Source organism: Thamnophis elegans, chromosome 12, assembly GCF_009769535.1.
Source record: "Thamnophis elegans isolate rThaEle1 chromosome 12, rThaEle1.pri, whole genome shotgun sequence".
Classification (NCBI taxonomy): Eukaryota; Metazoa; Chordata; class Lepidosauria; order Squamata; family Colubridae; genus Thamnophis; species Thamnophis elegans.
The window spans coordinates 38430545-38548645 of NC_045552.1; the positions used below are offsets into that span (position 1 = coordinate 38430545).

A 118101-nucleotide genomic window follows, 5' to 3' on the forward strand; every position below is an offset into this window, starting at 1 on the left:
AAAAAACAAGAAATCTCAAAAAGAAACCAGCATGGCTGCACAAAGAACTCTGATAAACTGAAAAAACAAAAAGAACAATTATAAAAAATGGAGGAGAGCAGTACGTAACCTAAGGCAGAATATCAGCAAGTAGCCCAAGCCTGCAAAGGTGAAGTCAGGAAAACGGGGGCTCAAAATGAAGTCAAAAACAACAATAGCAACAACCACCAAAGCTCCCTTCAATATGTAAACAGGCAACTGGACCATTAATGGGAGAAAAAAAAGGCAAGAAGGGGATAATAAGCAGCAGAGAGAAAGCGGAACAGCTTAATTAATCTTTACACAAGGAAAAAAACCCAGTCCAATCTATCCCCCCCCAAAAAAAAACAACCATAAATGCAGATTAGGAAAGCAAGTCAAAATAAGTAAGAAAATGGTAGGAGAACAGCCCTCTACTCTGGACAGGTTCAGATCAGAAGTTGTGGATGCTCCATCACGAGGGTTTCAAGAAGAGGAATTGGGTATGTCTAGTCTAGAGAAAAGAAGGACTAGGGATAACATGCTAGCAATCTTCCAGTATTTCAGGGGCTGCCACAAAGAAGAGGGGGTATCAACCTATTCTCCAAAGCACCAGAAGGCAGGACAAGAAACAATGGATGGAAACTAACTAAGGAGAGAAGCGACCTAGAACAATCAACTTGCCTTCAGAAGTTGTGGCTGCTCCAATACTGGAAGCTTTTAAGAAGGGACTAGGCAACCATTTGTCTAAAACGGTACAAGATCTCCTGCTTGAGCAGGGGGTTGGACTCGAAGACCTCCAAGGTCCCTTCCAACTCCGTTATTCTCCTGTTGACTCCGGGACCTCCCGTCCGCCTCGCTCAGAGGCAACCTGTGGCGGTCGGCCCCCTTCCCTCCGCCCCACCAGAGCTCCTGGGCGCCCCTCCTCGGGAGCTGGGACGGGGGCGGGGGGAAGAGAGTCGCGCTTTCCTCCGCTTCAGCCTTGGAAGAAACTCCGCCAGAGGCCGCTCACACCTCGCTGGGGCGTCGGGACCCAACCGGACAGGCAGCGGCGATGGAAGCAGCGCTCTTGGGCGGCTCGCATTTGGGGAAGGGGCTCCTGATCCCTGCCTCCCTCCCCAGCGACAGGCCCCGCCCTTTCCTCCCGGACCCCCAATTCTGGCAGCGGCTGGGGGGGCGGGGTAGTCCCTCCCGCGAAAGGGGGCGGGGAGGGGAAGGGCCCGGGGCTGAAGCGGGCTGGGGGACCCAAGGACCCTGAAGCCCATCCTGCGCGGCACGACCCAGCTTCCGAAAGGGCTCCGGCGGGGCGGACAAACCCAGCCAAAGGAGGGTGACGCTTTTCCTTGCAGATAGACTGCGCCGGGCTGCGGGAGCTCCATTGCTGGGCGGAAAAGAAAGGGGGAGAGACGGAGAAGGCAGGTGGGAATGCATAGATTCCAAAGACCGCGAGGCTGAATGAAGGGGAGCCGGCGACGTGGAACGCAGGGGAGAAAGATTAGAAGCAACAAGAGTTGAATCTTGTATGACCAAATGCAAAACTCTGGAGGAAAATCCCACATCCCGTCTTGTGCCTGTGATCTGCGGAGGCGATTGCCGAATCGCCCGTCCTGATCCTCCCCCCCCCACACCCCGCGCTGCACCTTACAGGCCTCCCGCAGCACCCAGCATCTCATCGTGGCTTCCTTTAAAACGCCGGGAATTGCATTCCAGAAATTGAACGGCAAAGGAAGCCGTTTACAAACTTCGAATTATTTGGTTCTGCTCTTAAAATGTAATTTTATTTTAACCTCTTAATGCAGTGTTTCTCAACCTTGGCAACTTGAAGATGTCTGGACTTCAACTCCCAGAATTCCCCAGCCAGCATTCGCTGGCTGGGGAATTCTGGGAGTTGAAGTCCGGACATCTTCAAGGTGCCAACGTTGAGAAACACTGTCTTAATGGTTTATTCTAGCTTTTTAAAAAGCAAGGCGATCCAACCATTGTTGCTACTTTGTCATGCTGCTGTCAGTCTGTATGATCTTCTTGCAGTAACTAACCAGGTGGCCCACTATTTCTTCAGCTTTTTTGCCTAGGCGTCACTTACTGTCTTCTCAATTCTGGCTCTGTATTCATGTGTCCTTAAGGCTCCATCTTGTGCAGCCAGAATTGGTCCCTTGGTCAGGAAATTTCTCCTCAGTTCTAAGTTGCTTCTCTCCTTGATTAGTTTCCACCCATGGCTTCTTGTTCTACCCTCTGGTGCTTTGGAGAATAGCTTGACTCCCTCTTCTTTGGGGCAGCACCTCAGATATTGGAAGACTGCTATCATGTCTCCCCTAGTCCTTCTTTTCATTAAACTAGACATACCAAGTGGTATCATACCTGGACGAATGGCCGAAGTCTGAAGCTACACTTCTTTGCACTTACTAATCACTGATACTCCTTCCTTGTGCAAAAGGGTCACCTTTGCAGGTAGAAACCTGGGAGGTTTTGGGGAATAAACCGACTCTCTTTATTTAAGGGAAAGGAAGCTGAAAAAAAAGGGGGCGGCTTTTCTGCCTTCCTGTGGCTCTTAATCAATCTGGCCTTTCCTGTCAGCTGCCATGAATGTTGACAGCATTCATTAATCCTGGGCTGAACTGACCATCTGCATTCAAGGCGCTCTTGTCAGTATTTCCCCTCCATTCCACGGGTTCTTCTGCACCTTAATTATTACCCAGCATTCTCTCAGCACTCTGCTTGTGCTCAGAGGCACACCTTCTAGCACAGCTTCCACTGGAGTAATCTAATCTCAAATCCCAATATTTGCTAGTGGTACCCAATGGATAAAATCCCTCACCAGACTCCTGGCAAACATCTGGGTGTTTTTTTGTTGGTTTTATTAACCACAAGTCAGAGAAAGGCCCTTTACTGACTCTGGTCTAATCTTGAGCAAATAAATACAGTCCTGGAACCCAGGAGAGTCAACAAACAAAGGATAATGGGTTCCCTCCGCTTTGTTGAGCTACTGTAACCGCAACCAAATAAGAATAAAAAGGAAAAACTGAAAAGTACACACAGACACCTAACCTTAAGCTGACCTGCCTCTACCAGGAGGAGATGTTGTGATCTCTGGGGCCAAAGGAGTGTGGCTAAAGTCAATTCTCCAGGTTGCAATTCTGAATGAGTTGTCTCCTCTAGGGAAGCCAGAGCTGTCTGGCCAAGCAACTCAGTGCTTAGCAGGGAGTCTTCAGGTGTGTTTACAGGGGGGTGGGGGGAGAGAGGAGGCGGCAAGATGGCAGCTTTTAACCAGGGCCATCATCTTGGCTTGTTTTACTCTTCCAAGATTCACCCTAACTTAGATTATTTGTCATGAGGTCAGAGCTAGTAGAAAGTTGGAGAGAACCTGGAGAAGAACAGTTCTGAAGCAGAGGTGGTATCTAGCACCTTCTGACCAGTTCCGGAGAACCGGTAGCGGAAATTTTGAGTAGTTCGGAGAACCAGTAAATACCACCTCTGGATGGCCCCGCCCCCATCTATTCTCTGCCTCCTGAGTCCCAGCTAATCGGGAGGAAATAGGGATTTTTGCAGTATCCTTCCCCTGCCACACCCACCAAGCCATGCACACAGAACCAGTAGTAAAAATTGTTGAATCCCACTACTTTTCTGAAGCTCTCGCCAATCCATTCAGCCTCATCTTGGGTCATGTGACCAGGAGGGGGAAGGCTGAGAATGGCAGTGCACCTGCTGAGCCAGGGTGTGTGTGGGTGATTCTGGAGTCCCCCGTCATATGCACCGGACAAAGAGGTAGGCTTTCTAGCAGTGGTCATGCCTGGCAGCTTGGGGCCCTCTGTAGGGATCCCTGCTTGCTTGCTTATTTGTTTGTTTGTTAGCATATGGCATTTACAGAAGTCATGCAATCCCTGATATACAAATTGAGTTTAAATAAAGCATCAGCATAAAAATATGTACAACTTGGAAATAATATGAGGACAACACAATAATGGAGATACTATATTAAATTAAGATTAAAAACCATAATAAAATCTCCATAATATAGAACTGCAGCAGGATAGATGTTATAATTTGATATCTAAGGAAGCTAGCCCTCTAAAAGCTCCTGGTGGGACCCAGGTGACATCACCTTGGGTGCCTTGAAATGGTTCCACCACAAAACCACGTTCGACTAAAGCGCGCTCGATGAAATCGCGTAGCTGACATCATCACAGGGCGACAACAGCGCGGAGACAGAAGCACGCTGTAAACGCTAAACCTAAAATTAACCCCTAAACCTAATCCTAACCCTAACCCTAACCCTAACCCTAACCCTAATCCTTAACCTAACCCTAAATCTAATCCTAATCCTAAACCTAACCCTAACCCTTAACCTAACCCTAAACCTAACCCTAAACCTAACCCTTACCTTAACTTGAATCGGCTTGCTTTCAAAGCGCTATTTAAAGCGCCCTTCTTTCTCCGCGCTCGCTGTTGTCGCCCTGTTGATGACGTCAGCGACGCGGTTTAATCGGGCGCAATTTAGTCGAGCGCGGTTTTGTCGTGCCACGCCTTGAAATTTCCTAAGGAGACCTAATCTTGAATGATATGGATTATCTTTTGTTCCGGTGCCCCACAGTCACATGGAGGCTCTTGCTTAAAATCCTACTCAGGGGACTGGATTTCCAGTGGGGCTGTCCACAGGATGGTGACTACAACCAACATCCTCATGCAATTGGTCATGCAAAAGCCAGTGACCCCACTGGCAGGACCACTTCTTGACTTCTTTTCACCACACCATGCAAGCTCCTGCCTTCGGCCCACATCTCCAATATCTCAGTCAGTCTGCATCAGAGTTGGTATTCAGCAGGTGCTGACCAGTTCTGGAAAACCAGTAGTGAACATTTTGAGCAGTTCAGAGAACCTGCAATTACCACTTCTGGCTGGCCCTGCCCTTATCTGTTCTCAGTCCCAGCTGATCAGGAGGGATTGGGGATTTTGCAGTATCCTTCCCCTGTCATGCCCACCTAGCCACGCCCACCAAGCCACACCACACCCACAGAACCGGTAGTAAAAAAATTTGAATCCCACCACTGGTCTGCATCCTTCATTCTGTGGCAGGAACTGGATGGCAGCCAGACAGTACCACCAAGCAGAGCAGAGCAGAGCCAGGATGCCTCCTGACTGGCCCTTCAGCTTCGGGTCAAGCGGCCCAGCCAGGGGATCTCTGGCTAAGCAGCTTTTCCTCCGCTTTGCCGTCACCAGCTGCAGATCACCACTGATTTCATCCACCCCTTTGATCACTCGAAAGAGAGGGAGAGGAGAGCTGGCAGGCAAGTGCTTGGTGGGCATCTTGCCAAGGAAATAGCAGTATAGCAATAGCAATAGCAATAGCAGTAGACTTATATACCGCTTCATAGGCCTTTCAGGCCTCTCTAAGCGGTTTACAGAGAGTCAGCATATTGCCCCCAACAATCTGGGTCCTCATTTTACCCACCTCGGGAAGGATGGAAGGCTGAGTCAACCCTGAGCCGGTGAGATTTGAACCGCTGACCTGCTGATCTAGCAGTAGCCTGCAGTGCTGCATTTAACCACTGCGCCACCTTGGCTCTTGAAATATCTTGAGATTTTGTCATTTGCAGGGTGACGGATCAGAAGACCAGGCGGATATGTGTGTGTGTGTGTCTGTGTGTCTGTGTCTGTGTGTGTGTCCTTCCGCCCAGGATCTTCATTTCCGTTGTCTTTTTAGTAAAAGCGACTCCATTTTATCTCAACAACTTCCTGTTCACATGATTTGCCATCAGCTTCAGCACCATCTTCTCTCCCTCGTCTTTCTTCAACCAGTAATGAAACTAATGCAATTTTTTGGAGCTCCATCCTGAATCCCATCGAGGTCATTTCGATTTCCTTCTGCTTCTCTCCCACCAGAATCACCTCTCAGATCCCTGAGCCAGTAGATCCTGGATCCTCTCTAGCATTTTAAAAACATGACATAGTCGTCACAATAATATGCAGTCCAGAAAAGTTAAAAATTCCAGTAACCACCATGTTTTCTCGAAAATAAGACAGGGTCTTATTTTCTTTTGACCCCGAAATAACCACTTGGCCTTATTTTTGGGGATGTCTTATTATTTTTGAGGTGCAGGAGGCAGCGAGCATGGTCACCTCATGGATGCTGTTGTTTTGCAATGTTTTCAGGGAGAGCTTATTTTCCGTGGATGGCTTATTTTAGCACATGCGCTCAAAAGTCTGATTGGGCTTATTATCCAGGGAGGTCTTATTTTGGGGAAAACGGTAGTGAAAAACACAATGGGTTCCTAAGATCAAAACCAAGATGTGGATCAGAATCTGAGCCAGCTTTAAGAGGATCGAGATATTTTCTGAATGAAAGTTGCAGGAGTACTACCTTGGGCGGGGGGGGGGGGCTCTCCCCTCCGGTTATTTGCATGAATGGTGTTGTGACTAATCTGTGTATCCATGCCAGGATGAATACCAAAGAATAAGAACACTAAGGGAGATGCCAGGACAATAATGAACCTTGTAGAAATTTTATTAGGAAAACTCTCCCCAAATATACTGCAGGGGTCTGCTCTCAATCTGCCAGGTGAGCCCAAGTGGCAAGGAGGGTCTCCAGGATTTGACTCACAAAGGGATTGGTTTGATGGGCAAGTGTTAAGGTTTAAGGTTTAAGGTTTATTATTTATAGGCCGCCCTTTTCCCTGAGGGGACTCAGGGCAGCTTACAATTTATAGGGAGGGGAATACAAAACAATAAGACATAAACAATACATAATTTAAAATAGAACACAACATTCATTCATCATTCGGGTGGGGATGGATTACAATCTTTATCCCCAGGCCTGACGGGATAGCCAGATCTTGAGGGCTGTGCAAAAGGTCTGGATGGTGGTGAGGGTACGAATCTCCACGGGGAGATCGTTCCAAAGGGTCGGAGCTACTACTGAAAAGGCTCTCCTCCGCGTAGTTGCCAGTCGACACTGACTGGCGGATGGAACTCGGAGGAGGCCTAATCTGTGTGATCTAATAGGTCGCGAGGAGGTAATTGGCAGGAGGCAGTCTCTCAAGTACTCAGATCCACTACCATGGAGGGCTTTATGGGTGGTAAGTAGCACCTTGAAGCGCACCCGGAGGTCAACAGGTAGCCAGCGCAGCTCGCGGAGGATAGGTGTTATGTGGGCGAACCGTGGGGCACCCACAATCACTCGCGTGGCTGCATTCTGGACTAGCTGAAGTCGCCGGATGCTCTTCAAGGGCAGCCCCATGTAGAGCACGTTGCAGTATTCCAGCCTAGAGGTCACAGGGGCTCGAGTGACTGTTGTGAGAGCCTCCCGGTTCAGGTAGGGTCGCAACTGGCGCACCAGGCGAAACTGGGCAAATGCCCCCCTGGTCACAGCTGACAAGTGGTGGTCAAAGGTCAGCTGTGGGTCCAGGAGACCTGTCCTAGACCTGTGGGTCTAGGACCCCTAGGCCCCTAACATATGGGGTGCCACAGGGCTCTGTCCTGTCCCCCCTACTTTTTAATATCTACATGAAACCGCTGGGCGAGATCATTCGACGGCACGGGATAAAATACCACCAGTATGCGGACGATACTCAGTTGTATCTGTCCGCCCCGTGCCAACTCAATGAAGCGATGGACGTGATGAGCCGGGGCCTTGAGGCTGTTAGAGACTGGATGGGGGTTAACAAGCTTGTGCTCAATCCGGATAAGACCGAGTGGCTGCTGTGCTTCCCTCCCACTAATTGGCCAAGTGTTCCATCTCTCAGGCTGAGGGGTCAAATACTACGCCCCTCAGACAGGGTCCGCAACTTGGGAGTCCTCCTGGACCCACAGCTGACTTTTGAACACCATTTGTTAGCTGTGACCAGGGGGGCATGTGCCCAGGTTCGCCTGGTGCACCAGTTGCGTCCCTAGCTGAACCGGGAGGCTCTCACAACAGTCACTCGTGCCCTTGTGACCTCTAGGCTGGAGTACTGCAATGTGCTCTACATGGGGTTGCCCTTGAAGAGTATTCGGCGACTTCAGCTAGTCCAGAATGCGGCCGCGCGAGCGATTGTGGGTGCACCTCGTTTCACCCACGTAACACCTATCCTCCGCGAGCTGCACTGGCTACCTGTTGATCTCCGGGTACGCTTCAAGGTGCTAGTTGTCACCTACAAAGCCCTTCATGGTATTGGATCTGGGTACTTGAGAGACCGCCTACTGCCAATTACCTCCACTCGACCAATTAGATCCCACAGATTAGGCCTCCTCCGAGTCCCATCAGCCAGTCAATGTCGACTGGCAACCACACGGAGGAGAGCCTTCTCTGTGGCAGCTCCGACCCTATGGAACGAACTCCCCGTGGAGATTCGTACCCTCATCACCCTCCAGACCTTCCGCATAGCCCTTAAAACCTGGCTGTCCCGACAGGCCTGGGGCTAAAGACCTTTACCCTACCCGAATAGTATGAATGTTGTGCTTTTAACGATGTATTGTCCTATATGTAACTTGGTTTGTCCTCCCCTCCCCTTGAACTGTGAGCCGCCCTGAGTCCCCCCAGGGAAAAGGGCGGCATACAAATATTAATAAATACCAAATACCAAATAATACCAAATTATGCAGAATGGGATAAATGGTATCAGTGGTTAGAGAATAGGAATAGCGAATACAAGTAGAATATTTATATATGTAAATATTAAGTTATAGGAATTATAAATGTAAAGAGGAAATTGTAAATGTAAAAGGAATGGAAAGTATGTAAGACGATAAACAAAATGGGATATACTGATGTCTTAGGAATGGGAAGAATGAATGTTGAATTTGGTTTTTTATATTTTGTTTTGTAAAAAGTTTAATAAAAAATATTTTTAAAAAAATGCAGATTAACCACCATCAGGTAGCTTGATCCTGCAACCCCCTCAAAGGTCTTCTAATCCAACTCCTTGCCCAAAACCAAAGATCTTATTCCATCCCAGGCAGATGGCTGTCCAGTCCTCCTCCTCCTCCTCCTTTAAAATAAATTTTTATTAAATAAACATTAAAACATTGGACATAGATCGATCTTTCTGGCTTTGTCATTTCCATACATGTTTTAACATAACAACAAATTCAGTTCCTACTTATTGTAGATAGCTACTTTGATCTTATAAACATATCCCTTGTCTTCCTTTGTATATTTCTCAATGTATTATCCAGTTCCAATTTGACAAAACCTCAGTATATTCTGTTCCGACTCCTTTTCCTCATTTCCAACCATTGATACATTTTGGTCCAAATTTCAAAATATTCTGTTATTCCCTTATTTTTTATCTCTAGTGTCAGCCTGTGCATTTCTACACAGACCAACATTTTTATTATTACCTCTTCTTCGGGGGGGGGGGGCATCCCTGTTTTTCCAATTTTGCACATAAATCAATCTTGCTGCGGTTATAACATGAAGCATTAGATATATAAATCCTTTACTATATTTCTCTCTCTACTAGGAATAGTTCTGGTTTTAAGTCTATCTTTTGATCTAGCATCTCTTCCAACCATGTCTTTATCTGACGCAAAATTCCTTGGCTTTTCTTCATAACCATCACATATGATAAAAAGATCCTAATGCCAAGTTACATTTCCAGCACTGTAGAGATTCTTATTCATGTCCAGTCTCTTCTTGAAGACCTCCAGTGATGGAGCACCTAGAACATCTATTTGTTAGAAATTCTATTTGTTTTATTATATAAAATACAAAGAACAGGAAGTAAAATTGGAAATCAAGGGAAGGAAAAGCAGTGGGGAAAAGGGGGTGTGAGATACAAGCACCCACAACTTCTGCAGGCAACCTGTTCCACTGGTTTATTGTTCTCACTGTTGAGAAATTTCTCCTGAGTTCCAGGAAGGGCCTCTCTTTAAGATCACGTCAGTTGCCAAGTGCCCAAATTTTGATCATTTGACTATGGGGGATTCTGTGATGTCATATGTGTGAGAACTGGTCATAAATCATTTGCTCAGTCCTGATGTAACTTTGTATGGTCATTAAACAAATGATTGTAAGTCAAGGACTGTATAGCCTAGAAACAAATTATTCCAAGTTACCATATTTTTTGGAGTATGACACACTACCCCCCCCAAAAGGGGGTGAAAATTTGGGTGTATCTTATAGACTGAATGTAGCCCTGCCCACCCACTGATCCCCACCCTTTGGCCTTTGCCTCCTAGCAATTTATCTCCTTGCAGGAAACGGGAAAAATGGGGCTTGCGGAAGTGGCAATAGGCTATGGCAGGGGTCGGCAAACTTAAACACTCAAAGAACCATTTGGACCCATTTCCCACGGAAAAGAAAACACCGGGAGCCACAAAGGTCCTAATCGGAAGCCCCCTGTTCAATTCTGGAGCTGACCGGAAGTTCAGTTTCCCCCCATAGAGTCTCCTCTTAGCGTGGCATACCTTTTCATCTACCTGTCATAACCGAAAGCCCTATCAATTGTGGAGACAACTGGAAAACCCTCCCCTTGCCATAGAGTCTTCTCCTGGTGCACTGTGCTCTCCCCCCCCCCCGGAAGCTCCTCTCAAAATTGTGGCGCCGACTAGTGACAGAGCTGCAGCAGAGGGAGGAAAGAGCCATATGCGGCTCCAGAGCCCCAGTTTGCTGACCCCTGGGCTATGGCAATCCCTGCAGCCTGAAACAACTGATCATCGGGAGGCCTGTGCTGAAACTGAAATTGAAAGTGAAACAGGCTGTTGGCTGTTAGCTGTTTGCTGCAAGGAGGCAAATTGCTGGGAGGCAGAAGCAGATTTATTTTTCTTCTGCTAATCAGGCTAAACTGAAACAGGCTGTTTACTGATTGCTGCAAGGAGATACGTCAATAACTATAAATGCCTATAGAATGTTGGAACTATTAGACTTATTTTTTAAAGACTCCTTTATTATTGTTCTAGACAACAAAATGAAGAAGCTTTTAGAAATAAATGCTTGATCTGAAGAGGCCCAGTGCTATTGTATCTTCTTTTAAATAGCAGAGAATATTGTATACTTCCAGAAAGCCACATAAATTTTAACAGCATCTGTAAAAGTGTAGTCTGAAATGTAACATGACAAACAGTGTGTATCTTTTGTACTGTTTGCTGTTTGCTGCAAGGAGGCAAATTGCTGGGAGGCAGATTTTTCCGCCTTGTTTTTCTCCCCCAAAGCTAGGTATGTCTCATACTTTGGAGCGTCTTATACTCCAAAAAATACAGTAGCTTAACTAGGAAAATCAAAGGGCCATCAAAGACAAGGAATAATGGATGGAAACTGACCAAGGAGAGTTTTAACCTGGAAATAAGGAGAATTTTCTGACAGTGAGAACAGCCAACCAATGGAATGGCTCCTTAAAAGCTGCTCAGGCTGGGGCAGGCAGAGGAGGAGGAGTGGAGGAAGCTGCTTCTTACTTGGCCTGTGCAGACCTGCCGGGGTTTGGGCAGGTAATGCAGAGTGAGAAGTCTGGAAGGAGTTTGCCAGGATTATGAGAAGCTGTCAAAGAGCGGAAGCAAGAAGAGTTGGTTAAATCAAAGGCCAACACAAAGGGTTTAGTTTATTTTTGCAAAGTTACTTTTTAGTTGCCTTGTTTTATTCACGGGAGCAGGTCCCACAACTTCCTTTATTCTTTCGAGGCTTCGTAATATTACAAAGTTTGAAAGTCAGGCCAAGTGTGTGTGGGGCAGTTGGGTGGGGTGGATGGGTGTGTGAGTGACTGAGAGAGAGGGAGAGCATAGCTGGCTGGAGAATTCTGGGAGTTGAAGTCCACAAGTCTTAAAGTTGCCAAGTTTGAAGACCTCTGTTCTAGAACTTGGAAACGGAGTCTGGCACCGTTGCATTTCCACAAAGTCCGTTGTGGCTGACAGCAGCTGGCAACGCCCAGGTTATTTTTAGTTTTTTTAAAAATAGATTTTGACATAATGAATAGAGGCAAATTTTGGATGGAAAGAACCACCAAGGATTTTCTATGAGGCTGTGGATTGTAGTGGATTGTCGCCATGTTGAATCCTCCCAGTCCTCCCACTGTGAGACAAAGCCCAGATTTATTTTTGCTGGGCCTTTTGAATTACCGACTGATTCTGGAAACCATCTTTTGCAGAACTTTGTATTATAGAGAATAACAGAGTTGGAAGGGACCTTGCAGGTCTTCTAGTCCAACCCCCTGCCTGGGCAGGAAACCCTACACCACTTCAGACAAATGGATATCCAACATCTTCTTAAAAACTTGCAGTGTTGGAGCATTCACAACTCCTGGAAGCAAGTTGTTCCACTGATTAATTGTTCTAACTGTCAGGAAATTTCTCCTTAATTCTAGGTTGCTTTTCTCCTTGATTAATTTCCATCCATTGCTTCTTCTCCTGCCTTCTGATGTTTTGGAAAATAGTTTGATTCCCTCCTCTTTGTGGCAGCTCCTCAAATATTGGAAGACTGCTATGCTGTCTCCCCTAGTCCTTCTTTTCATTAAGCTAGACACACCCAGTTCCTGCAACCATTTTTCATATGTTTTAGCCTATTACAGATAATGTTTGATTTATTCCCTCCTTACGGGGTTGGGACCCTTCCTTTAGCAAAGATCTCCTCCACCACCTCTCTGCAGTCCCGAGTTCCCTTTGCAGAGAACTCTGCTGGGTGGCCTTGAACTCTCAAGATGGCAAAAGGAGTTTGGCAAACAGAACTCAGCCCAAGAAGGCTTTGTTGGGCATTTGGAAGTTAAAGATAGTGGGACATAAGAGGGATGGTCTACCTGTTCCAATTTTTAGCTATTCTGGTCAGTAATGAAACCTATCCCCCACCCCACCCACCTGGTTCTGTGGGCGTGGCTTGGTGGGGGGTCATGTGACTGGGTGGGCATGGCCAACTTAAAAAAAAACTTTTAAAGCATTTTTCCCTGGCAGTTTGGGTGAACCAGCAGGGGAAAAATGCTTTAAAAGTGTATTGGGGAGTAGTTTCCGAGGATCGTGTGGCATTTTTTTTTACTACCGGTTCGCAGGACCAAGGACAATCGTCTGTACCGGGCCGAACCAAGAGGATTTCAACCGATTCTAGGGCACAGCTGCAATTGCTAACATAGCATCACTACAAGAAAGACAGTGCAAGCTTTTGCCAGAACTCTTCAGCAGCAGCTGCTGAGTATGGCTATAATCTGGAGGTTGGTATAGTTTACAGGGCTGTCCCCACCAGAAGTGGTATTCAGCAAGTTCTGACCAGTTCTAGAGAACCGGTAGCAGAAATTTTGAGTAGTTCAGAGAACCAGCAAATGCCACCTCTGGCTGCCCCCCCTCCCATCTATTCTCTGTCTCCCAAGTCCCAGCTGATCAGGAAGAAATGGGGATTTTGCAGTATCCTTCGCCTGCCATGCCCACCAAGCCACACCCACCACACCGGTAGTAATTTCTTTTGAATCCCACCACTGCCCAAGGGAAGATGTACAGAGCGCAGGCCCTTTCCGACTGCCTTTTAGAGAGGGTGTCCCCTCTCCTGGTTGCTCGGCTTTCAACCTGCTGATCCAGGTTGGGCTTTTTTCAGGGACAGATGCTGACAGGCACTTTCACCTGCTACCGGAAGCTGAAATGTGCTGCCTTTGGCTTCAGCCTCCCCCACACCCGTCCCCCATCAAAACATTTTTTACTACTGGTTCTGTGGCCGTGGCTTGGTGAGAGTGGCAGGGGGGGGTACTGCAAAATCCCCATTCTCTCCCGATCAGCTGGGACCCAGGAGGCAGAAAATAGATGGGGACGGGGGCAGTCAGAGGTGGTATTTACCAGTTCTCCAGACTACTCAAAATTTCTGTCCCTAGTTCTCCAAAACTGGTCAGAACCTGCTAAACACCACCTCTGATGAAGATGTGTTGAATATGTTTGCTAACTTGAGTAAAAATAAAAAGGCAGGAAACAAACAAATCCTGTGAACATGGCTTATAAAATGCTTATCTCACTACATATGTTTGTAAATGTATTTATGAAGCATTCATATAATATTGTGTTGACAATTAAAAGCCGATGAGAAATCCTGTATCAAGGGAGCCTTATAACAGTAGCACTTAAGAGTTATATAGCACTTTATAATCCTTTATAGCACTCTCTGAGCTGTTTACATGTGTTAGCATATGGCCCCCAATAACCTGGGGCCTCATTTTACTGACCTCAGAAAGATGGAAGGCTGAGCCAACCTTGAGCCCATCAGTATTGAACTTCTGGCAGTGGGCAAAGTCAGCCTGCAATACTGCATTCTAACCACTCACCCCCATGACTCTTATATGAATCAGTTAGCAATTAAATGGATAAAAATCCAAAATCAAAATAGCACAACAAATAATTTCAATTTGGAATTCAGAGTATGGAGACGCCCACCTGCTCTAAAAGAAATAAAAGCAACTAGATGGCAGAGCCCACTGTCAGAATGGATGCCTATTGGAGATGACCTAAAACCAGGGGACTGGGAGTTCTGGTCCTGCCTATAAAGCAGTGGTGAAATTAATTTTTTCTTACTGCCAGTTCTGTGGGCGTGGATTGGTGGGGGTGGCAGGGGAAGAATACTGCAAAATCTCCATTCCCATTCCACTCTGGGGTCAGCCAGAGGTGGCATTTCCCAGTTCTCTGAACTACTTAAAATTTCCACTACCGGTTCTCCAGAACCTGCTGGATTTCACCCCTGCTAGAAAGCGTGAAAGCTGGCCAGGTGACTTTGGATCTATCACTCTCTCTCTCACACACACACAAACCCACTTCACAGGATTGTTGTTGTGGATAAAATAGGAGGAAGAAATATGTTTGCTGCCCTGAGTTACTTATATAAGGTAATAAAGGTAGGACAAAAGCAAGTCAAAGCAAAACTGCCTGGGAAATTCTGGGAACTGAGGTCCACCTCAATGATCGGACACTTGCTGCCCAGTGTGTTCTGCGCAGAAGGACGATGGTGAAGTCCACCTATCTTAAAGTTGCCAAGGTTGAGAAACATTGTGCCAGTCTCTCAACAGATACATTGTTTTAGGAAAGAAAAAAAACACCAACCAAAATTCTAGGGAGGCTGTATAGAAGGATTCTCTGTAACAGTGGGGGCAAACCTTTTTGGCATCGAGTGCCAAAAAGATTGCATGGAAAAGTCACGTGTATGTGCTCATCAGGGCCAGGCTCCGAAAAGCTGAACTTCCAGGTTGTGGAATGTGCACCCAATGATCAGCTGGTGCACCCAATGATCAGCTGGCCGGCGAGCATGCACAGGCCCATTTTGGCACTGCCGCACGGGCAAAGAATTGTGCTCTGGAAAAGCCAAACCTCTGGGTTCTGGCATGCATGCACACCTAATAATGAGCTGGGCTGCACACATGTGCACACTGGTTTTCGGCATTGCCGCGTGTGCAAAGGACAGTTGATCGTCACACGTACATGCTCACCAGAAACCTGGAAGACAAACAGGCAAAGCCATGTGTGCCAGGCGACATGGCTTCGTGTGACACTTTGGCCATAGGTGCCATAGGTTCGCCATCACAGCTGTAGAACTGTGGTCCTAGTCATAAGATTAGGTTGGATAAGGGAGTCGAGTGACAACTCCATTCATTCCTCATGGTATGAACTGCCCCCTGGGCTACTAACTGGCCATTGAGGAAGATGCCCCCCAAAGATTCAGTTGTTGGGTAAATGGCCTTCACCTCCGTCCCAGACTTTGGAGGGGCTACCAAGGAGGCTCCCTTGGCCCAACATTCCAGGATTCAGGAAGATGGCAAGAACCCCCCCCCCAACTTTTCTTGACCATCCTCATAAATTCCTTGATTGTTGGAAGTCACCTAGAGTGTTGGTATATATAGAGAAAATCAATCAAGAAAACTTCTGGGTAGAGTTCCTGAGTGGGCAGGGCAGGAGAACAGCATTAAATGAATTCAACTTCTGCATGTACACAATACAGGATCTATGACCAAGGCAAACGGGCCAGCAGCACCGACACGTTGCGGGAATATTTCAAAGAGTCGTCAGGCAACCATTCCAAGGGAAGGCCCGTTGATTTAAAGGCCCAACCCGTATGGCTCGACGTGCTGATTTGGGGCTGGGATGAGGACGGTGGAGGGAAGCAGCTCAGAGCTCCCGCCCGGGCGCCCGATGTCTGGCAAGCGGCCCGGGGAGGGGAGTTGCGGCATCGCCCGTGGGTCGCCCTCCACAGGCCCAAAAGCCGCTCTTCGCCGCCCACCGGGGAGAAAAGCGGCAGAGCGAAAGCGGCGCGTCTCCATCGCAGCGCAGAGCCCGTCGGCCGCTCGCCAGAGGCTCCCGAGCGTTTCCTTCCCGGGACGGGAGCGATGCCGGAGCCCCCACCCCCGTCGCGGCCCGGTACCCATCCTCGACCTCGCCGGGCGCCCGTCACATAGGGCGCAGAGCCGGGGAAACCCCGAGGCGGGGAGGGCGCGAGGCCCGCCCGGGAAGGGCGGGAGAGCGGCAGGAGCGTCGGGGCGGGGGCTCCAGAGCGCCGGCCCCGAATAAAGGCGGCGCGCTTGGCCGAGGCTCTTAGCCTGCCGACGAGTCATTCCCGCCGCTCAGCGAAGCTCCCAGCCGAGACGCCCGCAGCCCCAGGACGCCCAGCCCGCCGGCACGATGCCGAAAACGGTACGGATGGAGGGGGGGGGGGAGAGTGCGGGCCGGGGAAACAGCGGGCAGGGGGGCGCCTCTTCTCCAGCGGCGTCGCATCGCGGCTGTTCAGAGTGCGCGGAGCGGAAGGGCGTCTCCCGGGGGGGGACAGGGAGGGAGCGCCGGGGGCGCCCGCGGGGGTCTCCCCTCGTACCGGCCGTGGAGCTTTCTTGAGCCGGACATCGGGGGGAGGCAGAGGTGTCGCTCCGCCGTTCCGGCCGTGAATGGGGGCGTCGTTCTCGGAAAGGGGCCCAGGCCGGGGCGCACCCCCCTCGCACACGCGCTGGCCGCTTCCGCCCACGGCCGCTGGGTAGGGGACGAGTCCCTCGACCTCGGAGCGAGCCGGGAAAGCGCTTGGCGCGGCGGAAAATCCGGCGGCGGGGGGCGAGACAGCCGGGCCCGAGGCGGCGATGGGCGAGACAGCCGGGCCCGAGGCGGCGATGGGCGGCAGTCGCTCACTGACCTCAGGGCCGGCCGTAGGGAGCCGGTCGGAGCCCCCCCCCCCCATGGCACCGGGGCTGGAGCGCCGGGCTGCCGTCGGGCGAGAAGGAGCCCAGGGAGGGGCGGTGGGCGCGGCAGCTTTCCCACAGACCCGCCTTCCTCCTCGGGAGCAGCGTGGCTGAATCGGGGGCCGCGCGGGGGTCTGTCTGGGAACCGCCGTGCTCGGCTGACCAGTCGGCAGCGGCCGGGCCGGGCCGGATGCCGGTGCTCGCCCGTGGGAAAGTGGGCCTCGCTACCGTCGGGTGGAAGGGGCGAGGCGGCCCAGCGTCTCCGGGCCCCGCTCCCGGCCGGCCTCCCCCCCTCGATTCTTGGCCGGGCAGGAAGGCCGCCCCGCGGAGCATCGCCGGTTGCGCTGCGGCTGGCAGGAGGATGCCGCGGCTGCTGAGGGGCGGAGGAGGGCAGAGGCCGGAGCTTTCCCGCTCTTAAGGCGGAGGGGCGGCGGCTCCGGGAGAGAGTTTTAGCAAGGGCAGAATTTCCCCCCGCGTGGCCATTTGCCCACGTGAGGCCCAGAGGCGTCCAGGCTGGAGAGGCAGCCAGGGAGGCGCTTCTGCAGGCTAGACCCGGCTCCCCCTCCTCCCCTCGCCCGTCGAGTAAGAGAGTCCCGGTTCCTTGAGGGCGGAAAGGGCCAGTCCGGCCTGCCGTTGTTGCTCAGTGTTGGGACCAGCGGCGGGTGGCCGTCGGTGCTTCAGCTGGGAAGGGACATTTTGAGATGGCGTGGTGGTTGTTTTTTTTTAATGAAGAAAAGCTCCCATTTCCCTTGCTGGGACTCCCATTGTCTGCGTGCCTCAACGTTTTTCTCAACCTCGGCAACTTTAAGCTGTAGGGCAAGGGTGTCCAAACTTGGGAACTTTAAGACTTGTGGACTTCAACTCCCAGAATTCTCCAGCCAGCAGAGTTGAAGCCCACACGTCTTCAAGTTGCCAAGTTTGAAGACCTCTGTGTTCAATCATACACTGTGTTTTACAGACTGTGGTGCTGGGACTAAAGGAGACTTCCGGCCATAAGCAAGTGATCCAGATTAGTTTGGACATCCCTAGCTTAGATCTTGGAGCAGCCTTGCCCAACTTCTCATGACCTCCAAGGTTTGCAATTGCAACTTCAGGGCTTCCCTGGCTGGGGAATTCTGGGAGTTGAAGTCCACAAGTCTTAAAGTTCCCAAGTTTGAACACCCCTGCTGTAAGGCCTTCAACTCCCAGAATTCCCCAGGCAGCAGGACCTGCCGGCCATAATGTCTGGCCAGCATGATCAGTTGCTTTTGGTGTATTTCTTTGCATTGCTTCAATGGCTTTCAGTAGCTCATACCTTTCTCCCATAACCATTGCCTGGGTGGGGAAAGTTGGATGGACTCCTTCGGGCATAGGCAGAGGCCTTTCCCAGTAGTTCCTCTCTGAAGCCTCCTTTGTCTGGAGATCCCAGAGACGGAAGATAGGCCTTCTTCCTTCCAGGCCTGGGGGGTCTCCTGACTCCTGGTGCAGAAGGGCCCTGGTGGAAGAGTTGCAAGGGAAGCTGATTCTTTGGAGATCCAGAAACCTGAGCAAAAAAGGGGGACGGTCCACCTTTATTGCAAAGAAGCAAAAACTGCACCTACCCTCAGTAGTAGCAACGATGGGTCTAAGGGGAGGAGGGGTAATTTTCCCAAGAGACCAACATGACAAACTGGGTCTGTTGTAGAGGGCTGAACCAATGGAACTGAAGGTGTGGAGGCATGCAGGCACATGTGTAAACTGAAAAATAGTTGCCTTAAAATTAAAAAAAAAGCAACGTAGTTGCATTGCATGCATGGTATATACACTTGTTTACATTTGATTTCTAATTTCTAAGTGATCTCAATGGGTCAGATGTAACCCTGGGGCTGCACAATGCCCTGCTCTGGTCTAAGGGATTTGCAGTCCAGTATTGTGGACATCATCCCAAGTCTAAAACAGAAGCAATTTCCTTGAATCCTTACCAGATCAACCAGATAGGGAACACAACCAGATAAGATTAATTCTGCTTTATGGCAAAGCTACATGAACAGAATGTGAAAGTACAATTAATTCTGCAAGCCTGAGATCTTGGGGAGGGTTCCTTCTAAGTCCCTTGCCCCACCTAGCCACAGGTTGTGCCCTCTTATCTGACCACTCCTAGGCAACATCTATTTGCTCCTTTCCCCCAAAGTCATTCTGACATACCATTGCAAGATGTGGGCCCTGGGGACTTTGATGCTGTCAAGAATTGTAGTTGGATCCCTGTGGAAAGTTAGAGACTGCTGAGCAACTAGGGTTCCAGTTTTAGGGACCCAACTCTAGTCCCCAGGGCAAGGTAACTTGTGGAGAGCTTTGCGCTTTTGAGAATTGTCACTGGTTCCCTGTGGCTGCTCATAAGAATGGCTGCTGTGTGGGCACAGCTGTTTACAAACTGGTCCTTTACCAGAGGGCAGCAGTGCTGGAGAGATGCTCTGTGCCATCCCTTCTGGGATGCTCCCGCTCACCTGCCTTACCTGCATCTTTGCATGGGATTGGTTGGCACCCTGCCAAATGAAGCCATGTTTATTTTTGAAGAATGCCAACGGGACTGCTGCCCTTGGAGGCTGGCCTATTAACTTGTGTTGTTTTGTAATATTCTTATTTAAAAATAAGTCGGATGGTGCAGAGAGATTGAGCCCTGCAGGAGAAATTGTTGATGCCAGGAGCAAAGCAGAGTTCCCAGCTACAGTTGGGGGGTGCATGGCTTGGGGAGCAGCACATGGCTCATGTGTCTGGAGACTGGAGGCATGTTCCTAGAGCACCTTGTCTTGAGGGATTGATGGGAGCTCCCCGGTTTGCTAATCACATTTGTGGTTGGCCTGGTTTTGCTGCCTTCTGTTGGACGAGGGCCAGCCACTTTGGAGAGCTTCCATATCTTGTATTCTTCCTTGCATCTTTCAAAATGGAATTTCATAGTTTTTCCCTGGGATGCTGAAATATCCATAGCTGACATAAGTTGTAATAAGCTGTATCTTTCTGACTACTGGCTTTGGAAGAGTAAGTTTTGAACTGAAATCCTTGCAATCACTGTGCCGAGAATATATTAGTTTGGAGCTGGTAAGATGAGCTTGGAGTTGTTGCAGAGCCTTGTCTGAGCTTGACTGGAATGGCTTCCTTGGCTAAGGAAGGTGAGGTGTGCTAAATGTGGAGCGTGTCAAGTCTGTACTTGACTTCCTTTTGGGGGAAAAACAGGAAAATTTTAGGAGAAAAGATTCCAAGAGAAATGAGAAGGGACCATCTTGGTTTATTTTTTAGCTGAAAAAACTTTGAAGGAGCAAAATAAGAGACTGGTTTGATTTGCTCGCAACAGGAGAATGTTTTTCAAAGCAGCCTAGATGGGGGTGGGGGAAATGCAACGCACAGCTTCCTTAAAATACTAAGGGTATTGTGAGTGGATTCCCCCCCCCCCCCGCCTCCCCCCCACTGCTGGTGAGAAAGATCAGTTTGATTCTCTAACTCCTTGTTCCTTGAGTTGTACAATAGCTTCTTTAAAGAGGTGGGCATCTGATACTTGAGTGGTATAACCTTTGAAATGAGATGGAGCTGCAGCTTTTCTTTCTTCAGTTTTTTTTTTTAAACTGCCATTTTTAGAAAGAAAGAAGGCAAATGGCTGCTTTGTTCCTAGACAGGAGGAGGGCTTTTTTTTGACATGCCAGGCTAGCCCTACGGTAGGGTTTGAAAACCTTCTCTTGAGAAGGCGGATGTCATAAGAGCCCCCCCTTCTCCTCTCTTCCTGTTCCTTTGGAGGCAGTCTCCCTTCTGCGCCGACTCCTCCCTCTCTCCCTCCCTTCCCTCCCCCCCCCCAGGCATGGGGCCACCAGCAACAAATCTGCATTTTCAGACATTGGGTACATTTGCAGCCATCTAGAGCTGTGATTTCATAGCTTGAAGGTGGATCTGGGAAGCAAAAGCATGAGGCTGTCTCTGTATTCAGCCTTCCGAATCAAATTCCTAGTCCTTTGGGCAGGGGTCATTTAGGCACCACTGATGGCCAGAGTAAGCACGTACTAGTTGCCAGGTGAACTCTTGATTCCCCTGGGTCAGTTGTCCTTGCTTCCAGTGATCATGGATCGAAACTGTTTTGTCTGATCTGATTTCATATTAAAAAAGTAAAAAAAACAAAGCCAGAATTCCTGGGATCTATTCGTGCAACTTTTCTCCACTTTGGCAACTTGGAGGAGAGTGGGTTTCAACTCCCAGAATTCCCCAGCCGGCCAGGAAGCCCTGGGAGTTGAGGTCTACACACCTTAAAAGTTGCCAAGTTTGAGAAAAAAACGTGTCTTTGTGTTTGCAATTGCTGTAAATGATAAACTAAGAATGCACACTTAACCTTCTTAAGGCAAAAGTATGTCTTCAGTGAGCCTGAGTAGCACTCTTGCTTTAAGTGTGCCAGAATTACCCTGATGGTCTGACAAGTGCCCCTTTTCCCAGGCAGAAATCTTTACTGGGGTGTTATTAATTTTTTGTGTTATTCAATTTCTAGAGCTGCCTATCTCAGATGCAAGATTAAGTCTTAGATTATTTTTTTTTTAATCCCATCTTTATTATGTTTGTAAATAACCCAAGGCAGGAAACATACCTAATACTCCTTCTTTAGGAGTATCTTGTTTCTCCACAACCCTGTGAGGTGGGCTGGGCTGAGAGGGAGGGAGGGAGGGACTGGCACAACAGGGGTCTTGCTTCAAGAGGAAACCTGAATGTTAAAAATCAAAATCAAATGTGGTTAATTCAAATTAATTTGAATTAATTTGTTCATGTGATTCTTCATTTAATAATTTCTTTTTGTTACATTAAAATTACATTGGGAAGGGTTTATGGGTCTGAGGGCCATCCAAGGCCTCCACCAGCCTCAGGGTATTAGTAAGATTCCTTGCAAGCTGAAGGAGTTGGTGACTCATATTCCTTATCTTCTCCTCAGAGATTACAGCAGGTATGTGCAACCTTTTCCCAATCGTGTGGGGCCACATTCCTGGTCCTGCCCTGTCTGACCTGCAAAGCCAAGAAATAAGCAGTTGATGACTGTTAAAGCTCCCCATTTCTTGTATCACTTTGCTGCCCTCTCATGGCTGCCTGGACTTTTGCATCCCAGATCTGTTTGCACAACATAATCTAGAACAAGGGTCAGCAACCTGAGGCTCCGGAGCCGCATGTGGCTCTTTCATCCCTCTGCTGCAGCTTCACAATTGATAGGGCTTTTGATTAAGACAGGTAGAGGAAAAAGGACGGCACACTAGGAGGAGACTATGGTGGGGGAAGCGGATTTCCGGTTGGCTCCAGAATTGAACTGGGGGCTTCCGGTTAGGACCTTTGTGACTCTGAGTGTTTAAGGTTGCCGACCCCTGACCCCTAGAAAGTGGACAGGACAAAATGAAGCTGTGGTCAGAAATAAAACTAATTTAATAGAAAATTGAATTAAAATATTTATTATGCCAGTACTTTGATTACTCCTTGTGTGTTTAATAACTTTCCACTTGTACTAGAATAGAAATTACAAGTTGGCAGTAGTCTTGCTGGTTATTTCCATGCCTCTGGCTTGCATTCAGTATGTTTGTTTGATTTCTGTAATGATCAGTTAATATCTAAGGGTGAAGCAGTCTTGTGATACAATATCTTCATTTTGTCTCATAACAGCAAAATCCAGGGCCTTGGTGGTTGAACAGATAAACTATCTTTTTTAAAACTTGGTGCCTTCAACATTTGCGAACAGCCTTCAGAATTAAGTTTTTGAAAAAGTTCTTCCCCTGACCTCAAAATAGAGCTATTTGTGTTGTCAGGGATTCATCACAATTCCAGAGTTGTCTTCTGAGCAGAGCAGAGGTGTGGTGTTTCTGTACAACTTTGTAGACGGTAGCATTTTATTGCTTTCCAACTCCGTAGTGAATGGCTAAAGAAAGCAGCCGTGCCTGAAGTGCGTTTATTGTCCGGATGCATGGAGGATACTTCTCCCAAAGGTGCTTTTTCAAAAGGCAGCTGGATTTTTTCCTTTTTTCATTGAAGTCATTTCTCTTCTCATCCAAAAAGCTTCTACAGAACTGAGGAACTTTCTTGGAAGAGAAGTAAAACACCTCCAGTTACCTTTTGAAAAAGCACCTTTGGGACCATTATAAACTGGATGACTGAGAATCTCCATAAATATTGAGGATACCTATGCCTGGTTTACATCTGTGTATATTTGTATGTTGAATACTTTCATAATCATTATCAGGGCTACTAAAAGGAGAGCAAAACCCATGGAAGCAAAAGGATTTTGATTTGTCTTTCTAGGCTTAAGGAATAAAAGAATTCTATCATCTTTGTGACTTGATTTTTTTTAAAAAGAATGCTTAGTTAAAATTTATGGTTAGTTACTCTAGGGCAGTGATGGCTAACCTTTTTGCCATCGGGTGCCAAAAGCGGGGGGAGCGTGTGTGTGTGTGTGGCGGTAGTGCGCGTGCATACCCTCCCCATGCACATGTACATGCAACCCCCCCTTGAGCGTGTGACTACCCTGCCCTCCCCCCACTTTTGGTATGCAATGGCACGGTGGACCGATTTTTTGCCCTCCTTTCTAGGAGCCTGGGTAGGGCGAAAACTGCCCCCCCCCCCAGACCCATTTCCTGTCTTCCTGTTTGCATGTTGGGCCATTTTGCACCCTCCAGAGGCTTCCTCCAGAGGGAGAAAAATGGCCCAACATGGAAACCAGAAATCTGTTTCTGAACTTCCGGTCTCCAAGTTGGGTTGTTTTTTGCCCTCCGGAGGGTGAAAAATGTCTGAAAATGAAGGCCGAAATCAGCTGGCCAGCATACACATGCACGCTGGAGCTGACAGGGCAACGTGTTGCATGCCCAAAGAAATGGCTCCATGTGTGCCATAGGTTCACCATCAAGGCTCTATGGTTCTTTTTAGGTTAGGATAATTAAAAAAAATTTTTTTTGGGAAGTAGGCTTTGTTCCTTATTGCTTAAAAGAGCCAAGTTACAAGACAATAGCAATAGCAATAGCAGTAGACTTATATACCGCTTCATAGGGCTTTCAGCCCTCTCTAAGCGGTTTACAGAGAGTCAGCATATTGCCCCCAACAATCTGGGTCCTCATTTTACCCACCTCGGAAGGATGGAAGGCTGAGTCAACCCTGAGCCGGTGAGATTTGAACCGCTGAACTGCTGATCTAGCAGTAGCCTGCAGTGCTGCATTTAACCACTGCGCCACCTTGGCTCTTAATAAGACCATAACTTAACAACTCTGAATTAGCCCAGTAAAATAAAAGAGTCCTTCCTTCATATCAAGGTTTGACTGCTGGAATTGCATGACTCCTGGAAGTATTGACCAACTGGAAATATTTCATTCTTGGCCAGGGAGATCAAGTTGGCAAAGGCTTCTTGAGAAATGTTTCCTCGTTATATCTAGAAGTGATCTGGTCCATTTCAGACCTGCTTTTGGTCAGGATGTGGGATGAAGTCTCCTGATTGATGATTGGAGCGTTGATCGGTTACTCTACAGCCCCCCCTGGCAGCAGTTGGTTGCTTATTACATGCCTGGTGAGTGGAAAGGGTTGGTTTCCTTGCTTGTCAGCATGGCCATTAGCCTGGGGTGCCTCGTGGGGCTCATTTTGTTCCCTTATTTGCTAGCAATGCAAAAGAAATCAGCTGGAGCTTTGCTGTGAGTTTTCATCACTGTTTCAGTAATGGTAGTTTTATTGCTGCGTGTCATTAACCCCAAGCAAATTGGCCTCAGATGTTGCTTCAGTTCAGTAGTATGTGGGATGAGGGTGAACAAGCTGAAATTAAAGCCAGACAAACCAGGAATCCAAATGTCTGTAAGGAAATCTGGCTCAGGGCTGGAATTCAGCACAACTCCTCTGGAAGTGTTCTTGAAGTGTGTGTGTGTGAGGGGCTTCCTAGCAGTGCCCTATGGCAATTTTCAGATGAAAGCTGGGGAGCACATTTACAGAACTTGGCAACAGTTATCCATGCCATTGTTGAATTGCAGTAGGGCTGCTCCAGTACATTTATGCATGAAAAGTACCCAAGAAAGCTGCTAGCCATGAATGGAATTGCAATCGTCTCATGCCCACACAGATGCTGTAGGCTGGTGCTGGTCACCGCTTAATTCAGTGTTAAACTCTTCTTTGAAAGCAGCACCGGCCATCTTGCTTGCCAACAAAATCTGGGGGACGGGGGGCAAGGGGTTCTCCGAGGGGGTCAAGATCCTGTTCAAAAAAGTGAAAAGAATATTCAGGATGGCTTGCTTTTAAGACTTTGGAAGAGTGTTCTATACTTTGCAGTATTGGAAGTGCTTAGGACAGTGTTTCTCAACCTTGGTGACTTTAAGTCCTGTGGACTTCAACTCCCAGAATTCCCCAGCCAGCAGAGCCAAGGTTGAGAAACACTGGCTTAGGAATCGATGTGCTTTGCCTTTTAAAATGGGACAGTGCTCAATGGGTTGTGGTTATGAAGCTGGTTGGGAAAGATCATCTTCCCTTTTAAGGGAAAAAACTGAGTAATAATATAAAAAGGAATATATGAACTGTTCTGTCTGCTGCCTCTCATATTCTACTATTTCATGTCTTGGAAGCATTTTACTAGCCGCTGCCAGAAACAAGATGTTCCTTTTATTGATGCCAGTTTATTACATTTTTACTAAAGACCTGCTCTTTTTTATGCTTCCTCCACTAATTTACTAAGCTTTCTGTTGTGTTACTATGATGACCAAGGAAAAAAACAGGGAAAAGGAGATGGAAAAGGACTTTCATAAGGTTCACTAAAGGTGGTTTTCCTATAATTAAATTTGACTTTGGAGGACCTCAACAAACATCCTTTCCCATCTTCTTCCTCTTTTCTTTTTCTTTTTTGAAACGAAGTTTTTTTTATTACATGTTTTAACTTCTTTTATAAACAAAATGTTGCTTGGGTTTCCCCCTTTACATCTTCTATTGTGCATAGTTCATTTTACATCATATTTCCATTTCGCCTTTCAGCCATTTTATTTTCTTTCCATATTTTCCAGCTTAACTTTAATTTCTTCTTTATAAGCAATATCATTATTTGCCCCTCCAAGTTAATCAAATTTAACATTTCACTTTCATCTATTATTCTGTTTTACTCTCAATAACATATATCCTCAAATTTAATTTTGTATAGCAAACATTTCACTTACGGTGGTTAATTATCCACAATTAATAGTATTAATCTATTTCCCTCACATCTTATTAGCTATATACCATTGGCTATATTTACCGAATTTCACTCTATTCTACTAGTAAATCCTTTTTCATCTTTCCTCCTTTCAATCATTTTCTCTTAGTCTCTCAGAAACTTCATTTCTCTTATATTCTCTTCTCTGAACCCTTTTGCCTAGCCTTTTCTTTTTCTTGTAATTTCTAAATTACAAAATTCTCCAAATGATGGCTTTTCTTTTATTAAATTCAACTTTGGAGGACCTCAACGAACATCATTTCCCATCTTCTTCCTCTTTTCCCTGTTCATTTAAAAAAAAAACAACAATTTGCGCATGGAAGGAAGAACTTTCCCCGTTTCTGATTTTTCATGAAGAGAGCTAGAACTTCCTTGCTTGCTAGGCCTCTTGATTTATCACGCAACTGCTTCACCAGTATCCTTCCCTGGCAGGATATTGCCCACAGTGTGACCAGTGTGTTTCCTCTTTCATTTTAACACCAAGAGAGGCTTGGTTTTTATTAAAAAGGATTCCAGCTCTTTGTGTTTATTACTTAACATGGCTCCCTTGGGATGGTGAAAGTATTTGAATCCTTGTGCCCTCTCCATGATTTCCCCCACAAATGGCATAAAACACAGTGTTTCTCCCTTCCTCTCTCCAAAATGGGTTTGAAGCTCCAGAAATTGCTACAGCCATGCAGTTTTCACCATAAGAAGGGGAAATTGCTAAATAAATGCAAAGTGATCAAGTTTACTTCCGTTCAGTTGTATCTGATCTCAGAGACTGCTTGGACAAGTCCTTGCAGATTTTTTGGCAAGATTTTTCAAAAGTGGTTTGCCATTGCTTGCTTTCCAGGGCTGAGACAAAGGGACTGGCCCAAGATCACCCAAATATGGGACTAGAACTTACGATCTCCTGGCTTCTAGCCTTCTGCCTTAATCATTACACGAAACTGGCTTTTAATTGACTTACTTAATTTTGTTGTTGTTAGTTGTGAAGTCATGTCTGACCCATCACGACACCATGGACAACGTTCCTCCAGGCCTTCCTGTCCCCTACCATCCCCTGGAGTCCATTGAAGCTCACGCCGACTGCTTCGGTGACTCCATCCAGCCACTTTATTCTCTGCTATCCTGTGCTTCTTTTGCCCTCAATCTTTCCCAGCATTAGGCTTTTCTCTGGTGATTCCTTCCTTCTCATTAGGTGGCCAAAATATTTGAGTTTCCTCTTCAGGATCTGGCCTTCTAAAGAGCAGTCAGGGTGGATCTCCTCTAGGACTGACCAGTTTGATCACCTTGCAGTCCAAGGGACTCGCAGGAGTGCGTATAGTCAAGAGTATGGTTTTCCCAGTTGCAACTTATGGCTGTGAAAGTTGGATCATAAGAAAGACTGAGCGCTAAAGAATTGAGGCCTTTGAACTATGGTGCTGGAGAAGACTGCTTAATTTTCTTACGGTACATTTAAATCAGATTTAGTTTCTTTTTCTGTTCTTTGGAGTCCAGCTCTCCAGCAGGTTCCTCAAAGACTAAGAAATAACTCTTTGTTTCAAAATCTAGACTGAAGAGATGAGCTAATTCTTCAAATTAGTCTGCCCTGGGGTGGGTGGGTATGTCATGAATTGACCTGCAACCAAAGGATGGATGGGCTCTAATAGCCCCATTGGGATCCTTGTGTTCTGACCTGGGAGCAATACTTGCCAGGGATCTGCTCCAGGATCCCACATTTGTCCCTGATTTGTCCCATTGAATCAAAGGTACAAAACTTTGGATAGAATCCAGAACTTCAATGTTTACCAGTTCCCTGAAGTTGGCCTCTGAATAAAATTGGACTGAAACTAATAGTTAAGAGCAGTGGTGAAATTCATTTTTTTACTACCGGTTCTGTGGGTGTGGCTTGGTGGGTGTGGCAGGGGAAGGATACAGCAAAATCTCCATTTCCTCCTCACTCTAGGGGAAGGATACTGCAAAATCTCCATTCCCTCCCCACTCCAGGGGAAGGATACTGCAAAATCCCCATTCCCTCCCTACTCTAGGGGAAGGATACTGCAAAATCCCCATTCCCTCCCCACTCCAGGGGAAGGATACTCAAAATCCTCATTCCCTCCCCACTCCAGGGGAAGGATACTCAAAATCCTCATTCCAGGGGAAGGATACTGCAAAATTCCCATTCCCTCCCCACTCCAGGGGAAGGATACTGCAAAATCCCCATTCCCTCCCCACTCCAGGGGAAGGATACTCAAAATCCTCATTCCAGGGGAAGGATACTGCAAAATCTCCATTCCCACTCCACTCTAGGGTCAGCCAGACATGGTATTTGCCGGTTCTCCGAACCACTCAAAGTTTCCGCTACCAGAACCTGTCAGAAGCTGCTGGATTTCACCCCTGGTTAAGAGCTCTTGTTACTGTTTTTTAGATGCTTTGGTTGTTTATGACTTCAATTTACATGGCCACCCCTCTCAGATTCATGACTAGCCAGGGCGACCAATACAATAGACTGGAATGAAATGGCTCTGCTGGATGGGTGGGGGCAAGGTCAAGACTGCCCTCTTCAAGGTCAGACGGGGGGGGGGCAACCCTGTATTGCCCAAGAGGCGCTTGCACCTTAATGGCCGGTGGAAGGGAGTGGGATGCCTGAAGATTGTGAGGGCAGGTTTTATTTTTTTTCTCTGTGGGGTATTTGTAGGATTTTGTTTTGGTCAATTAAATACAATTGCCTATTTTAAGACCATGGGTTTTTTTGAGGGGGGTGTCTCTCCATCCCAAATTCTGCAAGTTGGGATGGTGATATTTAGGGAACGGGTCACAAAAGAAGAACAGGAAAAAATTCAAGAGGCCCGCCCTTCAAGGAAGTGCTTGCTCTTTGAAGGACAAAGAAATTTAAGCAGAACACAGTATAAAGTATTAACCAATCTATTAAAAATGGCGGATCAAACACCTCCTAAATATCTTGGCGCAATCCTCTTTGTTTACAGCCTGTTAATAAATGCTGGCTTAGAGGCCTCTTCTCTCCTTTGCCAGGTGCCGCTGTCTGCCTGCCTGCCTTGGTCCTTGGGTGTTTTTGTGGCTTCCAGGGAGTTGGGGAGGAAGAGAACGCAGGAAAAGCTGCTGCAGGGAATTGAAGGGGTTGTGGCAAAATGCAGCCGAAGGACATTCACCACAATTGCACCAGGTTGTCTCGCTTGCCAGCGGGAAAAGTGGGTTGTATGTCCTTGTGCAAAGCTGTTTCTCCCCAAGTGGAACTAAATGTTCTAGGGATGGTAATGCATTGTGAAGTATCTGCCTTCACTGCAGCTGCCTTATTCATTCCCTCAAGTTGTGCTTGTAGAGTGGTCAAAGTACCTAAAAACCCATGGAAGAAGTTCAAAAGCAGACAAAAGATGAGCAGTTAGAAGTACATTCAGTAAGCAAATGGCTGGCATTGTTAATGCCAGTGAAGCCGGTTTTAGTCACTGATCTCACAGTTTGATGTTAGCAACCACCTGAGCAGTAGTGGGATTCAAAAATTTTCTACTGGCTTGGTAGGAATGGCATTGCTTGGTGGGCATGGTTTGGTGGGCGTGGCAGGGGAAGAATACTGTAAAATCCCCATTCCCTTCTGATCAGTTGGGACTCAGGAGGCAGAGAATAGATGGTGGCGGGGCCAGTGAGAGCTGGCATTTACTGGTTCTCTGAACTCCTCAAAATTCTCACTACCTGTTCTCCAGGACTGGTCAGAACCTGCTGAATACCACCTCTGCACCTGAGGCAAAAAAACTGAGCAGACTTTCTTCCAGGCTTTTCCAGAAATTAAAAGTCTTCGGAAGGCCAGGGCGCCTTCTTAGCTCTGAGGAAGTGTCCTGTCTGGGGGCGGGGGGACAGGTCCCTTCCCTGCGATCTGCTCTTGACATGGATGGAAGTGAGAAGCCCAAGAGAAAATCCCCCCATCATAATGGACAAGGTGTTGCTGCTGTGTCACTTGATCACTAAATAGGTGCAAACACCACCACCCCAGTTGGGGTTTGCTCCTCTCCTGCTTTGAAAGGAATTTCAATAGTAAATTGATTGTTTCCTGATTGCTTATTTGTACCCTGTGACTATCATTTAAGTGTTATGATGCTTGACAAATGTATCTTGTCTTTTTATGTACAGTGAGAGCATCTGCACCAAAGACAAATTCCTTGTGTGTCCACTCACACTTGGCCAATAAAGATCTGTTCTGTTGTGTTTTATTCTATTCTATATAAAAAAGGGGTGCTAAGCCTCTCTAAGGACTTTCGGCATGCAATTCATTTCTATTCTAATTCTATTCCCACTCCCTGTTCTGTTCTGTTCTATTCAATGCTTTATCTGCTGGAACAAGAGCTGGTTGGGGAGAGTCAGGGAATTTTTCTACCTGGCATAAGAGAGGAGTTGGAGAGTGAGGTTGAAAAGCAGCAAATTCTAAGCATTGAATAGCTTGAACTGGCAGGATGGGGGAGGCTGGCAACATGCTTGGGAATTCGCAAGTGAACTGGGTGGACCCACCAGCTCCCATTTTCAAATTGCTGAGAGTAGCATAACTGTATTTTAACTGTCAGATCCAGCAGCTTTCAAATCCTTCCTTCTTTTTTTAAAGTTGAAGTTCATTTTTTTTCAGTGAAGCCTTGCTCACAACATCCTGCAGTGCTGTAGTAGTTCACAAGGCTATCTTCATAATTCCTTGTGCAGACCAGGCTAATACGCCAAGAGAGCTGTTTTGCGGGGTGGAGTCAAAAAAGTCAAGATGGCAGCTGTGATGCATGTAAAAAGAGTGTGGCTTCAATCAAGGGGGTGTGGCTTCCTGTCGAAGATCTTTTTTCTAAGACAGAGGTCCCCAAACTTGGAAACTTTAAGACTTACGGACTTCAACTCCCAGAATTCTTCTGGAGAATTCTGGGAGTTGAAGTCCACACATCCTAAAGTTGCCAAGTTTTAGGACCCCTTTTCAGCATGGTTAGCTTGCTTGATTAATTGAAACTGAAAATATTTGCTCCATTTTGTGCCACATACTTATTTGGACATAAATTCACTTAAAAAAATAGGTTTGTCCCCTCATAGCTATATAATAATAATTGATACATTTTGTGAATCAATTTTGGAGTTGCTCACTAATGCCCCTGGTCTGGATGGTGGATTAGGGTTAGGTTTACTTCATTGCTTGTTTCCAGGCCATGAGTGTCTGTGTTAATTTTTGCATCTGAGGTTGGTGGAGGTTAAGATTTGCATGCTTGGCATTTAAAGCAGATAGTGGGAAGGACTGTGCTTTAGAATCTGAGTCCATGGAGCTGATAACAAAGAATTTTATTCCAACTTGGAACAATCACAAACGTGGGATTTAGCTCTTTCTTTCTTTTATTAATTTTTTTATTAAATAAACATTAAAACATTGGACACAGAGTGACTTTCCCAGCTTTGTCATTTCCATACATATTTTAACATAACAGCAAATACAATTCCTCCTTATCCTACATTGCTACTTTGATCTTATAAACATTTCCCTTGTCCTTTTTTGTATATTTATGTATTATCCAGTTCCAATTTTACAAATCCTCAGTATATTCTGTTCGACTCCTTTTCATTTCCAACCATTGATACATTTTGTTCCAAATTTCATAATATTCTGTCTTGTCTTTATTTTTAAGTTCTAGTGTCAGTCTGTCCATTTCTGCCCAGACCAAAGTTTTATTTATTACCTCTTCTTCAGAGGGGGCATCTCTATTTTTCCAATGTTGTGCACAGATCAATCTTGCTGCGGTTATCCCATGCACCATTAGAATATATCAATCCTTTACTGTATTTCTCTCGTGATTCCTAATAAGAATAGTTCTGGTTTTAAATCTTATCTTTTGATCTAGCATCTCTTCCAACCATGTCTTTATCTGAGCCCCAAATTCCTTGGATTTAGCTCTTCCTAACCAGCTGAAACTTTTGAGTCTTTTTTCACTCCGAGAACTCGCTTGAATCTGGCAGGATAAATTCTGCAAAGGAATGCCGGTGTCCCCCACCCTCTTCTGCCAGACTTACTCTGCCATTGTCTGCAGCCCCCTGCCCGTCCCAGAAAGACCGAAGGGAGCAAAGCCGCGTCGCCCCCTCCCCGTCCGGGGCCAGGAAACGCAGCGCCCTGCGGCGTCCCGCGAGCCCCCCGCCTGCCGCGCTTTGGGGCCGGGGCGTCTCTGCTCCTCTCCGGGCGCCGCAGCCTCCCTCGGCCCCGCGCCAGGCTCGCAGGAAAGGGTGACTCAACGCTTCCTCCGGATGACGTCGCCGCGAGCCCTTCCCGGCCGCTGCGGCTCCAAGAGCGCCTTATTTGGCCGCCTCGTTCTCCGCCCGCCGCAGCCGCGCAAGGAAGCCTTGCGGTCGCGCTTTGGGGAGGCGGCTTCTCCGGCCTTGGATGCGGGCTCTGTCTGTCGTTGTGCAAGGCAGCGGCTGCTCCACGGAACGGCCCGCAAAAAAGCCCCCACCCCGCCGTCCGTCCGCCCGCCCTGGTTGCGGATTGCCTGCTTTCTTGTAGCCGCCTCTTGAGGTTGGCTCCCCTTTAATTGGCACTGGTTGGCAAACCATCCTGGAGCTTTGGGTATTGGGGTACAGCTGCCCCAACTCTCCAGCACCCCCAAACTCGCTTGATAAGAGGGGAAAGGAATCCATGGACTGCAAGGGTTAGGTTGGAGGGAACCCTGCTGGGGGATGCTGGGCGTTGCCCCTTGCCCGGTCCTGGGAGGACGAGAACCCATTTTGGGGGGAGGGGGTGCATTACGATGAGGAGCAGTGAGAGGCCTTCAGATGCTGGTGCGTTTGGCTTGGTTTTCCTGGAGTTTTCTGTGCCCCCCTCCTGCCCCACCTTCCCATGAGAAGCGTGGGCAACTGGGCAAGCCCACATCACATTTGTGTTTAGGGATGCCACCTCACTTTCTCCCCAGCATTGGCCAAACAAAGGCACATTGATAAGGCCTTTCCTTTCTGTTCTGTTATTTGCAGGCAGCCTTGGAATAAGTAACTTTCTGCATAAAAATAGAACAATGCCATGGAAAGGAGCAGAAACCCAGAATGCAGCAAATTAAGAAAAAACAGAACATTAAAACCAACCAATCAACCAGGTTAAGGGAGAACAAAAGTGGACAGAACAAAAACTTGTGTGAGCTTAGCAGACACACTTAATAACAGGAAGTGCCTCTCCTCCTGTTTCTGAATCCCCCACCCTCTCTTCACTATGGCTTCCTAGCAAAGCAAGCGGCTCTGGTTTCCTGTGCCTTCAGCATGCTGAAAGTGCCTGGCTATTGCCCCAGTGGCTCTAGCAGGGCGCAGGAGGCCTCTTAAGCAGGCCGCTTGGAAGTCTTGGCCCTAGGCCCATACTTGCCCTTCTGCAAGGAAGGGGGAGGGGGGAGGGGGGCAGCGCGCCTGCAGCTCTTTTGAATTTGCTTTAGCTGGATGGCTGAGTCCTGTAGTGCTGGGGGGCCCTGTGGATCAAGGGGTGCCTTGAGCTGTGCTTGGCTCGCCTGGTCTCCCTTTGGGAAAGTGGCCAGGGGTCTGTCTGTCTGTCTGTCTGTGGGTTTTCCCAGGGTTTGTGAATTCTGTGTTGTGGAGAGGATATACCCATGATGAAAAACCTATGGCACATGTGCCCACAGTGGTACTCAGAGCCATGTTGCCTTGCATGTGCGGCGTCGCCCGTTCCCCTTCCAGGTTTTTGTCATCACTGGCCTATAGAAACTCCCTCCTATTGATCTCAAGCCCCTGATTCTGAAGACGAGGAGGAGATGCTGGATGCCAGTAAAAGAAGCCAGACCCAGTTTGCCCATGGATGGCAGTGGGCAGACCCCGCCGTCACATTCCATGTTGAGTTTGGTTTCCTCTAGGCTGCTTTAAGGACGGCTCTGTTCAGCTGTTCACCTCTAGGAAAGGGCTAAACTCTGAAGGAGGGGTAGAAATGTGCAGCAGTGATAATACCACAAGGATTCCCCCCTCCCCCATGCTCTGTGCTTCAAGGATAAGTCTTGCTGTTCTGCAAAGCTCTTGGTGGCTGGTCCTGGTCTTCAGAGCATGCTTGGCATTTCTGCAGGAAACAGCTTTACTGCAGAGCTAATATTGTTACTTTAAAACTACAGTTTGCATGTTCGGCAATGCAAACTGGCTTTCTTAGCAGTTTCTGGGGCACACATGCACATGGCCATCTGGTCTTCCGGTTTCTGGTCTGCATGTGTGCATGAAGTCCTGCTGGCTGGTGTGCATGCATGTTCCGGAAACCAGAAGATCATCTTCCTGGTGCGCATATGCGCTCTGGGCGGCTGATCTTCCAATTTCTGGCACTCTCATACACGTGAAGACCAGCTGGATTGCACACTGGAACCCAGAAGAGCAACAGGCAAAAACGAAAACTTTGTGCGCAAGATGGAAGCAGAAGGATGGAAACTAAGGAGAGAAGCCACCTAGAAATTAGAATAAATTTCCTGAGAGTGAGGATGATTCATCCGTGGAACAACTTTCCTCCAGAAGTTGTGAATGCCCCAACACTGGAAGTTTTTAAGAAGATGTTGGATAACCATTTGTCTGAAGTGGTGTAGGGTTTCCTGTCTAGGTAGGGGGTTGGACTAGAAGACCTCCAAGGTCCCTTCCAACTCAGAGATTCTGTTAATGTATTGCAAAGTGCAAGGAGGCACTGCAGCCTTTCTAGAGAAGCTGTGCTCCTGCATTTCAGCCACCAGCTGCATTCACATGCTACATCTGTCCGGGATGCGAGACTGGCAGGCCCCGTGTTTTTTGGGGGGCCCAAAAAAATTCTACTCCGTGCCACATCAGTGTTAATGTGACAGAAAGAAAAATGATTCACTTCAACTACAGAGTTAATCTCATGAATCACACTATATTTTAATTCAAATATAAATTCTATGAAATAGTATCTTTCATACTTTTATTTATCACAAGGAAGGAGGGAATGCTTGTGCAACTTACACATGATACAGAACTGTGGGAGAGCTAATATCTAATACATTGGTAGAAAAATATGTGTTGTGATCAATAAACTGCCTTGATTGGTTGTGTTGATGCCTCATTTTGTGACTTATTTAACTGTGTTTAATAATGGTTTGATACAATCTGAGTCCAGATAGGGTTGTGCACAAACACCCCTTGCCCCTCAGTGTCTGGAAGACAAAAGGCAGCTGATTCCACTTTAGTGATTGCCAAATTTAAGGTAAAGGTAAAAGTTCCCTTTGCACATATCAGCTAGTCATTCCTGACTCTAGGGGACGGTGCTCATCTCCGTTTCAAAGCCATAAGAGCCAGCACTGTCCGAAGATGTCTCCATGGTCATGTGGCTGGCATGACTAAATGCCAAAGGCATATGGAACGCTGTTACCTTCCCACCAAAGGTGGTCCCTATTTTTATATTTGCATTTTTACCTGCTTTTGAACTGCTAGGTTGGCAGAAACTGGGACAAGTATCGGGAGCTCACTCCATTACGTGCTGCTAGGGATTCGAACCGTTGAACTGCGGAACTTTCTGATTGAAAAGCTCCGCATCTTAGCCACTGAGCCACGGCGTCCCTTTCTCTAGAAAGGCCATGCCCAATTCTTTCAACTGTTCTTCATGTTTTTCTCTCCAGGCCCTTAATCATCTTAGTTGCTCTTCTTCGTACTTTTTCCAATGTCTCAACATCTTTTTTGTAATGTGGTGATCAAAACTTGTCTTCTGGGATGTTGGCTAGTCCTGTCAGCTTTGTGTCATCTACAGATTTGATGAGTTCCCCTTCTATTCCCTCATCTAAGTCATTTATGAAGATATTGAAGAGTACTGGGCCTAAGACAGAACTTCTGTGTTACCCCTCTGCTTCCTTCCTTCCATGTAAATATAGTACCATTAAGGACTACCTGTTGAGTATGGTTTGTCAGCCAGTTACAAACACATCTGGTGGTGCATTTTTCTTGTTTTCTAGGAAACTAGATTTTTTTTTCTAGGTTTCCCACATTTTTCTAGTGGGGTCAATTTTAGTTAGGCCAATCTGCAACCAAACCATTATGCAGAATTGGGTTCTGTATTTGCAACTAAGCAGAGAAGTGTTCCTGCTTTAAAGGAAGCATATATCTCTGAAGAGAATTTTCAGTTTTTAAATTTTCACAGGGCCTAAGGGAGGGGCATATCTCTGCTTTGGATCCCATTCAGCATATTTTTTGAACTGTCATCTGAATCAATTCTTTGCAACAAAACTAATCAGCTGAAATAGTTCAAAGTATTATTACATTCCTTTGAGCTTCACCTTGCCTTGGCACTTTAGTTGTGATAACAATAGCACTTAGACCTATATACCACTTCCCAGAGCATTCTAGCCCTCTCTGAGCAGTTTACAGAGGCAGCATCTTGCCCTCAACAATCTGTGTCCTCATTTTACCGACCTCGGGAGGAAGGATGGCTGAGTCAGTGACAAGAAAAAATGACAGTGACATAAGAGGCACTAAGACACATTTTGGGAGTGGGATTTATAGGTAGCAGAAATCCATTGGTCACTAGATGGGGAAATAGGGGAAATGATTATTACCGTTTTTTTCAGAGTATAAAATGCACCTTTTTCCCCTCAAAAAAGAGAGTGAAATTCTGGGTGAGTCTTATACACTGAATACAGCATTTTTGGCTTCCTGAAATCCTGCCCCCTTCACCAAAATGGCCATGTATAGACTTTAGGAGGCTTCCAGAGTGCTCCTGGGGTCTGGGGAGGACAGAAATGAGAGAAAAACAGGCTGATTTTTGCTCATTTTGCCCCCCTCCAGCTCCCAGGAACACTCTAAACACCCTAAAGGCTATGCATGCCCCTTTTTTTTTGACAAAAATAGGCCCATTTTTGTGAAAAATGGGCCATTTTTTGGAGGTCTGCAGATTGCAAAAACTTTTTTAAAATTTGCCTCTTCGAAATCTTGGTGTGTCGTATACTCCAAAAATACGATATTTGTGCCATCTAATGCTCATCTTGATTTTCATAGCTCAGATAGTCCTCTGGGTTGCTGGCCTTGTACCAAAAAAGCTGGGATTGAGTGGCTCCTTCCAGGAATTTGGGGCTGAGAGGAAGCTGCGAATGTTCTGGTCAGTTGCCTCCTGATTGATGATCCTTGCTAATCAGATCGGGCTACCTGAGGTGGCACCACTGAGGCGAGAGGAAGCTAGTTTCAAGCCTTGTTGAGGAAGGGAGGGCTGAAGGCAGTCATTCTCTTCACGGGTTGGGAAATTCCTAAAAGTCATTTTGTCAAAAGTTGTCAAAAGTCATTTTGATTTAGTCATGCATGCACCATATTGTTCAGGAACAAATATGATAATTGTATTTCAGTTAACAATCATGTAACAGTTTTAAGGTTGGAAAATGTGAGCACCCCAGAGAGACTGATCAGTTCTGAAAACATGCAGAAGAATGCAGTCTGGGCTGCCTGATAGTCTGTTCTGACAGAAAGGTGGAGTCAAATAATAGTTTGTTTTGTATAACACACTAAACCAAATTGTAGCTTGTATATTTTTGACTTTGCATGTAGTTTGAACTCCATTACTGTGTTTGCAAACATGGTTTGATTGAACACAAGGTATGGATTCAGATTTCTTTTATGTCAGGGTTTCTCAACCGTGGCAACTTGAAGGTGGGTGGACTTCAACTTCAACTCCCAACTCTATGCTGGGTGGTGGTGTGGGCTGCCAGTGGCCAGCTGAGCTGGCAGCAGATTCGCACAGTGAGGAGGTTGCGGAGGAACATGGGCAAGTCTTGGAGCCTGGGGAAGGCTTGGATGAGGGCTCTGCATCGGTGGCAGAGAGGGGACCAAGGCCATCTGGTAATGATTTGCTGCCTGTGGAGTCTGAAATCAGCGAGGCAGAAGAACAGCAGGAGCCTGTTCCCAGTGTGCGCCTGTGCAGAGCGCCAGAAGGCAAGAATAGTTGAGAAAACAGGGTCGACTTGGGAGTAAGGCTTGGAGATGATTGGCCCTCCCATAAGACATAAAAGAGGAGCGAACGGGACGTGAGCCTTTGCATGAAGCAATTAGTTCATCTGGTCGGTTCAAGCTTTGAGAAGTTCTGTTTGACTCTGTGCTGAGTTTGGCCTTGCTCTGCATTTGGCAATTAGGCCTCTGGCAGCCTTCCCAGGGAGATAAGGTGGCTGTTTTTCCAGATTCCCCTGAAAGACTCTGGCAACTCAAGCAGACATCTATCAGAACCTTCACAGACTCTTTGTGAAGCCTTGCAGACTGTTAATGACCATAATTTCCAGCCATATAAATAAAAGAAGGTTTTTGGGACTAAGATTGTGATTTATGCTTTCTCAGGTCAGAACAGATGGGGAATTCTGGGAGTTGAAGTCCACCCACCTTCAAGTTAATGTTGAGAAACACTATTGTATATAACCAAGAGTGACTCAGCCTGAAATATAAATGCAGCCAATGGAGGTCAAGTGGGATTTTTCCAGCCCCCTCAGTAAAGAGGATGCCTTTAGTACAAGGAGGCGCAGTAGATGAACAGTCTTCTTTGATTCGTGCCTCCCCCCCACCCGATGGTTCTGGTGATGCCCCCCCCCCCCCCAACTCCTGGCCAGCTGAGGCTTAAGAGAGTAAAACCCCAGATTGCCTTAGGAGACAGCGGAGGAATCGGCTTAGAAAAAGAGCGGCTGCTATTTTAGAATAGAATAGCAAAGTTGGAAGGGACCTCAGAGGTCTTCTAGTCCAACCCCCTGCTTAGGCAGGAAACCCTACACCACTTCAGACAAATGGATATCCAACATCTTAAACATCCGCTGTTGGAGCATTTTCTGGAGCATTTCCACAATTTCTGGAGGCAAGTTATTCCACTGATTCATTGTTCTCACTGTCAGGAAATTTCTCCTTAGTTATAAGTTGCTTCTCTCCTTGATTAGTTTCCACCCATTGCTTCTTTTCAAGAGGAATATGTTTCTTCTCCATCTGTGAGATGTTACAGCTAGAATGGAGTCTGCCGACTGGGGGAAGTCTGCTGGCTGTTTTGCAGCATGTCAGTTTTCCAAAAAGGGACACGGTGGCTCAGTGGCTAAGACACTGAGTTTATCGATCAGAAAAGTCAGCATTTGGTGGTTCAAATCTCTAGTGCTGTATAACGGAGGGAACTGAACTTCAAAAAACAATCTCAGATAGATGCCAATAAGTGATGGGGGCTGTAGGTGCCAGGCAATTGAAGCGCTCTGCTCTACCCAGAGGGAAGGAGGAGGCAACCACCAGGAGCAGCCCCAGCGCCTGCCAGGCCACATGGCAAAATGGATGTGACGCGCCTGTCTGAACTGAGGCACAAGCTGCTGCCGCTGTAATTCCCTCAGCACTGCCGCCTCCCTCCCGCCCATTGCGCATTTCCTTCTGCAGAGGCCAAGTCTACCCTTGAGATGCTCCCGCCTTTTATTCATGACCGCCTTTAAGTTGCTTGTGCAGTGATTGGCTGGGCCTGGCAAAAGACGGAATTGGCTTGGTAGCGCAGCCACTCCTCGATAAGCTTGAACGGAGTCCTGGGCCAGGGGTTGCTGGTGGTGGTGGCGGGGGAGGGTTTTTAGCTGCCTGGCTTGTCAATTCCTCTCGGTCCTGAATTGCATGGCGTCATTTCAGCTTCATTGCTCGCCCCGGCTGGGCAGTTTCATTTCGGCAGAGGAAGTCGGCTGGCAGAGCTGAGGTTTCATCACGCTAAAAAACACTGTGCGGCAGTTGGAAACTGCTGCGCGGCATTTTCTTGACATGTGCGCAGCCGCGCAGCCACGCAGCCGCGCAGCCGCACAGCTTAGAGGGAACATTGGTGAGCTCCCATTCCTTGTCCCAGCTTCTGCCAACCTAGCAGTTCGAAAGCAGGTAAAAATGCAAGTAGAAAAATAGGAACCATCTTTGGCGGGAAGGTAACAGCATTCCATGTGCCTTTGGCGTTTAATCATGCCGGCCACATGACCACGGAGACATCGTCGGACAGCACTGACTCTTGAGCTTTGAAACAGAGAGGAGCACCGCCCCCTTGAGTCGGGAATGACTAGCACATACGTGTGAGGGGAACCTTTACTTTTACTAGTTTTCCAAATATTTTTTTAATGATAAATAAAAGGGGTTATAGGATTTTTTGCCCTAAGACAGGTAGCTCAACGAGCCGATGTCTCAAAATACCGCATTGGGGACCCAAGCTCTAGTGCCAAGCCAATCATAACAGGCAAGGTTATCTCTCACTTTGCCCATTGTTCATTGAAATCTCAGCCAAGCAAAAACCAAGAATATATAGAAAACTAAGGAGTGCTGACACTGGCTTGCAGAAATAAATAGGTTGGACCTAGGTTTTTTTTTTCCCCTTCAGGAGACCTGCTCTGCTTTTATATGTATTCTTCATCATCAGCTTGAAGGAGGCTCATTAGCAGGGCCTTTGCAATAAGAGAACCAAGCTGATTTCTGCTATGGTTTTATCTATTGTGTTTGCACTCAGGCTAGCAAAGTCACAAGGAAATTGCTCTGCAGTGTGTTCAGGTAGGTAAGAAACGGTTAATACCAGAGGGCACTTCTGGATAAATCTGCCTTGCACCTTTTCTGACAATACCCTGAGATTTACGATATTCTTCTGTTCCTTCTTGCTCCCTCTTGCACTCAGCTAATTTGTGAGAAACGCTTGTGCTGTGGAAGACTTTTCACCACTGGAGAACTATTTCATATCCAAGGGCAGGCTAATGCCTTTCAGCACAGACCTCGTTTCCTTCTCTCTGTCTTTTCTAATCTGACAAAAACAGTTGTAAAGTAGTTTGGTCAAAAAAGGAAGTTTTAAGAGGATGGGCACAGTCCTGTAAAGACTCTTAAAAATAGTCTTAAAAATACCCGCCCAGCAAAGACCAGGATCCATCCGGGTGGGGGACTTCTGACCCTGTGATGGCTCATCGTGTTGGCTGAGTAACTGCCGAGAAGTCCGATTGCTCAGAAAAAGTGATGGTTGGGTCATTGGGCCTGCCCAGACGATGAGGTCTGCTCCAGAAATAGCTTTGGCCAGAAATGGTCATCTCGGGGAAGCCTCTTATCTAGCTCTGATTCTGCCTGCCTGTGGACAGGGCCTTCACAATGGACAGGGCCTTCACAAAGGGTGTGTGGACATTTTGCAAGCTGGACTCGCTCTGCTGAGGTTATTTTGGAGAAGTCTTACACCCCACACTTCTGCAGCCCAGATTTGCCTATCGGTGGTGGGGGCCAAGAAAAGGAAGGGCTTAGCAATGGGGAAATCCTGGACACTGGATTTCCACTCACCTTTTTATTGTAGGGGAGGTGTCTGCAACTTTAAACATTCAAAGAACCATTTGGATCCGTTTCCCACAGAAAAGAAAACACCGGGAGCCACAAAACCTAGTTGGGTGAGGCCAACTCAACATCACTCTCTCCCACCCAGTCACATGATCCCACCCAGCCATGCCTACCCATGCTTTGTGGCTCCTGGTGTTTTCTGTGAGAAACAGGTATCTCTGTGTGTGTGTGCCTCTCTCACTCACTCTTTCTCTCTCTGTCTTTCATCTCTCTCTCTCTCTGTTCTCTCTTTCTCTCCCATATCTGAGGCAGGCGAGGAGTGACTGGAAGGAGAGGGCGAAGGGCAGGGCCAGCCAGTGGTGGGTTCAGCCGACAGGGAGCCACAGCAGGGGGACGAAAGAGCCACATGCGGCTCCAGAGCTGCGGGTTGCTGACACCCCGTGTAGGGGATGGGTCAGGTGCTGAGGAGACTCCAGTTCTAGTTCCTCTAGCCCAGGCAAAGTCCTTGGGAAATATTGAGCCACCCTATCCCACGCTGAGCTCTTAAATGAAGAAAGATGGGTATCTCCATCCCCATCTCTGAATCTTGTCCAACCTGGATCTGCTGTCCAGGGATCCCAAGGAAGTAACTTCCAACTCCTGAAGGGGCACTGAAGCAAATGAGATCTTAAGGACATGGGTTTTGTTTAGAAATATAATCTTTCTGCCTATAATGGATTTAATGTAGTTGTCCCTGCAACAGTTTATGTGTAACACGTTTTCTGCAAATTTTCATTTTCTGGAAGTTCAATTATGCCATTTGTGGAGGAGTCAGAGGTGCCTGTTATTTCCCAGACCTGTGCTTTCTGACTGTGTTTATACATTACATTAAGTTATAATGTGGTTTGTTTAGCTGAAATCTGGGATGTTACATGAATCTAATCAATGATGATCAATCATAGCTTATGGTTCACTTGGCTGATTGTCGTACATCCCTTGTAGAACAGTGATGCAATATTGCTGCCCCCTGATTTCTAAACCACAGCTTAAGTCTCAGTATACTGTGCAGGATCCAATTACAGTTGAACTCAATAAACAATGATTGCCCAATCCTCAGCTTGTTGTGATTCTAGGAAACACATTAGACAAATGTGATGATTGACTTTCTCAAACTGTCCTGCGTCTCTTTCTTAATCTCTGGCCCAAAACACGTGTGAGTCGCAGCCTAATTGCCCGAAGCAGTGAAGGGAGACAGGGAGGGCTGGGGCAGCCTTGTATTGTAAGCCAGATCAGGAGGAGAAATAGCAGAGACTCTGGAGGGACGTGAAGGATGAAGTGTCCCTTTCAGCCCGTTGGGGTTGACCCATGTTAGAGGACTTGGCTCTGCCGGGTGCTTGCCTCTAGTGAGAGTGGCCATCCAAAGTGGGCGTGCATGGGGGGTCGGGGATCAGGCAGGGGGTCATGCACACATGCACAGGGCGGGCGGTGTGTTGCATATGCATTAAATTATATGTGTGGGTAGGCATGATCGCACACTTGTTTTCGGCGTGCAATGACAAAAAGGTTAATCATCACCGGTATAAGGCATTGCAGCTGCCATACGCACAACAAGGGTGGGCGGGGGAAATCTGAAATGCAAGGGAGGAGTGGACCATGAAGAGGGCGGAATCTACAGAAATGATAAAATGGACCTATTCGATCAGGGATAAAAGAAGTCCTTTTATAAAAATCTAGAAACTTTATGGACTTTTGGCTGAAAATTGAAAAAAAAATGAGTTGGGGATTTTTTGGATCTGTTGATAGAAAAGGGTTGAGTACGGAGAGAAGGGAATGATGTGTTGTAACTTTAAAGAGGGAGGAGAAAGAACTAAAGTCACTTGAATGTTTCCCCCCTACCTTTTAAAAAAAAATTCTTATAAAACTTTCTGGTTCTGGTTTTGCAAAGCAAAATAAGAGCTACGGATGGATGATGGTGTGGTGCCTAAAAGTAAATCCCTCAAACACCTCGGGGGCTGCTTTTCTCCTGCTTGGAGACATGTTGAATATTCTCATTGCAGGCACTTAACTGAAGAGGGGGCTTAGGAGTCATTAAGCTCTGCCCCAGACCCCCTCCCCTTTCTCCTCCCCCAGGGCTGAGAGTGGGAAGCCCTCCTCTAACCAGGTGGATGGCTGCAAGATGAACCGTGAATGTCGACCGAGAATGCAGGGCCCTTCCGTCACAAACGTTGCTAAAAATAAGCCACGTTTAGCGAGTCTTTCCCTCTGCTGCTTTGGGGGAAGTCATCTTTGAACAGGATGTTTGTGGCTTCCTGTTCTGCGCCCAACCTGCCCTGTCTCTTAACTGTTCGGCTCTATCAGAGGCAGATTTCTGGTGGAACAGGCTGTTGGGAACAAACATGCTAAGGTTTTGGGAATGCTACCATCCCTATCCTGGTGGCATTGAGTCATGCCGGCCACATGACCACGGAGACGTCTTCGGACAGTGCTGGCTCTTCGGCTTTGAAATGGAGATGAGCACCACTCCCTAGAGTCGGGAACGACTAGCACATACATGCGAGGGGAACCTTTACCTTTTAAGGAGCACTCTCAACTTCTGGAGGCAAGACGTTCCATTCGTTAGTTGTTCTTGCTATCGGGAAATATCTCCCCCTTCAACAAATTAGATTATGGGATAAAAGAGGAACTCATCAAATTTTCAGACAATGCCAAGCTTGGGGAGAGTTGCTAACATTCTAGATCCGTGATGGTGAACCTATGGCACGTGTGCCAGAGGTGGCATGCAGAGCCCTCTCTGTGGGCACGTGTGCCATCGCCAGCTACTCTTCTGGTTTCCGGCACTTTGCATGTACCATAGTGCCGGAAACCCGAAGAAGGAACAGCAGGCTGATGTGCATGTGGGTGCCGACCAGCTGGTCTTTGGGTTTCTGACACACACACACACACACACTCACACACACACACTCTTTCCATTTTGGGCACTCGGTGCCATCGCTGCTCTAGATGATTCTCAAGAAGCTGAAGGATCTTGACAGACTGAAGACTGGGCCCTACCTATCTAACAAAATGAAACTAAGTAGAAAGAAAAGTAAGGTTTTACACTTAAGCAAGAACAACCCAATGTACAGATACAGACTGGGTGGCACCTGGCTCAACCATAGTAACTCTGGGAGGGATCTTGGAGTCCTAGTGGACAATCACTTAAATGTGGGTTGGCCGGGTAGCTGCCAAAAAAGACAATGCCGGCCTAGGCTGCATCGATAGAGGGATAGCATCAGGACCATGTGCAGTGCTGGTACAGTTTATACTGTGCTGGTAAGACTGTGATTGAAATGCCGCATCCATTTCTGGTCAGCACGATGCAAAAAAGGATGCTGAAACTCTAGAAAAGGTGCAGAGAAGAGCAACAGAGATGCTAAGAGGTCTGGAAGCTGAACCATATGATGAATCAGTGATGACTAACCTTTTTGTCCTCGTGTGCCAAAAGCGCGTGCATGCGTGATAGTGCACACATGTGCATATGTCCATAATGCAATGCATGCTGCCCCCGTGCATGTGTGTGCCCCCTGCACCCTATTTTGGCCCTAGCAGGCTTCCCTGAAGCCTCCTGGGACTGAAAATGGTGCACGAGGGATGTACCACACTCCCTGTGCTCCCCCCGCGCATGCGTGTGTGACCCCCTCAACCCCCACACATATGTGCATCTCCAGGATATGTGGCAGAGACCTGAAAATCAGCTGGCCAGCGGGAGGCACGCACACATGCATGGTGGAGCTCAGCTGGGGTGATGGCTCGCAGAGAGGTTTGCCATCACGGTGATAAATGAAGGACATACTGTAGGTATGTCTATTCTAAGGAAGAAAAAGAATAGGGGAGGTTTGAAGCAGTCCCAGTACTTCTCCTCACAGAGTAGAAGGAGTTGGGTTGACTTATTCTCCAGCGTCCCTGAGGGCAGTATAAGATTATCAGAGAATCAACCTAGAACTAAGGATAGATTTCCTGATTTCCTAATTAATCAATGGAACAGCTTGTCTTCAGAAATTGTGGGTGTCTCATCACTGGAGGCTTTTAAGAAAAGACTGGACAGCCACTTGCCTGAAATGATATAAGAGTCTCTTGCTCAAGCAGGAGGTAGGACTAGAAGACCTCCAAGTTCCCTTCCAACCCTGTTACTGTATATGCTATGTTGTAATTGCAGAGGAGCTGGTATTGAAGCTGCGTGCTTTAATAAGCAAGAGTAAAATACATAAAAAGGTAATAATTCCCCTCACACACATGTGCTAGTCGTTCCTGACTCTAGGGGGCAGTGCTCATCTCCATTTCAAAGGCAAAGAGCCAGCACTTTCTGAAGATGTCTCCATGGTCATATGGCCAGCATGGCTCAATGCCAAAGGCACACAGCTAGTTGTTCCTGACTCTAGGGGGCAGTGCTCATCTCCATTTCAAAGGCAAAGAGCCAGCACTTTCTGAAGATGTCTCCATGGTCATATGGCCAGCATGGCTCAATGCCAAAGGCACACAGCTGTTACCTTCCCACAAAAAGTGGCTCCTATTTTTCTACTTGCATTTTTTACGTGCTTTTGAACTGCTAGGTTGGCAGAAGCTGGGACAAGTAACGGGAGCTCACTCCGTTACGTGGCGCTAGGGATTCGAACTGCCAAATTGCTGACCTTTCTGATTGACAAGCTCAGCATCTTAGCCACTGAGCCACTGCGTCCCTTTTCTAAAATACGAAGGAGTGCCTTTATGCTTCACTGTACTGAGGGGACACACCTTGTTCTCTGCACTCTTTGGTGAACATGGCAGTGGTGTTTTGCTAATCCTAGTTAGTGCGTGGCTGGAATTCACAGCCAACATTTGACCGATGTAATTGCTATCCTAATTTTCTGTCTTCGCTACCAAGGATGCCCTACCTCTGATTTATCATTTCAGTCCAATTCTCTCGAGCAGCAAAACCCTGCTGGTTGGAGTTGGCTATGCAAACAAACACTCCTTGTCTACATGGAGAAAGAAGAAGGCAGTAGGTTGGAAATTCTGAGTTATTTTCAAGATATGCAACTCCCACCCTGTACTGGCTGCCCCTTTCCTGGCAGCTATTTGAAGAAAACCTGGTTGTCTGGCTGGAAATCTCAGGACTCATTCCAGGTGGAAGGTGAAACATGCTTCCATGCTCCCCCTCGAAAAAAACCCAACCAGGGCCATAAACTGGGAGTGCCTTCTGCTTCTGATTAGCTTAAGGATATGAAAAGGCCTCTTTCAGTGAAGTTTGCTTTAATTAAACATAATCCCTTCAGCAATTGCAAGCATTTGCCTGTTGCCATAGTTGGGATTTTCCTCCCCCAGGCAAAGTGCCAAGACTAGAGATGGAGAAGGGGAATCGTTTGCAAGAGTCCACTGAAAACTATCAATGCATTTAAATAAATTTTAATAAATAAATATGGGAAGGCAGCCCCATCCCTTGAGACGCATCTTGGGGTGGGACATTCCTGCTCTCTCCACGGTGGTGCAACTCTGAAGCATGGGGAGCAGTGGTGGGTTCCAGCCGGTATGGCCCAGTACAGCTGTACCGGTAGTAGTCATGCGCAGCGGCCACTGTACTGGTACAGTGGCTCATTTGGCCCACCCACCTGCCAGCGTTTCATACTTGTTTTTGAAGCAATGGGGCCAATTGTGCATGTGCGCACAGTGTGTGGTGCCTGTGTGACTTCCAACGACAGCTGGGTGTCGCAGCGGCGGTGGAGTGCGCACGTTCGGACCATGAGCAGCGTACTGTTAGCGATGGTAAGAGCAATTCACCACTGATGGGGAGTCAGAGAGTCTCTTCCCAGAAATACTTTGGGAGTCCTTTGCAGGGCTTCTTATTCACCTGGGACTGTTTCTGAACCCTGGAAGTTTCCAAATGTGTGGACTTCAACTCCCAGAATTCCACATCCAGCATCCGGAAGGGCCAGAGTGTGTCCAACAATGTGGTCGGTCTGGAAGCTGCACTGCTTCAATGGGCGTGACATAGGCGCACCCTCCAGTGGCCTCTGCAGCGGCTGTCTCTTTGTTGCCCTACTTCAGGGGTCAGCAACCTTAAACACTCAAAGAGCCATTTGGAAGGGTCTCCCAACAGAAAAGAAAACGCCGGGAACCACAAAATCCCTTTGACATCTAAAATGAAGATAGCACTGCATTTTTTTTAACCTTTATGCTATATATTTAAAAAAAAAACTGTAGTGTGTTGCATTTATGAAATCAATGAACTGCTACAGAGAAAACAAATTTTTATTTTTGCATGTGACAAAAAACATTTTGAACTCCGCCCCCTCAAAAAAAGAGGGGTCGAAAACCTCAATAAATTGTGTGCCAGTGGATATTGCACACTGGCAGTTGTGACTCATATTTTGAGCGACAGGGAGCCGCAGCAGAGGGATGAAAGAACCACATGTGGCTCCAGAGTCACAGGTTGCAGACCCTTGCCCTAACTGATGGAGTCTCGGCCAGTGGGCAAGGGGCAGATTAAGCTTAGCCCAGCCTCCCAAGTAGCCAGCAAAAGGCTTCTAAGGAATTTGGGAACTATCTTTTTGCCTGAATGGGTGGTGTTTTAAGGCATTCAGACCTTCCTTTTGGAGGTTCTGGCTTGCTCTGCTTTCCATTTGTCTTAGTGGAACACATCAGTCCAGAGCATGGCAGAGATTTCCACAGACTTTATGTGGCAAGAAGTGTTTCTGCCTCCACTGAACAAACTGCTCATCAGGTCTGTTGCCTTTTTCATTCCATCCTGACAATAACTGCTCAGTCACGCCTTCCTTCCATCTGATCATGCATCCTCCAAGCTTCAGATTGGGCGAAACCTGGCTCCAAAGCAGTAACTGTGAGAGGGAGCTTGGAGACCTAGTGGACGATCACTTAAACAGGAGCCAGCCGTGTGGGGCAGCAGCCAAAAAAGCGAATACAATCCTCGGTTGTATAAACAGAGGCATAAAATCAAAATCATGTGAAGTATTAGTACCTCTTTATAAAGCTTTAATAAGGCTGGAATACTGCATCCATCTTTGGTCACCACATTCAACAAAAGAGGTTGAGACTTTGGATAAAGTGCAAAGAAGAGCAATTAAGATGATTAAGGGCCTTAAGAGACAAAAACATATGAAGAACAATTGCAAGAATTGGATCTGGCCAGTCTAGAGAAAAGAAGGACTAGGGGTGACCTGATAGCAGTACACCAGTATTTGAAGGGCTGCTACAAAGACGAGGGGGTCAACTTGTTTTCCAAAGCACCACAAGGCAAGACGATGGAAGGCAAGGCGATGGAGGGAAACTAATGAAGGAAAGAAGCAACCTAGAATTAAGGAGAAACTTTGTAACAGTGAGGATAATTAACCAGTGGAACAGCTTGCCTTCAGATGTTGTGAGTGCTTCATCACTGGAAGTTTTTAAAAAGAGACTGGACTTGTCTGAAGGGACTTGCCAGGTCTCTTCTAGCTCTTCTGATTGATTGATTGATTGATTGATTGGTATGGAAGTGCTTCCTTGGGTGGGGCTTGTGGAGTGGATTCTGAAGGTTCATCCCAATCTATGATGATGCCCATTGGCATCCAGTGTCAACCAAGAAGGCCCCACATGTTCTGAGGACCCTGGAAAGGGAACTAATGTGGAGCAAAGCTATATGGCATTACCTGCTCCACTTTGGCTGGCAAAGTGCTGCAGGAGGCATACATCCTGGCTCCCTTCCCCCTCCCCCCCCTCCCCTCCCCCGGCCCGCGGAGGAAAACTGCAGTGCTGATCCGGCCCTTGAAGAAATCCAGTTTGACACCCCTGCTCTAGGCCTTTGAGGGTGAATTGGTGGGTGGGTGCAGATATATGCTCTGAACTAGAAGCCTGTTTGCACCACAGATGGCTTGCTTTTCATTGGGGACAAACTCTTGTTAAGACACTGAGCTTGTCGATCAGAAAGGTTGGCAGTTCGGCAGTTCGAATCTCTAGTGCAAATCAGTGAGCAGGGGGTTGGACTAGATGGCCTCCAAGGTCCCTTACATCTCCGTTACTGTTTATTGTTTCTTGTAGCTCTCCTTCCTTCCGTCTAACATTCTTGCCCTTGGCTTCTCTTCCTGATAAGCTGAAGGCTAAAACATAGGAAGAACAGCTGCAGGAATTGGGTATGTCTAGTCTAGAGAAAAGAAGGAGTAGGGGTAACATGCTAGCAATCTTCCAGTATTTCAGGGACTGTCAGAAAGAAGAGGGGGTCAACCTATTCTCCACAGCACCAGAAGGCAGGACAAGAAACAATGGATGGAAACTAACTAAGGAGAGAAGCAACCTAGAACTCATAGTGAGAACAACCAACCAGAGGAACAACTTGCCTTCAGAAGTTGTGGCTGCTCCAATACTGGAAGCTTTTAAGAAGGGACTAGGCAACCATTTGTCTAAAATGGTACAAGATCTCCTGCTTGAGCAGGGGGTTGGACCAGAAGACGTCCAAGGTCCCTTCCAACTCTGTTATTCTGATAGTTCATCTGCTTGTACTAAATGTTTTTCTACCTGCAGTAAAGGAGAGATAAATTGTGGTTTTCAAAAGCCAAGCGCTTTTATTTTTGGTCAGGTGGAAACCTGCCCTATGAAACTAGCATGGATTGTGTTTTTGAATGCCATAGTCCTGGCATATTAATTTAGGGCAGGGGTCCCCAAACCTGGCAACTTTAAGACTTGACGTCTTAGGAGTTGAAGTCCACAAGTCTTAAAGTTGCCAAGTTTGAAGACCTCTGATTTAGGGTGCATTTAGTATTTAGGGTGCATTAGTATGCAACTTTCTCAGTCTCCGTTCTGCATTTGTGGGAGAGGTGGGTGGTTTGCAAAACCTTTGGAAAAGAGCAGATATCATTCTGGAAACTTAAAAACAGTGGAGGTTGGATCTAGTCTCAGCCCCAACAACTTCAAGATGTCTGCACTTTAACATAGTTCTGGCTGTTGAGGCTCATACATCTAGAAGTTGTTGAGGTTGAGAAATAGACTATATGTACAAATTAGGGCCCTGGAACAACCTTGGGTCCTTCTAGAAGTTTCATTCCATTTATTAAGTTTGTCAAACATGTATAAGATAACAGATATAAGTATAAACATAAATATGAACACAGAATATGGGTACGAATAAATGGAGATAGTAGGACAGGGATGGTAGGAACACTGGTGTGCTTATGCACGTCCCTTACAGACCTCTTAGGAATGGGGTGAGGTTGACAGTAGATAGTCCAAGGTTAAAGTTATGGGGGTTTGAGGATGTAAGAACAGAGTCAGGTAGAGCATTCCAGGCATTGACCACTCTGTTGCTGAAGTCGTATTTTCTGCAATCGCGTTTGGAGCGGTTTACCTTGAGTTTGTATCTATTGTGTGCTCGTGTGTTGTTGTGGTTGAAGCTGAAGAAGTCGACAGGTAGGACGTTGTAGCAGATAATTTTGTGTACTACATTTAGGTCAGACCGTAGGCGGCATAGTTCTAGGTTTTCCAAGCCCAAAATTTCAAGCCAGGTGGCATAAAGGATTCTGTTTTGAGCAGAGGAGTGAAGTCGCCTAATTATGATTTTTAATCTGGCAGAAGGGAGACTTACTAAAGGAATTATTCTAACTTACTCTTGATTTACTCTTTAATTTGATTCAGTTTATTTTTGGTTGTTCTGGTTCCGTTCAGTTTTGTCCAACTGCGATTTGTAGAGCATTTACCTGTAAGGTGGATCCAAAATGTCACGGTTGGTTTTTTGCGTAATGCCCATTTAGGGTTCCCGCATCACGTGAAACCCTAACTCAGTTTGGTTTTAACTAAGAGAGCAGAGTTTCTAGCTTAGCATGCAGCGTGAATTCCACAGCATCTTTGGCTGAATTATTCAATCTTTTAGAGAGCAGGATGCTGAAGGTGAGCCTTTGCCGGGGACGGGAGAGGGAAAAGGATGTCACAAATGACACAAGCACATCTATTTTATCTAATTTATCCTATTTGTGCAATTTACAATGTAAAATTTCAAATTTCATGGCTGCCGCCATGATGTGATGATTTCTGATGCTTGGGCAATAGAACCTTTCTTGACAATTTCTGGAATCTCTTTCCCCTTTGTTCCCTCCACATCGCTTGGTCTCAGTGTTGGAGCTCAAGCTCGGGATACAGTTTTGGAATGCCGAAGAAGCCTTTGCCCATTAAAAGCCCATTAAAAGTTTGAGTGCAATCCAATAAATGGTTAATGGGCTGCACTCCCCCGCCCCCCAATTTGTTTGACTTTGAGTCCTTCTCCCATAATCCCTCCATTGTTTGGCTTGTGGATTGGGACCTATGGAAAGTGAAATCGTGCCTGGAAGGGCTTATATGGGGCGTGTTACTCTTTTTACATTGTTGATGGCTGCCTCCTCCTTTATCCTTCAGGCGGTTCCACTCTTTTGAACTCTCTTCCCTCTAAGGCGTCAGAATCTTTTTTGTAACTTGGGGGTGGATATGATGGAGACTTTCTAGTAACTGTGATGCTATCAGTCCCCCCTATTTTTCAACACACACACACCCAATCAGTATGGAAGGCTTATCCAGATGAAGTCTTGCCCTTTGAGAGATGGGAAAAACATCTTGGATGTCCTCTTCCTCCTCCTCCTCCTCCTCCTCCTCCTCCTCCTCCTCCTCCTCCTCCTCCTCCTCCTCTTCTTCTTCTTCCCCTCCTCCTCTTCCTCCTCCTTTTTCTTCTTCTCCAGTTTGGGTCAAGAGAATGGTTGGGAGAGAAAGGAAACATTGTCTGTTTCCAGTTGTGTGAAGCTCTTAGCTTGCCTCCTGGAGAGCATAAACAGATCCCAATTGCCTGGTTGTCACCCTGAACTTCATTCCCAATAATGGTGCTGCCATTTTTAGTTGAGGGATTGTCTTGTAGTTAAGATTCTGTTTTTGGTGTGATGTGCTGGATTTTTAATGGATTTCTCCTTCCAATTCCAGATCAGCGTGCGAGTGACCACCATGGATGCTGAGTTGGAATTTGCCATCCAGCCCAATACAACGGGGAAGCAGCTGTTTGACCAGGTAAGGTAGCTGGCCCAGGAATCGACTGCGTCATTTAGAAGGCCTTGTGAATTGATCCTCCTCAAATCTGCCCTGGTCAGATCCCCTCGAGGGCCCTGTGTTGAGTTCTGTTGAGTTCAGTTCACAAGGAAGAACAAATTGAATGGCTCCAGAGGTTTCTAAGGCTTCTAAGATGATGAATCTGGAAATAAAGTCCTGTGAGGAACAGTTAGGAGGACTAGAGAAGACTGACCGAGGAGAGATGCAAAAGCATTCTTTTTTTTCCTGAATTTTTTGTACTTTATTGAAAAGACGGTGCCATGTCAGGGTAACAATTACAAACAAAGCAAAGCCAAAGAAAAATCAATAGCAAATCTTAACATACTTAACAAGCTAATAACTATAACAGTAATATATTTACAGTGATTATAATAATAATACAACCAAAGGGAAAAAAGAGAGAAAAGAAAATGAGCTTTAGCTAAATTTCTACTTACATTAGCCTATTTGCAATTTTTCCATATTATATCCATAATTACAGAGCATCTTTATTTTCCATACTAACAGTTATTGACATTCATCAACTTCCCTCTCATTTCTACTTCTTGTCTCTATCCATTCATAAAATTGATTCCAGGTCCTATAACATTTCGAGTCTCCTTTATCTTTAATTTTTAAGGTTAATCCATCCATTTCAGCACAATCCCAAATTTTCCTAGAATTTCCTAAAAGCATTGTTTAACTGAAGGTTTCTCATGCAGAGGAGGGAGTGCATTAGTTCTCTGTCACCCAGAGGACAGAACCAGAATCAATGAACAGAAATTGCAGCAAAGGACTGCCAAAATGATGGAGGCTCCAGAAATCAAATTCTGTGGTTAAACGTTCTGAGTACCGTATTTTTCAGAGTATAAGACGCACCTTCCCACCCACCCCCCAAAAAAGAAGGTGAAAATCTGAGTGTGTCTTATACACTGAATATAGCATTTTTGACCTCCTAAAACCCTGCACCGTTCTTAAATATGTACATGCAGAGTGTTTGGGAGGCCTGCAAAGTGCTCCTGGGGGCTGGGGAGGGCAAAAACGAGCGGAAAATGAGCCATTTTTTGCTCATCTCCCCTCCCCAGGAACACTTTGTAGGCCTCTTAAAGGCTATGCATGCCTTTTTTTGGCAAAAAAACAGGCCTGTTTTGGCAAAAAAACAGGCCGTTTTTTGCTGGTTTTCCCTCCCCGCCAGGAATACTTTGCGGGCCTCTCAAACTCTCTGCATGCCCCATTTTTCACAGAAAATGAGGCGTGCAGAGAAGTGGTGGGTTCCGGATCCCGTTGCAACTGGTATGATTGCAACGGGGCTCGGTGTCCACTACATGAATGTGAGCAGCGCACGCGCACATGCATCCTTATCTCTTGTGACGCCTTCAGGAGCCTCCACAATGTTCCAGCTGCTTGGTGGAGCGTCACACAGGTGCCATGCGCTCCGTGCGCATGCATTGAAGCGCCAAAGAACTCAAATACAGGTAAGAAGCTCGGGTGGGTGGGCCCTCCGGAGCACCGTACCGGAACGGTTCTCCAGGCAGGCACCGGTATGTCCGTACCGGGGTGTACCACCTGCAACCTACCACTGGTGCAGAGGGTTTCCGAAAAATACGGAAGGTTAACTTACAGGAGAAAAGGCTAAGAGGAGAGAAATGGTAGCAGTCTTCAATCATGGGAAGCATTACCATGCAGTCAAAGACATGACATGAACTTATTCTCTGTTGCCTTTGAGGGGAGGATCAGGGCCAATGGGTTACAATTGGGGGGCTCAGCCAAGACAACAGGAGGGACATCCTAACACCCTGTCAGCCAGCGGGATGCTTGTCCTGTTAATTGGTGAGTTCTCCTTGCTAGAAGTCTCCAAACAGAAACCTGAGGCTCATTGGTCAGAGATCCAGGTATTAAACGTGGTCTAGAATGCCATAATTTTGTCATATGCTAAATCCATGTTAATAAAACACAATGGCAGGGCTCAATTAGTATGTTTTACCCAAATAAATATATACCTGGCTATGTTGCTGAGCCGGAAGGCATTAAGAGCCCCATTTCCGGCTATATTGCCAAGTATCTGGGCTGCTATGTATATTTATTTTTGGATGTTTCTTTTTAAAATGTTATTCTATTTTGATTGTAATGTATTTTTTGACTTGTAAGCCACCCAGAATCCTTGACTGAGATGGGCAGCTGTAAAAATTAAATGTATGATTGATTCATTGAATGAATGAATGAATGATCGATCGATCTAATGTAAAGGAGTATCTCACAACTTAGATCAAGGCAATGCTGTGGTTTTCACAACATACTGGACCAAAAACTTACCTATTTTACTCCAGGGGAGCACCCATGGAGAGCCAGAAGTATAAACATGAACGTGAACACTTTCCTTATCTATCTATCTATCTATCTATCTATCTATCTATCTATCTATCTATCTATCTATCTATCTATCTAATATATCTATATTTATATCTATCTATCTATCTATCTATCATCTATCTATCTATCTAAATATATATCTGTATCTATCTATCTATCTATCTATCTATCTATCTATCTATCTATCTATCTCTATTTATCTATTTATTTATTTATCTATCTATCTATCTATCTATCTATCTATCTATCTATCTATCTATCTATCTATCTATCTATCTATCTATCTATCTATCTATCTATCTATCTATGTGAAAGGCCACTCACACAGCATCATGAAATCTCCAGAGCCGTAAAGCCTACAAACTTGAAATTTGGCATATATGTTCCTCTTGGCTTTTAGGTGCTCGCTAAGAAAGGATGTTTTGAAATAACCATCAGATCACTAGCGTTTCTTATATTATTATTAACAAGCTCTGATGCTAAGGAGTTAGACATTCTATTCCCCCTCACAACCTGAAAAGAACTCTATTCCAACTGCCACTTGGGCGTGGCCAGCACATGACTCATCCGGGCTGGGAGTTTGGAGAGGATCAATGGGGCTAGCCTGAGGGAGAGAAGGGGATAAGATAGGAGAGGCCTCTGTGAGGCAAGCCTGAGGGAGAGAAGGGGAGAGGAGAGGCTTCTTTTTTATTTATTTTTTATATAAAAAGTTTTTTTTATTTTTTGTTCTCTATATACAATTAATTATAGGTATACATTCACATAATTATTATTCTTTTTCACCCTTTACAATCATGGTTCTTATACATTTATCATTCCATTTATAGAGTTATACTATTCTATTTGGGTTGCTTTGTTTACCATCATTTGCCTGTTTTGATACCAACTTCTTCTCCCTTTCTTTTCTCCCTCCCTTCCTTCTCTACTTCCTTCCTTCTTTCCCTTCCTTCTTCCCTTGCCTCTCTCTTCCTCCTCTCTTCCTCTTCCTCTCCTCTTTCCTTCTTTCTTTCTCTCCTTCTCCCTTCCAGCTTCCACTCCTCCTCTCTATCTTCCTTCCCTCCTCTTCCTCTCCTCTCCTCTCTTCCTTTCTCTCCTTCCCTCCCTTCTCTACTTTCTTATTTCCTCCTTCCTTTCCCTTCCTTCTAACCTTACCTCTCCTCTACTTCTCTCTACCTCTTCCCCTTCAGGAGAGGAGAGGCTTCTGTAAGGCAAGCCTGAGGGAGAGAAGGGGAAAGGAGAGGAGAGGCTTCTGTGGGGCAAACCTGAGGGAGAGAAGGGGAGAGGAGGGGCTTCTGTGAGGCAAGCCTGAGGGAAAGAAGGGGAGAGGAGAGGCTTCTGTGAGGCAAACCTGAGGGAGAGAGGGGGAGAGGAGAGGCTTCTGTGAGGCAAGCCTGAGGGAGAGAAGGGGAGAGGAGAGGCTTCTGTGGGGCAAGCCTGAGGGAGAGAAGGGGAGAGGAGAGGCTTCTGTGGGGCAAGCCTGAGGGAGAGAAGGGGAGAGGAGAGGCTTCTGTGGGGCAAGCCTGAGGGAGAGAAGGGGAGAGGAGAGGCTTCTGTGGGGCAAACCTGAGGGAGAGAAGGGGAGAGGAGAGGCTTCTGTGAGGCAAGCCTGAGGGAGAGAAGGGGAGAGGAGAGGCTTCTGTGGGGCAAACCTGAGGGAGAGAAGGGGAGAGGAGAGGCTTCTGTGGGGCAAGCCTGAGGGAGAGAAGGGGAGAGGAGAGGCTTCTGTGAGGCAAGCCTGAGGGAGAGAAGGGGAGAGGAGAGGCTTCTGTGGGGCAAACCTGAGGGAGAGAAGGGGAGAGGAGAGGCTTCTGTGAGGCAAGCCTGAGGGAGAGAAGGGGAGAGGAGAGGCTTCTGTGGGGCAAACCTGAGTGAGAGAAGGGGAGAGGAGAGGCTTCTGTGAGGCAAGCCTGAAGGAGAGAAGGGGAGAGGAGAGGCCCTATTCATTGATTTTCAAGCTGTAAGTGTCTATTTATCAAGCCTGATCACATAGTTTCGTAACGGAGCATGGGTATCCAGCTAGTTCTCTATAGAATAATCGATAGGGATGTGACTGAGGGATGAATTGGCACTTCAGCTGTTTAAAACAAAACTCCACTGGCTGAAAAGGATTCTGTGTCCTTTTAAAATAGATCTTGGGTTTTCTCTGAGGGTTCCCTAAACGGTTTGCTTTTGCAAGCCTTCTGGACTCCGAAGCCAACTTGCTTTGGAGGAGGTTTTGCTGTTTCGGTTTCCATGCTCTGCTTCTTCTTGGCTGCAGAGGCAACAGAGGAGGGGAGGGGAGGAGAACACAGGCAGCAGGAGACATTTGGGCAGAGATGTCACCATTTGTGTCATTAGCTTGATGGCTTGTAATGGGTGTCACTGCCAGAACCCAAGTTAGTGTAATAGGAGTATGTGTCTACATAGGTAGTCCTCGATTTACGACTGACCACTTAGTGACCATTGACAGATCGTCGACAGACCTGCTCAAAAGATACTTATAACCTGGATTTGAAGTTCTGATGTGTGCCACCCCACCCCCGGTGTGCTATGACTACATTTTGGGCAAAACCAAGCCAAATTTAGAGCCATCTGCAACGTCCTGGGCTCCTGTGGCTGAGAATTATGACATTTCTACCAGAAACCAGGTTTACATCTCAGTGAACTGGTTCACTTAATGATTGCTGCATTCTGTAAAAAGCACTCAAGGAAAGTGATAAAAATCAGATACGGTTGCATGATGATCCCCTTAACAACCATCATGACTCACAACCATAATTGCATAAGTTGAGGATACTGTACACTATATCTACCTGTATTTTTGTATGTATTGGATCATTAAAGTTACCTGCAAGATAACCTTCTTCTGAGTGACTAAATCCTAACCCTGATGGAGCCACGAAAGTAGGTCTGGAAGTGAGCTGAGACCTGAGTAGCTTTTTGCGAGGGGGCAGCTGGACTGAAGAAACCCGGTTAAGGAGCTTAGATTCATTCCAATTCCATAATCTTTGTAAATGCAGCGAATTAATCAAATTAGACTTCTGTTCCGTTAGATAACTTCCAGAGGGGCAGCCATGCCCTTTGCAGCAAAAATAACATTTTTATGGTGCCACATCATGATTACTTATATGGAAGACCAATGGAGGAATCCTCAGCCGATAAATATTTATGATTTATGAGAAGATTTATGACTTTAAACCAGGAGACTTTTTCTTAAGAAATTGGTTGTGGGATGTTTCCAGTGATGAAATGGTTCCATGCCCTAAAAATAGACGCATTTTACTTTTCATAGGTCACCTCATTTGGCTTTCTCTCGCTGAAGTACATTTTAATCTGGTGGTGGGGTTTATCTCACCTTTTTCAATATTAGCATTTTTGTTTGACCTGTAATTTATTAGGTGTGTGTTATTATATTAATTATGTTATGCTATATATAAACATTTATATTATAAATGAATATACTTAATAGTATACATTATAAATAGCTACACACACACACAAATCTCTCTCTCTCTCTCTCTCTCTCTCCCTCCCTCCCTCCCTCCCTCCCTCCCTCTCTATCTATCTATATATACATTATATACTAGTCTTGTTGTATTCAGGTCTTTTCCCGCGTAAGATTGAGATTGTCTTGGCAATGTTTCAGTGAGGTCCCACTCACCATCTTCAGGCTGGTGTTTTCGGCTTTGTGCTTGTGCAAGTAAAACATGGTCGGGGCTGCTGAACGAACACATGGTGCTCTCTAAGAAAGGATTTTTTGAAATGACCATCAGATCATCAGTATTCCTTATGCAGTATTATATTAACACGCATTGATTCTAAGGAGTTAGACGTTCTACTCCCCCTCCCCACCTGAAAGGAACTCTGTTCCAACTGCCATTTGCCTTATATGAGCGTGGCCAGCGCATGACTCATCCAGCCTGTGGGCTGGCCTGATCACATAGTTTTGTAGCGAAGCACGGGTATCCAGCTAGTATTTTTATATATTATTTTGCATATTTATTAGCTGTAATGTATGTATTAGTAGGAAAGCAGATATAAATGCAAGGGATGACTTAAAGTTAAAAAAAACCTATAAGGGAGGGGAATGAGACCTTTAGGTCTCCTCGCTGGGGTTTTCCCTCATAGACCTGCAAAAGGAGTTGCTCAAAATGTGCCCACCCCCAACCTAACAATACATGCAACAGAAGAAAAAGAATACCCAGAGCTACCAAGGAAAACTTGGCTGACTCCAAAAACCACTCATTTGGCTCCTGCACCAGCCTTAACTTGGAAAGAAAGAGCCCTCACATCTAATCTGCTCTTTCTCTAACGTAGCTCTGGAATTCAACAACTGTCTCTGGACAATTGCAAGAGGAGGAAGTTGATTTGCAAAGGAAATAACCCATTCAGCCTGCCCACAATGGGAAATCAAAGTAATTGTTCCATGCTTTATCATTTTTTTTGCCCAACTGAACGTTCCAGCTTGCCTAGCCTGCCCTATCGAGAATGGAAAACAGCTTGGCTGATGTTCTCATCGCCTTCCAATGCCTAGTCTTGCCTTAGCCCAGCTTTTCACTCTGCAGTTAATAATGTTAAAGCTAAGTTTTAATACTGTTATGCAAGGCTAACTGTTGAAATGACTCTTTTAAAGATGGCGGTGCATCTTTTCAGCAATCAGAATGCAGCCTCCCTTCAGTTTTCTTGCCATAATAATAATAATAATCCCACCACACCCCTCTTTATCATTGAGTTGTTTTGCATTGAAGGGGATATTGACAACCGATTTCAAATGTTGGAGTGGATCTTGTAGTTGCTTTTAATATGCTAATGCATGATGGTTGGCACAGAAGGCTATTTCCTCTTTAAAGATATTAACTCACCAGGGGTTGCCAGTGGAATGGACATGCTAGAGCAGGTTTCGGCAACCTTAAACACTCAAAGAGCCACAAAGGTCCTAACCAGAAGCCCCTTGTTCAATTCTGGAGCCGACCGGAAGTCTGGTTCCCCACCATAGAATCTCCTCCTAGCAGGGCATCCTTTTTCCTCTACCTGTCCTAACTGAAAGCTCTATCAATTGTGGAGCTGACCGGTGACAGGGAGCCACAGCAGAGGCATGAAAGAGCCACATGCAGCTCCAGAGCCACAGGTTGCTCACCTCTGCGCTAGAGGCATGGCTGTTATAGTTGCCAGTCCGGTCAGTTCAAATAAAGGGGACAATAGGTGCCTTCCGAAATGTCATAGATACCATCTCTTCTCCCCGCTTTCTAAACATTCCTGGACATTCCTGCATTTTCCCAGGAGGCACAGGGCCTGTTGTTGCAAGAGCCCTGATCGAATAGGATATTCAAAGGTGGGACAAGAATGTGGCCAAACCAGAAGAGGGACGTTTTCTCCAAGGCTCATGGGCAATCACACAGCTTTCATCTTTGTTGACCTCTGCCCCCTTCAAGCTGCCCAAATGGACCTCCTTGCAAATAAGGAGGAGGAGGAGGGGAGGAAAGAGACCCAATTCTCATAGCAGAGTCCCAGACCTTTCATTGCATCTACATTGCCTGATTTGCCAGAGAAAACTTCAGCACAATTGGTGCCATGTAGACACCCCACATTGTCTTCCACACTTGGGCCCCTCTCCCCCAGCTGAGGCCTCCCCCATCTCTTCCCAGCAGCTCCACGTGGGAGCGCCTTATGGCAGGTCAGTGTCACATCTAATCTGCCTTAGAGGACGGACAAAATCTTGAACAACCTCTCACGCGGAATTCAGACTATTTGGTGGCTGCAGCTGCCTGTGGCTCTGCATGAATTTGCTTTTGGAAAAGAGAGAGAATGCCAGTGTGATATTAATGACTCTTCATACATTTCGAACTGAATTTGGGGGTGGTGGTGGTGTCAAATAACTCAAGATAGTTCCTGCAATTGCATGCTCCTTTTTATGATACTTCTCCCTTCTTGACTTTTTTGACCTCCACGAATCTTTTCCCCCTTCCGTGCAAGGCTGATGTGGCCACACTGCACAAAACCCAGTGGAGTTGCCTGGCAGAGAGAACCTGGCTGGAGGAGTGGCTGGTTTGCAACACAGGCTCCCCAGGTGGAGCCCAGTAATGTGTGTGTGTGTGTGTGTGTGTGTGATTGCACGTGGAAGCGCTCTTCCCCTTGGACGGAGCATGTGACACTCTTGGTCACCCAGGACCATCAAAGGCAGAAGGAGCCACAAGTGGTCACTCTGCTTTCGGGTTTTATTCTGAGTGACAGGATTTCGGCCAAGAGAAGCATCCCAAAATGGATCGGGCATCTAAAGAAGCAAAATTATGATAGCAAAACTAGGGCACGTGGCACATAGAGCCCACTCTATGGGCACATATGCCGTCGCCAACTGCTCTTCTGGTTTCTGGCCAGTTGATTTTCGCGAGTACGAGAGTGCCAGAAAACGGCCTGAAAAACGAGCAAAAACACCCCCAAAACCAGGCTGTTGTGGCCATTTTCCAGGCCATTTGGGGGGTCTTTTTTCAAGCCAAAAACAGCCCTGAAAATGGCCAAACAACAGGCATGTGCATCAGCTGGTCTTTGGGTTTCGGATGCTCTCGCACACGCAAAGACCAGGTGGCCAGCATGCATGTGTGTGCTGGAAACCTGAAGACTAGCTGGCTGGTGTGCGCAGGCACATGCATGCGCGCAAGTTCCAGTTTGGACAGAAAAGGTTCACCATTTCTGTGCTAGGACTTGTAAGGAACATTCAGTATTTGAGTAGAGAAATGACATCTAAGTAGTTATGGAAATAGTTGAGGTTCTCTTTTCAACTCTAACTGAATATTTGTCATTCTTTGTTGAATGTCTGTATTTTTCCCTACCATTCCCCCCACAAAAAAAATCATTCTTACTTTTTCCTAGAAAAAGCCTCTTCTTATAGTCATAGCTGTTGAGAATTTCCACTTAGCAGCTGGCCTGGGGAGTAAGGCTGTGTGGGAGCCTTCTGCAGAGGGAGCTTCTCTGGGCATCCCACCCTAAACCCCCACCAAGTCAACAGCTTTATGGGGGATGCCACCTCCGTCTTGGTCCCTGCCTAGGAAAAGAGGACAGCTCCCTTATGGCAGGGTGGCTGCTTCCCAGCGGAATCCCAGTTTGTCTTATAGCAGTGGTGGCGGACCTTTTTTAGCTCACGTGGCAAAAGCGGGGGGAGCGCAGGGGGGTTGTACACAGGTGTGCCACACCCATAATGCTATGTGCACACCCCAGCATGCATGCACGCGTGACCAGTGAACTCCCCCATTTTTGGTGTACTTTTTTCACCCTTCCCAGGCTCCAGAAGCTTTATAGGACCCTGGGGAGGGCGACAACAGCCCCCCCCCCCCCCCCCCGGAGGCCCTCCGGAGGCTCCAGAGTGCAAAAACTGGCCCTACGGACAAACCAGAAGTTCAGGAACGGACTTCCGGTTTGCTTATAGGGCCAGTTTTAGCCCTCCGGAGCCTTCAAGGGCCTCCAGGAGGCTTCCCTGAAGGCTCCGGAGGGCAAAAAGCGACCCTACAAGCAAATCGGAAGTTACTCCGGTTTGTCTGTCGGGTCATTTTTCATCCTCTAGAGCTTTCAGGGAAGCCTCCTGAAGGCCTCTGAAGGCTCAGGAGGGCTAAAGCCGGCCCTACGAGCAAACCAGAAGTCACTTCCAGTTTGCTCATAGGGTCGTTTTTTTGCCCTCCTGAGCCTTCAGGGAAGCCTCCTGAAAGCTCTGGAGGGCTAAAACCAGCCCTACGAGCAACCTGGAAGTCTGTTCCCAAACCTCCGGTTTGCCCGTAGGGCTGGTTTTCACACTTTGGAGGTTTCAAGGAAGCCTCCGAAGGGCGAAAAATGGCCTCAAAAGAAGGCCAAAGTCAGCTGGCCAGTACGCCTCGTGTGCCCTGACAAATGGCTCTGTCTGCCACCTGTGGCACGCATGCCATAGGTTCGTCATCATGGTCTTAGAGGGTATTTAGGGCAGAGCTTGTTCTGTGCAAAAAACCCCAGAAGGAATGTAGTCCCCCATTGCTGCTTCCACATACCCATGCCTGCCATTTGGCCTTCTTGTAGCTGTGCCACAACAGACCTGGGTTGTGACCCATAAGCCCCTTCCTCTTGTTCACGTGTTGATGTCTGGTTTTCATGAACAGGTGGTGAAAACAATCGGCCTGCGAGAAGTTTGGTTCTTTGGACTCCAGTACCAGGACACCAAGGGCTTCTCAACATGGCTGAAATTAAATAAAAAGGTATGGAGGTGCCTCTCATTTTATTTTCTGCTTCTGCCCCCCCCCCTGCTAAAAAAGGGAGTTTGCTTTCTTGGGCAGAGATGAAACAGGTTTGCCTTTGTGAGGTTGGGCCCCCATCAGTCTTTGTTGAATGAGAGTCACAGACGATGCTCCCGTCATTCTCCCGATCACCTCCCCAGCTTTCCTTCCATTTAGCAGGCTGCTAGGCTGCAGGTGGCATTGCCAGTCTACTGCTTTGTCCACCTGAGCACCTTCTACTGTGTTTCCCCAAAAATAAGACAGGGTCTTATTTTCTTTTGACTCCCAAAATAAGGCCTTATTTTCTGGAAGGTCTTATTATTTTTGGGGTGTAAGAGGTGGCAAGCGTGGTCACCTCATGGCTGCTGCTGTGTTGCAATATTTTGGGGGAGAGGGCTTATTTTTAGTGCATGGGCTCAAAAGCCCGATTGGGCTTATTATCCAGGAAGGGCTTATTTTCAAGGAAACAGGGTAGGTGTAGGACATTCAGCACCCAACAGTTTCAACCATGGCCCTTCCAATATTCTGGAAGTTGAAAGGCTACAATAGTTGGCAATGGCTGAGCTAAAAATACTAGGCTAGTCAACCCAGTGGAACAGATTAACAAACTGTCCTTGGATTTAGGGCAGGCACTCCAACCTGGGCCCTGTGGCTGGGGTCGTGGATAATGGATTCAGAGAGTCTTCTGGCTTAGAAAGTGCCCGAAGGGCAATTTTTCGAAAGGCAATTGGATTTTCTTGTTTTTTCCTTGAAGACGTTTTGCTTCTTGCCTAAGAAGCTTCTTTGATTCTGACCGAATGGTGGAGAATGGAAGGATTCAGATTCCTTATATTCCAGATGACTCCTATTCTCCACCATTCCATCAGAACTGAAGAAGCTTTTTGGGTGAGAAGTGAAATGTCTTCAAGGAAAAAATCAAGAAAGTCCAGTTGCCTTTCGAAAAAGCGCCCTTGGGAGAGCCATGGCCTGGATGACCAGAGACTTCCTGGTTTAGTATTTGTCCCAGGAGTTATCAGTTGTGATGCTTCTCGATTAGTGGTGGGTTGCTCTTGCCACCGCCCCTGTGACACTCAACTGCTTGTCGGGGCGTGCGCATGCTCTGCACGCTGTGTGCGTGTGTGCAGTGTGTCTTTTGGCATAAATACAGCTATAGAGTGCGGGTGGGAGAGTGGGCCAAACGAGCCACCGTACCGGTTGCTCTCAGCTGCTCCAGGCCACTACTGGTATGGCTGTTCTGGATGTGTTTTCTCACCCTGATTTTGCTCCAATGCGCTGCAGGTGACAGCTCAGGATGTGCGCAAAGAGAGCCCGCTGCTCTTCAAATTCCGGGCCAAATTCTACCCAGAGGATGTTGCAGAGGAGCTGATCCAAGACATCACGCAGCGCCTCTTCTTCCTCCAAGTGAAGGAGGCCATCTTGAACGATGACATCTACTGTCCTCCAGAGACGGCGGTTCTCTTGGCTTCTTACGCGGTCCAGTCCAAATATGGGGACTTTAATAAGGAGGTTCATAAGCCCGGCTATCTAACAACTGACAAACTGCTTCCTCAAAGGTAGAGTGAAATCTGGTTGCAGTTTCTCCCTTTAAGTGCATACCTACCATATTTTTCAGAGTATAAGACGCACCCTTTTCCCCAGAAAAGAGAGTGAAAATCTGGGTGTGTCTTATACACTGAATACAGCATTTTTGGCCTCCTGAAACCCCACCACCTTTGCAAAAATGGATGTGCAGAGGGTATGGGAGGCCTGCAAAGTGCTCCTGGGGGCTGGGGAAGGCAAAAATGAGCAAAAAATTGTCTGTTTTTTGCTTGCTTTTGCCCCTCCCTCCCAGCTCCCAAGAGCACTCTATAAGCCTCCTAAAGGCTATGCATGCCCTCTTGGGGGGCAAAAAACAGGCCTGTTTTCACAAAAAACGGGCCATTTTTTCCTCGTTTTTACACACACACACAGCCCCCAGGATCACTTTTCAGGCCTCTCAACTCTGCATGCCCCGTTTTTCACAAAAAATGAAGCATTCAGAGGGTTTGGGAGGTCTGCAGAGTGCAAAAACCTTTTTTTTAAAAAAAATAATAATTACCTCTTCAAAATCTTGGTGCATCTTATACTCCGGTGTGTCTTATATTCTGAAAAATATGGTATATATTTTTATTACGAGCTTCATATCCCAGTTTTTCTGTGCACAGTTTGGACGTTATTCCGCAATGGATGAGCATCACCCTCTCCGTTTTGAGGTTGGGTGGGCCTCACAGTGCGCTCAGCTGTGGTTTGGTGAATAAACCACAATTAAGGGAATTGCCATATGGCATTCAGACACAAATGAAGTTGTGCTGAGCACAGTGTGTGAATGCAACCCAAATGCCTTTGGTGTGTGTTTTTAATTTATTTCTTTTCCTTAGTAAAATAATACTTAGGTAAAGGTTCTCCTTGCACATATGTGCTAGTCATTCCTGACTCTAGAGGGCGGTGCTCATCTACGCAGCGCTAGGGATTTGAACTGCTGACCTTTCTTGACAACAAGCTCAGCGTCTTAGCCATTGAGCCACCACGTCCCATTAAATAATAATTGGATCCCAAACTACTATCGCTTTAAGAGCTGTGAAAGAGACATTCTGAAAAATTGGAAAACTGTGTGAGAAGGAATAACCCTCGGGAAGTAAAGACCCGAGAGGCGAGATATTTAAAAGCAACCAGAGAGAGATTCAAGCCTTGGAGAGGGCCCCTAAGCAATTCCAGTGTTATCTGCAGCCCATGTTCCTGTTGTCTCTCTTCCACTACGTGGAAACTTTTGAGGTTCTTTTCATGGTTGAACTTCATGTGGCTGAAGAATCTGTTTTTGCAGAGCTGTCCTAATATGTCTTCCATCTCTTTGCCTTTTAGAGTTTTGGAACAGCATAAGCTTAACAAGGATCAGTGGGAAGAAAGAATCCAGGTGTGGCATGAGGAACATCGGGGGATGCTCAGGTATGGCTGGCAAGAACGGAAGGTGCTTTTGTGGTTCAAAACAGAGCATTATTTATGACTTTTACAAGTCCTCTTGTGAGGCATTCTGCTTGCAGGGGCATCTGCAAGGTATAATTATGTCTTAATGATGCATGGTGCATGTAAAAACAGTTGGCGCTTTGGCCACACACCCCTATTGAACAAAAGGGAGACGGGGGAACCCCTGCAGGGCAGAGCTGAAGAATATGCCCAATTCTTAGCGGACAAAATTGCTCGGTTTCGGTCGGACTTGGACTCCACACCTGCAGTTCCAGCCGAGGCACAGGGGGATCAAGTAGAACAGCTCTGGGTTGAGTTTCAGGACGTTACCCCCGGGGATGTGGACAAGGCCATGAGAGCTGTAAGTTCCTCCACCTGTGTTCTGGATCCGTGTCCCTCATGGCTGGTTGTTAACTGCAGTGAGGTGACACGAGGCTGGATCCAGGCGGTTGTAACCGCCTCCCTTCGGGAGGGGAACTTCCCCGCCGCACTGAAAGCGGCGGTGGTGAGACCCCTCCTGAAGAAACCATCCTTGGATCCAGCTGTCCTCAATAGTTATCGCCCGGTCTCCAACCTTCCCTTCTTGGGGAAGGTTGTTGAGAAGGTGGTGGCCTTCCAGCTCCAACGGTCCTTGGAGGAAGCAAACTATCTAGACCCCTTCCAGTCAGGCTTCAGACACGGTTACAGCACAGAAACCGCGTTGGTCGCATTGATGGATGATCTTTGGAGAGCCAGAGATGAAGGACATCCCTCCATCCTGGTCCTCCTTGACCTCTCAGCGGCTTTCGATACCATCGACCATGGTATCCTTCTGCGACGACTGCGGGAGGTGGGAGTGGGAGGCACCGTGCTACGGTGGTTCTCCTCCTACCTCTCGGACAGGTCGCAGTCGGTGTTAATAGGAGGGGAGAGATCGTCCCCAAGGCCCCTAAATTATGGGGTGCCGCAGGGTTCGGTCTTATCCCCCCTACTATTCAACATCTACATGAAACCGCTGGGAGAGATCATCCGCAGGCACGGGATTAGATACCATCAATATGCGGACGATACTCAACTGTATCTGTCCGCCCCGTGCCAAATCAATGAAGCGGTTGACGTGATGGGCCGGGGTCTTGAAGCCGTTATGGACTGGATGAGGGTTAACAAGCTTGTGCTCAACCCAGAAAAGACCGAGTGGCTGTTGTGTTTCCCTCCCAAAGATTTGGCCAATATTCCAACACTCAGGCTGGGGGGTCAAATTCTACACCCCTCAGAGAGGGTTCGCAACTTGGGAGTCCTCCTGGATCCACAGCTGTCATTCGACCACCATTTAACGGCTGTGACCAGGGGGGCATTCGCCCAGGTACGCCTGGTGCGCCAGTTGCGACCCTACCTGAACCGGGAGGCCCTCACAACAGTCACTCGGGCCCTTGTGATCTCTAGGCTGGAATACTGCAATGTGCTCTACATGGGGCTGCCCTTGAGGAGCATCCGGCGACTTCAGCTAGTGCAGAACGCAGCCGCGCGAGTGATTGCGGGTGCACCCCGATTCACCCGCATAACACCTATCCTCCGCGAGCTGCGCTGGCTACCTGTCGATCTCCGGATGCGCTTCAAGGTGCTATTAATCACCCATAAAGCCCTACATGGCAGTGGATCTGGATACTTGAGAGACCGCCTTCTGCCAATTACCTCCCTACGACCTATAAGATCCCATAGATTAGGCCTCCTCCGCATTCCATCGGCCAGCCAGTGTCGGCTGGCAACTACAAGGAGGAGGGCCTTCTCAGCAGTAGCCCCGACCCTTTGGAACGAGCTCCCCGTGGAGATTCGTACCCTCTCCACCGTCCAGGCCTTCCGCATAGCCTTGAAGAACTGGCTCGCCCGTCAGGCCTGGGGATAAGAATTGCTACCCCGCCCGAAGGATGAATGAATGTTGCTTACTATTTTTATTATATGTTGTTGTCTTAATGTTGTATTCCCCCTCTCCCTGGTTTTCTGTGAGCCGCCCTGAGTCCCCTCAGGGAAAAGGGCGGCCTACAAATGCTAATAAACCACTAAACCACTAAACCACACTGTTGCAATCACATCTTGATTTTCATTTACCAGAGACTTTGGTCATCCATCTACCCTTAAGACAGATGGGAAGATTGATAAAATTGTCTCTGTGTGTCTCCATGCCCTAGCTGGGCTAGTTCGTTGTTACTGTAAAGCAGGCAACCCTATGCACATTAAAAGTCACAATGCTCCAAGCAAATGGGCAGTGCCCTCTCTTGGATGCAGTACCAACTGTTGCAAAAAAAGAGGATGTTCTTGAGAATGTGCCACCAAAATTACCTTTTAACATGAACCTCTGTTTTGTTTTCTTGGTCCTTCCAGAGAAGACGCCATCTTAGAATATCTAAAAATTGCACAAGATCTGGAGATGTATGGTGTGAACTACTTTAGTATTAAGAACAAGAAAGGCTCAGAACTCTGGTTAGGAGTAGATGCTCTTGGACTCAACATTTATGAACAGAACGACCGGTAACAAAACTATTCTTAATCTTCCGATAGAGTGCATGGTGGGATATGTGTGTGTGTGTATGTGTGTGTGTGTGTGTGTCTGTCTGTCAGAGAGAGTGATTGAGACAGGGGAGGGTTTATAAGAGCAGGACACAGCTGGATGTGACTAAGTCTCCACAGATGGTGACAGCCATCGTCTCCTTTGATCAACTAGATGAGGGGTCCCCAAACTTGGCAACTTTAAGACGTGGACTTCAACTCCCAGAATTCTTTTCTTCTTCATTGGAATTGTGCTAGACTGGGTTTTTATAATCTGGCTTTTCAAAGTTTCCTAAGCTTCTTGTGTTATTTTTCCCCTTGAGGATTCTTATCCATGGAACCCTTCTCAATCTGTAAGTTGATTGAAATCAGCTCTCCCAAAGTCCAAGACTCTAATTCAGAGGTCTTCAATCCTGGCAACTTTAAGACTTGTGGACTTCAGCTCCCAGAATTCTCCAGCCAGCTATGCTGGGAGTTGAAGTCCACAAGTCTTAAAGTTGCCAAGTTTGAAAACCTCTGCCACATTCTTGGGAATATAGTCTGCAAACAATTCTCTTTTCATTTTTATCTTATGTGGTTTTGGCATTGCTCTTGATAATAGGTTGCTCTATTGGCACTCTCTAGTCCTGTCTTAGTCAGAGTGACTCTCTGTGCTGGCATTGATTTGCCATTACTTGCTTCCAGTTCTCACACAATTCTATGAATCTACTGACAGATTTTTTTGGAATATTCATTCATTCATTCATTCATTCATTCATTCATTCATTCATTCATTCATTCATTTATTCATTCATTCCTATAGCTGTCCAACTTAACTTGGTTAAATATCTCTGGGTAGCTTATAATTCTAAAATAATTAAAGCCATTTAAAAACATTAAAACAATAAAAAACAAGTGTAACTTGCTTTCTTATCCCAACGTAATTATTTCCCCAAAATTAAATTACTTCCTAGGCTCAGAGGGATTTTGTGATTCATTTTAGCTCTCATGCTCATTGTCCTTGAAACAGAAGTGAGAAATTTCCTCAGATTGAAGAAGAGGGTGGTGGTTGTTTTTGCTTCCTGTTATATGAAGCTAAGATCACTGCTTGAATTGTCTCTGTATGGTCTGTATCTTTACATACCTTCAGGCTGCAAGAATTGTTCTGGGCAATCTTAATTTCATATATCAAGCGACTTTTCATATAGATAGATTTTAATTATTAGGAAAAGTTACTCTTCCGGCCCAGATTTGTGTGCATGACCCTTGTCTTGTTACTGTGTTTCCTCAAAAATAAGATGGGGTCTTATTTCCTTTTGAACGCCCCCCCCCAAATAAGCGCTTGGCCTTATTTTTGGGGAGGTCTTATTATTTTTGAAGTGCAAGAGGCATCGAGCATGGTCGCCTCATGGCTGCTGCTGCATTGCAATATTTCTTGGGAGGGCTTATTTTCAGGGGAGGGCTTATTATTTTTGAGGTGCAGGAGGCCCCTTAACCCCGGCCCACAGATCAGCTGATCCAAAGAGGGCCAGAAGTTCTGTCTCTGTTTCTGGCACACTCTTGCCAGCCCTAGCATTGCTTGACCTGCCACTCTTTTTGGGGCCACCACTAAGAGAAGGGGTGCGATAGCTAGGGTTTGCAGGAGCAGCCTCCATGAGGCCATTCTTCATGGATGACAGGTGCATGTGGGCTGCGTGTGGCATGTTCCCCCTCCCCCTCAGGAAATGACAAGGACCAGCTGTGCATGCGGTTAAATATTTTAGGCGAGGCTTTATTTTTGGGGAGGGCTTATTTTAGCACATGTCCTCAAAAGCCCGATTGGGCTTATTATCCGGGAAGGTCTCATTTTGGGGAAAACAGGGTAGATGATGACACCTACCCTAGTGTAGGAAGCAACGTTGAAGTAAATGTCTTCCTGGCCTTTGTGGAGTGGGGTGGCTGCACAATTTGCACCAAAACAGAGGTCAGAGCACGTATAGGGCAGGACCTAACTGGCATTTTAAACTGAGCATTTCCACCTTACTTGCGATCTCTGTCCTTTTGGGGTTCAAGGTTGGATTGGAAGGCATCTGCAGGATAAGAGACAATACAGGGAATCCTTGACTTCAACCAGGGGTGAAATTCAGCATATTCTGACCACTTCTGGAGAACCAATAGCGGAAATTTTCAGAATAGCAATAGCAGTAGACTTATATACCGCTTCATAGGGCTTTCAGCCCTCTCTAAGCGGTTTACAGAGAGTCAGCATATTGCCCCCAACAATCTGGGTCCTCATTTTACCCACCTCGGAAGGATGGAAGGCTGAGTCAACCCTGAGCCGGTGAGATTTGAACCGCTGAACTGCTGATCTAGCAGTAGCCTGCAGTGCTGCATTTAACCACTGCGCCACCTTGGAGAACCAGCAAATACCACCTCTGACTGGCCCCGCCCCCATCTATTCTCTGCCTCCCGAGTCCCAGCTGATTGGGAGGGAATGGGGATTTTGCAGTATCCTTCCTCTGCCATGCCCACCAAGCCATGCCACACCCACCAACCTCTGGCTGGCCCCACCCCCATCTGTTCTCTGCCTCCCGAGTCCCAGCTGATTGGGAAGGAATGGAGATTTTGCAGTATTCTTCCCTTGCCATGCCCACAAAGCCCCTCCCACAAAGCCACGCCCACAGAACCGGTAGTTTAAAAAAAATGAATTTCACCCCTGCTTACAACCATTCATTTACTAATGATGGGAAGAGGCTGAAAAATGTGGCTTATGGCCAGTCAGCACAGATCCCCATGACAAAAGTGCCAGATTTGGGGCTCTTGGCCACTGGCATGTATTTGTGAGAGTTGCAGCATCCCGGGGTCACCTGTAAGGAAGGTCAATGGGAGAAGCTGGATTTACTTAACAACCATAGGATTTGTTTAACAATTGCAGGGATTCTCTTAACAACTGTGGCAAAAGTGGGTGCAGTTCAGTGAATAGCTACCTTGCACAGCAACAGAAATTCTGGTCCTAATTGTGGTGGCGAGGACTACCTTTATGCATATCACAATGACATCACACATACAATATGGATTATACCCTGGTCATCCTTTGGACTTGACTCCCGGCTTGGACTGGACGCCTCAGATGGCATCTTCTTATTTTGAGCTGCCATTCATTTCCTAGATCTGTTCAGTTACATAGTTTGGTCAATTTGGAATTTCCACTGACATTCTGAATCCAAACAATTTCATGGGTGGGAAATGTTTGGAGGGTGTGAACAAGCACAGGTATTTGGATGGCTGCAACTGTTCATTGGGATTTAAGTTTTGAAATTACACATCCTCTTTCACAGGCTAACACCCAAAATTGGCTTCCCCTGGAGTGAGATCCGTAACATTTCCTTCAATGACAAGAAGTTTGTCATCAAGCCCATTGACAAGAAAGCCCCAGTAAGTTATGTTTTGCAACTTAACTGTTTTCGTGTATTAATTTATTCAGAGATTAATTAAAAAGAAGTGGAAAGTTCAGATCAAATGAAATCAAAGACTTGGGACCCAGCCAGGGGTGAAATTCAGCAGGTTCTGACAGGTTCTGGAGAACCAGTAGCGGAAATTTGAGTAGTTCGGAGAACCAGTAAATACCACCTCTGCCCATTTGAGATACCTTGCTGTAAAAATTGCTGTCTTAGGTCACACACTTCTTTTCAACCAACTGAAAGTTACAAAAGATACAAGAATTTTAATAGTATGTATTGGTAGATGCTTGCAAAAGGAAATACTTGTTTGGAAATATGCTTAATCATCCTAAAAATTACAGCCCATGTAATCAAGTTGTGTCGTTACTTCTGGAGAAAAAGAGGGCCAAGGGAAGCTGCATTCAAGGCTAACCTTGTCCTTTCTCCTTTGCCAAGGATTTTGTCTTCTATGCTCCCCGGCTAAGGATTAACAAGCGCATTCTGGCTCTGTGCATGGGGAACCATGAGCTTTACATGCGCAGGCGTAAGCCGGACACCATTGAGGTTCAGCAGATGAAGGCTCAGGCCCGAGAGGAGAAGCATCAAAAGCAGATGGAGAGGTGAGTTGACTGAGCACAGAGTGGCTCTCTGGCGAGGCCTCTCCAGCCAGGGATTCTCACAGCAGGACATGGTCGGCGTCCAGAGCCTTCTTGGCGGCAAAATCCTGCAACTGGGGTGTGATCAGAAGATTCCCAAGGGACAGATAGACAAGTTGCAGCAAGGAGAGTGGCTGCTGACTCTTTGATGCAGGAGCTACATAAAACAACCAAGTCAGATGTGGAGGAGGATGTTTCAGGGTGCTTTTTTAAGGGGGGAAGGTTTCAAGAATTCTCATTTCATAAAGTGGGGGGGGGGAGAGTCAAAGGCTCTTTGAGGTGGTTTTGAACAAAATCTCAGTGTAAAGGCAGCCATGGCTCCCTTGTATGCTGGAATAATCCTGCACAAAAGCACATTCCTACATTTTAGGATGCCAAGTGATAAAGTCCTTTTTGGCTCCTCCTCTTGGAGGTCCCAGAGGATGGGGACCAGTGTTTAAAGGGACTATCCCTGACCCCCCCTCCATTAGCAGGAAAGGTCCTCCTGATCCTGCCAGGGGATTAAAGAATTAATTAAAGAGTAAAGAGCAGGTTCCTTCAGCTTTTAAAAATGTGGAATACCTGTTGCGGCCACCCAGAGAAACATGGTGGATTCTGAATTGAAAGTGTACAATCCCCAGCAGAGATCAGTTTTCCATAAAGCCGTAAACCGTATTTTAATTTGAGATGTGCAGATTATGCGGTTGGATTAAAAGATCTGGATGAGACAAGTTTGCCGAGTCTTCCTTTTCAGTTTGTTTAGAAGTCACTAGACGTCGTCAGACAGAAATTGGTGGAAGCGAGGTCATCCATCAGAAGTATGCTAGGGGAATCCTGTATTGAGCAAGAGGTTGGACTAGATGACCTTTAAGACCATTTTCAACTTTGACTAGGTAGAAATTGCACACTGAAAGTCCTTAGAGAGGCTTAGCAGCCAATTTTGTTGTATGGAATGGAATGGAATGGAATAGAATAGAATAGAATAGAATAGAATTCTTTATTGGCCAAGTGTGTTTGGACACACAAGGAATTTGTCTTTGGTGCAGATGCTCTCGGTGTACATAAAAAGACAAGATACCTTCGTCAAGAATCCTAAGATACAACACTTAATGATAGTCACAGGATACAAATAAGCAATCAGGAAACAATCAATATCCATATAAATCATAAGAATACAAGCAACAAAGTTACAATCCTGCAGTCATAAGTGGGAGGAGATGGGTGATAGGAACGATGAGAAGACTAATAAGAACAGTAATGCAGCCTTAGTGAATAGCTTGACAGGAGTGAGGGAATTATTTGTTTAGCAGAGTGATGGCATTCGGGAAAAAACTGTTCTTATATCTAGTTGTCTTGATGTGCAGTGCTTTATAGCGTTGTTTTGAGGATAGGAGTTGAAGCAATTTATGTCCAGGATGCTAGGGGTCTATAAATATTTTCACAGCCCTCTTTTTGACTCGCGCTGTGTACGGGTCCTCAATGGAAGGCAGGTTGGCAGTCATTGTTTTTTCTGCAGTTCTGATTCTCCTCTGAAGTTTGTGCCTGTCTTATTGGGTTGCAGAAATATAAAAGAGACAGGCAATTGCTCCATGTTTCTTTTCCTCTCAGGGCTTTGCTGGAGAACGAGAAGAAGAAGAGGGAGATGGCCGAGAAGGAGAAGGAAAAGATTGAACGGGAGAAAGAAGAGCTTATGGAGAAGCTCCGGCAAATTGAGGAGCAAACAAAGAAAGCTCAGCAAGGTGGGCAGGAGGGCTGGTCTCAGGATGGGCCCTGGGAGAGGAGCACTGGGGGGCAGAAGGGGTGACGCCTCAGCCTCTTTCTCCAGAGCTGGAGGAGCAAACGCGCAGGGCACTGGAGCTGGAGCAGGAAAGGAAGCGAGCTCAGGAGGAGGCAGAGAAGCTGGCCAAGGAGCGGCAGGAAGCCGAAGAAGCCAAGGAAGCCTTGTTGAAAGCCTCCAATGATCAGAAGAAGACCCAGGAGCAGCTGGTAGGTTGTCTGGGGAAAGCTCAGCCCCAAGCATCTGGCATGGCTTCCGAGCTGCCCAAATGCCAGGGAAGCCTCTTTGGTGGAGGGGGCCTGCCTTTGCGGGTGGACAATGGGAAGATCAGCTCTGCAGCCAAGGTGGCCGAAGGGGAGGCACTGCTGTGCTTCACAGGACAGGGAGGAGGACGGGCCTGGTGGACGAGAGCAGAGGTGTGCAGTATGAGGTTGTGCAAGTCCTGAAAAGCATCCCCCAAACACCTCTCTTGCCCTTGTAGTAGAACTCTCTGCATCAGACAAAGGGAAAATGATTCCTCCTGTCCATTTTATCATGCATTAATGACACTGCCAGGGAGGTCGTGGCTCAGTGGCTAAGGCACTGAACTTGTCGAACAGAAAGGTCAGCAGTTCGTATCTCTAGCGTTGCATAATGGAGTGAGCTCCCATTACTTGTCCCAGCTTCTGTCAACCTAGTAGTTCAAAAGCATGTAAAAATGCAAGTAGAAAAATAGGGACCAGCTTTGGTGGGAAGATAATAGCGTTCCGTGCCCCTTTGGCTTTTAATCACGCTGGCCACATGACCATGGAGACGTCTTCAGACAGCACTGGATCTTCAGCTTTGAAACGGAGATGATCACCGTCCCCTAGAATCAGGAACGACTAGCACATGTGCGCGAAGGGAGCCTTTACCTTTATCTTAATGACACTGCCGTTCATTTATTTCACTGAATTTAATTTTAAATACTGTTTCGTCCAGGAGCCCAACCAACTTTCAAAGGGTAGCCCCTGACATGGTTTCCAAAGATGCACATGCCAACAGAAGATGTACTTTCTGGTGTGGGGCATGCAAAGACACCCCCCTCCCCAAAAAGCAGCTCCCTGCTGTGAGTCATAGAAAGTGCAGGAGGCCCCTTTTTGTACTGGATCAGCTCAGGCCTCCTGAGTTGGACTCCCAACTCCTCCTACCAAAGGCTGCAGCTGATTAACAGAATAGCAATAACAGAACAACAGAGTTGGAAGGTCCCTTGGAGGTCTTCTAGACCAACCCCCTGCTCAGGCAGGAGACCCTATATGATTCTGAATACATGGTTGTCTTACTTCTTCTTGAAAACCTCCAGTGATGGAGCACCCACAACTTCTGGAGGCAAGCTGTTCTACTGATTACCATAGTTTTTGGACTATAAGATGCACCCCCCCGCACCAAAGTGGGTGGAAATGTCTGCACCTTATAGAGTGAATACAGGCCTCCCAAACCCTCTGCGCTTCCCACTTTTCCCTCTGGTGTCCAGAATCACTCTGCAGGCTAAAAACGGATTCATTTTTGGCCTCCCAAACCTCCTATGGATCCCGTTTTTGCCCTCCCTGCAGGCCAAAAATGTTTTTGCCCTCCCCAGCATTGGGGAGGCTGAAAACGGGACATACAGAGGGTCTGCAGAGTGCTTCTGGATGCCGGGGAGGGCAAAAACAGGTCACGTGGAGGCCAAAAACTATTTTTTCTTGTTTTTCTTCTCTAAACCTAGGTGTGTCTTATGGTCCAAATAATACGGTAATTGTTCAAATTAACAGGAAATTTCTCCTTAATTCTAGGGTTGACCTCTCTTAATGATACAATACAATAGCAGAGTTGGAAAGGACCTTGGAGGTCTTCTAGTCCAACCCCCTGCCTAGGCAGGAAACCGTACACCACTTCAGACAAATGGTTATCCAATATCTTCTTAAAAACTTCCAGTGTTGGAGCATTCACAACTTCTGGAGGCAAGTTGTTCCACTGATTAATTGTTCTAACTGTCAGGAAATTTCTCCTCAGTTCTAAGTGGCTTCTCTCCTTGGTTAGTTTCCACCCATTGCTTCTTGTTCTACACTCAGGTTTGACTCCCTCTTCTTTGTGGCAACCCCTGAGATATTGGAAGACTGCTATCATGTCTCCCCTAGTCCTTCTTTTCATTAAGCTAGACATACCCAGTTCCTGCAACCATTCTTCCACTCTTACTTCTTGTCCTGCCCTCAGATGCTTTGGAGAATAGATGGACCTTTTTTCTCTGTAACAGATTCTCAAATACTGCAAGGCTGCTGTCATGTCTTAATCCTTCTTTTTGTTAAATGTTCCCAATTCCCGCAAGCATTCATCATATATTTTATCCTCCAATCCCCTAATCATCTGGGTTGCTCTTCTCTGGACTCTTTCTAGAGTCTCAATTTCCTTTTTAAATCGCGAAGAACAAAACTGGATTCTGTATTCCGAGCATGGTCTCATCAGTGTGCTATAAAGCAATACTACAACATGGGATCTTGATGCTATCCTTCCATTGGTGCAGCTCAGGACTGAATTGGCCTTTTTGGGAGCTGTAGCACACTTTTGGCTCATACATGGTTGTCCACCAGAACTCCCAGATCCCTCTCACAGTTATAGCTGTTGAGCCAGGTATCACCTATTCTCTATTTGTGCATTTGTTTTTCCTTGTCTAAGTGTAAAACCTTACTTTTCTCACCTTGAATTTCATTTTGTTGTGGCCCAGCGTTCAAGTCTGTCAAGATCCTTCTGGATCTTCAGCCTATCTTCTTAATGAGAGGTGTCAAACTCAAGGCCTGGGGGCTGGATCTGGCCCACGGGATGCTTAGATCTAGTCTGTGGGGCCACCCTGGAAATAGCAAAGGCCCAGCCCATGGTGTCTCTGCCAGTGGAAACAGCTCATGAAGCCTTTGTTCGTCCCTCCCGAGCTCCGTTTTAGCTGGCAGAGGGTTGCAGGAAGCCGTCCCAGCCGAAAACGGAGCTTGCGAGAACTGCATGTGTACCCCCCACCCCCAGTTTCGTTTTTGCTGGAAAGGGGTTCAGGAGGCCGTCCCAGCTGAAAAAAAGCTCAGGAGCCTGTTTTCGCTGCCAGAGAACTTGGGCCACCACAAGTGCCCCCCCTGACACAAGTGACATCATGCTGGCCACACATCCCTGGTCACGCCCACCACACACAAACCCCGAGGTCAAACACAACCCTGATGCAGCCTTAATAAAATCGAGTTTGGCAGCCCTGTTCTAAAGTGTTGGCTATTCCACCTAGCTTGTGTCACCTGCAAATTTGGTGAGTTCCCTTCTATCCCCTCATCTAAATCATTTATAAAGACATTGAAGAGTCCTGGACCTAACTTTGGGATGCCCCAGTACATACTTTTCTCCATGTCGAAGCAGCTCCATGGAGGACTACGTGTTAATTGTGGTTGGTCAGTCAGTTACAAATTCATCCGGTGGTGATGCTGTCTCCAGAAACACTGGGATGGGAACCCCAAATCCTACCAATTCCCACCCCCACGTATTTGGACAATGCCATGCTAAGACACCCCCCCCCCCAAGTCTCTCCCACTCCCACCCTTCCTCTCCACTTTGGCCCTCTCGTAGACTTATAAGGCAGGTCTGTTTGGAGGTTAGCTGAGCAAACACAGAAGGAGCCTTGTAAGTAGGAGCAGGGAAAAGAAATGAAGGGAGATGCAGGAAATTGTCTTTTCCCCCAGTGGCTATGATTTAGCAGCTAATCTGGACAATATTAAAATAGGAGTGGAAAATAGGGGTGGGGGACTTTCACTAGTCCCTGAATTGTGGCCTGGAACTCCTGATGGTGGGGAAGCCCCCCAAAAGGGCCCTTCCAGACGCAGCTGGTGACTTCAGAGGCTGGGGAAGGTGGCTTTGACCCTGAGGTCGCCAGGCTTTCTAAGCTTACAGAGTTTTGACTGGGCTGCTCTATTCTCCTTGCAGACCACCGAGATGTTGGAGCTCACCACCCGGATCTCGCAGCTGGAATGTGCGCAACAGAAGAAGGAGAGCGAGGCAATGCTGTGGCAGCAGAAAGTGAGTGCCCGCTGCTCTCCTCCGCTTCCCCCCTGGGACTGGTGAAGGGAGAGGGCTGGGGAATTGGAATAACTTTCAAAGAATGCCAGTTTTTGTTCCAGAGAAGTGGGAAAGCCAAGCCTGTTTTTAAAGGGTGTCCAGCCAACCTACGCCGAGGCTGGCAGTTTGTGCATATAAATACATGTGGATATGACTTTTTGTTCTCTGGGCTCTGCTCTTTCTCCTTACTGCATGCTGCTTTGACTCATTTGCCAGGAGATTCACTTGTCCTTCTGGGCCGAGGAGCACAAGGGCTCTGGAAGTCTCACTAAGGCCTATGTGAGCCCTAGGGAACTTAGCTTCTTATCCACATGGAGTAGTAGCTGTAGTAGTCAGAAATAGCCTCTCAAAGCAAAATGAAAGTGGCTGCATACAATTTGTGCAAACATTGTGGCTTGCCTATTTTTGTTCTGACCCCAGGCTTCCCTAGAAAGCAAAAGCAAAGTCTTAGTCCCAACAAAACCTCTTTTATTTACACGACTGTGAATGCCTTTCATTCACAGTCAGCAAGGCTTTAGCAAACAGTCTTTCCGAGGAATGTTTATGCACACGCACCTTATGTCATTTAGAGCGCTGCCGGATAACTAGTGTCCAAACACAAAGCAAAGCAAAACTTGGCACAGAGTTTCTCACAAACTGAACTTTCCAGACCGATGAATGAATTGTTTCCTGCAAAAGCCCACTCCCCATTTGTTCCTCTTTTGTTTCCCATGGGAGGGGCCAATCACCTCCAAGATGTGGCTTTACTCTTGAGTCAATCCTTCTTCCTTAGTTGTTCTTGTCCTCTGGCAGTTCTGTGCATGCGCACACTGGGAACAGGCTCCAGTTGTTCCTCTGCCTCGCTGCTGTATAGCTCCCTCTCTATCTCTGACACAGAGCCCTCGTCTGAGCTTTCCTCAGCCCTCAGGACTGGCCCATGATTCTCCCCAACCTCCTCACTGTCCAATGCTGCTGCAAGCTCCGCAGGCCACCAGCGGACCACAATAATTTTGGATACTGGAATTTAGCTGAAGGGGGGGGGGGAAACCAGTCATATCCAGAGGGAAAAATGCATGAAAAACTCCCGGCAGACAGATGCCAGCAGAAGGCTGGCTGGAGAGGCAGCTCATTTGCCTGGCATCTGCAAGTCGCTTTGCGATGCTGGAATTTGGATTCCTGCTCTGGAGGAGGAGGAAGCAAGAAGCCTGTGATGATGACAAACACAACATTTCTCTCTTTACCTGGCAGTGCTATTTTCCTCTAATTGCCAGGAGAGTGTTTCATTTTAATTTGGTTAAAAATTCTTCGTAGTTTCTACATTTAGCAGCCATTTTTTTTACAGTTTGTAACCTGAAATCAGGCAGAGAAATTTGGCTCTTGGTCGTTGAGAATATAAATAACGAAAACCTTTTGACCCCAGGCCAAGTTTATAACAATTCCTAAGCCTTTTCCATGGGCACCATAACAAAGGGTATAAAATGGGCCATTGGGATTCCTTAATATTTTGGCTGGTGACAGAATTCCAAAAATCTTCATGGAGCAGAGTGCTACTTGTGTGACTTAACTTGTTCTGAAGCTTTCTTGCCAGTCAAAAGAGTTTCCAAGATGCAAGACCAAGATATATCTGGAGATGTGAAGCTGATGCATTTTTGTTGCCCGTAAAACTTTGCATGCAGACTCCTCCTTGCTCTGCTTTTGCTCTTACTGTATTTTCCCCAAAATAAGACAGGCTCTTATTTTCTTTTGACCCCCCAAAATAAGCGCTCGGCCTTATTTTCGGAGAGGTCTTATTCTTTTTGAAGTGCAGGAGGCGGTGAGTGTGGTTGCCTCATGGCTGCTGCTCTGTTGCAATATTTTCGAGGAGGGCTCAAAAGCCCAATTGGGCTTATTATCCGGGGAGGTCTTATTTTGGGGAAAACAGGGTAGTTCTTGCAAAGGTCACATTTCTGATGCCACGGAGGGAGGTGTTTCTCTCCTGCTGCTCCAGTCAAATGGCTGGATCGCCTCACCAATCTAGTTTCTGCTCTCTTGACCTAAGCGGGTTTCTCAGGGTGCTTTCAGCTGCACGCGCTCTCTCTTTCAGGCCCAGTTGGTTCAAGAGGACTTGGAGAGGACCAAGGAGGAGCTGAAGTCTGTCACCACCACTTCACACGTGTCTGAGCCCATGCAGTCGGAGAACGAGCACGATGACGAGCAGGACGAGAATGCAGCAGAGGCTAGTGCAGAACTGCGGGCACACGCCTCCATCAAGGACCGCAGTGAGGAACAGCGCACCACCGAGGCAGAGAAGAACGTGCGGGTTCAGAAGCACCTGAAGGTGAGCTGGGCCTCACTCCGCCCGGTGAAGCTGATGGACTAGGGGGGCGCTTCTCAACCTTGGCAGCTTGAAGATGTGTTGACGTTGCTGGCTGGGGGAATGCTGGGAGTTTGGAATCAACACACCTTCCAGTGGCCACGGTGGAGAAGCACTAAACCCATGATGGCAAACCTATGGTGTGTGCTTTTGTCAGTTGTTCTTCATGCGCACTGGCCAGCTGGTCTTCACGGCCTGAAAATAGCTCCCAAAACAACCATTTTCTAGGCTGTTTTGGAGTCTTTTTCCGGCTGTGTTTTGGGCCTTTTGGGGGCTGTTTTCAGGCTGTTTTTCAGGCCTACAAAATACCTGGAATCCTCCCTGAAAAACAGTCAAAATGCCTGAAAATAGTCCAAAAACAGCCAGAAAACAATCATGTGCACACCAGCCAGCTGGTCTTCGGGTTTCCGGCGGTCCAGCACGCACACATGCACACATGTTCTAGTTTCGGCACTTAATGCCGAAAAGGTTCGCCATCACTGCACTAGATTAAGGAGAAAGCCAAAGGCCAGGACTGTAGCTTCTCTTGGATGGGACAAAAGATGGATGGCTTCAGGATCTTTGGAGATGGTAGTTACACAATTCTTTGCCCCATGAATCTAGGGCAGGGACAAGCAATCATTTTTACAGTTAGGTCTTTTTTTTTTTTCAAAGAACAGGAGGAAAAAAAATATTCTAGCTTGGGATCACCAAGAAGCATGGCAATTTTATGTGACATTATCAAAATAGGCTGCTTGGAATTTTTAGACTTTTTGTAAAAAAAGAAAAGAAAAGCCAAATCATGGTTTAGGGTATTTTTTTTTAAAAGAGAAGGGAAAAGCTTCTTGAGTCCTGGTGGTACAGTGGTTAGAATGCAGTATTGCAGGCAAACTCGGCACATAGTCTTTAGTTCGATCTGAGTGGCTTGAAGTTGACTCAGCCTCCCATCCATCTGAGGTCAGCAAAATGAGGACCCAGACTGTTGGAGGCCATGTGCCGACTCTGTAACCTGCTCAGAGAGGGCTGTGAAGCACTGTGGGGCGGTAGACAGGCCTTAAGTGCTGTGCTTATTGCCATTCTATGGGCGGCTGAATTTCACCAACATGGCCTCGGAGTGGGTGTAGCTCTTGGGGACAAAGAAGCAGCCGGAGGTGAATTGCCCCACCCAGTCTAAACAGTATGGCTGCTGCCCAGCCCACTATCTTGAGAGCACCCACTGTCTGTAGCCCTGGGTGGAGGTTCTCACTCCCAGGGCATCTTCTCATTATCCCTGATCTTGTGGGCAGGAGGAAGAGATCCAGGCAGCTGCTTGGGTGGCAGGCAGCCTTGTGGGATCTCTGCTCCGACCTCCAGGCACTTTCAGCCTGGGATCCCTGGACGTTGGCGCTCAGTATCAACACCAACATGCCCATTTCTGCCTGGGGTGATGGAAAACCGGAGGCCCCCAAACAGGGAGTGTTCTGCCTACCTGAGTAATGGTATCAGTTGTGGGGTTCAAAAATTTTTACTACTGGTTCTGTGGGCATGGCTTGGTGGGAATAGCATGGCTTGGTGGGCATGGCATGGCTTGGTGGGCATGGCAGGGGAAGGATACTGCAAAATCCCAAATTCTGCCTGATCAGTTGGGACTCGGGAGGCAGAGAATAGATGGGGGTGTGGCCAGCCACAGGTGGTATTTACTGGTTCTCCGAACTACTCAAAAGTTCCGCTACCCGTTCTCCAGAACTGGTCAGAACCTGCTGAATTTCACCCCTGGTTTGTATGTCAGCATATATTCTCCCCTTACTAGAGAGATTGCCAGGGCGGACAATTTTTATGTAAGCTTTCTCCTTCAGGACTCAAACCCGTCTACCATGCAAAATTCTGTGTTGCTGCAATGTCCACAACAACAACAAAAAATGGTTACAGAATTAGGGCTGTCAACTTGTACCAACTTTTTGGAGATATCTCTAACAATTTTTGGAACATTATATTTACTCACATAGTTATCAGCTTTTCACCCACGTTAACTAGGGAGTGACAGTTTGAGAACATGTTTTTTTCTTAACAGGGATGTTATTATCCACTATTAATGTCAGTACAATTTTTTGTTTTTAATATATATTGTCAAAAGTGATGTCTACTGCTGGTCTATGACCGTAATCAAGATATATTCTATTCTCCCTTCCCCCTCCCTGCCCTGCAGGCTCTCACCTCTGAGTTGGCCAATGCGCGGGATGACACCAAAAAGACGAGCAACGACATGATCCACGCAGAGAACATGCGGCAAGGCCGTGACAAGTACAAGACACTCCGCCAGATCCGTCAGGGCAACACCAAGCAGCGCATTGATGAATTTGAGTCCATGTAGTCATTCCTGCCTCTGCTGTACCTCCCCCCTCTTCTGCCCTCCCCCTTCCCCCCATGCAAATTTGCGATGCTGGAACCATCCACTACAGGAGAGTGAATAGATCGGCCTCCTGGGCTGGTGTTCATAATAGGACCAAAAAAAAAAGCAAAAAGGAAGAAAAAGCAAAAGTCAGTTGTGCCTTATTATTATTGCAGTTTTCCAGCCGCCTTCCCCTGTGTAGCAGGGCTGATGAGCTTATGTATCCCAATGCTTTTGATTGCTTAGAAGAAAAATATTAGTGCTGCTGCCGCCAGCACCACTAAGCTGCCAGTGGAGCTGCTGCCTAATCATGGACCGCTTCCCCCTCCTAAGCGCCTTTGCCGGGCTCTAGAGGGGCATGGCCTTGCTGTGTCCTAATTCCTGCTGAAGTCCCTGCCAGAGCTTTTGGTCCTCCAGGTAGATGCCCTACTTGGGAAGAGGATGTTGTGGAGAAGGGAAGGAAGCATCCAAGGGCGATGGCTAGAATGTGCCTTCTTCCCCTCTTGGCGCCAAAGATCAAACCTCTGAGCAGACTAAGCCAGTCCCTCGGGTCTCCTTACGTTCTCCAAGTGCTCCTTACTGAGACTGTTGAACAAAATTGGATGCTCCTTCCCTTCTTCCGAGTAGATTTGCTACAGAACCCTTGTTTTCCCAAAAGGAAAGAAAGGTTTGGCCAGGGAGCGGTCGTCATTCATTCTGCCAACCTTGTCAAAACATTTCAGAGAGAGGTTTTTGGGTCAGCCGGAAACCTCAAGCGGTGCGGCTGCAAAACTACACCCCTCAGCCTTTTAAGGCGTGCCTCCCATGGGCCTGGGCCCACAGACATGCCTGAAGGTGCCTTAACGCCACTCCCTTTCCCTCCTCTTAGTTGTGTAACGTTTTACAAAAGTCTTCTTAGTTCCAGCAATGCAAAACCAAAAATACTTTACACAAAGATGCATTTTGTGTGTTAATCTCCCATGTTGCCAGCCATTCTACTGTTAGGAAGGTGAGGTTTGGTTCTGGAAAAGTGCCACTTCTGCTGCTTTCTTTTCTGTTGGAAGGGCTCCCGTTGCCAGACCCCGTCCCCCTGGGGGCCTGCAGGTCTTTGGCCTCACCGGACCATTGAAGGGTCTCATTGAAGTGGTTGAGCCGCTTGGCTCTTTGAAAGGAGCTTCTCTTTTTGAATTGTCCTGGGACTCTTCCCATGGATGTGGAAGGGTCAGAGATGAGTCTGGGGTCTTCTGCCTCCTCTCCCAAACTTATAAATGGCTTCCTCTGCAGGAAAGCTCCCACCCATCATCCCCCAAAGCCCCCTTTGCTTAGCACCCTTCAAGTCTTTTCCTACACTTTTGGCCTTTTTCTGCCTTCCTCCTGCACACAAACACACACATGCACACATGCACACGTGCACTGCCCCCACACACATGCGCACACACCCCGATCCCAGCTTGCATTTACCCAGAAAGTATTATTCTGAAACAGCACCACAACTCCAAAAGCAAATTGTACTGGGTGTAAGGCTGGCCAAAGTCAAGTCCATGAAGGGTGGTGAGAAGAAACTGCCCCACAATTGTCAATTGTCCCAAAGCCCCACCCGAAGCCCCTTGGGCCTTGAGGCAGTGCCGGATGACCTGCCCCTTGCAGCCAGAGGGGCCTCGGCTTAAGCAGCCCAAGGTTTCCAAAGAAATACCCTGCAGAATTTCCCCCTCCTCCTCTCTTCTTCCCCTTCCTTCTTCCGATTCCACGTGCCTTTGGGAAGGGATGGATGAGAGGGTGGAGACAACCATCTCTCCCCCCCCCCCGCCGAAATACACAACGCCATGGCTTTGAACCATTTCCTAAAAATTACTCGTTGAGGTGATTTCCGTTCCTCTGAGTCAGCATTAAAACTTATGGTGCTGACTTTTGTTTTCCGGGCCCTCCTGTAAACTCGGCCTGTTTGGATTTCCTTTCTTTGCCCCTGCAAGAATGCCTCCCAGGTGGTTTCTGCCTCGCCCCAGGCACTGTGGGGCTGCCGGGCATCCAGTCGCTTCCAGGACAGGCAGCCGCCCACTGGGGGAGGCTGTGAGTTCGCCCCTCCTCCTCCTCCTCAGTAGTTGGTTCAGCTCTTCCCTGTTTTTAACCAGTATTATGTACTCCAGTGACAATGGTATTGATTTCATGCTCTTTTCTAGCTATGCATGATTAGAAAATATTAATCTCAGAAGTGTTGAGGGGGAAGCAACTCTGTTCTCCCTTCCTAGAAAATGTATACTGTGTTGTAAAGAGATGATATTTTGCAGAAATTAATGTAAGTTGCATTCAGTATTACAATGAGAGTTTTAGATTTTTTTTAATTATTGGGTTAGAAAAGACGGAGGCTTTTTTCTCCCTCTCCGCTCCCCCCCTCCTCCTGTCTGTTTACTGCTACAACTGGGTATGTGCTATGCCTCTGGGGGAGGGAGTTTGCCCAATTAATCATCTTTTTTTTTGTCTGGCTTTATATTTGTGTTACAGAATTTTTGCTGTAAATTATGTCGTCTTCTTTATTTTTGACCATCCTTTTTACATGTAATGTCGAAGCACCAGCCTTCTCAGGGGAGGGTCTGCAAGGCGGCCTGTGGGGGGAAGCGGAGACCCCCCAGCACTTGCTACTGTCCGAGGTGTTTGACTTGATTCCCCCCCCCCTCTCTTTGTATCAGTGCCAATAAAGTTTAGACAAGGCAGCTGCTGTGGCTTCCTCCAGCCTCATCTTTTCTTACCTGGAATGTCCCATCTGGCCTCTGCCCCTGCCGGAGGATGGAATGAAGCCGCTGGGGCAGTGATGAAATTCAATATTTTTTACTACCGGTTCTGTGGGCGTGGCAGGGGAAGGATATTGCAGAATCCCCATTCCCTCCCCACTCTTGGGGGAAGGATATTGCAAAATCCCCATTCCCTCCCCGCTCCTGGGGGAAGGATACTGCAAAATCCCCATTCCCTCCCCACTCTTGGGGGAAGGATATTGCAAAATCCCCATTCCTTCCCCACTCCAGGGGAAGGATACTGCAAAATCCCCATTCCCACTCCAGGGGAAGGATATTGCAAAATCCCCATTCCTCCCCGCTCCTGGGGAAAGGATACTGTAAAATCCCCATTCCCTCCCCACTCCAGGGGAAGGATACTGCAAAATCCCCATTCCCGTTCCACTCCTAGGGGAAGGATACTGCAAAATCCCCATTCCCTCCCCACTCCAGGGGAAGGTTGCTGCAAAATCTCCATTCCCACTCCACTCTGCCAGAGGTGGTATTTGCCAGATCTCCGAACTACTCAATATTTCCGCTACCAGTTCTGAATTTCACCCCTGCTTAAGACTAAACAGGCACTATAGTTTTTCACTGATTAGAAGCAGGCAAGTTTTAATTGACGGGGGGGGGCACACAAACTCTGGAGAGATGCCAGGGGCATGGTGGGTGGGCCTTTATCCTGCATGAGGACTTTCTTCCCCAGTTGGAAGTAATTCTACTTCTCTTCTGTTTCTGAGCTCACACCTCTGTTTCCTTCCAAAATGCCCAGTAACCTGCACAGTCTTTCAGCCAAGTCCTGGAGGCCAAAGGAGATGGGCCTGGGCTTGCTTGCCCTCCCAGCACTGGTCTCAGGGAGCCCTCAGCCTCTTTCAAGGGGGTCCATCAGAGGTGGTTCATCAAACTGGATTTGGGTCTCAATTGGATGCCCCACCACGAGCATCTTTATTCTTCCGTATTTGTAACAGTTCAGAAGAAGAGGTAGAGGGGATGCACAACCAATTTGCAAATGCAGGGAATGAGGAATAGCCAGGGGACAACAAGCAAAGAAACATTTAGAATGGCCTTTGTAAGCCTAGAGAACAAAGCTACAAGTAACGAGGCTTTGAAAATAAGTAGATGCAAAATGAAATAGAAATCAAATGCATTGTTGTAGGATGTGACATACTAGGTTTAATAATTGCACAGCGGGTGGGGGCGTAGAATCTTGTAGTCATTGCCTGTGGACAGAAATGAAGCAATAACAGGACAGGCTCCTAACCTTTTATGTGGTCACTGTTTATACAGTTCTGTACAAATCGAACTGCATTGTAGGCGAATTGCAGCACTGATGAACTATCCGGTGGATTTTGTAGACTCCTCCTTCCCCTCATATGGAGCCCACCTCCTTCAGGTGAAACTCCACATTTATGCTACAGGCCTGTTTCCCCAAAAATAAGACCTCCCTAGATAATAAGCCCAACTGGGCTTTGAGCGCATGTACTAAAATAAGCCCTCCCCTCAAAATATTGCAACACAGCAGCAGCCATGAGGTGACCACACTCACCGCCTCCTGCATCTCAAAAATAATAAGACCTCCCTAAAAATAAGACCCAAGTGCTTATTTCGGGGGTAAAAAGAAAATAAGACCCTGTCTTATTTTGGGGAAAACATGGTAGTCGGATGCAATTTTTAGGGTTCATTCAAGAGTTTCCAAATAACAAGACAAAATCTGGCTGCACTAAATAAAATTATGATTAAAATTCAGAGAAGAGAAACAGATTCCTTTAGAAAGTAGAAAAAAGGCCAGCAACAATTGTGTAAGGAAAGGAAAATGGGTACATTTAATGTTGAGAAAAGAGGGTCGTAACAGGCCCAGCACACCCGTTTTTCCCAGAATGGGAAACTTGAAAATGGTGCCATTAGATGGCGCTCTAACCTTTTATGTGGTCAGCACTGATGAACTATCCGGTGGATTTTATAGACTCCTCCTTCCCCTCATATGGAGCCCACCTCCTTCAGGCGAAACTCCACATTTATGCTGCAGGCCTGTTTCTTTTTCAATGCTTTCATGCTCCATAAGATAGTTCTGCTTTTTCTTGTGTTTTAATGAGTTTCCTTAAAAAACAAAAGCATTTAGAAGCTCAACAGAAAAGTGAATTCAAGATTTCCAAGCAAATCATCCAGTGGTGGGATTCAATTTTTTTTACAACTGGTTCTATTGACGTGGCTCAGTGGATGTGGCGTGGCTTGGAGGGCGTGGCAGGGGAAGCTACTGCAAAATCCACATGCCCTCCTGATCAGCTGGGACTCAGGAGGCAGAGAATAGATGGGGCGGGGCCAGCCAGAGATGGTATTTACTGGTTCTCCGAACTACTCAAAATTTTCGCTTTTGGATCCCCAGAATTGGTCCGAACCTGCTGAATACCACCTCTGAAGTCATCCCAGGTAGGTGAAGGATTACTTATCCTAAGCCAAACACACCAACTCAGCTGCTTTTCCCGGTTCTCCTTCTATAAGGCAGATAGCAGACGTGCATTATAGTCAGGGTCCCAGTTAAGTAGCAATACTGACAACATCCATGTAAAATGTTCCCAACATTTTCTAGACCAACACCACCTTCACATTTCTCATAATTTGCATTGCTGTTAAAAGTGCCCAGGAATCTCTTGACAAGCCCTGCCTCTCCATTCTCGCGTACATTTTCCAAGTAAGCTCATTCCCAAAGCATCATCACTTCTGTGCCTTGTCTGGTCAGAGAAGCTGAGCAAAGTCTGGCCTCATCAGTCTTTAGCTTCTCTTTAGGTTCAATTCCTAGCAGATTTCAGATAGGAAAGGATAGTGCAAAATGCTGAAATCTGCCCTTCCCCCATCCTGTTGGTGGCATCTAGAAAAGTGTTCATTCCAGTGGTGGGATTCAAATTATTTTACTACCGGTTCTGTGGGCGTGGCAGGGGAAGGATACTGGGAAATCCCCATTCCCTCCCCACTCCAGGAGAAGGTTACCATTCCCTCCCAATCAGCTGGGACTCAGGAGGCAGAGAATAGACTGGCCGGTCAGAGGTGGTCTTTGCCAGTTCTCCAAACTACTCAAAAATTCTGTTACAAGTTCTCCAGAACTGGTTAGAACCTGCTTAATACCACCCCTCGTTCATACCCTGCAGAGACCGCCTTTGACTGGCACCTGGGGGCTTCTCTCCCAGGCTGGCTCCTTTTCTTGCCCTCAGCATTGCTGTCTCTCCTCACCCCCTTTGGGCTTCCAGACCCTTCTGCCCACCCAGAGGAATGCTGCTGTGATAATGTGAAGTAAACCCTTGACCGGGCTCCAGGCATTTCTGTACAACATGCTGTTGTCCCAATTACCCTGTCAAACACAATAGCCACTTTGTCTTTGATAACATTATTATTCAACTTCATTTGATTGGATTAATTGAATCCTTTCTTTGGCTAAGTGTGAGTAGTCACACACAGAATTTGTCTCTGGTGCAGAAGCTCATAGTATACCTGCAAAGCAACAGAATAACCATCATCATCATCATCATACCAATAGGAGTGGGGCGAGTAAAGAAGAGTACATAATTATACTACATCCCTACTACATGGGTACATACACATAGACACTACACAGCACTGTGACAATTAGGTGTTGAGAAGAGTGATGGCACGAGGGAAAAAACTGTCTCTGTGTCTAGTTGTCTTGCCATGAGTGCCCTATAGTGGCATCCCGAGGGGAGAAGCTGAAACAGATTATGTCTAGGATGTGAGGGGTCTGTAGACAGCCCTCTTTCAGGCTCATCTACAGTATAAAGGTAAAGGTTCCCCTCACACATATGTGCTAGTCATTCCCAACTCTAGGGGGCGGTGCTCATCTCCGTTTCAAAGCTGAAGACCAAGCGCTGTCCAAAGACGTCTCCGTGGTCATGTGGCCGGCATGACTAAATGCCGAAGGTGCACGGAACGCTGCTACCTTCCCACCAAAGGTGGTTCCTATTTTTCTACTTGTATTTTTTAATGCTTTCAAACTGCTAGGTTGGCAGAAGCTGGGACACGTAATGGGAGCTCACTCCGTTACGCGGCACTAGGGATTTGAACCAGCAAACTGCTGACCTTTCTGATCAACAAGCTCAGCATCTTAGCTACTGAGCCACCGCATCCGTATATTGTGCAGTATACCGAGAGTCAATGGAGAGAGCTCACAGTCCTGGGGGCTGCCTGTGCTAATTGTCCGAGTACTAGATGTAATTTTCCCTAGCTTTATCTGTTGCTTCCTATCTCTCAAAAACAGTCTCCTCAATGTATCTTTAAATCTAACTAATATGGATTGCAAATTATTTTGATTCTCACAGCAACACAATATCATTTCCCCACTAAAATATATGCCTCATCTAATGCCTCTAGAATCCTTGCAGACATCCCTGTACATTTATCTCTCAAGACGTTTAAAGAACCCAAGGAATCCTGGTCCCCGCTGCTCCTTCCCTCTCTCTCTGTCTATATGTCCAGAATGATGCTCCACTATTTTCTTCAGCTGTTGAGAGATACACCCCAACATGCCACCCCTCCTCATGATGGTCATCCTGACCGGCTCCACTGGCTCCACATTCCAGAATGGAGAGAGGTCACCAGCTAGCCTGCTAATGTCCTTGGCACAGGCTCCACACCGCATATGTCTCTCGTATCTCTCTGCTCAAGGTTCTCCAGGGAGATAAGCAGCTTAGTGGTTCTTTCCCAGCCCCTTCTACAAGTTGATATGATTGGCCAGTTTTACAATCAGTGTGGATACGGGATGGAACATGGCAGGAGTTCATCACTGCTCAGGGCAGCTAAAGAATTAAACCCTACAAATCCTGGCCAGGAAGTTAATGGATGATTTTGCAAAGCATAGAATACACAATATTTATTTATTTGTTTGTTTGTTTGTTTGTTTGTTTGTCTTGTATGCCACCCACTCCCGAAGGACTCTGGGCGGCTCACAAAAGACAAGGGAAAGGGGGAAACGAGACAAAGACAACATATTAAAAACAAAACCAACATTCACAATTTCCGTGGAGGTAGATGCTTCTCAGCCCCCCCCCCCCCACAGCCTGCTGGAACAGCCAGGACTTGGTGGCTTTGCGGAAGGCCGGGAGGGTGGTAAGGGTCCGGATCTCAACAGGGAGCTCGTTCCAGAGAGCCGGAGCTGCAACAGAGAAGGCTTTCCCCCGGGGAGTCGCCAGCTGACATTGGCTGGCAGATGGAATCCGGAGGAGACCTAACCTGTGAGATCTAATTGGTCTGAGAGAGGTAATCGGCAGGAGGTGGTCTCTCAGGTACCCAGGTCCGATGCCATGTAGGGCTTTATAGGTAGCGACCAGCACCTTGAAGCGGATTCGGAGACTAATAGGTCGCCAGTGCAGCTCGCGGAGGATAGGTGTAACGTGGGTGTACCTTGGTGCACCCACAATCGCTCGCGCGGCTGCATTCTGGACTAATTGAAGTCTTCAAACACTCTTCAAGGGCAGCCCCATGTAGAGCGCATTACAATAATAGGGTTGAAAGGGACCTTGCAACTCTTCTAGTTCAACTCCCTGCCAAAGCAGGAGACCCTCTACCCTTCTGGACAAATGGTTGTCCAGTCTCTTCTGAAAATCATCCAATGATGGCGCACTCATAACTTCAGGATACAAGCTGTTCCACTGATTAATTCTTCCCACGGTCAGGAAATTTCTCCTTAGTTCTCCTTCATTAGTTTCCACCCATTGCTTCTTGTTCTTCCTTCAGGTGCTTTGGAGAACAGATTGATCCCCTCTTCCCTTAAATATTACAAATTGAAAGATAAAAAAGATAAATATAAAAAGTGGAAAGAGGAGGACATAATTAAGGCAGAATATCAGCAAATAGCTCGAGCCTGTAAAGATGAAGTGAGGAAAGCTAAGACTCACAATGAAGAAAGGCTTGCCACAAAAGTAAAAAATAACAAAAAAAGCTTCTTTCAACATGTTAAAAACAAGAAAAATGTCAAGAAAACAATTGGTCCATTGCTGGGAGAAAATGGCAAGAAGGTGACAAGCAACAGGGAGAAAGCAGAACTATTTAACTCATTTTTTTGCATCTGTCTTTACACAAAGGGAAAAAACAGTCCAACCTACCAAAAACAGCACCATAAAAATCAGATTAGGAACACAAGTTGAAATAGGGAAGAAAATGGTAAGTGAGCACCTGTCTACCCTAGATGAGTTCAAATCACCAGGATCGGATGGATTACACCCCAGAGATCTTTCAGAGATCCTGGAGCACCAGGGAACTGCCAGAGGACTGGAAAAGAGCTGATGTGGTTCCCATCTTCAAAAAAGGAAAAAATAGATCCAGGAAACTATAGACCTATCAGCCTGACCTCAATACCAGGGAAGATTCTGGAAAAGATAATAAAGCAACAAATTAGCAAACACCTAGAAGTAAACAAAGTAATAGCCAAAAGCCAACATGGGTTTGTCATGCCAGACTAATATTATTGGATTACTAATATTACTGGATTCCTTTCAGTCGGGTTTCAGGCCTGGTTACAGCATGGAAACTGCTTTGGTCGCGCTGATCGATGATCTCTGACGAGCCAGGGATAGGGGTCACCCCTCTATCCTTGTGCTCCTTGACCTCTCAGCGGCCTTCGATACCATCGACCATGGTATCCTTCTGCGACGGTTGCGAGAGGTGGGAGTGGGAGGCATCGTCCTTCGGTGGTTCTCCTCCTATCTCTCGGACAGGTCACAGTCGGTGTTGGTTGGAGGACAGAGGTCGACCCCAAGGCCCCTCAATTACAGGGTGCCGCAGGGTTCGGTCCTGTCCCCCCACTTATTTAACATCTACATGAAGCTGCTGGGTGAGATCATACGCCGGCACGGGATTAAGTACCACCAATATGCGGACGATACGCAGTTGTACCTGTCCGCCCCGTGCCAACTCAGGGAAGCAGTAGAAGTGAAGTGCCAGTGCCTGGAGGCTGTTAGGGTCTGGATGGGAGTAAACAAGTTGGCACTCATTCCAGACAAGACCGAGTGGCTACTGATGTTCCCTCCCAAAGATTGGCCAAGTATGCCATCTCCCAGGCTGGGGGGTGAAATTATACGCCCCTCAGAGAGGGTTCGCAATTTGGGAGTCCTCCTGGATACCCAGCTGACTTTAGAACACCATTTGTCGGCTGTGACCAGGGGGACCTTTGCCCAGGTTCGCCTGGTGCACCAATTGCGACCCTACCTGGATTGGGAGGCCCTTCAGACAGTCACTCATGCCCTTGTGACCTCAAGACTGGATTACTGTAATGCGCTCTACATGGGGCTGCCCTTGAAGAGTGTTCGAAGACTTCAGCTGGTCCAGAACACAGCCGCGTGAGCGATTGTGGGTGCACCTAGGTACACCCACATCACACCTATCCTCCACGAGCTGCACTGGCTACCCATTAGTCTCCGGACCTGCTTCAAGGTGCTGGTCGTTACCTATAAAGCCCTACATGCCATCGGACCTGGGTACCTGAGAGACCGCCTCCTGCCGATTACCTCCCATAGACTGATTAGATCTCACAGGTTAGGCCTTCTCCGGATTCCATCTGCCAGCCAGTGTTGGCTGGCGACTCCCCGGGGGAGAGCCTTCTCTGTCGCAGTTCCAGCCCTTTGGAACAACCTCCCCGTGGAGATCCGGACCCTTACTACCCTCCCGGCCTTCCGCAAAGCCGTTAAGTCCTGGCTGCTCCAGCAGGCCGGGGGGCTCTCGAAATATCCAGCCCCACGGAAACTGTGACTGTTGTGTATTTTAAAGTGTTGTTTTGTGTATTTATCCCCTTCCCTTGTTTATTGTAAGCCGCCCGGAGTCCTTTGGGAGTGGGCGGCATACAAGACCAATAAACATCAAACATCAACATCAACATTGCATTCTTCGACAAAGTGGCAAAATTAGTAGACCAGAGGAATGCCGTCGATATAATTTACTTGGACTTCAGCAAGGCATTTGATAAAGTACACCATAACCTACTACTAAATAAAGTAGAAAAATGTGGGTTAGACAGCATCACCACCAGATGGATTCATAACTGGCTGACCAACTGCACTCAACGTGTAGTCCTCAATGGAACTGCATCTACATGGAGGGAGGTATGCAGTGGAGAACCCCAAGGCTCTGTTTTAGGCCCAGTATTCTTCAACATTTTCATCAATTATCTGGATGAAGGGATAAATGGGGAACTCATCAAATTTGCAGATGACACCAAAATGGCAGGATTAGTCAACACTCCAGAAGATAGGCTTAAGATACAGAAGGATCTTGACAAATTTGAACATTGGACACTATTTAACAAAATGAAATTCAATGGTGAAACAAGTAAGAAAAACAAAATGCACAGGTATAGTATAGTGGTACCTTGCTCAATAGTAGTACCTGTGAGAGGGATCTTAGAGTCCTAGTAGGCAACCATTTAAATATGAGCCAGCCATGTGCAGCAGCTGCCAAAAAGCCAACACAGTTCTAGGCTACATAAACAGAGGAATAGAATCAAGATCATGTGAAGTGTTAATACCATTTTATAATGCCTTGGTAAGGCCACCCTTGGAATACTGCATCCAGTTTTGGTCACCACAATGTAAAAAAGATGTGAAGACTCTAGAAAGAGTGCAGAGAAGAGCAACAAAGATGATTAGGGGACTGGAGGCTAAAACATATGAAGAACGGTTGCAGGAACTGGGTATGTCTAGTTTAATGAAAAAAAGGACTAGGGGAGACATGATAGTAGTGTTCAAATATCTCAGGGGTTGCCACAAAGAAGAGGGAATCAAACTATTCTCCAAAACACCTGAGGGTAGAACAAGAAGCAATGGGTGGAAACTAATCAAGGAGAGAAGCAACTTAGAACTGAGAAGAAATTTCCTGACTGTCAGAACAATTAATTAGTGGAACGGCTTGCCTCCAGAAGTTGTGAATGCCCCAACACTGGAAGTTTTTAAGAAGATGTTGGATAGCAATTTGTCTGAAGTGATGTAGGGTTTCCTGCCTATGCAGGGGGTTGGACTAGAAGACTCTGCTATTTTATTGTATCGTATTGTATTAGAAGACTGCTATCACGTTACAACTAGTCTTTCTTTTATTAGACTAGATCTGTGATGGCGAACCTATACAGAACCATTTCTGAAGGTACGCGAGGCATTGCGCTGTCAGCTCCAATATGCATGGGTGCGCTGGCCAGCTGATTTTTGTCCTTGATTTTTGGCTGTTTTTTGCCCTTCAGAAAGCTAATCCTTCGGAGGCACGGGGTAAGATACCCAGCTGTATCTGTCCGCCCCGTGCCAACTCAATGAAGCGGTGGACGTGATGAACCAGGGTCTTGAGGCCGTCAGGGACTGGATGAGGGCTAACAAGCTTGTACTCAACCCGGAAAAGACCGAGTGGCTGTTGTGTTTCCCTCCCAATAATTTGGTTAGTGTTCCATCGCTCAGGCTGGGGGGCCAAATTTTACACCCCTCAGACAGGGTTCGCAACTTGGGAGTCCTCCTGGATCCACAGCTGACCTTTGATTACCACCTGTCGGCTGTGACCAGGGGGGCATTCGCCCAGGTTCGCCTGGTGCGCCAGTTGCGACCCTACCTGAACCGGGAGGCTCTCACAACAGTCACTCGCGCACTCGTGACCTCTAGGCTGGAATACTGCAACGTGCTCTACATGGGGCTGCCCTTGAAGAGCATCCGGCGGCTTCAGCTAGTCCAGAATGCGGCCGCGCGAGTGATTGTGGGTGCACCTCGGTTCGCCCACATAACACCTATCCTCCGCGAGCTGCGCTGGCTACCTGTTGATCTCCGTGTGCGCTTCAAGGTGCTTCTTACCACCCATAAAGCCCTTCATGGTAGTGGATCTGGGTACTTGAGAGACCGCCTTCTGCCAATTACCTCCTCGAGACCTATCAGATCTCACAGATTAGGCCTCCTCCGAGTGCCATCTGCCAGCCAGTGCCGGCTGGCCACTACGCGGAGGAGAGCCTTTTCAGTAGCAGCTCCGACCCTTTGGAACAATCTCCCCGTGGAGATTCGTACCCTCACCACCCTTCAGACCTTCCGCGCAGCCCTCAAGAACTGGCTATCCCGTCAGGCCTGGGGGTAAAGATTTGATTCGCCCCCACCCGAATGCTGAATGAATGTTGTTATTCTTTTAATTACGTGTTATGTTATATGTTACTGTATGTATCCCCCTCCCATATAAGTTGTTAGCCGCCCTGAGTCCCCTCAGGGAAAAGGGCGGCCTATAAATAAACTTATTCTTATTCCTATTCCTATTCGGAGCCTCCCAGTGTGCAAACCACACAAACCACCCGACGCGCAAATTGGAAGTTCGGGAACGGACTTCCAGTTTGTGTATTGGGCTGTTTTTCACCCTCTGGAGACTTCAGGGAAGCCTCCTGGAAGCTCTAGAGAAAGAAAAACACTCCACGGGCAACCCGGAAGTCCGTTCCCAAACTTCTGGTTTGCATGTTGGGCCATTTTTTGCCCACCCAGAAAGCCTCTGGAGCCCGGGGAAGGTGATAAACAGACCTACTGAGCCCACCGGAAGTCGGACAATGGAGGGGTGGGGGAGGCTGTTTTCGCCCTCCCCGGGCTCCAAGAAAGCTGTGCATAGGGCAGCGGGAGTGGTGGTGATGTCACGCGTGCATGCGCAGGGCACACAGTGCAGGGGGCATTAAATTATGGGGGTTGCCACAAGAACATGCACGATAGGGCATACGAACGTGCTTTTGGCCTCTGAAGCGAAAAAGGTTTGCCATCATTGGACTAGACATACTTTATTCCTGCAGGAGTTCATTGTACATTTTAGCCTCCAATCCCCTAATCATCTTTATTGCTTTTCTTTGCACTTTTTTGAAAGTCTCAACATCTTTTTTATATCATGGTGACCAAAACTGGATGCCATTTTTGGGTGCCCTACCAAAATAGAATATAGTAGCACTGTCACTTCATGGGATCCTGAGTCTATACCTTTGTTAATGCAGCCAAGGATTGCCTTGGCTTTTTTGGCAGCTGCTGCCTCACACTGAAGTGGTTGTCCATTAGGTTTCCTAGATTTCTCTCACCGTTACGGCTGTGGAGCCAGGTACCACTTATCCTATACCTGTGTACATGAAAAGCCTTACGTCTCCCAACACTGAATGGCAGTGTTGCAATTGTAAAATGCTGGATAGGTACTAATGTTCAGGTTGGTCAAAATCCTTCTGGATCCTGAGCTTACCATCTGCAGAAAAATAATGACAAAAACTATTTTGAATGCCTTTGGGTGAATATATAAAAAAAAGGGGGGGCACATTGTCATTGTATACTACAGGCCACCCAACCAAACAGAGGAAATAGATGAACTTTTTAATAGTCACTTACTAAGGTATGTAGGAAGCACACCACAATAGGGGGCTTTAATTACCCTGAAATCAACAGGAGGAGAAACTCTACAGAACATGCAGCATCTTCTCTCGGCCTTGAAGGAGGCTTGAGAAGTGGGAAGTCCAAGCCATAAATACCACTGACAAGCCCTGGGTGAGGTTGCCAAGTTGCCTTTGCACAAAGAATGTGTCCCCTCTTAACCTTTGCATCCCATAAGAAGGTCACTGCAGGCCTGACAGATGGAATTCTTGTCATGTCTGACTGGCGAGGACATTTTTCTCTGTCTTCTCCTAAGGACGTTATTGGCCATTGCGCGCTGGTTTCATCACCTCAGGCAGCCTTTGGCTCTGGGTGCGTAAGAGCCAAGGTGGCGCAGTGGTTAAATGCAGCACTGCAGGCTACTGCTAGATCAGCAGGTCAGCGGTTCAAATCTCACCGGCTCAGGGTTGACTCAGCCTTCCATCCTTCCGAGGTGGGTAAAATGAGGACCCAGATTGTTGGGGGCAATATGCTGACTCTCTGTAAACCGCTTAGAGAGGCCTGAAAGGCCTATGAAGCGGTATATAAGTCTACTGCTATTGCTATTGCTATTGCTATTATTGTCATCATGGCTTGCTAACCATAGTTCATGCCTAAGCAGATTGTGTGAATAGCACTGGTTTCTGCACCTGAACTATCTCCATTTAAGGGTCTTGCATGTTTTATGTATAAAACAACAAATGGAGCAGTGGTGAGATTCGAATTTTTTTACTACCAGTTCTGTGGGCGTGGCTTGGTGGGCATGGCAGGAGAAGGATACTGTAAAATCCCTCAGTGGTAACAATCAACCAAGGGAACAGAAGTTGCCTTTGGAAGTTGCGGGAGCTCCATCACTTGAGACTTTCAAGAAGAGACTGGACTGTCATCTGTCAAAAATGGTGTAGGGTCTCCTGCTTGGGCGGGGAGGTGGGTGGACAAGATGACCTATAACTGTGATGGCAAACCTATGGCACGTGTGCCATAGGTGGCACGCAGAGCCATTTGTCTGGGCACGCGAGGCGTTGCCCTATCAGCTGGCCAGTGCTCATGCGCTGACTTCAGTCTTCTTTTGAGGCCATTTTTTGCCCTCCAGAGGCTTTAGAGCTTCCCTGAAGCCTCCGGAGTGTGAAAAACCAGCCCTACGGGCAAACTAGAAGTTCAGGAATGTACTTCTGGTTTGCTCGTACTGCCGGTTTTAGCCCTCTGAAGCCTTCAGGAGGCTTCCTGGAAGGTTCCGGAGGGCAAAAATGATCCTACGAGCAAACCGGAAGTCACTTTGGAAGGCCTCTGAAGGCTCTGGAGGATGAAAAAAAAACGGCCCCATGGACCATTCCTGAACTTCCAGTTTGCCCATAGGGTCATTTTTTTGTGCTCCGGAGGCTTCAGGGAAGCTCATAAAGCCTCTGGAGGGCCTCTGGTGCATGTGTGTGTGGGGAGAGGCTGTTTTTGCCCTCCCCAGGCTCCTAAAAAGCCTCTGAAGCCTGGGGAAGGGCGAAAGAAGCACAGCAAAAATGCAGGGGAGCGCTGGTCATGCGCGCATGAATGCTGGGGTTGTGCGCATAGCATTAAGGGTGTGGCATAACCCCCAAGCGCTCCCCCCACTTTTGGCACACGAACCACAAAAGTCTTGCCATCACTGACCTATAAGGTCCCTTCCAACTCTGTTTATCTGTTAAACATCTGCTTTGATCACATGGTTGCTGCTCCCATCTTGTTTTCTTGTCCCCCTTATGCCCCTCCATTCCTCAACCACCCCACGGCCTTGTTGCTGAGGCCCAGGAAAGCTGAGCTGTGGGAGTCACATATTTACTCTAACATATTTTTCTGGCAACTGAAGGACAGGAGAAACGCTATTGCTGTGGCCTTGAGGAAGAGCCGTTTTTCTGTCTGAGTTCAAGGAGTTCCTGAGAACTTATGGAAGTGGGACTTCCCCTTCCGTCACAGCAACCATTCCAAGAAATGTAGGGGCGTGCATAAGTGCACCAGCATGCCTAACACCCATCCTACTGTCCTCATTTATTTGTACCCATAGAATAGAGAAAGAAGAAAGAAAGAAAGAAAAGAAAAGAAATGCTTTTAAAGGACTGCAAGAAACAAAGAGGAAGACGGAACTGCTGCACAAAGACAGTTGGGGAGGCACTGCACCCCCCCTTCTCAAACCCCCCCTCCCTTGTGCAGATTTCTGCCCCAGACAAGGCCACCCGGGGGGAGGGCAAGCAGCCCAGCCCATGTTTGGTGCCCCTCCTGCATTTGCTGCTTGGAAACACAGAAGCTCTTTGGCCCAAGATTCCCCCAGGACATGGGTAGGCAACCTTAAACTCTCAAAGAGCCACAAAGGTCCTAACTGGAAGCCCCCCGTTCAATTCTGGAGCTGACCAGAAGTCTAGTTCCCCCACCATAGTCTCCTCCTAGTGTGGTGTCCTTTTTCCTCTACCTGTCCTAACCAAAAGGCCTATCAATTGTGGAACCGACCGGCGACAGGGAGTCTCAGCAGAGGGATGAAAGAGCCACATGTGGCTCCAGAGCTGCAGGTTGCTGACTCCTGTCCCAGGAGGAGGAAGCCTTCCTTGCTTCCCATCTCAAACCCTGCATCTTTAGGGACGGAGCTGCACAACTAAACATTAGGAACAATGGTGTGTCTGTAACTCCTGGCAAGACCTACAATGTCCTAGATCCACAGGCAAATTTTTCCTTCCGTATTTTTAGTATGGATTGTCCTTGGTAATTGAATGTGTTCTGCATGTGCTCTGCATATGCTCATTGGGACTCTTCTGACGAGCTGAGGAAGGAAGGGAGGAAGGAAATGGGGAAGGGAGGGAGAAAGGAAAGGGGGAAGGGAGGGAGGAAGGAAAGGGGGAAGGGAGGGAGAGAGAAAGGAAGGGAGGAAAGGGGGAAGGGAGGGAGGAAGAAAAGGCGGAAGGAAGGAAGATAAATCCTTCCATTAAACAAAACACATTCCCTTTTTCTATCTGACATTTCTTGGGGGAAATAGGCTTGTTGCCCTGCTTGTACTCCCCCAGAGAGAAAGAACAGAAGAGAAGATATGGTGTTGCCCATAAGCCAAAGCTATTCTGCCCCAGGGGGCTGTGGTTGGCCTCCCTCCTCCTCCTTCCCAGCAACACCTCCCTCCCTGTAGGCTGGGCTGGGATGATGGGACTCCCTCCCACCTTGCTGACTGGGCACTTGTGGCAGCTCAGCCCCCTCGGCCCCGGCCTTATATTTCTTCAGCTGCGGGGGTCTGTTCTGCGAACCTTGAAGCTCAGCAGCCACACAACACAACGCAACACAACACAACACAAGATGCTGGCTCAGCGCATTGTCAAACTTCTCCGCCTTGGTGCCTCTGGACATGCAGCTGTGGGCAGGGGATGTCCGGGACTGGCAGCCGGCAACTTGGAGCTGGGGAGATGCTTCAGTGACAGCCCGAAGCCAGATAGCACAGACCAGGGGTAAGGATCACCCTACCCCCCCTCTCATTCTCTCTCTCTCTCTCTCTCTCTCTCTCTCTCTCTCTCTCTCTCTCTCTCTCTCTCTCTCTCTCTCTCTCTCTCTCTCTCTCCAGCACCTCCTCAGCTCTAGCCCCCCAGGACTCTTGCCCCCCCAGAACCTCCCCCCCCCAGGCCATTTAAAATGCGGTAAGGAACTCTTGAAAAAAAACCACACCCCATGTAAGTCACAGATTGTAGATGATGTCCATAAAAACTCAGCAAGAGATTTTCTCTGCTTACCCAAACAAAACTGGGGGGGGGGGAGGAGGTTTAATGTAGAGCATTAATGGATTTAATTAATTTAATGGTGAGCAACCAGAATGATGAAGGGACTGGAGGCTAAAACATACGAAGAACAGTTACAGGAACTGGGTCTGGCTAGTCTGGTGAAGAGAAGGACCAGGGGAGACATGAGAGCAGTCTTCCAATGTTTGAGGGGCTGCCAGAGAGAGGAGGGGGTCAAGCTATTTTTCCAAGGCACCCGAAGGCCAAACAAGGAATAATGGATGGAAGTTGATCAAGGAGAGATTCAACCTGGAAATAAGGAGGAACTTTCTGATAATGAGAACAATCAACCCATGGAACAGAAGTTGCCTTTGGAAGTTGCGGGAGCTTCATCACTTGCGACTTACAAGAAGAGATTGGACTGCCATTTGTCAGAAGTGGTGTAGGGTCTCCTGCTTGATCAGGGGGGTTGGACTAGATGACCTATAAGGTCCCTTCCAACTCTGTTAATCTGTTAAAAATCTGTTAAAAGTCAACTCTGTTCCCCTTGGAATGAGGGGTTTTGTCTTACTGTTTAGAATCATAGATTCCTAGGAGTGGAAGAGACCTTGGAGTCCACTCCCTGTCCAGCCTCCAGTGATGGAGCACCCACAACTTCTGGAGGGAAGCCTTTCCACTGGTTAATTGTTCTCATTAATAGGAAGCTTCTCCTTATTTCTAATCTTTATAAAATTTATAAAACAGTTTATAAGTGCTATTGCTATTTGAATCTAAATAAGTATTAATTCCTTGAGTAGATGATGAGATTCCCTTGGCTAGATTGGCTCAACATCTGCATTCCCCCCGCATCTAAAATACAAACTTGGCCCCTTGTTCTTGTATCCCCAGATCTTTTTTTCCTTGTTCTTTCCTTCTTCTGCTCAAGGCTTAGCTTTCCAGCTCCATCAGGCTCGGAACAATGGCCCGTCCAAAGTCCTTTCTGGCAGAACCAGGGTGGGGACCCATGGAAGTGTGTGCCTAGCAACAGAGAACCATGGAAGTGTGGGTTTAGCAACAGAGAGGACCTGCTTTAAGGGAGGCCTCGGCCCCAGAATGACTTTGAGCCCATTCCTCCCTCTCAGAAAAAGGGTTGTTCTGAGGAAAAAGAAGAGGAGGAGGAGGAGGAGCTACATACATCACCTTGACCTTCCAAAGGAAGTTGGGATAGAATTCCAGGGACAGAACCAGAGATGATATTCAGCAGATTCTGACCTGTTCTGGAGAACCGGTAGCAGACATTTTGAGTAGTTCGGAGAACCGGTAAATACCACCTCTGGCTGGCCCTGCCCCCATCTATTCTCTGCCTCCCGAGTCCCAGCTGATTGGGAGGGAATGGAGATTTTACAGTATCTTTCCTCTGGAGTGGGGAGGGAATGGAGATTTTACAGTATCCGTCTCCTGGAGTAAGGAGGGAATGGGGATTTTGCAGTATCCTTCCCCTGGAGTGGAGAGGAAATGGGGATTTTATAGTATCCTTCCCCTGAACTGGGGAGGGAATGGGGATTTTACAGTATCCTTCCCCTGTCACGCCCACCAAGCCATGCCCACCAATCCATGCCATGCCCACAGAATGGGTAGTAAAAAATTTTGAATCTCACCACTGGACGGAAACCTGCACACCAGGCAACTGATAAAGATGTCTCTCAGCTTACCTCGGTGCAGAAAAATCTCTCTTGGGACTTCTTCAAGGCGCAGAAGCCCTGAGGGTGGATTAAAACTTTGTTGATTTATCAGTTCATAAACCTTGCAGACTTGTGCTATCCCCGAAAGCTCTAAAGTCAGGGAGGATTTCTGAGTGAGCAGCCCAGGACTGTCCTTCCCAAGGCCACATCTGCTGAGGAACTGAGGAAGGCAAAGTGGGAGCCACCCCAAGGCTGTGCAGTTTATCTTGAAAACAAACCTTGAAGGGAAGCGTCCCCAGAACAGCTGCTGACGTCAAGGAGTTTTAACACACAGCTTCCCTTCCATTTTCTCAAGGGAACAGTTTGCCTTCCACAATTTGATCTTCCCACTCTCTCCATCTGTAACTGCTGGCATGCAGTAGGGTTGTGTCTAAACTGCAAGCCGTGCAATAAGCCACGGCTTGTTTTAATCACGATTTACTATAGAAGCTACAATTGTTCACATTAAACCCAAAACCAAACAAACTGCATAATGCTCTGATTTATAATTGCAGAAATTAATAATTATGGGTTTGGCTTAGTATGACATGGTTAGGCATCCCACCCATACAGAGTCCTCTGACAATAAAGAACAGGTAGATGGGATAGCAGGTTCAAGTTTAGAAAAGATAGAAGATGGTATTTTCCATCTGCTTCCCTGCAACACAATCCCAGCAAAGGGGGTTCCTGTGGGAGCTCACCTGGTCTTTTCAATAGATTAACAGAGTTGGAAGGGACCTTGTAGATCATCTAGTCTAACCCCCTGCTCAAGCAGGAGACCCTACACCATTTCTGACAAATGGCAGTCCAGTCTCTTCTTGAAAGTCTCAAGTGATGGAGCTCCCACAACTTCCGAAGGCAACTTCTGTTCCATGGGTTGATTGTTCTCACTGTCAGAAAGTTCTTCCTTATCTCTAGGCTGAATCTCTCCTTGGTCAGTTTCCATCCATTATTCTTTGTCTGGCCTTCAGGTGCTTTGGAAAATAGCTTGACTCCCTCCTCTCTCTGGCAGCCCCTCAAATATTGGAACACTGCTACCATGTCTCCCCTGGTCCTTCTCTTCACTAGACTAGCCATGCCCAGTTCCTGTAACTGTTCTTCATATGTTTTAGTCTCCCATCCCCTAATCATCGTAGTTGCTCTTCTCTGGACTTTTTCTAGAGTCTCAACATCTTTTTTATAGTGTGGTGACCAAAACTGGATGCAGTACTCTAGGTGTGGTCTTACTCTGAGCCATTTTGCCCTTATGTCAGTATCAGAGCTAAATTCAATCTATCAGGATTGAGCTGGAAGGGACCTTGGAGGTCTTCTAGTTCAACCTCCTGTTCAAGCAGGAGACCCTACCATTTTAGAGAAATGGCTATCCAGTCTCTTCTTCATCACCTCCAGTGATGAAGCCCCTACAGCTTCTGAAGGAAGGCTGTTCCACTGGTTAATTGTTCTCACTGTTAGAAAGTTTCTCCTTAATTCCAGCTTGCTTCTTTCATTGATTTGTTTCCATCCATTGTTTCATGTCTTGCCGTCTGGTGCTTTGGAAAATAAGTTGATATCCTCCTCTTTGTGGCAAACCCTAAAATACTGCAATACTGCTATTATGCCACCCCTAGTCCTTCTTTTTTCTAGGTGGGCCATACCCAGTTCCTGCAATCGTTCTTCATATGTTTTTGTGTCCAGGCACTTAATCATCTTAATTGCTCTTTGCACTTTTTCCAATGTCTCAACATCTTTCTTGTAATGTGACCAAAACTGGATGCAGTATTCCAGGTGTGGTCTTACTAAGGCTTTATAACAATGTTATTTATTTAATTTAATGCTTATTTCTGTGATCAGTTGCAAGATGAGCTGTTTAAATAGTGCTAAATACTCTATGTCCATATGCCTCATTTGCTCTTCAGCAACTTAAAATAATAAGCTTCACTAGAGCGAACGTAACAGATTTTCCACCCCGCCCTTGTTTGCTCATTTTTTGCAAACAACAGATTGGCGAATGGATAGTCCATACAACTCACAACATATAATCATGTGGTAGTTGAAATTTTGGACAAGGATTAAAAAAAGACCTCACTTCAAAGCTTGTTTTACGATGAAATTAATGGAGTGATCCCAAATCAGTAACCAACTCACAGACTAACGAATTATGAGATTGTTAGATGCCAGCAGCCTCATTTTAGCCTCTGTATCAGAGGTGGGTATTCAGCAGGTTCTGACCAGTTCTGGAGAACCGGTATCAGAAATTTTGAGTAGTTTGGAGAACTGGCAAATACACATTCTGGCTGGCCCCGCCCCATCTATTCTCTGCCTCCTGAGTCCCAGCTGATCGGGAGGAAATGGGGACTTTGCAGTAATCATCCCTTGTCACACCCACCAAGACAAGCCCACCAAGCCACACCCACAGAGCTTGTAGTAAAAAAAAATTCAATTCCAACACTGCTCTGTATGCAATTCTTTTTTTTTTAAAAACACACATTCAAATGGAAATATACTTCAGTGTTACATTCATATGTTTCTCCTTCAAAAGTTCCCAAAACATTAGGCAAATAATAATATTCACAAGTACACGATCAAAACTTAAATTTGCTTTTTGGATACATTACAAACAAAAGGAATATATTATTTGCAGGTGGTAAACAGATGCTGCCATTGCTTTGTTGTCTTCCTGAGATGCTGCCCAGCAGCTCATCTGTCTCTCTGATCCCGCTCAGGCTAAACAGGACCTCCAACCGTGCAAACCCTCAATTGCACAGACAGAAATGTGAATGGTGGGATAACTGCTGGAACTTCAGTGAAGGAAAATGAATGTGGTGTCAGCATAGGATGATTTAAAACAACACCGTCAGAAGCCTGCACTCAAAGTCCACTTTGAATGCCATGGCAAGCTCCCCAGACCACCTGTTTTCGGGCTAAAATTCCCAGAATTCTGTCTCTCAGCTGTCTTGGCATTCTGGGAGGTGCAGTCTAACTATTCCATGGGCTGATCAAGGCTTGCAAGGAATTTTCAATTTTTCTTCCTTCTAGGCTAATACAGTACTGTGGTGGCTCAGTGGTTAAGAGCTGGGCTTGTCAGCTGGAAAGCTGGCAACCCATGCTCAAGCCCCAAGTGCCATGCGTTGGGGGTGAGTCCCCGTCCTTGCCCCAGCTCCTGCCAAACTAACAGGAAGCATGCCAATGCAGGTAAATTTGGCTCTGATCTACTCCTCTGCAAAAAGATGATGGATGAGAATTGACCCAGCGGGCCTGATGGAAATGCCTGTAGGCTTCCCAGAAGAGTTTGGGTTGCAGCTTGTAACCCTCTCCGCTCAGGATGCTTACCCCCAAATGGTAGCCTCATTCAATCAGTCAATCAGAATAGATCTGGAAGGGACCTTGGAGGTCTTCTAGTCCAGCTCCCTGCTCAACCAGGAGACCCTATACTATTTCAGACAAGTGATTGTCCAGTCTCTTCTTAAAAACTTCCAGTGATGAAGCATCCACAACTTTTGAGGGGCAAGCAGTTCCACTGGTTAATTGTCCTCACTGTTAGGAAGTTTCTCCTTAATTTCAGGTTGCTTCTCTCCTTGATTAGTTTCCATCCATTGTATCTTGTCCTGCCTTCTGCTGCTTTGGAGAATAAATTGACCCCCTGCTCTTTGTGGCAGCCCCTCAAAGAGTGGAATTCTGCTATCATATCTCCCCTAGTCCTTCTTTTCTCTAGACTAGCCATATTCAGTTCCTGCAACTGTTCTTCACATGTTTTAGTTTCCAGACCTTTAATCATCTTAGTTGCGCTTCTTTGCACTTTTTCCAAAGTCTCAGCATCTTTTTTGTAATGTGATGATCAAAACTGGATGCAGTCAATTTTGTGCAACTGGATTTTAGACATGAGAATATTTGTTGATGGGGCTTTGCTCAACCCTGTTGCCTGCCCCTTTTTTGCATGCAAGTTAAAGTCCACAAGGCTTAAAGTTGTCAAGTTTGGGGACACCTGCTCTGGAGTAAGAAAGGGAATTTTTGAACTTCAGGGTAAGCAGATTTGGGCTGCGCAGATCTGAATGACCACTAGATGGCAGCAAAGAGAAACAGAAAACTGCTGCCATCCCGAATGTTTTGTAATTAGTTATCAGAGTCCTTGAAGAAGTGTGGAGTATTGGGAATGTTTTTTTGACCACTGAGAAAAACCTTGAAAGCATCTACAGTGTCATCAAAATCAGAACCATGCAGCTGTTGCTTGCAGCAGCCTCCCCCAACATTCTCCACCCTGTCAGTTGCTCCTTGAGGGGAGACTGCTGGTACTTGTAGTCCGAGGCAAAGGATTCCTCAAAGTTCCAATTTATTATTCTGGAGCCTCATGTGGCTCTTTCATCCCTCGGCTGTGGCTCCCTGTTGCTCAAAATATGCATCAGACCTCGCCAATGTGTGACACCCGCTGGCATGTGATTTATTGATCTTTCTAACCCCCGGTAGGCCAACCATGGTTAAATGCAAGAAAAGAAAAGTTTCAGAAGAAAACAGAAGCTTTAATTCAACTATATATACTAGTTTTGTGGCAGCTCAGAAAATAGTCAGGCATGGGAAGGATTTTGTGGGTCCTGGTGTTTTCTTTTCTGTGGGAAACAGGTCCAAATGGCTCTTTGAGTGTTTAAGGTTGCCGATTCCTGCCCTATACCATTCTGTTCAGCCTTTTCTTGAAAACTTCCAGTGATGGAGACCCTCCTTGTGGCTGCGCAACTCCTAGTGTAAAGATATCTTGCTGGCTCGGGGCCCAGGGATTACTTACCACCTCCCCATCTTTAGCTTGGTTCCAACCAGCCGACACAAAAGAGTAGGAATACTTTGGACTTTTGACCAATGTGAATGGCAATTTTTACCTGCGGCTTCTTTGATCGTCATTTGGCAGTTGGGAGCCCCTGAGCTCTCCCTGAACGGGTGTTGTGCTTCTCTCTCCATGCAGCTCTGCGGACAAAGTGAGGCTACATTTTATTAACCGGGATGGAGAGAAATACTCGGTCAGCGCCAAAGAAGGGGAGAGTCTGCTGGAGGTTGTGATAAATCAAAATATTAACATCGATGGCTTTGGTTAGTGGTGAGATTCTGCCTTTCTCTCTTCAGGCTTTATTGGTTACCAATAATCTGTTCTTTTAGGAGTTGGCAAAAATGTTTTACAGACTGGTCTAGGCACCAAAACACCCACCTCCTAAGATCTGAACTAGCCTCCTTTCTCTGGGACAGCCCAGCAAGGTGAACTAAGAGTGCTGGATACAGTAAATGCTCAAAGTTTGAACATTCTGCATTTTCTTCCTAAGCCTAGATATATTTATTTATCTGTATTCTACCTGTATTATTTTTTATTAATAATTCAAGATTATGAACATCCCTAATACACCTTCCTTCTCCTATTTTCCCAATAAAAAACTTCTGAGGTGAATTCTGCTGAGAGACAGAGTGATTGCCCCAAAGCCACCCAGCCAGCTTTCATTCCTAGGTGGAACTAGAACTCCCTGTCTTCCAGTTTCTGGTCTGGTGCTACGAGGCCAAACTGGCTTTCATGCCTTTGAAAGTTTGTGTCCCTTGGTTTTAATTATTATTATTATTATTATTATTATTATTAATCAAACTTCTATATTGAAGATATAGAGGGACGCATTGGCTCAGTGGCTAAGACGCTGAGCTTGTCAATCAGAAAGATCAGCAGATTGGCGGTTCAAATCCCTAGTGCCATGTAACGGAGTGAGCTCCTGTGACTTGTCCCAGCTTCTGCCAACCTAGCAGTTCGAAAGCATGTAGAAATGCAAGTAGAAAAATAGGGACCACCTTTGGTGGGAACGTAACAGCGTTCCGTGCACCTTCTGTGTTTAGTCATGCTGGCCACATGACCACGGGGACGTCTGAAGAGCGCTGTCCCTTTGGCTTTGAAATGGAGATGAGCACCGCCCCCTAAAGTCGGGAACGCCTAGCACATATGTGCGAAGGGAACCTTTATCTTTATACTGAAGATTAACCAGGAGATGGCAGCAAACTGGGCCCTACAATGTCCAAGCCTCTGTTTACGTAGAGGAAAGCCTTTAGGGGATCCCAGATCTTCAATTCTGAGGGTTGCACTATCTGAGCAGCTCATTCTTCCACTGAAGATGTTACCCAGCCTGGTAACAAAACCTTCAGAAACCAACCCACAAGCTTGTAGAATGAACCCCCACCCTCATCCTACACCTGAGCTACAGATATTCCCCACTGTCGGTAGCTCAATCTTCTGGTAAAAGGATGCTTCTCAACAGCCTGCTGAGATGATGGGGTTATTTTGTGTCTAGATGTGATCGTTATTTTGTGAGTACACCCACCACACACTTTTCACATTCCAAGTGTACCTCTACCACTAAAGTATGCCCACATCCAAATGATCATCACTTACACTCAAGTATTTACTTAAGTTTGCTTCATCCATCCACTCCTTTTATATGTAGAATAAAATACCCTGTTTCCCTGAAAATAAGACCTCCCCAGATAATAAGCCAAATCAAGCTTTTGAGCGCATGCACTAAAATAAGCCCTCCCTGAAAATATTGCAACACAGCAGCAGCCATGAGATGACCACGCTCGCCTCCTCCCACACCTCAAAAATAATAAGACCTCCCTGAAAATAAGGCCAAGTGCTTATTTCGGGGGGGGGGGGGGATAAGAAAATAAGACCCTGTCTTATTTTGGGGAAAACATGGTACGAAGCAGCCTTTTCCTCCACATTTGGATCCCCAGATGGAAGAATAACTGAGCCCCAGTTTATTTCTGAATTTATTCTAATTTTCACACCTATAATATGTAACGTAGCTCCATCCAACCAATTCTATGGCCCAACCTGTGTTTTCTCGCAACATGACACCATTTGCTTTCATTGGTGCTTTCTAAAATTGAAGGTGGGAAGCTGATGCTTTTAAATTTTTGGTTGCTCTCCTGAGTTTATAGCATGCAGGCAACGCTGTCAACCCCCAGAAGGAGCCTTGCGTGACTTCTGCCAATGATGGGGGCCTTTTTCTCCTGCAGGGGCATGTGAAGGCACCCTGGCCTGCTCCACTTGCCATCTGATCTTTGAGAAAGCAGCGTTTCAGCAACTGGGTGAGATCAGTGATGACGAGCTGGACATGCTGGACTTGGCCTATGGACTGACTGACACGTAAGCATCCCGGGTTCCCCTTTCTCGGCTCTGAGTGCATTGGGGGGGGGTGAGAAGGGGGGCATTTCGGACGCTTCTGACTCTGATTCTGAAATTATGATCATTCACAGCCCGTAATGATTCACAGACAGTCTGTGAAGAGTCCAACAGATGTCTGCTCGAGTTGTCAAATTCTTTCAGGGGAATGTTGATAAACACCCACCTTATGTCCCTTGGAAGGCTGCCAGAGACCTAATTGCCAAATGCAGAGCAAGGCCAAACTTAGCACAGAGTCAAAAAAACTTTTCAAAGCTTGAACTGACCAGATGAACTAATTGCTTCCTGCAAAAGCTCACATTCCGTTCACTCTTCTTTTACGTCTTATGGATGCGGCCAATAATCTGCAAGACTTACCGGTACTCCTGAGTCGACCCTGTTTTCCAAATTGTTCTTGCCTTCTGGCACGTGAGCACATTGGGAACAGGCTCCCACTGTTCTTCTGCCTCGCTGATGTCAGGCTCTGGAGGCAGAAAATAACTACCAGATGGCCTTGGCCTCTTTCCGCCTCCTCTCCCGATACAGAGCCCTCATCTGAGCCTTCCCCAGATTCCAGGACTGGCCCATGTTCCTCCCCAACCTCCTCACTGTCCAAATCTGCAGCCAGCTATTCTGGCTGCTGGCGGGCCACAACTCTCTGCCCTCTGGCCATTGTTTCAATGAAGGGAAGAATACAAGTTGTTTACCTACCTGACTCTGAGGACTCCTTCCTGGGGAGCGACCCCAAGCATGTTGCAACTGTGGCATACATGTTGATGAGCCCAGTCAGTTTGCCCTATCCAGAAAAAATGTTGAGAGGGCATCATAAGGGATCCTGCCCAGCCTCGCATAGGTGGAAGCATAATTATCTAGAGAAGAGAAATGCTTGCTTATCCAGCTACTTTCTGGACCAATTTGCCTCGGGCATCCCTTCATAGGGGAAAGGTAAAGGAAGTGGAGTCCCTACGGATTTTAGTCCACTGCTCATTGCCAACTCTAGGGGACACAGCTCATCTCTGGCCATTGAGCCAGTGTTGTCCTAAGAATTTCTGCAGTCATGTGGCCAGCATGATTCACAGTGCTGTTACCTTCCCACCAAAGTGGTACATATTTATGTACTCACATTTTCATGCTTTTGAATCATTAAGTGGGCAAGGGCTGGGGTAAGGATGGGTGCTCACCCCATTGTGTGGTGCTTGGGTCATGAACCTGGGCTGCTGATAAGCCCAGCATCTTAACCACGGGGTTAAGCCACCACATTTCCCACAGGCCTTTATAGAGTCTTTTGGATTTTTATTTTGGTTGCCATTCTCGCTTCTCATGGTGTCCTTAGCGTCAAGTGGTATTTTGAGCTGCATCTAAGGGCTGGACTCACAAGGGGCGCCAAAGGCCTACTGTCCTATTGCAAACCATGGTACATCTGGAAACAAATTAGGCCCGTGATGGTGAACCTACGGCACTCATGCTGCAGGAAGTACACAGAGCCCTCTCCACTGGCTGACTGGTCTTCGGGTGTCTGATGCACATGCACAGGGGGTGGGGTGCATACAGGGGATGTGTATGTGCATGCGCAGGGGGCGCATGCATGGGGGGGGTGCTTGCATTGCATTTTGGGGCCTCGTGCAGCACCTCTGCACCCCCTTTTGGCTTCCAGGTTGGTGCAGGAGGCCTTCCAGGCCCAAAACAGGGTGTGGAAATGTTGTGTGAGCCCCCCCCCCCCGGTGCCCCATTTTGGGTCTGGAAAGCTTCCTGCACCAACCTAGAAGGCAAAAATAGGCAAGAGGGGTGGGGCACACGTGTGTGGGAAGCACAGTGGGGGTGTTACATGCACATGCGGGGGGGGCATGCCTGTGGCTGTCGCATGCTCATTGCACTATGCGATAGCTATCGTGCGTGCACACATGCACACTTTCGGGACACGACCACAAAATGGTTAGCCCTCACTGGATTAGGCTGTTTCATGCTAGGAATGTGACACCCAAATCCAGATCTCTTTGCATCTTTTCAGATCTCGCCTGGGTTGCCAAGTGTGTGTGAAGAAATGGATGGACGGCCTGACAGTCCAGGTGCCCACGGAGGTCTCAGACATCCGGAAAGAACTGGAAGTGGAGAAGCAAAAGAAACAGTAGTCGAAGCACATGACCTGCCCTACAAATACTATCCTGACCCTGTTAAAAGAGGGGGGAGGGGTGGCTTTACTTTCCAGGCTGAAAGCAAACACCCTAAACCAGGAGTGTCAAAACCTGGGAACTTTAAGGCTTGTGGACTTCAACTCCCAGAATTCCCCAGCCAGCCATGGGAGTTGAAGTCCACAAGTCTTAAAGTTCCCAAGTTTGGACACCCCTGCCCTAAACCAACCAAACCCCACTTCTGAGTCCATATAACCTGCTGTGCCCAACAAACTCAAGCATATGGTGGCTTAATGTGACATCTTAGTTCAGATTAGACGTGGATAGAATCATTTGGGTCATCTAACCACTTAACCATGTGCCACACAGCCCCATTTTAGCCTACGTTGAGGCTGTGGTACCAGGCCAGCTCCTGAAAGGGGTTCTGTGCTCAGAATCTGTAGCCTCAAGCAACAGACCTGAATTGGGATGAAAAAAAATGGTGGCCTATGGGGCTTATTTCTGCCAGAGGGATTGAGAGAGGGTGCTGTATGTCTGCTGCTTCCAAGGAAGCTTCTTTATGGCTTTATGGAAGTTCTGGAGAACTGGTAGCAGAAATTTTGAGTAGTTCAGAGAACCGGTAAATACCACCTCTAGCTGTCCCCGCCCCCATCTATTCTCTGTCTCCCGAGTCCCAGCTGATGGGAAGGAAATGGGGATTTTGCAGTAACCTTCCCCTGCCATGCCCACCAAGCCACGCCCACCAAACCACATTCACAGAACTAGTAGTAAAAAATTTTGAATCCCACCACTGGCTTGGATGTGCTCTTACTTGGAGCCCCACCCCCAACCCCCGTTGGCCATTGTGTGATGCAGTGGAGTACAGTGCAGTGGAGAAGCAGGATTCACCCCAACTGAGCCAGCAAAAACAAAGTCAAGCTCTATTGGTTGGATCACAAGACTCATCTCCAAGTCTGGCCTTGTGGTCCTCTTGGAGATTTCCTTCCACCAAGTCTAATTCTGCTTAAGTTCCGAGCCTAACTTTGCCTCTTCTATACTGGAGGCCAATCCACATTTGAGCTGATCCCTTGGAGAAGATGAACACTGGATTCCACAGATGGGAACTTAGAGAGATGCAGTGAATGGTTAAGGTCTGTTCTTGGCTATGAAGACCATTGTTCTGGTTTTCACTGTGGATTATTTCCTGGCAGTATGCATTTTTATTATGCATTTTCATGAAGTGTATTTGGAAGAATTTCCCCTTTACAGATACTCATGTCAAATATTATTCTGTTGGAAAGGTAGAAATAAAAACTTTTAAAACAAACCAAGAAGATATCTGTTCTGGCCTAGGCTTCCTGAGAAAGCATAAATCACAATCTTAGTCCTACAAACTCTCTTTTATTTATACGGCTGTAAATTATAGTCATTCACAGTCCGCAAGGCTTCACAAACAGTCTGTGAAGATTCCAACAGATGTCTGCTTGAGTTGCCACAGTCTTTCAGGGGAATGTTCATAAACACCCACCTTATTTCCAGAGACCTAATAGTCAAATGCAGAGCAAGGCCAAACTTAGCACAGAGTCAAAAAAACTTTTCAAAGCTTGAACTGACCAGATGAACTAATTGCTTCCTGCAAAAGCTCACATTCTGTTCGCTCTTCTTTTATGTCTTATGGATGGGGCCAATCATCTCCAAGCCTTACTACCAAGTCAACCCTGTTTTCCAAATTGTTCTTGCCTTCTGGCAGCTCTGCACATGCGCACACTGAGAACAGGCTCCCACTGTTCTTCTGCCTCACTGATGTCAAACTCAGAAGGCTCTGGAGGCAGCAAATGATTACTAGATGGGCTTGGTTCCCCTCTCTGTCTCTGATGCAGAGCCCTCATCTGAGTCTTCCCCAGACACCAGGAATGGTTCATATTCCTCCCCAACCTCCTCACTGTCCGAAACTGCTTCCGGGTCTGCTGGCAGGCCACAACACTACCTAGCAATTGTCAGAAGGGGAGATGCAACTTTCTGTAGGTGAAAATCTGTATAATCTGGGAAGGCAATCAAAGCTCTGCGTGGAGTATATTTACACAATTATAAATTGAACTAGCTACTGATGTCAGGACTTTCTACCTTTGTGAAACTATATAATATGAAACTATATACAGCATATCATAATTGTATCAAATCTCATGCTGCCCCATATTAGAAGCACTTTTAAAGTCTCCCTGAGAAATCTCCACTGTTCTTTAGGCTTGCCAATTGCCGGGATAATGGTTTCTCATAGTAATTAATCAGGTTTCCCCCCCCCCAAAAAAAAATTCTTGAACTTGTGGATATTTGGATAGATTAGGAAAGAAAAGGGACATCAAAGTGGATATATTCTGAACAGTTTGATACCACTCTGGCAATCTTTAATAATCAAATAGCAAATCCTGGACTAAACACTTATTTTTCAATGCAGTTTTTATATTTGACAATATTTATCCATCACATCAACATCTCTGTGCTGTAGAAAGATCCTTTACATTTCACTGAGGATGATGAAATAAATGTTTCTTGGTACTGTTTATGTTAGTGTTCCCAAGAGATTATTTTGAGTAGTTTGACATCAAACTATGCTCTTCATTTAAAAATAAGCCTTTAAAAAATAATCATTCCTGCCTCTCTGGACCAGGCTCAGCAGAGGCCAAAGATGGTCTGCAAATGGTAGTTGGGTCCAGTTCCACCTGCATCCCCCAGTTTGCCAAAGAGTCACAATTGGTCCTGTGTTTGCCACCGTGTCCAAAATACGAAGCCCTGCTGGTTGGAACTAGCTTGGCTGAACGCCTGGAAGTCTCAAGTCACCTTGTCCTACAATGCATCGGTTATAGAGGCCACTCAGCAGACCTGCCTTGGGAGGGCATCTACCCAGTGGTGGGGTTGAAATAATTCAACAACTGGTTCTCTGCCCTAATGACCACTGGGTAGTTGTGGCTTAGTGGTCATGTGACCATGTGGACATGGCCAATTCAACGTCACCTTAGCTGTTACAATGTATTAAGTGTTAACCGGAGAGGCAGTTTCTATAAGCAGGGCAATAAAGATTAGGCTAGGAACAACACCAGAATGTTTCCTTCCTGCCTGCCTTCCTTACAGGATTAGGCCTGTAAGTGGGGAAAAACAAAAGGAGATTTCTCCAAACTGCTTAGAAAGTTAACAGCCGGTTCTCCCGAATAGGTGCGAACCGGCTGAAACCCACCACTGCCTGACAGCAACAAACCCTGCACCTAGTGGAAAATCAAACAGATTCCTTCTGACCTTTCCCCATCCAAATCCTCCCTCAATTCCTTCTCCTTTCAGAATTGAAACTGGGTGGAGGAGATGTGTGTTACCCTGCTGTGAGTGATGGTTTTAATAGCCATTCGTCACTCTGCCCATCAAAATTCACTCCAGTTCTGATCTCCATCAAAATGCATATTTTCATAGCTGATGTTGTTCTAGGAAGTTTTATAACCATCTGAACAAATGTCAGCCCATTATGCCCAATTAGATCATGCAGGATTGACATTTTGTTTACTGGACCTAGTTGCAGCAGGGTAAACATCCCCAAATATGGGCAACTGCAAACTTCTAAATTCAACAGTCGAGAGGACATTAAGCACTTCTATAAATCCAACTTGTGCCATTTTGACATGATAATGTTTCTCAGTATTTTTCCTCTTTTTTGGTGAACTTATCAAAATGCTACTTTCTAAATTTAGGGTACTTTGTAATACATCATCTTGGTTGCTCGTGTCCCCCAGACAGACCCAAGACATAATCTGGGCCAGGAGGGCCTTTGTGCAACTGTTGATTGTGTGGCAGTTACATCTTTTCCTGGACCAACAATCCCTGCTCCTAGAACTAAGGAGAAAATTTTCTGATACTGAGAACCATTAACCAATTAACTAAATGCCTCTAGAAGTTGTAGGTGCTTCAACACTGGAGGTTTTCAAGAAGAGATTGGACAGCCATTTGTATGGGATGGTATAGGGCAGTGGTTCCCAAACTTGGCAACTTTAAGACTTGTGGACTTCAATTCCCAGAATTCTCCAGCCAGCAGAGCTGGCTGGAGAATTCTGGGAATTGAAGTCCACAAGTCTTAAAGTTGCCAAGTTTGGGAACCACTGGTATAGGGTTTCCTGCTTGACCAGGGGTTGGACTAGAAGACCTCCAAAGTCCCTTCTAATTCTGTTAGTCCGTATTCAATCACTCAGCCCTCTTCCTTGCTTCTTTTTCCTAACCTACTTGAAACGTGTGTTTGTTCTATTCTTCATGTTATTTTGCTTAATGTGTAAATATTTTATAGGTGGAGAGAGAGAGAGATGCGCACGTTTAAATAAAATTATATCCAAGTATTTACCATATTTTTTGGAGTATAAGGCGCACCTTTTTCCCTCAAAAAAGAGGCTGAAAATCTGGGTGCATCTTATACACTGAATACAGCATTTTTTGCCCCCTGAAACCCTTCCCTCTTCACCAAAATGGTCGTGCATAGCTTCTAGGAAGCTTTTAGAGAGCTCCTGGGGGCTGGGGGGGGGCAGAATTTTACCCCCCAACCTCCAGGAGCACTCTATAAGCTTCCTAAAGGCTATCTATGCCCTTTTAAAATGAAAAACGGGCCCATTTTCGTGAAAAACTGGCTGTTTTCGCTCATTTTGCCCCCCCCCCCGAGCACTCTGCAAGCTCCCTAATAGCTATTCATGCCTTTTGGGGGGGGCAGGAAATGGCCCAATTTTTGCAAAATAATGGGCTGGTTTTGAGAGATTTGCAGAGTGCAAAAACTTTTTTTTTTTTTTTGCTTCTTCAAAACCTTGGTGCGTCTTACATGCCGGTGCATCTTATACTCCGAAAAATATAGTATATCTTGACATAAGGCTGAAATAAACAAAACTTCAGAATGCTCAAAATCAGCTGTAGTTTGTAGCTTTGTATTCTGCATACTCAAAATCTCATACTCCTGTATAAAAATAGACTCCCCAAATAATTGCCCATTTAAAGTTTTACATGTTATTTTGCGTATGATGAGAACCTGACAGAAGAGAAGTAAGCATATACACACAATCCCCCTAGTTACATACAAACATTTTACAGAGGTGCGGCAGAGGCCGTATGACTGGATGTCCAATTCAGCCATCCAGGCACTCACCTCTGGCGTTGCTTCATGCAGATCTAGGGAACCAGAGAGCACAATACGTTTCGCAGTAGTTTGCCTATCAGCATCACAATCGCAACGAGGGGAATTTTTCCAACCATAATGATACAGGGCAGAGGCACTTCTTCCAGTACCTACCTAATTCTGTTCAATTTCATCCAGATATAGTGAGGCAGGTCAAAACCAGGTGAATTGGTAGAGGGATCATTAATGGTGAGGCCATGAGAACGGACCATGCTCCCTCCAGGGATTCTTGGGATTAAAATGGGTAGAGGTTAAGTCAATAGCTGTTTTCCAAGATGGCCTAGGGATTTCACTCTTGTGATGGACTGTGCATTGTCCTGGGGAATTGAGAGGCCCTTGTTGTTCAGCATCCTTGACCAAAGCTGAACAAGAACTTGTTATTTTCTAAATGAGGTGGTATGATATGGCTCAATGCTGGTGACCAGTGCACAGGAGGGGGATGCAATCAGTGGTGGATTCAACTATTTTTACTACCTGTTCTGTGGCTTGGGGGATGTGGCAGGGGAAGGATACTATGAAATCTCCATTCCCACCCGATCAGCTGCGACTCAGGAGGGAAAGAATAGATGCGGGTGGGGCCGGTCGAGGTGGTATTTACCAGTTCTCTGAACTACTCAAAATTTCTGCTACTGGTTCTCCAGAACTGGTCAGAACCTTTGGATGCAATGTACCAGAGATGATATGCACTGTCTGTCTGGTAGAATTGGACATCGAGCATTTGGGGGGTGGGCAGCACTTCCTGGCACAAGATTCACTTGTGAAATACACCAAAGCCAAGGCTGCTGATTGTAGGGTGTTGGCATCAACACCCCAAGTTGTTCCAGCTAGTCCATTCAGTAAATTGTTGCAGCTTTGCAATTTTGCAGTTGTTTTTTTCCAGGTGTTGCCGGAAGATTAGTGATCTGTCCAGTGTTATCCCCAGGTACTTCAGAACCGAATATGTGCGAATTGGCTGAATCCCACCACTGTTCCAGACCCCTGAGCATTTTTGTTGCTCTTCTCTGCACT

General features: G+C 46.9%; 2 protein-coding genes across 2 annotated transcripts; both read left to right on the top strand.

Annotated features, from left to right (window-relative positions):
* Positions 1 to 16389: 16389 nt before the first annotated feature.
* MSN (moesin) lies at positions 16390 to 85801 on the top strand. The gene is made up of 13 exons (XM_032227875.1): positions 16390 to 16539; positions 52360 to 52443; positions 62928 to 63023; positions 64320 to 64594; positions 65919 to 66002; positions 68379 to 68525; positions 71840 to 71936; positions 72398 to 72561; positions 74185 to 74315; positions 74402 to 74562; positions 78299 to 78391; positions 80493 to 80726; positions 82927 to 85801. The coding sequence occupies exons 1-13, from the start codon at positions 16528 to 16530 to the stop codon at positions 83089 to 83091; spliced, it is 1743 nt and encodes a 580-aa protein (XP_032083766.1). The 5' UTR covers positions 16390 to 16527; the 3' UTR covers positions 83092 to 85801.
* A 21762-nt stretch (positions 85802 to 107563) lies between these two features.
* LOC116515229 (adrenodoxin, mitochondrial-like) lies at positions 107564 to 111923 on the top strand (the record flags this gene model as incomplete). The annotated part of the gene is made up of 3 exons (XM_032227142.1): positions 107564 to 107693; positions 109650 to 109779; positions 111803 to 111923. Coding segments are annotated over 3 exons (381 nt in total), but the record flags the coding sequence as incomplete, so codon positions are not given.
* Positions 111924 to 118101: the final 6178 nt, after the last annotated feature.

Excerpts from the sequence above, each read along its gene's own strand:
- MSN (XM_032227875.1), top strand. Across the intron at positions 71,937-72,397 it reads CCATTGACAAGAAAGCCCCA|GATTTTGTCTTCTATGCTCC; the intron begins GTAAGTTATGTT and ends TCCTTTGCCAAG. Across the intron at positions 78,392-80,492 it reads CAATGCTGTGGCAGCAGAAA|GCCCAGTTGGTTCAAGAGGA; the intron begins GTGAGTGCCCGC and ends TCTCTCTTTCAG.